General features: G+C 46.8%; 1 pseudogene; it reads right to left on the minus strand.

Moving 5' to 3' along the window:
• Positions 1–109,376: 109,376 nt before the first annotated feature.
• Positions 109,377–109,495, minus strand: LOC134948745 (5S ribosomal RNA; annotated as a pseudogene).
• Between the last annotated feature and the right edge of the window lie 34,684 nt (positions 109,496–144,179).

The raw sequence follows: 144,179 nt of genomic DNA on the forward strand, positions 1-144,179 counted from the left end.
GTGGTCCTGGCCTGGGTTTACTGTAAGGAGTCATGAGCCAGGGGGTGCAAGGATATCCACGGTCTCCTGTTTGATAAGATGAAATTAGAAAAAAGAAAAATTAAAAAAATAAAAATAAAACATATGACTGCACCAAACATTTAAAATACAGGACTCACCCAATAACCACATGTCTTGGCCTTCCATCGATCTTAATTTCTGCCATATCCCTGATTGTCTAATGACATGTGCATCATGGGAGTTCCCAGGGAACTTTGCATTCAGGGACAGGATCTGGAGGGATGGCCCACAAACAACCATTATATTCAGAGAATGAAACAGTTTCCTGTTTCTATAAATTTCTTAATTATGTCTTGGTGCAACTATAGCTACATGTGTTCCATCTACAACCCCAATAACGTGTGGGAAGCAACTACCACCTTCCTGAAATTGCCGCTTCACCACATCCAGGGCACCAACATCCAAAGGCCTTGAGATAAATTGTTTAACTCACTTAAGGAAAGCATGGCTGACACGCCGCAGGACCTTACTGAACTGGCCCTGCGACATGCCAACCAGATCTCCCACAACATGCTGGTAGGAACCAGTGGCCACAAAATGTAACACAGCAAGGAATTGTGTCAATGCTGGTATTGCTGTAGGATACCTAATGGATTGTTCTAGATCACTCTTTATTATGGAGAGAGTGTCTAGGATTAGATGAGGTGGCAGTCTGTATCTACGCAACACAACATCATCAGGCATCCCAAAAAGGAGGACATGGGTACGGAAAATTGGTGGCCTAGCACGCCTCCATTGCCTTGGAGAATGAGGAGCCTGTTGGGGTTGGAGGGCTTGCAGCGGTTGAGGTGGGAGTGGATCCGTGGGTTGTGGGGGGAGGGCTTCAGCGGCCACATGAATGGACATCACCAACTTTAAATGAAGGTAAGAATCATTATAAACCCCAAACAAGTCACAACACACATTGTAATACAAAATCTAAGTACAAGTGTATGGGTGTTCACTTACTGCAGGAGCGTACTCCATTTATTCTAGAGGGAAAAAACGGAACAAAAACACATGAATGAATAAAAATTCAATAAAAACATTCATACAAATTAGGTACAAGATAGGCTAACATAACAAAACTCAATTTTTTTGAGAAGTGAAAAATACACATATAATTACTGAAACAATATATGTAACAAATAATAAGTATGTATTATTTTAGTGTTACAAATTCAGGAATACAACACAATTTTTTGGGTAAAAATAAAAAATATTTTAAAAAAGGCGCCTTTAGTAGCTAATACAGTAAACATCTGGACTACTTTGTCAAAAGTAAATGCTTTGTAAAACTTTCGCCTATACAAATACCCACAAGAGACAGAAATAGAGTATAACAAAACACATACACACTTGCTGCAAACACACATCAGGACACCCAGCGACAGCCAACTTACCTGCTCCAGAAAATAAACAGCTACTAGGGCTGACTGAGACTTGCAGTCAGAAATAAATTTATCAAAAATAAAATATCAAGAGACACCTACAAAAGACAGAAATAGAGTATAAGAACTAAAAAAACCAGTCTCAACAATAGAACGGACACACTGTAAATTACAGATAACTTAAATATTTTATAGTACATGATATTAAATGTCGATACACAAACATTAACCACCAAACTAATAATACCCTGTTTAAACCACTACAAAGGACCATTGCACACCCATACATACTTGGTTTGTTACTATCCTAATGTATTTATAATACAAATTACATATGCTGCAAAAATAAGCACTCCGCAACACAACAGTAAAACATTTGCAAGCAAACAAACGCACAGTTTTTTCAGCTATATACAGCAATAAAAACTCACTCTGAAATGTGTGAATAGACACGACCACCTTGCTGGAAATTCGAACAATCACAATTTGCCATCATACACCCGCACACACAGGCTGCAATCCAGGCCTTTAAATAGGCTGAATAACAATTACAGAAAGTATTAGCATAATTGACACCTGTGCAAATTACCGCACTGGAAATCACACGCAGCTATAAATCGCTAGACACCTGTGCAAACACACATGCCACCAGCAACATGGCTACTCGTGAGCAGATGGCAGCAGAGATGGACCGGGTGCAGCAGCAGATGTCTGCTTTAGGACATAGGCGCTTAGCGCTACGGAGGCAGATGTTTGAAGCTGCAAGTGCGGATGTTGAAGTCGCTGGACCCAGTACTGTAGAAATACCATCTTTGGAGACCCAGGAGTTAGGAGTGAATCCCCTGCCAGACATAGATACTGGTGAAACTGAGGGAGATTCTAGAATCCCATCTCAAACACAAACTACACAAGCAGCTAGTGAAGAGGAGGGTTCACTACGGCTGGCCGGCGGTCGGGCTCCCGGCGACCAGCATCCCGGCGCCGGGAGCCCGACCGCCGGCTTACCGACAGCTTGGCGAGCGCAAATGAGCCCCTTGCGGGCTCGCTGCGCTCGCCACGCTACGGGCACGGTGGCGCGCTATGCGCGCCACACTATTTTATTCTCCCTCTATGGGGGTCGTGGACCCCCACGAGGGAAAATAATTGTCGGTATGCCGGCTGTCGGGCTCCCGGCGCCGGTATACTGAGCGCCGGGAGCCCGACCGCCGGCAAACAGAAGACCACCCGAAGAGGAAAATGGTGAGGAGGGACAGGAGGATAGCTCACAGGCTGCATCCAAAAAAAAAAAGACAGCCGGCCTTCACTAAGAGGGATTTATGTGTTTTGGTCACACAGGCCATGTCCAAAATTCATCGAGGGCCCAAAAACATGGGTGCTGCATCGAAAGAGCGAATCTGGAGGGACATCTCTGATTGTGTTAATGAAGTCGGCACAATAGTGCGCACATCACAGGAAGTTAGAAGACGGTAAGTGTATATTGACACACCATTTTCTGTGGGAACTATTATTAAAAACTTAGCTATATGTGATGTTGCCTATAGCAATGGAATACATAACATGTGTAGTATCAATTAAAGCAGGTATTCTGAACTTTTCATTACCTTGACCCTATTTTTCTTCACATATGTAGTTGGGCCGACTTCAAATCCCACCTGAAGGGCAAGAGGGCTGCGGAGTGGAATGCCTAGAGGGCAACAGGGGGAGGTCCAGCTGCCACTGTGGAGTACACAGATCTGGAGGAGATGGCGATGGACTGTGTGAGCTACGAGGAGGGGGTTGGGGTGTCTCATATGGACACGGACCTGCCTGAAATACTGATGGCACATGACTTACCAGGTAAGTTCACACACATTTTACTAAAGCTCTATTTTAGTGGGCCAAAAAGTCTCATGTTTTTATTTTCTACTCTTTTTCCACTCATTCTTCTATTTGCTTTGAACATAACACAGCATAGGCCTGTGAGCAGGTAGAGTCAGAGGAGGGTTATGTGGCTGAGGCTGAGGTGGGGGGACCTAGTGTCTCAGGCACTGTGGGACCACAAATTCCATCAGTCCAGATTCCAACTGCCCCCCCCCCACCCAACCCTCTGCTATCCCGGACATCCTGTCTCAAATAGCAAGGTATGGTGAGGGCCTGAATGCGTTTCAAGACAGGATGATCCGGGAGGTAAGCCAGATACCTGTCCGGCTCACTGAGCACAGAACCAGTGTGGAGCAAGGTGTAGCTCAACTCTGCCGAGATCAGGCAGGGCCAAGAGCAACTCGCCTCCTCCTTCAAAGACCTTGCAAATTCCATTCTGCAAGGGCTCCAGGACATCGCTGTCTCCCTTGCCCACAGTGGCAGAGAGCCAGCCACATCTGCTCCCTCCCCTCCCTCTGCCCAGGAAGAACATCCCACTGGGCAGGGCCCTCGAAGGTCGCTTCGCAGACCCAGCCGTGAAGAACAACATCAGGCGGGAAAAAAGAAGAGAAAGTGATGTCTCTCCAGATGGGCAGCACCCATGTTTTACATGTTGCCTCGATGTTTTTTTGTATTGTGGCTTGTGTGGCCAGAATGTACAACTCCCTCAAAGTGAAAGGGTCTTTTGTTCTAAATTTAAAATTGTAGCCTGTGAGTTATTTTCGTGTACACCTGAGCCATCTTCCTCTTCCTAGCGTACTGTGTACGGTTGTGTTTGTGTGTTGGTTCCAGAATCTCCCTCAGTTTCACCAAAAATTTCATCTGGCTGGGGGTTCACTACATATACTTTGAACATATTTAACATCATATTTTGTCCGACGATGGTGTTAACATAGTACTGGGCTCAGCTCTGTGAATGTTACCAGTGGCATCTGCTTGTTGCTATGTCCATCTTTGTATGTGATGCTCATCTGTAGCCATGTTGTGTTTCTGCTTGCATACATTTTTTGAAGTAAAAAATGTTAAAAAAAATAATGTTTTTTGAGTTTTATTAAAGGTTATGCACTATGGAAAATTGTGCCCTGTAAAATGTAACATGGCATATAGACATTTGTGGGACAAGGGAACAATCAAAATATTCAGACAAACATTGCCTAATATATTTTCAAACATGTATGGCTTGCACAACACTTAACTGGGAATATAAATGAAATAGACAACAAAGGTTGTTGGGTTACTAGGGGCAACTTGGCATAATATTATATATGGACACATAATAAAAATAAAAAAAATTGTCTGAAGTAACATTAAGTGTAGGCTGCATTATGTATTTCACGTTATTTGGTATGTACAAAGGAATATGTGTATGTGTAGAAGATTTTGCTGATGTAGTTTATAAGTTGGTTTATTCCCACTTGATTACACTTGATAGTATAAAAAACATAATTACAACATGCATTTAACAACAAAGTTTATTTTACAATTTAACAACAAAATTGAATGATTTGTTAGCGTGTCAGATTTATAGGTGCTAACACTAAAAATCTTATGTGGCCAGACAATTGCTGTTTGGAGTTGTTTGTAACTGCCGTGTTTGTGAAGTAATTGCTGAACAGGTGAATTCATTGACCAATTAATTGATAATTAGACCAGACACACTTGTAACAGTACTTCGCAACTGCAGAGTAGATGCAGACTTATAGGCCCTACACACTGGCCGATTTTTTGAAAGATATGAACGAGAACTCGTTCATATCTTTCAGTGTGGAGACTCCAGCGATGAACGATGCGCTCGTTCATCGCTGGTCTCCCGTCGGCTGTGCATGCAGGCCAATATGGACGATCTCGTCCATATTTGCCTGCACTTCAATACAGCCGCGTGACGGGGGGGAGTGAAGAAACTTCACTCCCCCCGTCACTGCCCCCCCGCCGCCGGGTCGCTCGTCGTCCGTATCCGCCGTCGGGCAGCTCGGCGGCGGGTCGGCCAGTGAGTAGGGCCCCTGACTCTTCGGCTGCCACAAAATAGCGAACATTTGTTGTGTACATTTTAACATCGGATACGCATTTCTGCTAAAAACACGCCTACTGCTGGTTGCATACTCTCACACTATATGCCCACTTTCACGCCCATTTCGTTAGACACCTGTTTTCGGTGTTGTATTACGAGCAGAATTTCAGTTAGTAAGTTTGCACAAGCATCGTATCGATCCCTTTGCGCACTTCAGCATTCGCGCATGCGCAGTTAGCGTTTTTTTGCCGTTTGCGATGCGATGAACTGCTGCGAACAACTCGGAATGAGGGCCCATGTGCAGTACAGGTGGGGCAGATATAACATGTGCAGAGAGAGTTAGATTTGGGTGGGGTGTGTTCAAACTGAAATCTAGATTGCAGTGTAAAAATAAAGCAACCAGTATTTACCCTGCACAGAAACAAAATAACCTACCCAAATCTAACTCTCTCTGCAAATGTTTTATCTGTCCCCCCCTGCAGTGCACATGGTTTTGCCCAATTGCTAACAAATTTGCTGCTGCGATCAGGTCTGAATTACCCCCTTTGTGCTACAAATTGATAGGAATTATGATATTCATATCAGTAACTTACAAAAATGCTGGATATATCTTATTTTAAGATATTTAATATCATTTTTTTTAAATTGTCATTTATTTCAGCAATAAAAATTAAAGATCGATGGATTGTATTCTAAAACACATCCAGGGACAGGTGTTCCAATAGGAGACCATTCCTGTAATATGTAACATCACTAATGCAATAACTTTACTTTCTTGTTCAAGTGCCAATCATGTTACACTCATGTGCAATTGACCATTACCAGGGAGGGATCCTATGGAACCCTCTCCTGGTAGCTTTTTCGTTAAGTATATCCAAGGCTACAATGGGGCTAAGAAAACCTGTAGCTGTTGCAGTAGATGTTACTGTGGGGCTAAGAAAACCTTTGGGTGTCTGCCATAGATATCTCTGATATTTGCAGCAGACTGCATGAGCTGGGGTGATGCAGGTTACTAGCTATTCTGTGTGTTTATCCCGGCATGTGGGCGTAGCAGGTATGTCTCAATCATCATTACCAGCATATTCACACACCAAGACCATCTCATCACCACTTTATTACAAAACATAACTGTAACTACAAACTAGTGATGTGCACCGGACATTTTTCGGGTTTTGTGTTTTGGTTTTGGATTCGGTTCCGCGGCCGTGTTTTGGATTCGGACGCGTTTTGGCAAAACCTCCCTGAAAATTTTTTGTCGGATTCGGGTGTATTTTGGATTCGGTTGTTTTTTTTACAAAAAACCCTCAAAAACAGCTTAAATCATAGAATTTGGGGGTAATTTTGATGCCATAGTATTATTAACCTCAATAACCATAATTTACACTCATTTTCAGTCTATTCTGAACACCTCACAATATTATTTTTAGTCCTAAAATTTGCACCGAGGTCGCTGGATGGCTAAGCTAAGCGACACAAGTGGCCGACACAAACACCTGGCCCATCTAGGAGTGGCACTGCAGTATCAGGCAGGATGGCACTTCAAAAAAATAGTCCCCAAACAGCACATGATGCAAAGAAAAAAAGAGGTGCACCAAGGTCGCTGGATGGCTAAGCTAAGCGACACAAGTGGCCGACACAAACACCTGGCCCATCTAGGAGTGGCACTGCAGTGTCAGACAGGGTGGCACTTCAAAAAAATAGTCCCCAAACAGCACATGATGCAAAGAAAAAAAGAGGTGCAATGAGGTAGCTGTGTGACTAAGCTAAGCGACCCAAGTGGCCGACACAAACACCTGGCCCATCTAGGAGTGGCACTGCAGTGTCAGGCAGGATGGCACTTCAAAAAAATTGTCCCCAAACAGCACATGATGCAAAGAAAAAAAGAGGCGCACCAAGGTCGCTGTGTGACTAAGCTAAGCGACACAAGTGGCCGACACAAACACCTGGCCCATCTAGGAGTGGCACTGCAGTGTCAGGCAGGATGGCACTTCAAAAAAATTGTCCCCACACAGCACATGATGCATAGTAAAAAAGAGGCGCACCAAGGTCGCTGTGTGACTAAGCTAAGCGACACAAGTGGCCGACACAAACACCTGGCCCATCTAGGAGTGGCACTGCAGTGTCAGACAGGATGGCACTTCACCAGTTTGGTGGTCAGCAAACTGTGCAAAACTGAAATGCACCACAGGTATGGATGGATAGTGTACTTGACGACACAGAGGTAGGTACAGCAGTGGCCTACTGTACCGTAATGCTATATATTATATACTGGTGGTCAGCAAACTGTGCAAAACTGAAATGCACCACAGGTATGGATGGATAGTATACTTGACGACACAGAGGTAGGTACAGCAGTGGCCTACTGTACCATACTGCTATATATTATATACTGGTGGTCAGCAAACTGTGCAAAACTGAAATGCACCACAGGTATGGATGGATAGTATACTTGACGACACAGAGGTAGGTACAGCAGTGGCCTACTGTACCGTAATGCTATATATTGTATACTGGTGGTCAGCAAACTGCAAAAATGAAATGCACCACAGGTATGGATGGATTGTATACTTGACGACACAGAGGTAGGTACAGCAGTCGCCTTCTGTACCGTACTCCTATATATTATTATTATATGCTGGTGGTCAGCAAAATTATGCAGTGTACTCCTACTATATCATACCTCCCAACATGACCCTCTCCAGGAGGGACAGAATGCTCTGCTCCTGCACTTCACTCTCAATTTATGATTGCCGGCACCTGTGTTGAACAGGTGAATGGATAAGAAAGGTGTCTCCCCACAGGTGAGGGCAATCATACATTAAGAGGGAAGTGCTGGAGCAGAGCATTCTGTCCCTCCTGGAGAGGGTCATGTTGGGAGGTATGCTATATACTGTCTACAATGCAGCACAGATATGGAGTGTTTTTCAGGCAGACAACGTATACTGGTGGTCACTGGTCAGCAAAACTCTGCACTGTACTCCTCCTATATAATATTATACTGGTGGTCCCCAGTCCCCACAATAAAGTAGCACACTGAGCACAGATATGGAGTGTTTTTCAGGCAGACAACGTATACTGGTGGTCACTGTCAGCAAAACTCTGCACTGTACTCCTGCTATATAATACAGCTGCTCCCCAGTCCCCACAATTAAGCAGTGTGAGCACAGATATCTGCAGCACACTGAGCACAGATAAGGAGCGTTTTTTTCAGGCAGAGAACGGATAAAGCTGGTGGTCACTGATCAGCAAAACTCTGCACTGTACTCCTCCTATATTATACAGCTGCTCCCCAGTCCTCCCCACAATTAAGCAATAAAGCACAAGCAAGTTCAACAATAAACGGAGAGGACGCCAGCCACGTCCTCTCCCTAACATTTCCAATGCACGAGTGAAAATGGCGGCGACGCGCGGCTGCTTATATAGAATCCGAATCTCGCGAGAATCCGACAGCGGGATGATGACGTTCGGGCGCGCTCGGGTTAACCGAGCCATACGGGAGAATCCGAGTATGCCTCGGACCCGTGTAAAATGGGTGAAGTTCGGGGGGGTTCGGTTTCCGAGGAACCGAACCCGCTCATCACTACTACAAACACACAGTATGCAAAGCCACAGATACAGTATCTCTCCCATTCATTTTACTGAAGTACAACTCCTACAATATGTCAACTACATATTCTTCTGCACAGCACTACAATAACTATTCACATCCTGTGTACTTAGCACCTTGGTATTCCTTTTACCTATTACACACTATACAATCCATGAACACAGCATATAGTATCTGTCCCAGTTTACAAAATGAATACGCTCTATAGGCAGTGTCTCTTAATATACAGCCTTATGCGTCCTGACCTTCTGCCAGGGGCGGGTAAAGTTGGTGGATCTTGTGCTCCAGCCACCTGCTTAGTAGGGATGAGCGGGTTCGGTTCCTCGGAATCCGAACCCGCCCGAACTTCAGTTTTTTTCACACGGGGCCGAGCGACTCGGATCTTCCCGCCTTGCTCGGTTAACCCGAGCGCGCCCGAACGTCATCATCCCGCTGTCGGATTCTCGCGAGGCTCGGATTCTATCGCGAGACTCGGATTCTATATAAGGAGCCGCGCGTCGCCGCCATTTTCACACGTGCATTGAGATTCATAGGGAGAGGACGTGGCTGGCGTCCTCTCCGTTTATAGAGAAGAGAGTGAGACAGTAGAGAGAGACACAGTAGTAATTTTGGGGAGCATTAGGAGGAGTACTAGTAGTTACTTGCTGAAGTGATAGATAGTGTGACTGTATTATCTGACTTGTGGGGGAGACACGGACAGTGGGGAGCAGTTAGAGTCTGAGAGCAGGACTCAGGAGTACATATAACGTACAGTGCACACTTTTGCTGCCAGAGTGCCACACTGCCATTGTGACCTCACTGACCACCAGTATAATATATATTGTGATTGTCTGCTTAGGAGTACTACTTGCAAGTTGCTGATAGTGTGACCACTGACCAGTGACCTGACCACCAGTTTAATAATCACCACCAGTGAGTTTAATATATATATATATATATAATTGTATATAATATATATATAATATTGTATACCACCTAACCGTGGTTCTTTTTTTTTCTTTCTTCTTTATACATACTACTATAGTAGCTTACTGTAGCAGTCTGCGGTGCTGCTGAGCTGACAGTGTCCAGCAGGTCCGTCATCAGTCATTACATAATATATATACCTGTCCGGCTGCAGTACTAGTGATATTATATATATATATATTGATTTCATCTCATTATCATCCAGTCTATATTAGCAGCAGACACAGTACGGTAGTCCACGGCTGTAGCTACCTCTGTGTCGGCAGTCGCTCGTCCATCCATAATTGTATACCACCTAACCGTGGTTTTTTTTTTTTCTTCTTTATACATACTACTATAGTAGCTTACTGTAGCAGTCTGCGGTGCTGCTGAGCTGACAGTGTCCAGCAGGTCCGTCATCAGTCATTACATAATAAATATATATACCTGTCCGGCTGCAGTACTAGTGATATTATATCTATATATATTGATTTCATCTCATTATCATCCAGTCTATATTAGCAGCAGACACAGTACGGTAGTCCACGGCTGTAGCTACCTCTGTGTCGGCAGTCGCTCGTCCATCCATAATTGTATACCACCTACCCGTGGTTTTTTTTTTTCCCTTTCTTCTTTATACATACTACTATAGTAGCTTACTGTAGCAGTCTGCGGTGCTGCTGAGCTGACAGTGTCCAGCAGGTCCGTCATCAGTCATTACATAATAAATAAATATACCTGTCCGGCTGCAGTACTAGTGATATTATATATATATATATTGATTTCATCTCATTATCATCCAGTCTATATTAGCAGCAGACACAGTACGGTAGTCCACGGCTGTAGCTACCTCTGTGTCGGCAGTCGCTCGTCCATCCATAATTGTATACCACCTAACCGTGGTTTTTTTTTTTTTCTTTCTTCTTTATACATACTACTATAGTAGCTTACTGTAGCAGTCTGCGGTGCTGCTGAGCTGACAGTGTCCAGCAGGTCCGTCATCAGTCATTACATAATAAATATATCTACCTGTCCGGCTGCAGTACTAGTGTGATATTATATATACATATATATGTATATATTGATTTCATCTCATTATCATCCAGTCTGTCAAAGTCAGAAAAATGTCTCAATGCACGTTGCCATATTTGCACCGCACACTGGTCCGCGCTGCGCGTGCATGCGCTCTCCCGTGGATGCGCATACCCGCAATAACGTGCACTCGCAGGCGCGGTATGCGTATTTACGGTAGAGCTTATGTAGTCGTAGCGTGCGACTCATTCGTTACAAATGTTCACAATTAATGTAGTTTATAGATCATGGTCCCTTTGATAGATTCTGAAAGTTTGGTTAAAATACAATGTCCCAGAGCTGAGGAATCCCTCTTTATATCGTACAAAGGGTCTAACAGGAATCATACAGCAGTGTTTGGTACCCATCGGAAGAGTATTTAATTAGCAATATTCCGGTGTTGGTTTGGAGCGTATTAATCGCTCGTGCGAATAGTTATGGACATAAGAAGTTTATGTCCATTTCTATTATTTACACATACTCAGGTATGCGGCGGGAAACCCAGTTTCCCACCCACCTGAGCTGTTGGAAATCGTCACAGCCCACCTGTATGAATCACCCTATGACCTTTTGTTATGATACAGGGCCGAATTCCTTCGGCCAATGGACAATGGGATTGTAGGACCAGGAGATTGCATCGTGTGTGGGGCATAAATAGGCAGGCCGACCACATCCAGCTCTCACTCTCTCATCAACGGTTATCTGCTGATAGCCGGGAGCTGGATATCGAGGCGCAGGCGATCATACCCTTTGTGCGTAAGTTTCTCTCCGTAATCATTGTCTTTCTGTGAGCCAATTTCTCTCATCTCATCTCTCTCTCTCTCTCTCTCTCTCTCTCTCTCTCTGTTCTGTTCTCTCATATCTCCCCTAGACTAGGCTAGTATTGTATTGTATTAGATAGTATTGTATTGTATTTCTTTTAGGTCAGAGTAGTATTGTCCTTTTGTATTTATTGTTTAGTTCTGTGGTTAGGAAGTCTCTGTTATATTGTAGTGTATCATTTGTACTGTTATCCCCTTTTACAAGTATATTAGATATAATACAGTTAATAGGCCTTGGAACCTAAACCAGTATCTGTGTATTTCCTATAGTGTTAAGTGTTCACTTGAGCGTCGGTGACGCTCAAGCAGCTTTGTAGTTAGTCAGGTTACACAAGGTTGCACTTACACCCTGTACTCACATTAAGGTATTCAGTGTATTTCATTGGTATAAGGTTTTATCATAAAGGTATAGCGTTGTGAGCGTCTGCGCCGCTGGTGATCTCCTCGTGGTCTCGAGCGTCCGCTACGCCATAGCGAATCATTACTCTAGTCATAGCCAATAACGTGTCCTGTGATCACTGGGCCGTGAGCGAACGTGACGCTTGAGCGTCTCGCCTACGGCTGAGCGATCGCTACGCCAATAGCGTACCATTACGGTACTTCTTAAGCAAACAGCGTACAGTGTTCTTAGCTTCAAAAAGGGTTGTTATACGACAAAGGAATTTAGCATTGTCAATTGCGGGCTCGTCCTATCCTTCTCATATCTGCACTAGGTAGATCAGCAGACACTATCCCTCCAGCAAAGGGTGGGAGGTTGTCTCACAGTGCTGACGGGATAAGCGTCTGCTTCGCTTAGATAAAGAATGCTGAAGGAATCCGGGAACCGGAAGTAAGAACAAAACGCTTGTGTCTTTTTAAAACTGTTTATTTTTCTTTTGTCTTGCGTACGCATACATACCTGCATTTCTTTTCACTTGTGTATTTCATTTTTCGTATATCACTATTCCTGTTTGCCAAATTTTATAGTTGATAGAAAGTGCTAAAAGGAGATTTGCTGTTATTTAATAGTAGAGGTAATAATTAAAGTATAGAACAACACACGGTTTGTCTGAAGATACAAGGCAGTCAGTGTGGATTGCGGTAGATGATCAGGGATCATTTACATTGATAAAAATATATTGTGTTACGGTGGATCCTTTGCATTGCGTACACGTGTCGCTAACAAAGACTAGCGTACGCAATCCAAAAGGCAGACGCACGCAGCGTTCATTACGCAACGTAGCGTCCGGTTACGCTCACGTAGCTCAAGTCACGAAAAAGTTGAATTAGCGCAAAGCGATAATTAGCGCAAGGCGATAATTAACGCACAGCGGTAGATAACGCGAAGCGGTAAATAACGCAAATCTATTTTTGGAAAATCTGAAATTTAGTTTAACAGATCCTGCTCCTAATTGGTAACACTTTTGGCCTAAAGACAATTTCTGCGCAGAAATAGATATAGAAACAAAAGTGTACATGTGTTGAGTGAGTGTGTTTTGTATACAAAAGTTTATATAACTTTAAGGTGGAACCAAAAGGAAAGCCGGGTACTCGTCAAGGGACATACGTGTAAGTGACATATACGGTGGCCAGGGAGGCATCCCTGGTTAAATAATATTTGAGCATTAGAGTATAGCGGATCATAAGGTTAACAAGACCAGGAGGTCATAAGGTAACAAGACCAGGAGGTCATAAGGAACAAGACCAGGAGGTCGTAAGGTAAAAGGTCCGCTATAAAAGTCCAGTGGCACAACGCCTGGGGTGTTGGTGCAGAACCCATATAGGCCATAAGCTCTTGCTGAAGGAATCGCGGCCGGAAACATCGATTCCATTGATCCTTCAGTACATGACAAGTAGTGCTCGTGTACTGAACGATTGGACCACACGTAATTGTGTGCAGTAGTTAGTAATATGACCTAATACCATTAGAGTAAAGTGGTCACAAACGCTATCTGTACATTCTGACGTGATTTGTGTAATTTTTTATTTTTGGAAGGGAAGTTCGCTGGTCACTCAGGAACTATCTAACAACCCCACCTTTACTGGAAAGAGTAAGTGTCCTGCGGGTAACCCTCATATGTTCCAGTAAACTGAAGGTTCCATAGGGGCCCTGTATCGAGTACGCCAGCACCACGTCGGTGTGATCAGGTCGTATTGGTCGAGGTGGGCGAGTGAGTGGGGTACTCGGTAAACCGCCACCGCCGGCCTACTGTGGAGTAATTTGGTTGTCTGTAAAGGCTTGCTGAAAACCTTGATACAGAGATCCAAGGAGGACTAAGCAACACCTGCAGACTATGGGGGCCAGTTGCTCAGGTAGGGGGCGATCAACCCTGGTTCAGGTTGATTCTGTGAACCGACCAGTTGGGTCGGCACGATATGTAATGTGTGAAAAATATGGAATTCACACCGAATCTTTATGTGATGAATGGGGGAGAATGACTGTACAAGACAGGGACAAATTCCCAAGAATAGGTAGCTTTAGTCCAGAAGTGTTACAAAATTTAAGGAGGAGGATATGTCTCGTAAAATCAGCAAAGAGACGAATTCAACATCATGATTGTTTACAGTTATGGCACCAGGAAGGTGAGATACAGAGAGGTTTGGCTCTGGCGGCAGGATCTGGGGCAGTCAGGAAGTTGATTGCCACAGCTCCTCCTCCACCATACATTGCAGGAGAGAAGTTGATTGCGGAGAGAAACGCACTGGGTTGTAAAACACAAACTCTTAGTAACCCTGTAAATGTTAATAATGTTAACCAAATAACTCATGCAAGTATTAACCCGTGCAAGATGTACCCTGTTTTGAACCTTCCTCAGGAGTGTGATCAAGAAGACGATTCAGCAACAATTTCAGCTCTCTCTCTTGCAGCCACCATAGCAGAGACCACAGTAGGCACAGCGACACCCACGAGATTAGTGAAAGCCCCTAGCGGAGGGATAGGTGAGGTCGTGTCAACGGGTAAGTACGGCACCATGCACTACACTGAAACAATTGTACCACAACAAGCTGTAGAATCTACACAGGAAGAGGCTGTTAGAATTGCTCCTGTAAGGGTAATAGCAGTTCCCAATGGAAAAACAGATGTGTCTGGAGCCACTCCCATAAGGAACATAGCCATGTACACTCCATTTTCCAGAATGGAATTAAGAACAATAGTGTCCGAATTTCCTGACCCCAGGAAGGATTTAGTTGCTAGCCAAAAATACATCAGGGATCTAGGTAACACTGTAGAACCCAACAACAAGGATTGGCAGATACTGCTAAGAGCTTGTTTACCTTCCAATGTTGATGCAACTCAGTTTTTAGCTGATTGTGCATTGGATAAAGATGTACCGCTTACAGACGTGTACAACAAGGATAATGTAAAAAGGATAAATTTACAGCTAAAGGAGTATTTCCCAGCCGTTGTTAAATGGAATAAAATATTTTCCATTAAGCAAAAGGAGTCCGAAACGGCAACAGAATATTTTCACCGGGCACTATTAGAAATGGCAAAGTACACTGGTATAGAAGACATTAAGACCAACCCAAACCATCGAGAAGTAGCAGTATCTGTACTGATGGATGGTTTAAAGGAAACATTAAAGACTAGGGTTCAGACCACGCAACCATGCTGGCGAGGTCTGTCAGTGTCCGGCTTGAGAGAGGCTGCTATTGATCACGACAGAAACATCACTAGGCACAGGGAATCGCAAAGTGATAAGTTGATGTCCGTAAGTATACAGGCGCTGACCACAAGGCAGCCTGCGTATGTACCACCGAATCCTGTGGGTAAGGCAAGTGTAATAACATGTTTTTCTTGTAACAGACCGGGACACTTTGCACGAGAATGTAGAACAAAGAATGTACAAAGGTCTTTTCAACCCCCTAGACAACAACACAACACACGACATTGGGAGCAGGGTCCACAGAGGCGGAGTTTTGAGCCACATACATGGGAAACAAAAAGATATCCCCCAAACAGAGACTGGCATGCCTCTGGTAGTTCCCAGCTAACTCCCTCACAAGTAGTTGCTGCCAGCGGGATTCAGGGAGGTCAGCATACCCAATAGGGGTGTGGCCATACCTGTAATCTGCAGCCAGTTAAGTTGATTGCCAGTCTTGGAAGCGAACCAGAGATTGCAATCAATGTGGCTGGTAAAACTTTAAACTTTCTTGTAGACACAGGGGCGGCCAAGTCAGTGATAAATTCGACAGTGGGCATGAGAACCACTGGTAGGACAATTCCAGCCATGGGAGTAACAGGAGTAGTCCAGCACTACCCTGTTAGCAAACCAGCCGAGATTACAATAGGGCCTTTGCATACCAAGCATTCCTTTTTGCTGGCTGCATCTGCACCAACTAATCTCCTGGGGAGAGACTTACTATGTAAAATGGGTTGCGTCATTTATTGTACTCCTGAAGGTGTATTCTTGGACATTCCTGAGAATCACGCTCAGGAAGTACGAGACATGTTAGACTCCCCATCAAAATTAATGTCACATTCCATTATGACAAATAGGAATCCATCCCAAGTAGAAGAGATGATATCTCAGATACCAGAGTCACTTTGGACAAAAGATGGACAGGACACTGGATTAATGGCAAACGTAGCTCCAGTAGTTGTACAAGTAAAAGATGGTAGGATAGCTCCAAAAATCCCACAGTATCCTCTGAAGCCAGAGGTGGAGCTAGGAGTTTTTCCCGTAATAGAGCGCTTGCTACAACAGGGCATTCTAGTAAGAACGTCCAGCACCGCAAATAGTCCCATCTTCCCTGTTAAAAAGAGTGGGGGGAGGGGTTACAGGCTAGTGCAGGATCTAAGGGGGATTAACAAAATAGTTGAGAGTCAGTTCCCCGTAGTGCCAAATCCAGCTGTCATCCTAATGCAAATTCCTCCCACTGCCAAATTTTTCACTGTTATTGACCTCTGCTCCGCTTTCTTTTCGGTACCTCTGCACCCTGACAGCCAATATTTGTTTGCATTCACATACAGAGGAGTCCAATACACGTGGACTCGGTTACCCCAAGGTTTCATAGATAGTCCAAGTATATTTTCTCAGGCTTTGCATGATTGTTTACAGTCTTTCCAACCAGACAGTGGATCAGTATTGATACAGTATGTGGACGATTTATTACTGTGTTCAGATTCACTGGAAACATCTCTGAAGGATACGAAACAGCTCCTGTTTCATCTTTCAGACACAGGTCACAAGGTCTCCAAAGACAAGTTGCAATTATGCCAAGCTAAGGTAAAATATTTGGGACACTGTCTAACACAAGGACTGAGACACCTGACCGCTGATAGAATCCAAGCCATTAGAGACATGACACTGCCACAAACCCAGCAACAGATCAGGACGTTTTTAGGAATGTGTGGGTATTGCCGTAATTGGATCCCAGGGTTTTCCATATTGGCGCTACCTTTGCAGGAAATGGTCTCTTCAAACAAACCTGATCGGATTTCGCATACAGACGAATCTGAAACAGCATTTGAGAGACTCAAACAGTGCCTAACGCAGGCACCAGCACTAGGTATGCCAGACTATGGGAAACCCTTTGAACTATACGGAACAGAAAGTGCTGGGTGCGCAGCAGGTGTACTAACACAAAAACACGGTGATGCCAGCAGGCCAATTGCATACTACAGCGCCCAGCTAGATACGGTAGCGCGATCCCTCCCCACATGCTTGCGTAGCGTTGCGGCAATAGCATTGCTAGTAACAAAAAGCGAAGATGTCGTGCTAGGCCACAACCTCACAATCCATACACCGCATGCGGTATCTGCCTTATTGAATTCTGCCCAAACCAGACACGTCTCATCTGCAAGGTTTACAAGATGGGAATTGGCATTAATGGCCCCAGTAAACATCACCATAAGGAGATGCAGCGCATTAAATCCTGCAACATTTCTCCCAGGTGTGCCTGGTCAGACACAAAGGGTGGAAGGTGAGAGTGATGGGGAAGGAGGATTTAATGCAAAGGGAGATACACATGATTGTATGGAATATTTGACCCAAAATGTTACCGCAAGGCCTGACATCAGTGACAATCCACTGGAAGATGCAGAACTCACGTTCTACACGGATGGTAGTTGTCACAGACAGTCAGACTCGGGAGACTTGTGTACTGGATACGCAGTCGTAGATGACCAAGACACCATAGAAGCGGAACCGCTAGGCCCACCTCACTCAGCCCAGGTTGCTGAACTGGTCGCCCTAACCAGAGCATGTGAATTGGCTAAGGGTAAGTCAGCCAATATCTACACCGATTCCAGATACGCGTTCGGGGTAGTCCATGATTTCGGAGCCCTATGGCGGCTCAGAAATTTCATGACGGCAGCTGGTACACCGATAGCGCATGCAGCTCACATAAAAAGGCTTCTAACAGCGATACAGGAACCCGACAGAGTGGCTGTTATCAAATGTAAAGCACATACATATAGCCAAGACCCAGTATCCCTTGGTAACAGCCGAGCAGACGAAGCCGCAAAGCTTGCAGCTGCTACCCCCACACGGACAGACACCACACAGTTGATGGTATTTAATACCATCAACACACAGAAGTTGTGTGAGATGCAGAATCTGTGTTCCACACAGGAAAGAGCAGTCTGGAGGGCAAAGGGATATGGCCAGGAGTCCTCAGGGCTCTGGACGGATGGACATGGTAAACCAGTGGCCCCCAGGGCATACCTTCCATGTCTGGCTGAAGCAGCTCACGGGCTGACTCATCTAGGCAAGGAGGGGATGTGCAAATTGGTAAGAGCATACTGGTGCGCCCCAGGATTCTCCTCTCATGCGAGTAAAAGAGCAATGTCATGCCTTACCTGTCTGAGAAAGAATATTGGAAAAGCAATACCTACAGAACCATCCCATATCCCACCTGCCGGCGGCCCTTTCCAGGTAATACAAATTGACTTCATTCAATTACCCCCATGTAGAAATTTGAAATATGTACTTGTCTGTATAGATGTTTTCTCGAATTGGGTCGAAGCTTTTCCAGCAGCTACAAATACCGCTATGTTTACAGCTAAGAAAATTGTGCAGGAATTTGTATGTAGATATGGTATCCCTAGAATCATTGAAAGTGATAGGGGTACCCATTTTACAGGTGATGTCTTTCAAGGAATGTGTAAATTGATGGGTATTGATAGCAAGCTGCACACTCCGTACCGTCCACAGGCGAGTGCGAAGGTCGAAAGAGTGAACAGCACTATTAAAAATAAATTGAGTAAAGTAATGGCAGAGACAGGATTGACGTGGCCAGAAGCTTTACCCATTGTTTTGTATAGCATCAGAACCACTCCCAGGTCCCCTCTTAATCTGTCCCCTTTTGAAATCTTGTTTGGTCGACAACCGCATGTCATGATTAACCCTCAGGATGATTTGAAATGTAACAATGAAGTAACTGTAAAGTACTTGATTAACATGAGTAAACAGTTGAGGAATCAAAATGATAATCTGAAGTTGGTGATTCCTGATTTACCAGATAGTAATTGTCATGACATTGAACCTGGGGATTATGTAATGATACGAAATTTTCTACGCTCAGGTTGTCTTATTGATAGATGGGAAGGACCATACCAGGTCTTATTGACTAGCACCACAGCATTGAAGGTTGCTGAGAGAGAGACTTGGGTCCATTCATCCCACTGCAAAAAGGTTGCGGATCCAGAGAAGTCCCGCGATAAGGAACAGACGGTAGAGGTTGTATCACTGGAGTGTCTGTTCCAGGAGGATTGAGGCGGCACCTGAGCCTTGAAGACCGAAAGCAGTTGTCGACTCCCTTCTCCCTTTTATTGTTTTTCTCCACTTCCCAGCCCCTCTCCCTTAAAATTTCTTTTTCCCCCTCCTCATTCTTCTCTATTTCCTCCTCAAAGATGGACTTGCCCCAAGAGACTGTGATCCGGATTTTGATGTTAACCATGATGTTGACCAGAGCAGTCTGTTCCGGCGAGAGTACCATAGAGGTCGAAAGAGGTTCTGGAATGGATTCCGATTATGATGATGGAGGCGTAGTTTTCCAAGATCAACCAAACCAACAAGCAAAGGCGAGTATCAGAAAACGATCCGATAGAAGAAATTGTGATGGATTGTTAGCTGAAGAAAATTGTATCTGTAGGCTCTGTGATAATCTGGTTGAAGATGGATGCATAAAGAAGTGCCAATCTAGTTTTAATATCCATATAGACCGGCATCCATTGAGTGACTATCACTCCTTAGTGGGTAACGTGTTAAACCAAACAGATTGTTGGGTATGCTCTCAAGTACCTCAGGGTCACAGCAAATCAGGGCTAGTACCATTTCCTTTAACGTTAGGGGAGGTACTTGAGCTAAGTGGTGGGAGACCGGTGGACCGGAGGTTTAATATCTCCAGCCCTCCTAGTTTGAAGCTCCACCAATACCATGTGGATAGGTCCCTCTTATGTTTTAACATCTCCAATCCCAGAAAACCGGGAAATTGGGAAGTGTCGTGGAGCAACCTTACCATGACCTTTTCACACAGAGCAGATAGAATGCCTACAGATACAGAGCTCGTACGCCATATAGCCAGTAGAGGAAAATCTTTCCGGTATCGATATACCTTAGGAAATAGGATTACTAGAGTTGGAGAGGTATCACCAGGATACTGTGCACATATCGTACAAACCGATACGTGCATTAAGCAGATGGAAGAATTAGGGTCAGGAGATTTCACCTGGAAGGTTTGTAACATGGTCATGTCCTTCTCCGTCCCATATGTTCTCCCCGATGATGCATATTTCATATGCGGGAGAAAGGCGTACAAGTGGCTTGCCCCAAACTCTGAAGGATTGTGTTATATTGGAAAAGTATTGCCCGAAGTGATGACTGTTACACATGACAAAATGAAGGACATACACCGTGGTGCCCAAGCTCCTTATACTCACACTCATTACGAACACCGAGTTAAAAGACAACTGTCAGAAAGGTTAGAGCATCCGGCCTCTGATCTTATCCATGAATCCACCGGGATTCAGGTTCTGGTAGCGTTAGATTTCACTCGTACCGCTCGAGGAGTGATGAATTATAGATACATTTCCGCACTCGCCAATTTGTTAGATAATATCACTGAAATGTATGATGACACGTTTAGATACACTGGAAGAGAACTTCAAGCTTATAAAACAGAACTAGTTCAGCATAGGATGGTTCTTAATTATCTTACAGCAGTAACAGGCGGATATTGTGTTACATTGGCAACACAGTACGGCATAAAGTGTTGCACGTATATAACAAATAGCACCGAGGATCCGGTAGAGGTCATAGACCAAAAGATGGACGATATTCTCCAACTAAAGTGGGAATTTCGTCGAAAACACAATCTCACCCTTGCTGCTGTAGGTAATGAGCTGACTGGTTGGGTGTCATGGTTGAACCCGCGAAATTGGTTCTCCGGTTTAGGAGATTGGGCTCAAGGAGTCATAATGGATGTTGGAAAGTTTCTACTATGTATCTTGGGTGTCGTTATATCGATTGGATTGATATTTAGATGCGGGCAGGCTTTAATGAGGTGCAAACAAAGTACAAAAGTGATGAGCTTGAGGAGTGAGGAAACCGTAATTAACCTGGATTTGATTTATGACCCAATGATAGAAACCAGGATGTGATGAAAATGCGATTATACGGTCCGTTTCTTTCACCTGTTTTTCTGCTTTTCTCCAAGATACAAAGACCCCCTTGGACGAGGAAGCTGACGAGACAAGATGTATACAGACAACGGATTGGCCAAAGAAGAAGATTTGACAACTTTAAATATGGACACTTGATGAACTTTGCCATGGATCCCCAGTTTCCCTAGTATTTTTAAACTCACGCTAGCCCACCATTTTTGTAAATCTGATGGCACTGACAAAGCTTGTTGCTCATGCCTAAGGAGCAAAACAGCGCAAAGAAGACGACTCTCAACAGATACCGAAAACAACTTCGACGACAGATGTACATTTCCCTGACATAGAATATCATTGCATTTTTCGTAAGTGTTCTTTATCTTCATCTCTACAACCCTCAGGTAACGACACACATAGACGATAGGGAATACAGGCACAGATATCAGCAACCACATACCTCCCCCATTCATGTATCATCAACTAAAATGTGCATCCCCATTTTGTTACAACCACAGCCGAAATGAGCTCGGTAGAGTTTGACAGCCCATCCACAGACCTGTACCACAGGATAAGAAGGAATTCAAATGTATACTTCGCAATACCTCGAAGCTTGATTTACAACACGTACGGCACGATGATACATGACCCCCCAAACATGGATTCATACACACATGCTTCTGCTTTCTCACTAGGTCATACCCTCTTCACACCTTCTCCTCTCTCCTCCCCTACCCAACCATGGAAATCAATTAACCCCTGACTTACATTTTTCTCCTTAAATGTTTTGTGGCAGTTATTATTGACTGCCAAAGGGTGGACTGTCAAAGTCAGAAAAATGTCTCAATGCACGTTGCCATATTTGCACCGCACACTGGTCCGCGCTGCGCGTGCATGCGCTCTCCCGTGGATGCGCATACCCGCAATAACGTGCACTCGCAGGCGCGGTATGCGTATTTACGGTAGAGCTTATGTAGTCGTAGCGTGCGACTCATTCGTTACAAATGTTCACAATTAATGTAGTTTATAGATCATGGTCCCTTTGATAGATTCTGAAAGTTTGGTTAAAATACAATGTCCCAGAGCTGAGGAATCCCTCTTTATATCGTACAAAGGGTCTAACAGGAATCATACAGCAGTGTTTGGTACCCATCGGAAGAGTATTTAATTAGCAATATTCCGGTGTTGGTTTGGAGCGTATTAATCGCTCGTGCGAATAGTTATGGACATAAGAAGTTTATGTCCATTTCTATTATTTACACATACTCAGGTATGCGGCGGGAAACCCAGTTTCCCACCCACCTGAGCTGTTGGAAATCGTCACAGCCCACCTGTATGAATCACCCTATGACCTTTTGTTATGATACAGGGCCGAATTCCTTCGGCCAATGGACAATGGGATTGTAGGACCAGGAGATTGCATTGTGTGTGGGGCATAAATAGGCAGGCCGACCACATCCAGCTCTCACTCTCTCATCAACGGTTATCTGCTGATAGCCGGGAGCTGGATATCGAGGCGCAGGCGATCATACCCTTTGTGCGTAAGTTTCTCTCCGTAATCATTGTCTTTCTGTGAGCCAATTTCTCTCATCTCATCTCTCTCTCTCTCTCTCTCTCTCTCTCTGTTCTGTTCTCTCATATCTCCCCTAGACTAGGCTAGTATTGTATTGTATTAGATAGTATTGTATTGTATTTCTTTTAGGTCAGAGTAGTATTGTCCTTTTGTATTTATTGTTTAGTTCTGTGGTTAGGAAGTCTCTGTTATATTGTAGTGTATCATTTGTACTGTTATCCCCTTTTACAAGTATATTAGATATAATACAGTTAATAGGCCTTGGAACCTAAACCAGTATCTGTGTATTTCCTATAGTGTTAAGTGTTCACTTGAGCGTCGGTGACGCTCAAGCAGCTTTGTAGTTAGTCAGGTTACACAAGGTTGCACTTACACCCTGTACTCACATTAAGGTATTCAGTGTATTTCATTGGTATAAGGTTTTATCATAAAGGTATAGCGTTGTGAGCGTCTGCGCCGCTGGTGATCTCCTCGTGGTCTCGAGCGTCCGCTACGCCATAGCGAATCATTACTCTAGTCATAGCCAATAACGTGTCCTGTGATCACTGGGCCGTGAGCGAACGTGACGCTTGAGCGTCTCGCCTACGGCTGAGCGATCGCTACGCCAATAGCGTACCATTACGGTACTTCTTAAGCAAACAGCGTACAGTGTTCTTAGCTTCAAAAAGGGTTGTTATACGACAAAGGAATTTAGCATTGTCAAGTCTATATTAGCAGCAGACACAGTAGGGTAGTCCACGGCTGTAGCTACCTCTGTGTCGGCAGTCGCTCGTCCATCCATAATTGTATACCACCTACCCGTGGTTTTTTTTTTTTCTTTCTTCTTTATACATACTACTATAGTAGCTTACTGTAGCAGTCTGCGGTGCTGCTGAGCTGACAGTGTCCAGCAGGTCCGTCATCAGTCATTACATAATAAATATATATACCTGTCCGGCTGCAGTACTAGTGATATTATATATATATATATATATATTGATTTCATCTCATTATCATCCAGTCTATATTAGCAGCAGACACAGTACGGTAGTCCATGGCTGTAGCTACCTCTGTGTCGGCAGTCGCTCGTCCATCCATAATTGTATACCACCTAACCGTGGTTTTTTTTTTTTTCTTTCTTCTTTATACATACTACTATAGTAGCTTACTGTAGCAGTCTGCGGTGCTGCTGAGCTGACAGTGTCCAGCAGGTCCGTCATCAGTCATTACATAATAAATATATATACCTGTCCGGCTGCAGTACTAGTGATATTATATATATATATATATTGATTTCATCTCATTATCATCCAGTCTATATTAGCAGCAGACACAGTACGGTAGTCCACGGCTGTAGCTACCTCTGTGTCTTTTAGTTGTGCCTATTAAAATATGGAGAACAAAAATGTTGAGGTTCCAAAATTAGGGAAAGATCAAGATCCACTTCCACCTCGTGCTGAAGCTGCTGCCACTAGTCATGGCCGAGACGATGAAATGCCAGCAATGTCGTCTGCCAAGGCCGATGCCCAATGTCATAGTACAGAGCATGTAAAATCCAAAACACAAAATATCAGTAAAAAAAGGACTCCAAAATCTAAAATAAAATTGTCGGAGGAGAAGCGTAAACTTGCCAATATGCCATTTACCACACGGAGTGGCAAGGAACGGCTGAGGCCCTGGCCTATGTTCATGGCTAGTGGTTCAGCTTCACATGAGGATGGAAGCACTCAGCCTCTCGCTAGAAAACTGAAAAGACTCAAGCTGGCAAAAGCACCGCAAAGAACTGTGCGTTCTTCGAAATCCCAAATCCACAAGGAGAGTCCAATTGTGTCGGTTGCGATGCCTGACCTTCCCAACACTGGACGTGAAGAGCATGCGCCTTCCACCATTTGCACGCCCCCTGCAAGTGCTGGAAGGAGCACCCGCAGTCCAGTTCCTGATAGTCAGATTGAAGATGTCAGTGTTGAAGTACACCAGGATGAGGAGGATATGGGTGTTGCTGGCGCTGGGGAGGAAATTGACCAGGAGGATTCTGATGGTGAGGTGGTTTGTTTAAGTCAGGCACCCGGGGAGACACCTGTTGTCCGTGGGAGGAATAGGGCCGTTGACATGCCTGGTGAAAATACCAAAAAAATCAGCTCTTCGGTGTGGAAGTATTTCACCAGAAATGCGGACAACATTTGTCAAGCCGTGTGTTGCCTTTGTCAAGCTGTAATAAGTAGGGGTAAGGACGTTAACCACCTCGGAACATCCTCCCTTATACGTCACCTGCAGCGCATTCATAATAAGTCAGTGACAAGTTCAAAAACTTTGGGCGACAGCGGAAGCAGTCCACTGACCAGTAAATCCCTTCCTCTTGTAACCAAGCTAACGCAAACCACCCCACCAACTCCCTCAGTGTCAATTTCCTCCTTCCCCAGGAATGCCAATAGTCCTGCAGGCCATGTCACTGGCAATTCTGACGAGTCCTCTCCTGCCTGGGATTCCTCCGATGCATCCTTGCGTGTAACGCCTACTGCTGCTGGCGCTGCTGTTGTTGCTGCTGGGAGTCGATGGTCATCCCAGAGGGGAATTCGTAAGCCCACTTTTACTACTTCCACCAAGCAATTGACTGTCCAACAGTCCTTTGCGAGGAAGATGAAATATCACAGCAGTCATCCTGTTGCAAAGCGGATAACTGAGGCCTTGACAACTATGTTGGTGTTAGACGTGCGTCCGGTATCCGCCGTTAGTTCACAGGGAACTAGACAATTTCTTGAGGTAGTGTGCCCCCGTTACCAAATACCATCTAGGTTCCACTTCTCTAGGCAGGCGATACCGAGAATGTACACGGACGTCAGAAAAAGACTCACCAGTGTCCTAAAAAATGCAGTTGTACCCAATGTCCACTTAACCACGGACATGTGGACAAGTGGAACAGGGCAGGGTCAGGACTATATGACTGTGACAGCCCACTGGGTAGATGTATGGACTCCCGCCGCAAGAACAGCAGCGGCGGCACCAGTAGCAGCATCTCGCAAACGCCAACTCTTTCCTAGGCAGGCTACGCTTTGTATCACCGGTTTCCAGAATACGCACACAGCTGAAAACCTCTTACGGCAACTGAGGAAGATCATCGCGGAATGGCTTACCCCAATTGGACTCTCCTGTGGATTTGTGGCATCGGACAACGCCAGCAATATTGTGTGTGCATTAAATATGGGCAAATTCCAGCACGTCCCATGTTTTGCACATACCTTGAATTTGGTGGTGCAGAATTTTTTAAAAAACGACAGGGGCGTGCAAGAGATGCTGTCGGTGGCCAGAAGAATTGCGGGACACTTTCGGCGTACAGGCACCACGTACAGAAGACTGGAGCACCACCAAAAACGCCTGAACCTGCCCTGCCATCATCTGAAGCAAGAAGTGGTAACGAGGTGGAATTCAACCCTCTATATGCTTCAGAGGTTGGAGGAGCAGCAAAAGGCCATTCAAGCCTATACAATTGAGCACGATATAGGAGGTGGAATGTACCTGTCTCAAGCGCAGTGGAGAATGATTTCAACGTTGTGCAAGGTTCTGCAACCTTTTGAACTTGCCACACGTGAAGTCAGTTCAGACACTGCCAGCCTGAGTCAGGTTATTCCCCTCATCAGGCTTTTGCAGAAGAAGCTGGAGGCATTGAAGGAGGAGCTAAAAGGGAGCGATTCCGCTAGGCATGTGGGACTTGTGGATGGAGCCCTTAATTCGCTTAACAAGGATTCACGGGTGGTCAATCTGTTGAAATCAGAGGACTACATTTTGGCCACCGTGCTCGATCCTAGATTTAAAACCTACCTTGGATCTCTCTTTCCGGCAGACACAAGTCTGCTGGGGTTCAAAGACCTGCTGGTGACAAAATTGTCAAGTCAAGCGGAACACGACCTGTCAACATCTCCTCCTTCACATTCTCCCGCAACTGGGGGTGCGAGGAAAAGGCTCAGAATTCCGAGCCCACCCGCTGGCGGTGATGCAGGGCAGTCTGGAGCGACTGCTGATGCTGACATCTGGTCCGGAATGAAGGACCTGACAACGATTACGGACATGTCATCTACTGTCACTGCATATGATTCTCTCACCATTGAAAGAATGGTGGAGGATTATATGAGTGACCGCATCCAAGTAGGCACGTCAGACAGTCCGTACTTATACTGGCAGGAAAAAGAGGCAATTTGGAGGCCCTTGCACAAACTGGCTTTATTCTACCTAAGTTGCCCTCCCACAAGTGTGTACTCCGAAAGAGTGTTTAGTGCCGCCGCTCACCTTGTCAGCAATCTGCGTACGAGGTTACTTCCAGAAAATGTGGAGAAGATGATGTTCATTAAAATGAATTATAATCAATTCCTCCGTGGAGACATTGACCAGCAGCAATTGCCTCCACAAAGTACACAGGGAGCTGAGATGGTGGATTCCAGTGGGGACGAATTGATAATCTGTGAGGAGCGGGATGTACACGGTGATATATCGGAGGATGATGATGAGGTGGACATCTTGCCTCTGTAGAGCCAGTTTGTGCAAGGAGAGATTAATTGCTTCTTTTTCGGTGGGGGTCCAAACCAACCCGTCATTTCAGTCACAGTCGTGTGGCAGACCCTGTCACTGAAATGATGGGTTGGTTAAAGTGTGCATGTCCTGTTTATACAACATAAGGGTGGGTGGGAGGGCCCAAGGACAATTCCATCTTGCACCTCTTTTTTCTTTCATTTTTATTTGCGTCATGTGCTGTTTGGGGAGTGTTTTTTGGAAGGGCCATCCTGCGTGACACTGCAGTGCCACTCCTAGTCGGGCCAGGTGTTTGTGTCGGCCACTAGGGTCGCTTAGCTTACTCACACAGCTACCTCATTGCGCCTCTTTTTTTCTTCTTTGCGTCATGTGCTGTTTGGGGAGTGTTTTTTGGAAGGGCCATCCTGCGTGACACTGCAGTGCCACTCCTAGATGGGCCAGGTATTTGTGTCGGCCACTAGGGTCGCTTATCTTACTCACACAGCTACCTCATTGCGCCTCTTTTTTTCTTCTTTGCGTCATGTGCTGTTTGGGGAGTGTTTTTTGGAAGGGCCATCCTGCGTGACACTGCAGTGCCACTCCTAGATGGGCCAGGTGTTTGTGTCGGCCACTAGGGTCGCTTAGCTTACTCACACAGCTACCTCATTGCGCCTCTTTTTTTCTTTGCGTCATGTGCTGTTTGGGGAGTGTTTTTTGGAAGGGCCATCCTGCGTGACACTGCAGTGCCACTCCTAGATGGGCCAGGTGTTTGTGTCGGCCACTAGGGTCGCTTAGCTTACTCACACAGCTACCTCATTGCGCCTCTTTTTTTCTTCTTTGCGTCATGTGCTGTTTGGGGAGTGTTTTTTGGAAGGGCCATCCTGCGTGACACTGCAGTGCCACTCCTAGATGGGCCAGGTGTTTGTGTCGGCCACTAGGGTCGCTTATCTTACTCACACAGCTACCTCATTGCGCCTCTTTTTTTCTTCTTTGCGTCATGTGCTGTTTGGGGAGTGTTTTTTGGAAGGGCCATCCTGCGTGACACTGCAGTGACACTCCTAGATGGGCCAGGTGTTTGTGTCGGCCACTAGGGTCGCTTAGCTTACTCACACAGCTACCTCATTGCGCCTCTTTTTTTCTTTGCGTCATGTGCTGTTTGGGGAGTGTTTTTTGGAAGGGCCATCCTGCGTGACACTGCAGTGACACTCCTAGATGGGCCAGGTGTTTGTGTCGGCCACTAGGGTCGCTTAGCTTAGTCATTCAGCGACCTCGGTGCAAATTTTAGGACTAAAAATAATATTGTGAGGTGTGAGGTATTCAGAATAGACTGAAAATGAGTGGAAATTATGGTTTTTGAGGTTAATAATACTTTGGGATCAAAATGACCCCCACATTCTATGATTTAAGCTGTTTTTTAGGGTTTTTTAAAAAAAAACACCCGAATCCAAAACACACCCGAATCCGACAAAAAAAATTCGGTGAGGTTTTGCCAAAACGCGGTCGAACCCAAAACACGGCCGCGGAACCGAACCCAAAACCAAAACACAAAACCCGAAAAATTTCAAGTGCACATCCCTACTGCTTAGGCCAGGGCAAGAGATCAGTCCAACAGACCTCAGCTTTGAGAGGTGGAACAGAGCCAGTGGGAGTACGACTGAGAAGAATAGAAGAGGGATGGAGCCATGGACAAAGGGGCTAGATGAGGCAGTTCACTCCCCTCATCACCCCCAGACCTCCATGGCTGTTTAGTTGAGTTTGAAATGCTACGGCCGCAGGGACCAGTATAAACTTGTCACCTGACTGTGTCATTGCTTCCTTTATAGTGGAGCTCGTTGTAGGTTTAAAAAATACAGGGGACCCTAAGTCCTTTTTTCCACGTATTTTTGGAACAAGGACTGGTCCAAGAACCCGGTGCGGGTTCTTAAATACTGGGGGACCTCACGCTGTTTACCCCCGGTATTTTTTGAACCAGGACCGGCTCAAAGAGCTCGGGGCTGGTTATACTTAGGAGGACCTCATGCAATCTTTTATTTTTATATATATTTTAACTCTTTAGTACACTTTAACACAGAGAAGCATGTACGTATCTGTGCATGATTCTCCAAACACGCCAGCCAACAGGTGTTCTATTTTAAAGTTTTATTTCATTTTGCGGCAGTGTTTGTGTAATGTTGGCAGTGATTGACAATACAAATCTTTGGTAAATTCCTATGTTCATTGAGGTGTATGTGAAAATGAATAGTGTTTGGCCGATGGTCTATTTGTTCGTACATGTCTAGCCGGCCATATATCTCAATACGAATTGGTCAAACTCTGCCATGTGTGGCATTTAGTAAATTACTGAGATGCATTTTTCCACCATGAATGCAATCTCAAATGGACACAGGAGCTTAGCAAGTTTACACCTTAGTGTGGTATATTGGGAATTGGGGGCATTATATTACAGTACTGTACATATAATGTAATTTTGCTTATATTAATATTATATTACTGAAATTTTTATTTTATATTAGTTAGAGATGAGCGGGTTCGGTTCTCCGAGAACCGAACCCCCCCCCCCCCCCCCAACTCCATGTGGTTTACACGGGTCCAAGGCAGGCTCGGTTCTTCCCGCCTGACTCGGAAAACCCGAACGAGTGAAAACGTCATCATCCCGCTGTCGGATTCTCACGAGATTCGGATTCCATATAAAGAGCCGTGCGTCGCCGGCATCTTCACTCGTGCATTGTACAGACAGCGTAGAGGACGTGGCTACGTTCTCTCAGTGGAAATCTCAATATCAGTGCTCAGTAGCGTTTACTTATTGCTGCTCAGTAATACTAGTAGTGTGTCTCTCCTGCTCAGTGTCAGTTCTAGTAACCTCATCATTGCTCAGTATCACTGCTCTATGGCCCTCATTCCGAGTTGATCGCTAGCTGCTTTCGTTCGCAGCGCGACGATTAGTTGAAAAAGCGGCACTTCTGCGCATGCGTACGGGCCGCAGTACGCACGCGCGAAGAACTTTCACACAAAACTATGCAGCTTTACACAAGGCCGAGCGACGCTTTTCAGTCGCTGTGTTGATCGGAGAGTGATTGACAGGAAGTGGGTGTTTCTGGGTGGTAACTGACAGTTTTCCGGTAGTGTGCTAAAAAACGCAGGCGTGTCAGGTCAAAACGCAGGTGTGCCTGGGGAAATGGGGGAGTGGCAGGCCGAACGAGGGGGCGTGTTTGTGACGTCAAACCAGGAACTAAACTGACTGAGGTGATCGCAAGGCAGGAGTAAGTTACGAGCTTCTCAGAAACTGCATGAAAATTTTTACGCGCAGTTCTGCTAACCTTTCGTTCACACTTCTGCTAAGCTAAGATACACTCCCAGAGGGCAGCGGCCTAGCGTGTGCAATGCTGCTAAAAGCAGCTAGCGAGCGATCAACTCAGAATGAGGGCCATTGTCTTGTGCTGCATTGTGTGGTGCTCAGTATACTACAGTACATTACTAATAGTCCAGGGCTGCATCTTGCTGCTCAGTGTCAGTTCTCAGTATCATCCTCATCAGTGCTCAGTATCACTGCTCATTGTCTTGTGCTGCATTGTGGTGCTCAGTATACTACAGTACATTACTAATAGTCCAGGGCTGCATCTTGCTGCTCAGTGTCCGTTCTCAGTATCATCCTCATCAGTGCTCAGTATCACTGCTCATTGTCTTGTGCTGCATTGTGTGGTGCTCAGTATACTACAGTACATTACTAATAGTCCAGGGCTGCATCTTGCTGCTCAGTGTCAGCTCTCAGTATAATCCTCATCAGTGCTCAGTATCACTGCTCATTGTCTTTTGCTGCATTGTGTGGTGCTCAGTATACTACAGTACATTACTAATAGTCCAGTGTCTTGTGCTGCATCTTGCTGCTGTAGGGTGCTGTGGTAGTGTCCTGTCACTGTGCATAGGTAATCAACATTCCAGTCACAGTGATATCTGGTATCTATCTAGTGGTATCTAATTCCAGACATTACCTCCGTCTAATTCCAGATATATTACTGGCATATAATTCCACACATTAAAAAATGGAGAACAAAAATGTGGAGGGTAAAATAGGGAAAGATCAAGATCCACTTCCACCTAGTGCTGAAGCTGCTGCCACTAGTCATGGCAGAGACGATTCAATGCCATCAACGTCGTCTGCCAAGGCCGATGCCCAATGTCATAGTACAGATCATGTAAAATCCAAAAAGCAAAAGTTCAGTAAATTGACCCAAAAATCTAAATTAAAATCGTATGTGGAGAAGCGTAAACTTGCCAATATGCCATTTACGACACGGAGTGGCAAGGAACGGCTAAAGCCCTGGCCTAGGTTCATGGCTAGTGGTTCAGCTTCACATGAGGATGGAAGCACTCATCCTCCCGCTAGAAAAATGAAAAGAGTTAAGCTGGCATCACAAATCACAAATCCCCAAGGAGAGTTCAAATGTGTCGGCGGGTGCGATGCCTGACTTTCCCAACACTGGATGGGAACAGGTGGCTCCTTACACCATTTGCACGCCCCCTGCAAGTGCTGGAAGGAGCACCCACAGTCCAGTTCCTGATATTCAAATTGAAGATGTCACTGTTGAAGTACACCAGGATGAGGATATGGGTGTTGCTGGCACTGAGGAGGAAATTGACAAGGAGGATTCTGATGGTGAGGTGGTTTGTTTAAGTCAGGGACCCGCGGAGACACCTGTTGTCCGTGGGATGAATATGGCCATTGACATGCCTGGTCAAAATACAAAAATAATCACCTCTTCGGTGTGGAATTATTTCAACAGAAATGCGGACAACTGGTGTCAAGCCATGTGTTGCCTTTGTCAAGCTGTAATAACTAGGGGTAAGGACGTTAACCACCTAGAAACATCCTCCCTTATACGTCACCTGGAGCGCATTCATCAGAAGTCATTGACAAGTTCAAAAACTTTGGGTAACAGCAGAAGCAGTCCACTGACAACTAAATCCCTTCTTCCTCTTGTACCCAAGCTCCTGCAAACCACACCACCAACTCCCTCAATGTCAATTTCCTCCTTAGACAGGAACGCCAATAGTCCTGCAGGCCATGTCACTGGCAAGTCTGACGAGTCCTCTCCTAACTTGGATTCCTCTGATGGATCCTTGAGTGGAATGCCTACTGCTGCTGGCGCTGCTGTTGTTGCTGCTGGGAGTCGATCGTCATCCCAGAGGGGAAGTCAGAAGACCACTTGTACTACTTCCAGTAAGCAATTGACTGTTCAACAGTCCTTTGCGAGGAAGATGAAATATCACAGCAGTCATCCTGTTGCAAAGCGGATAACTCAGTCCTTGACAACTATGTTGGTGTTAGACGTGCGTCCGGTATCCACCGTTAGTTCACAGGGACTTAGAGAATTGCTTGAGGTAGTGTGTCCCCGGTACCAAATCCCATCTAGGTTCCACTTCTCTAGGCAGGCAATACCGAGAATATATACAGACGTCAGAAAAAGAGTCACCAGTGTCCTAAAAATGCAGTTGTACCCACTGTCCACTTAACCACGGACATGTGGACAAGTGGAGCTGGGCAGACTAAGGACTATATGACTGTGACAGCCCACTGGGTAGATGTATGGCCTCCCGCAGCAAGAACAGCGGCTGCACCAGTAGCAGCATCTCGCAAATGCCAACTTATTCCTAGGCAGGCTACGCTTTGTATCACCGCTTTCCATAAGAGGCACACAGCTGACAACCTCTTACGGAAACTGAGGAACATCATCGCAGATTGACTTACCCCAATTGGACTCTCCTGGGGATTTGTGATATCGGACAACGCCACCAATATTGTGCGTGCATTACATGTGGGCAAATTCCAGCACGTCCCATGTTTTGCACATACAATTAATTTGGTGGTGCAGAAATGTTAAAAAAATTACAGGGGCGTGCAGGAGATGCTGTTGGTGGCCCGAAGAATTGCGGGCCACTTTCGGCATTCAGCCACCGCGTGCCGAAGACTGGATCACCAGCAAACACTCATGAACATGCCCTGCCATCAGCTGAAGCAAGAGGTGGTAACAAGGTGGAATTCAACCCTCTATATGCTTCAGAGGTTGGAGGAGCAGCAAAAGGCCATTCAAGCCTATACATCTGCCTACGATATAGACAAAGGAGGGGGAATGCACCGGACTCAAGCACAGTGGAGAATGATTTCCATGTTGTGCAAGGTTCTCCAACACTTTGAACTTGCCACACGTGAAGTCAGTTCAGACACTGCCAGCCTGAGTCAGGTCATTCCCCTCATCGGGCTTTTGCAGAAGCAGCTGGAGAGATTGAAGGAGGAGCTAAAACGGAGCGATTCCGCTAGGCATGTGGAACTTGTGGATGGAGCCCTTCATTCGCTTAACCAGGATTCACGGGTGGTCTATCTGTTGAAATCAGAGCACTACATTTTGGCCACCGTGCTCGATCCTAGGTTTAAAGCCTTTGTTGTATCTCTCTTTCCGACAGACACGAGTCTGCAGATGTTCAAAGACCTGCTGGTGAGACAATTGTCAAGTCAAGCGGAACGTGACCCACCAACAGCTCCTCCTTCATTTTCTACTGCCACTGGAGCTGCCAGGAAAAGGATAAAATTTCCAAAACCAACCGCTGGCGGTGATGCAGAGCAGTCAGGAGCAAGTGCTGACATCTGGTCCGGACTGAAGGACCTGCCAACGATTTCTGACATGTTGTCTACTGTCACTGCATATGATTCTGTCATCATTGAAAGAATGGTGGAGGATTATATGAGTGACAGCATCACTGTAGGCATGTCAGACAGTCCGTACGTATACTTGCAGGAAAAAGAGGCAATTTGGAGGCCCTTGCACAAACTGGCTTTATTTTACCTAAGTTGCCCCCCCTCCAGTGTGTACTCCGAAAGAGTGTTTAGTGCAGCCGGTCACCTTGTCAGCGATCGGCGTAGAAGGTTACTTCCAGAAAATGTGGAGAAGATGATGTTCATCAAAATGAATTATAATAAATTCCTCCGTGGAGACATTTACCCGCAATTGCCTCCAGAAAGTATACAGGGACCTGTGATGGTGGATTCCAGTGGGGTCGAATTAATAATCTGTGAGGAGGAGGATGTACACAGTGAAAGGGGTGAGGAATCGAAGGATGAGGATGAGGTGGACATCTTTCCTCTGTAGAGCCAGTTTGTGCAAGGAGAGATTGATTGCTTCTTTTTTGGTGGGGGCCCAAACCAACCAGTCATTTCAGCCACAGTCCTGTGGCAGACCCTGTCGCTGAAATGATGGGTTTGTTAAAGTGTGCATGTCCTGTTTATACAACATAAGGGTGGGTGGGAGGGCCCAAGGACAATTCCATCTTGCACCTCTTTTTTTTTTATTTATCTTTGCATCATGTGCTGTTTGGGGAGTATTTTTTTAAGTGCCATCCTGTCTGACACTGCAGTGCCACTCCTAGATGGGCCAGGTGTTTGTGCCGCCCACTTGGGTCGCTTAGCTTAGTCATCCAGCGACCTCTGTGCAAATTTTAGGACTAAAAATAATATTGTGAGGTGTGAGGTGTTCAGAATAGACTGGAAATGAGTGGAAATTATGGTTATTGCGCTTAATAATACTATAGGATCAAAATGACCCCCAAATTCTATGATTTAAGCTTTTTTTGAGTTTAAAAAAATGAAAAAAAACACCCGAATCCAAAACGCATCTGAATCCACAAAAATTTTCAGGGAGGTTTTGCCAAAACGCGTCCGAATCCAAAACACGACCGCGGAACCGAATCCAAAACCAAAGCACAAAACCCGAAAACTAAATGCCGCCATCCAGTCCCCTCCCACCCTGCGACTGCCTCTGCCTGTCAATCACGCAGAGGCGATCGCTACTGAATGCGCAATTCCAACCCGGTCGCTGCGCTGCGATAAACTGCAGCGAGCGATCGGGTCGGATTGACCCCCATAGTGCCAAAATTTTGCTCCTCCTGTTTTAAACTGAATAGATCAGGATGTTCCTAATTTGCTGAATGCCAGTAAATTGTACAGTAATGATACATTAAAAAATACAGTCTTCTTGTCACCTCACTGTCATGATTATTTTTAATTAGTAACATGATCAAAGTAAAAATGTGTTGCTCATTGCTGCACAAAGCAGCCTCTAAAGTAGACAATGATTATCTTTTTATCTGTTGCTGGTTTGAGACTCCTAGCTTGTGCTCCGTAACCTAGCTGGGTGTAATAGTTCATCATCAGTTGTAGAAAGTTGGTTAATCCTGCCCCAAAGAAAGGAAAACTGTGCTTTGACACTATACAATGCTGATGGGTTGACACAAGTTGATAAGAATACATATTGCTTTTGCCATTTCCTGACATATATTTTCCTGTATGCCTCCAGACCTCCCGCAGAAGCCATATAAATAAGGTGTCTCATACACAGGCACGATGGCTTTTGTTTTTCACTCCAGCTGCCTTATCCCAGCTCAGACACATGGACTGCAAACAGCATTATAAGTCTGCCTCGCAGATAGGCAAGACATGATCACATAAGTGCTGCAGAAGATTAATCTGTCACCTGTCTTTTGAAGAGCATGTGGGTCAGCTACTGACTCACAGGAAAAGCTATGCACATAACCCACATAGATCAGCACCTGTCTCTGAGAGGCCTACAGCCCAGGCAGAAAATGCTAATATCCCACAAAAATGTATTCCTTCTCTCACTTTTCACTTGGTGCTTGGTACAGTCATCAATTTCAGCAAATGAAGAGTATCACTGACTAACAGTTCAGAATTAAATAAGCCAATTTACCGGTAAACATTTACATAATAGGCTCTAGAGCTGCTGAACTCAATCTCCCTGGATAAGCTTTCACATTCACAATGAGAAATATTGCTTGTTTACTCAAGACGCACAAAATATAGATATCTGCCAATTAAAACCAATGTGTAACCAATTCAGTTACGTTAAAAAAAAATTACATAAATAAAACCAGTATTTCAGATTTGTAACTTCAGTATTCCGGACTGACTACACACAGTGAAAATATATTTCTCTGACGTCCTAGTGGATGCTGGGAACTCCGTAAGGACCATGGGGAATAGACGGGCTCCGCAGGAGACTGGGCACTCTAAGAAAGAATTAGATCTACTGGTGTGCACTGGCTCCTCCCTCTATGCCCCTCCTCCAGACCTCAGTTAGAATCTGTGCCCGGCTCGAGCTGGTTGCACACTAGGGGCTCTCCTGAGCTCTTAGTAAAGAAAGTATTTATTAGGTTTTTTATTTTCAGTGAGATCTGCTGGCAACAGACTCACTGCTACGAGGGACTTAGGGGAGAGAAGCAAACCTACCTGCTTGCAGCTAGCTTGTGCTTCTAGGCTACTGGACACCATTAGCTCCAGAGGGATCGAACACAGGCGCAGCCTCGGTCGTCCGGTCCCGGAGCCGCGCCGCCGTCCCCCTTGCAGAGCCAGAAGACGGAAGATTCCGAGGAGAAAATCGGCGGCTGAAGACTCCGGTCTTCATTAAGGTAGCGCACAGCACTGCAGCTGTGCGCCATTGCTCCCCATGCACACCACATACTCCGGTCACTGATGGGTGCAGGGCGCTGGGGGGGGGGGGGGGCGCCCTGGGCTGCAATTAGATTACCTTAAAAATGCAAAAAACACATAATATAGTCTAATAAACTATATATGTGTAAAAATCCCCTGCCATAATATTAATAAAAGAGCGTGAGAAGTCCGCCGTGAAAGGGGTGGGGCTATCTCCCTCAGCACACACTGGCGCCATTTTCTCTTCACAGTTCCGCTGGAAGACAGCTCCCCAGGCTCTCCCCTGCAGTTTCCAGGCTCAATAGGGTAAAAAAGAGCGGGGGGGCACTAAATTTAGGCGCAATACTGAATTATAGCTGCTATAGGGAAAATCACTTTGTGTAGTGTAAATCCCTGTGTTATATAGCGCTGTGGTGTGTGCTGGCATACTCTCTCTCTGTCTCCCCAAAGGACTTGGTGGGGTCCTGTCCTCAGTCAGAGCATTCCCTGTGTGTGTGCGGTGTGTCGGTACGGCTGTGTCGACATGTTTGATGAGGAGGCTTATGTGGAGGCGGAGCAGGTGCCGATAAATGTGATGTCACCCCCTGCGGGGTCGACACCAGAGTGGATGGATATGTGGAAGGTATTAACCGACAGTGTCAACTCCTTACATAAAAGGTTTGATGACATAACAGCTGTGGGACAGCCGGCTCAGCCAGTGCCTGCCCAGGCGTCTCAAAGGCCATCAGGGGCTCAAAAACGCCCGCTACCTCAGATGGCAGACACAGATGTCGACACGGAGTCTGACTCCAGTGTCGACAACGACGAGACTAATGTACATTCCACTAAGGCTATCCGTTGCATGATTACGGCAATGAAAAATGTGTTGCACATTTCTGACATTAACCCAGGTACCACTAAAAACGGTATTATGTTTGGGGAGAAAAAGCAACCAGTGGTTTTTCCCCCTTCAGATGAGTTAAATGAAGTGTGTGAAGAAGCGTGGGCTTCCCCCGATAAAAAATTAGTGATTTCTAAAAAGTTACTAATGGCGTACCCTTTTTCCGCCAGAGGACAGGATACGTTGGGAGACATCCCCGAGGGTGGATAAAGCGCTCACACGCTTGTCAAAAAAGGTGGCACTACCGTCTCAGGATACGGCCGCCTTAAAGGAGCCTGCGGATAGAAAGCAGGAGGCTATCCTGAAGTCTGTATATACACACTCAGGTACTATACTGAGACCTGCTATTGCTTCAGCATGGATGTGCAGTGCTGCAGCAACGTGGTCTGATTCCCTGTCTGGTAATATTGATTCCCTTGACAGGGACACTATATTGCTAACCATAGAGCATATTAAAGACGTAGTCTTATACATGAGAGATGCACAGAGGGATATTTGCCGGCTGGCATCTAGAATAAATGCAATGTCCATTTCTGCCAGGAGAGTATTATGGACTCGGCAGTGGACAGGTGATGCGGATTCTAAAAGGCACATGGAGGTTTTGCCTTAAAAGGGTGAGGAATTGTTTGGGGATGGTCTCTCGGACCTCGTTTCCACAGCGACAGCTGGGAAGTCGACATTTTTACCCCAGGTTCCCTCACAGCCAAAGAAAGGACCGTATTATCAGGTACAGTCCTTTCGGCCCCAGAAAGGCAAGCGGGTTAAAGGTGCGTCCTTTCTGCCTAGAGGCAGGGGTAGAGGGAAAAAGCTGCACCATACAGCCAGTTCCCAAGAACAGAAATCCTCCCTTGCTTACACTAAATCCACCGCATGATGCTGGGGCTCCACTGGTGGAGCCAGGTGCGGTGGGGGCCCGTCTCCGGAATTTCAGCGACCGGTGGGTTCACTCACAAGTGGATCCCTGGGTTCTACAAGTGGTATCTCAGGGATACAAGCTGGAATTCGAGACGTCTCCCCCTCGCCGTTACCTCAAATCAGCCTTGCCAGCTACTCCCCCGGACAGGGAGGTAGTGCTGGCGGCAATTCACAAGCTGTTCCTCCAGCAGGTGATAATAAAAGTTCCCCTCCTTCAACAGGGACGGGGTTACTATTCCACAATGTTTGTGGTACCGAAACCAGACGGTTCGGTGAGACCCATTCTAAATTTAAAATCCTTGAACACTTATATAAGAAGGTTCAAGTTCAAAATGGAATCGCTCAGGGCGGTTATTGCAAGCCTGGAGGAAGGGGATTACATGGTATCACTGGACATCAAGGATGCGTACCTGCATGTCTCCATTAACCCACCTCACCAGGTGTACCTCCGTTTTGTGGTACAAGACTGCCATTACCAATTCCAGACGTTGCCGTTTGGTCTGTCCACGGCACCGAGGGTATTTACCAAGGTAATGACCGAAATGATGATACTCCTTCGGAAGAAGGGAGTTATAATTATCCCATACTTGGACGATCTCCTTATAAAGGCGAGGTCCAGGGAACTGTTGTTGGTCGGAGTAGCACTATCTCAGGAAGTGCTTCAACAGCACGGCTGGATTCTGAATATTCCAAAGTCGCAGCTGGTTCCTACGACGCGTCTGCTGTTCCTGGGTATGATTCTGGACACAGAACAGAAGAAGGTGTTTCTCCCGGAGGAGAAGGCCAAGGAGTTGTCCTCTCTGGTCAGAGACCTCCTGAAACCAAAACAGGTGTCGGTGCATCACTGCACGCGAGTCCTGGGAAAGATGGTAGCTTCTTACGAGGCAATTCCATTCGGCAGGTTCCATGCAAGGATCTTTCAGTGGGATCTGTTAGACAAGTGGTCCGGATCGCATCTTCAGATGCATCGGCTGATCACCCTGTCCCCGAGGGCCAGGGTGTCTCTGCTGTGGTGGCTGCAGAGTGCTCATCTTCTAGAGGGCCGCAGATTCGGCATACAGGACTGGGTCCTGGTGACCACGGGTGCAAGCCTCCGAGCAGCCACTCAGGGAAGAAACTTCCAAGGACAATGGTCAGGAGGCTTCCCTACACATAAATGTTCTGGAACTAAGGGCCATTTACAATGCCCTAAGTCAGGCAAGACCCCTGCTTCAAAACCAGCCGGTGCTGATTCAGTCAGACAACATCACGGCGGTCGCCCATGTAAACCGACAGGGCGGCACAAGAAGCAGGATGGCGATGGCAGAAGCCACAAGGATTCTCCGATGGGCGGAAAATCACGTGATAGCACTGTCAGCAGTGTTCATTCCGGGAGTGGACAACTGGGAAGCAGACTTCCTCAGCAGGCACGACCTCCACCCGGGAGAGTGGGGACTTCATCCAGAAGTCTTCCAACTGATTGTAAACCGTTGGGAAAGGCCACAGGTGGACATGATGGCGTCCAACCTAAACAAAAAGCTAAAAAGATATTGCACCAGGTCAAGGGACCCTCAGGCGATAGCTGTGGACGCTCTAGTGACACCGTGGGTGTACCAGTCGGTTTATGTGTTCCCTCCTCTTCCTCTCATACCAAAGGTGCTGAGGATAATAAGAAAGAGAGGAGTAAGAACTATACTCATCGTTCCGGATTGGCCAAGAAGGACTTGGTACCTGGAACTGCAAGAAATGATCTCAGAGGACCCTTGGCCTCAGACAGGACCTGCTACAGCAGGGGCCCTGTCTGTTCCAAGACTTACCGCGGCTGCGTTTGACGGCATGGCGGTTGAACACCGGATCCTGATGGAAAAGGGCATTCCGGTTGAAGTCATTCCTACGCTGATAAAAGCTAGGAAAGATGTTACAGCAAAGCATTATCACCGCATATGGTGGAAATATGTTGCTTGGTGTGAGGCTATGAAGGCCCCCACAGAAGAATTTCAGCTGGGTCGATTTCTGCACTTCCTACAGTCAGGAGTGACTATGGGCCTAAAATTGGGTTCCATTAAAGTCCAGATTTCGGCCCTGTCGATTTTCTTTCAAAAAGAACTGGCTTCACTGCCTGAAGTTCAGACGTTTGTGCTGCATATTCAGCCCCCTTTTGTGCCCCCAGTGGCACCTTGGGATCTCAACGTTGTGTTGGATTTCCTAAAATCACATTAGTTTGAGCCACTTCAGACCGTGGAATTAAAATATCTCACGTGGAAAGTGGTCATGCTTTTGGCCTTGGCTTCGGCTAGGCGGGTGTCAGAATTGGCGGCTTTGTCCTGTAAAAGCCCCTATCTGATCTTCCATATGGACAGAGCAGAATTGAGGACGCTTCCCCAATTCCTCCCTAAGGTGGTATCAGCGTTTCATTTGAACCAACCTATTGTGGTGCCTGCGGCTACTCGGGACTTGGAGGCCTCCAAGTTGCTGGACGTAGTCCGGGCCCTGAAAATCTATGTTTCCAGGACGGCTAGAGTCAGAAAAACTGACTCGCTGTTTATCCTGCATGCACCCAACAAGTTGAGTGCTCCTGCTTCTAAGCAGACTATTGCTAGCTGGATCTGCTCCACGATTCAACTTGCACATTCTGCGGCTGGACTTCCGCATCCTAAATCAGTCAAAGCCCATTCCACGAGGAAGGTGGGCTCTTCTTGGGCGGCTGCCCGAGGGGTCTCGGCTTTACAACTTTGCCGAGCTGCTACCTGGTCGGGATCAAACACGTTTGCAAAATTCTACAAGTTTGATACCCTGGCTGAGGAGGACCTTGAGTTTGCTCATTCGGTGCTGCAGAGTCATCCGCACTCTCCCGCCCGTTTGGGAGCTTTGGAATAATCCCCATGGTCCTTACGGAGTTCCCAGCATCCACTAGGACGTCAGAGAAAATAAGATTTTACTCACCGGTAAATCTATTTCTCGTAGTCCGTAGTGGATGCTGGGCGCCCATCCCAAGTGCGGATTGTCTGCAATACTTGTATATAGTTATTGCCTAACTAAAGGGATATTGTTATGAGCCATCTGTTCGTGAGGGTCAGTTGTTATTCATACTGTTAACTGGGTATAGTATCACGAGTTGTACGGTGTGATTGGTGTGGCTGGTATGAGTCTTACCTGGGATTCCAAATCCTTTCCTTATTGTGTCAGCTCTTCCGGGCACAGTTTCCCTAACTGAGGTCTGGAGGAGGGGCATAGAGGGAGGAGCCAGTGCACACCAGTAGATCTAATTCTTTCTTAGAGTCCCCAGTCTCCTGCGGAGCCCGTCTATTCCCCATGGTCCTTACGGAGTTCCCAGCATCCACTACGGACTACGAGAAATAGATTTACCGGTGAGTAAAATCTTATTATTCCCAGGTACTCTGTGACCTTTTTTCCATTTTCTGGTTGAGTGCAAATTTCAACATGTATGGACACATGAAGATACCAATCAGTGTGTGAACACTGATTGGCTAGATGTCAGTGGAATGACCAAATGAAATCATGTGAAGCATCTCTCAGCATTAGTTATGCTCCATGGATCCTGATATTCAGCTTCAGTACTAAATGACAAGCTTTGTCCAACAGATGTATATTAGTTCTTATTATACCTTAGATCTGACAATGGCCCTCATTCCGAGTTGTTCGCTCGCAAGCTGCTTTTACCAGCTTTGCACACGCTAAGCCGCCGCCTACTGGGAGTGAATCTTAGCTTATCAAAATTGCAAACGAAAGATTAGCAAAATAGCGAATAGACACTTCTTAGCAGTTTCTGAGTAGCTCCACACTTACTCGGCATCTGCGATCAGTTCAGTGCTTGTCGTTCCTGGTTTGACGTCACAAACACACCCAGCGTTCGCCCAGACACTCCTCCGTTTCTCCAGCCACTCCCGCGTTTTTCCCAGAAACGGTACCGTTTTTTCGCACACACCCATAAAACGGCCTGTTTCCGCCCAAAAACACCCACTTCCTGTCAATCACATTACGATCACCAGAACGAAGAAAAAACCTCGTAATGCCGTGAGTAAAATACCTAACAGCATAGCAAATTTACTTGGCGCAGTCGAACTGCGGGCATTGCGCATGCGCATTAGCGACTAATCGCTCCGTTGCGAGAAAAAAATACAGAGCGAACAACTCGGAATGACCCCTAATAGCGCTTATGCTGGGCATAATTATCTGTCCTATCCACCCGATATCAACAGCTTGGCCAGATAATTGCAGCGTGTATGTGGCCGACCAATCTGAAAGTATTGGTCGGCCATGCCGGATCATCCAGCATGTCCCTCCGATGCAATATTTTTAAAGTGTCCGGTTGGCTGCATCGGGCAGTGTATGCCCTGCTGAAGACAACCGATGGAAATTCCCCTGTTCCTTGACATGGGAAGGAACAGGGAAATGTCTCCTCCCTGAGTGTGGAGCGGAGATATCATGTGACTTACACTGTGAGAGATCTCACAGTGTATGTCCCGGATATCGTCAGCGGATGATAAAATGCCTGTAGGTCTGACAGGCATTTTATCTGACTGTATGCCCAGCCTTAGTTACCACAGTTTTTTCACAGTAAACATAAAAACACCAAAGGTTAATATATTGTTAATTATATCTAGTGTTATCTGTTAAATGAGCTATAGCAATATAGAGTCTAGAATTCTGGGCTGAGTTTGGTGGATAAGTGGGGATGCTATGCACAATCCCATCCACTTATGCACTAAATAGTAGATTTGAGATCTTATTCTGCATGGTAGATGACACAAAGGTGTGTTGAGGGCATGTTTACACTGAGGTTCCCTGTTTTATGGAATTGTTCAATCTTTTCCTTCCTAAAAAGTACATCAGGTCCCTGTCACCTCAGAGGTCCAAGGGATTGTGGGCCTAATTTAGACCTGATCGCAGCAGCACAATTGTTCTCTAATGGGCAAAATCATGGGCACTGCAGGGCAGGGGCAGATATCTAGAGATGTGCGGCGGGCACTTTTCGTGTTTTGGTTTTGGTTCCATGCTCGTGTTTTGGATCTAGACTGGTTTTGCCTAAACCACCCCTTTTGTGTTTTGGGTTTGGATCTGGATGATTTTTGAAGAAAAATATCACAAAAACAGCTAAAATCACAGAATTTGGGGGTACTTTTGGATCCTGCGGTATTATTAACCTCAATAACATTCATTTCCACTCATTTCCAGTCTATTCTGAACACCTCACAATATTGTTTTTAGGCCAAAAGGTTGCACCAAGGTGGCTGTATGAGTAAGCTAAGCGACACAAGTGTGCGGCACAAACACCTGGCCCATCTAGGAGTGGCACTGCAGTGTCAGACAGGATAGCACTTAAAAAAAAATTGTCCCCAAACAGCACATCATGCAAAGAAGTAAAAGAGGTGCAATGAGGTAGCTGTATGACTAAGCTAAGCAACACAAGTGAACGGCACAAACACCTCGCCCATCTAGGAGTGGCACTGCAGTGCCACTGCACTAATGGCGGATACCAGACGCACGTCTAACACTAACATAGCTGTCAAGGCCTCAGTTATCCACGTTGCAACAGGATGACTGCTGTCATATTTAATCTTCCTCGCAAAGGACTGTTGGAGAGTCATTTGCTTAGTTGAATTAGTACAAGTGGTCTTCCAACTTCCCCTCTGGGATGACGATCGACTCCCAACATCAACAACAGCAGCAGCAGCAGCAGTAGGAGGAAGTGGTTCTTGATCGTTCCCTATTTTATCCTCCAAATTTTTGTTCTCCATTATTTTTCTGGAGTTATATAATAAAATGCAGCAAAGGAGAGTGTACCTCTACACCACACAGGGCAAACCCTGTAAAAAATATTTGGATTAAATATTAATAACCCCTTTATTTGGATTAAATAATATACAGCACAGGACAGTACCACTGAACTTATATGGCAGCACCACTGGACTGGACTTATACGGCAGTACCACTGGACATATACGGCAGTATCACTGGATTTATACGGCAGTACCACTGGATTTATGCGGCAGTACCACTGGACATATACGGCAGTATCACTGGACTGGATTTCTACACCAGTACCACTGGATTTATATGGCAGTGCCACTGGATTTATACGGCAGTACCACTGGACATATACGGCAGTATGATTGGACTTATACGGCAGTTCTACTGGACATATACGGCAGTATCACTGGATTTATACGGCAGTATCACTGGACTGGATTTATACAGCAGTACCACTGGATTTATACGGCAGTACCACTGTATATATACACCAGTACCACTGGAATTATATGGCAGTACCACTGGACATATACGGCAGTATCACTGGACTGAACTTATACGGCAGTACCACTGGACATATACGGCAGTATCACTGGATTGGATTTATACAGCAGTACCACTGTATTTATACGGCAGTAGGACCCGGATATATACGCCAGTACCACTGGAATTATATGGCAGTACCACTAGACATATATACGGCAGTATCACTGGACTGGATTTATACAGCAGTACCACTGGATTTATACAGCAGTACCACTCGATATATACACCAGTACCACTGGAATTATATGTACCACTGGACATATATAGGGCAGTATCACTGGACTGGACTTATACGGCAGTACCACTGGACATATACAGCAGTATCACTGGATTTATATGGCAGTATCACTGGACTGGATTTATACAGCAGTACCACTGGATTTATACGGCAGTACCACACTATATATACACCAGTACCACTGGAATTATATGGCAGTACCACCGGACATATACGGCAGTATCACTGGACTGGACTTATACGGCAGTACCACTGGACATATACGGCAGTATCACTGGACTGGATTTATACAGCAGTACCACTGTATTTATACGGCAGTACCACCCGGATATATACGCCAGTACCACTGGAATTATATGGCAGTACCACTAGACATATATACGGCAGTATCACTGGACTGGATTTATACAGCAGTACCACTGGATTTATACAGCAGTACCACTCGATATATACACCAGTACCACTGGAATTATATGTACCACTGGACATATATAGGGCAGTACCACTGGACTGGACTTATACGGCAGTACCACTGGACATATACAGCAGTATCACTGGATTTATACGGCAGTATCACTGGACATATATACGGAAGTATCACTGGACTTATACGGCAGTATCACTGGACTGGATTCATATGCCAGTACCACTGCATTTATACGGCAGTACCACTGGACATATACGGCAGTATCATTGGATTTATACGGCAGAACTACTGGACATATACGGCAGTATCACTGGACTGGATTTATATGCCAGTACCACTCGATTTATACAGCAGTATCACTGGACTTATACAGCAGTATCACTGGACATATACGGCAGTATCACTGGTTATATACAGCAGTTTCACTGAACATATACGGCAGTACCACTGGACTTATACAGCAGCACAGGGACACCACCACTGGACTGATGCAGGACAACACAGCACCATTGCAATGGACTGGACTTATACAGCAGCACTGGACATATGGCAGCAGAGGACACCACCACTGTGACTGGACTGATGAAGCACAAGACACCACCACTGGACTGATGCAGCACAAGACACTACCACTGTACCCACTTTCCCTCCCGCACAGATGCTGAGGTGATATGTCCTCTCGCTACACTGTCCAATGCCGGAGTGAAAATGGCAGCGACGCACAGCTCCTTATATGGAATCCAAAACCCACGAGAATCTGACAGCGGGATTATGACTTTGTGTCTCGTTCTGGTTTTCCGAGTCAGGCTGGAAAACCCGAGCCGGGCTCGGTTCCAGGCTCGGGTAGTGAAGCTCGGGGGGTTCGGTTCTCAGAGAACCAAACCCGCTCATCTCTAGATATAACACGTGCAGAGAGAGTTAGATTTGGGTGGGTAATATTGTTTCTGTGCAGGGTAAATACTAGCTGCTTTATTTTTACGCTGCAATTTAGATTTCAGTTTAAACACACCCCACCCAAATATAACTCTCTCTGCACATGTTATATCTGCAACCCCTGCAGTGCACATGGGGGGTAATTCCGAGTTGATCGCAGCAGGAACTTTGTTAGCAGTTGGGTAAAACCATGGGGGTGATTCCGAGTTGTTCGCTCGCTAGCTGCTTTTAGCAGCATTGCAAACGCTAAGCCGCCGCCCTCTGGGAGTGTATCTTAGCTTAGCAGAATTGCGAACGAAAGATTAGCAGCATTGCGAATAGAAATTTCTTAGCAGTTTCTGAGTAGCTCCAGACTTACTCAGCCATTGCGACCAGCTCAGTCCTTTTCGTTCCTGGTTTGACGTCACAAACACACCCAGCGTTTCCCCAACCACTCCCCCATTTCTCCAGCCACTCCTGCGTTTTGCAACTCGAACGCCTGCGTTTTTCCGCACACTCCCATAAAACGTCCAGTTTCCGCCCAGAAACACCCACTTCCTGTCAATCACACTACGATCAGCACAGCGATGAAAAAGCTTTGTTATGCCGTGAGTAAAATACCTAACTTTTGTGTAAAATAACTAAGCGCATGCGCCCTGCGATCCTTGCGCATGCGCAGTAAGCGACTAATCGCAGAATACCGAAAATCGTCAACGAGCGAACAACTCGGAATGACCCCCCATGTGCACTGCAGGGGAGGCAGATATAACATGTGCAGAGAGAGTTAGATTTGGGTGTGGTGTGTTCAATCTGCAATCTAAATTGCAGTGTAAAAATAAAGCAGCCAGTATTTACCCTGCACAGAAACAAAATAACCCACCCAAATCTAACTCTCTCTGCACATGTTATATCTGCCTCCCCTGCAGTGCACATGGTGTCGCCCAACTGCTAACAAAGTTCCTGCTGCGATCAACTCAGAATTACCCCCATGGTTTTGCCCATTAGAGAACAATTTTGCTGCTGCGATCAGGTCTGAATTAGGCCCTGTGTTTCATCCCTATACTTATGGGACATATTTGCTGCTTCCAGTGAAGAGGGCATGCATGCATGTTGATGGGATTGTTGGGATGGGTTGTTTTTAGGACATACTTGCCTACCTGACCCTCTCCATGAGAGAGAAAATGCTCTGTTCCTGGACTTTCCTAGTAATGTATGATTGCCATCACCTGTGGTGAAACACCTTTCTTATCAATTAGCTAGCTCACCACAGGTGATGGCAATCATACATTACCAGGAAAGTCCAGGAACAGAGCATTTTCTCCCTCATGGAGAGGGTCAGGTAGGCAAGTATGTTTTAGGAGCTCAACATGTTTTATTACATTTTTACTAGCCGCTCTAGATTTATTAAGTAGGTACAGTACATATGGGTACTATTTATCTTCCCCAGGCTAGAATGTATGTTGTTCATTGCATGTGTAACTACTTCAGAGGGCTGTCAGGGAACAGATTTGAGCCATAAACTTGCTGTGATGCAGTGGACGCCTCCTAGCTGATTCCTAGCTATGACTCCCAGCTGTTGTTGTACATAGAAATTAGGATTCTACCTAGTAACAGGCTCCTGTTTGAACATATGGCAGTACAGATTACTGGATGATTTACAAGTCATACACCTGTCTAGCTGCTATTATACAATGACAGATTCAGATTTTGTGTCATATTGTCATCTTTCAATAGAAATTTCAGAAAAATCCTTTGCATGGTATGCATAAAGTCAAAATGTACACCCATTTGCCATGATAGTCCATCTAGTAGTCTACAATCAACATTTTATTCAAAACAATAAATATCAATAATTATGCAAGAGACTGCAAATGTCACATTGTAATGTCTTCCAACTTTATTCATGGGGCAAATATTTATTATTATTTATTTATTAACAGTTTCTTATATAGTGCAGCATATTCCGTTGCGCTTTACAATTAGAACAACAGTAATAGAACAAAACTGGGTAAAAACAGACAGACATAGAGGTAGGAAGGCCCTGCTCGCAAGCTTACAATCTATAGGGAAATAGGCATAGATACACAAGGATAGATGCTACCTATTGCATAATGGTCCACCAGATTGCTAGGTTCTTAATGGGTTGTATGATGATACCCCACAAAGTTATCCAAGTGTCAGGAGGGTGTGAGACAAAAGAAAGACAAGATATGTGATGTTATGAATACTCTACAGAGGATGTAATTAGATAGGGAAGCACTGAAGGTTATGTGGGTGGGTCTGGAAATAATTCAGTAACACCCCCATTAATGGAGGGCATCTCATCTGTGCCTTAAGTGCCATGTTCACTCACATATATATCTTTCTAGCTTCCCTATCAACTGCTAATTTACTTAATTAATAATTAAGGGGGTTATTCAGGTTTGTTAGCAATCCAACAAAAGCACACTAATACCCCTTTCAGACATCAGACCTGGGAAACTGCCGGCATGCTAGATCTGGGTCGTTTTAATGCATTCAGACATACCAAAATTCTGGGAATCCTAGGATTTTGATGCATGTCTGAAAGGGGAATTATGGGCAAAACCATGTCGCACTGCAGCTGGGGCAGATATAACATGTGCAGAGAGATTTAGATTTGGGTGGGTTATATTGTTTCTGTGCATGGTAAATACTGGCTGCTTTTGCATGTAGCCCACAAATGTTGGACAGCTTTATTTTTACACTGCAATTTAGATTTAAATTGGAACACACCCCACCCAAATCTAATCCCTCTGCACATGTTACATCTGCCCCACCTGCAATGCAACATGGTTTTGCCTGCTTCATTTAGAGTTGGACATATTTGTACTCAAAGTTTAGGCGTAAAAATGTATTTAAAGGAAATGTCCATGTGTGTATCAACTTAGTCGCATGTATCTCAAGATGCGTTAATCAAAAATGTTGTGTTTGCACCAGGATATAATTATGTATACTTACATCTATAGTAAGGTTTGCCAGATCATCCCTTTAATAAAGGACACATATGAAATTACAGAGTCTGTGGTTGGCTGATTTCAAGTCTCCATTTCAACTGGTTTTACTGAGCCACAGGACCTGTGTAATACCCTTTTCAGACATGCTCCAAATTCCCGGTATTTTGCACATGAACGCACATCAACCCGGGATTTTGGTATGTCTGAAAGGCATACCAATATCAATTGCAACCCTGCAATTGACCTGGGATTTTACCGGGTCTTTCTTACCCGGTTGGCAGTCTGAGTTAAGAAAGGCGCGACTGGGGAATTTGCTCTCTGGCTGCATAAAAAATGTTTTCATTTGCCAGGATGGGCCACTTGATGCCTGCTGATGACCTCATCAGTGGCAGCCGGAAAGTCACAGACGCCACAGCCACATGAGAGGAAGCAGAGAGCTTTGCTGTGAAGTGTGGCAGTGCCAGAGTGCAGAAGGTACACAGAGCTGTGCATGTGTGTGTGCCAGTGCCAGAGGAACACAGAGCTGTGCAGAGAAGTGTGCCAGTGCCAGAGGGTGCCAGTGAAGATACTGCCATTCTGTCATAATGTCTCACTGGAAGTAGGAGGAGGTCCAGGAGCTACTACATGTGAGGGGTGAGGAGGAAATTAAATCACAAATAACAGGGACTGTTAAGGATGCCATGATCTATGGAAACATTGCAAAGATCCTGTCCAGCAGGGGTATTGTGAAGACACAACAGCAAGTTCTTAACAAACTAAAGTCCCTTAATAAACAATATATCAAGGTCCATGACCACAATAGAATCACAATGGTATGGGAAGGATGGAGTGGCACTTATATGATTTGTGCAGTACTGTGTTTGTCCATACAGCACTATGCAATCCCGTTGCCTTATCTTCATCTAGTGATGCTGGTACGCTGTCTGCAATACCATCAGCCACGACTCCATCGTCTCCAGAGTGCAGCCAGTAGAGCCCGGCATCATCGCAGATCTTATTTAATGATGATTCAGATGATGATTCCAATGTCACCATCATCATCGATCCAAAAAAGGCCACAGATGTGACAGCATCGTCGCAGAGCAAGGGGGACGAGTCCCTACCACAGACCCAGGTAGATAAGCCTACCCTATGCACAAACAGTAAGTTTCCTGTATTATCATTGTCAGAGACATATTTAACATATAGTATATGACAATAGTTTTACATAGTACAGTAATGACTAGGACAGTGGTTCCCAAACTGTGTGCCTAGGCACACAGGACACTAGCAGGAGTGCCTTGCATTGGTGGTTCAGGACCAATTCAAACTATTTCTGGTCAAAGTAATAGACAAAACTAATGCTTGTGGGTTCCAGTTATAAAATAAGAGGACAAACAGAAGCAAATTTTGTCCCGCACCACACTTATGAAACTAATGGTGTGTACACATGGTCAGATTCGGGCACACCTGGCACACACGTAGTTACGGCTCTGCCCCTGGTGCCTAACCCTAACCCTCCTCCTCACGTGCCCTATCCCATACCCCGATACTCACCTTTGGGATGTCGGGTGTTGGTGTTCCACCACCAGTCTCCTAAGTGGTGTTGGGATTCCGGCGTCGGTCACATGTCAACCGCTGGGATGCTGAACACATCCCGCTACACATAAATATACTTCACTTCTATTCCCCAAATGTTTTACATAATAGAAAAAAAATACATATTTACAAGTCATTATGCATCCAAAGATGATTTTATAGATGTCAAAGCAACAAGTTTCTATTTGTATTTATATTTCTTTTTAATGTTGATTATCTTTTATCTGGTACTGTATATACTTTTTCATCAAATATATATGGCATGAAAAATGAGTACATCAAGGTCACTTCTACAATGTGTGTGTGCATATACTGATTATCTTGTGTGCTTGGTGAGTTTAGAATTATCATTGACAAAAACATACATAGAGCTGACAAAAACTTGACAGGACAGGAAAGTACAATGTACAGAACTTTCACCCGTATGTAGAACGGTACTTGCTTAACAACATATCTATGTTGTGGCAACTTAGAGTAAAGCTTTGTCTGTTGTGTACATAAACAGAGATAGATGTTTCACTCACAAATACTGCTTTACTCCTTGTTGTATCTAGTTCTAAATGCAACTAACACCCAAGAATCCATTCAGTGATTTCAGTCTCAGCATGTAGAATCCGGAGGTGCTTCAGTTAGAGTGTCTCAGGTGTTTTACAGGACTTGCGCTAGGACGAAGCATACTGGCGCCGGAATCCCGACAATTATTCTCCCTCTTGGGGGTTCACGACCCCCCTGGAGGGAGAATAAATAGTGTGGCGAGTGCAGCAAGCCCGCAAGGGGCTCATTTGCGCTCGCCCAGATGCCGGTGGTTGGGATCCCGGCACCTGTATGCTGGCCGTTGGGATCCCGGCTGCCGGCATAACATACTACACCCCTGCAGCCTAATCCTAAACATTCCCTTCTGCAGCCTTGCTCTCCCCCTTCAACAGTCTAACCCTAACCTCCCCAACCTCCACAGCTTAACCCTAATCCTCCCCCTAGTGCCTAACCCCAACCCCAGTACTTACCTCAGGGCATACTTGCCTACCTGACCCTCTCCATGAGGGAGAAAATGCTCTGTTCCTGGACTTCCTTGGTTATGTATGATTGCCATCACCTGTGGTGAAACACCTTTCTTATCAATTAACTAGCTCACCACAGGTGATGGCAATCATACATTACCAGGAAAGTCCAGGAACAGAGCATTTTCTCCCTCATGGAGAGGGTCAGGTAGGCAAGTATGCCTCAGGGATCTGTTGGGATCCCGACTGATAGGATTTTAGCTGTATCCCTTGTGAGGGAGAGAGCTGTGTAACATACCCTCCAACATGACCCGCCCCACTAGGTACAAAATGCTCTGTTTCTGGACTTCCCTCTTAATTTATTATTGCCATCACCTGTGAAGAAACAGCTTTCTTATTATTTAACTAGTTCAACACAGGTGATGGAAATCATAAATTAAGAGGGAAGTCCAGAAACAGAGCATTTTGTACCTAGTGGGGCGGGTCATGTTGGAGGGTCTGATGTAATAAGGGATAAGCTGTGTGAGTGGGCAGATCGATCTGTGTGAAGGGGAGAGCCATGTGGGAGGAGAGCTGTGTGTGAGGAGAGCTGTTTGAGAGGGGAGAGCTGTGTGAGGAATTAGCTGGGTGAAGGGAGAGAGTTGTGCGAGGATATTTATATATACTGTAATATGCATACCTCCCAACATGACCCTCTCCAGGAGGGACAGAATACTCTGCTCCTGGACTTCCCTCTTAATTTATGATTGACATCACCTGTGTGAAACACCTTTTATTATCTATTAACTTGTTGAACATAGGTGCCGGCAATCAGATTAAGAGAAAAGTCCAGAAGTGGAGCATTGTGCCCCTCTGGAGAGGGTCATGTTGGGAGGTATGTAATATGTATTTCATACTTGCCTACCTGACCCTCTCCATGAGGGAGAAAATGCTCTGTTCCTGGACTTTCCTGGTAATGTATGATTGCCATCACCTGTGGTGAGCTAGTTAATTGATAAGAAAGGTGTTTCACCACAGGTGAAGGCAATCATACATTACCAGGAAAGTCCAAGAACAGAGCATTTTCTCCTCATGGAGATGGTCAGGTAGGCAAGTATGATTGTATTTATATAGACATAAGGGGCCCAGAAACAGTATCTTGCCTGGGACCCTCATGGTGTCTCAATCCAGTTCTGCCTCCACTGCCTTTATATTTGGTTCTCAGTTTGAAGTTTGTCGTAGACAATAGAGTCTCACATTAGGGGATGTGTGTCAAGTAATGTGAACAAAGGGCAGTGCAATGTGGCATAATGTGAACTAGGGGGCAAAAATTAAACAACCACTGTGGAGACACAGGTGTCTCTTTAGAAGGTTTAGGGCAGCGGCTACTGTAAAATGTCGCTATGAGGCTCACACATTTCTTTTCTCTTGTGTCCTAGAGGATGCTGGGGTCCATTTAGTACCATGGGGTATAGACGGGTCCTTTGGGAGCCACTGGCACTTTAAGAGTTTAATAGTGTGGGCTGGCTCCTCCCTCTATGCCCCTCCTACCAGACTTAGTTTCGAAAATGTGCCCGGAGGAGCTGGTCACAGCTAGGGGAGCTCCTAGGAGTTTTTCTAGTTGTATTATTTTTATAAAAGTTGTTAGGTACAGAAAGGCTGCTGGCAACAGCCTTCCTGCTTCGTGGGACTTAGGGGGGGAGTAGGAACCAACTCTTGAAGTTAATGGTTCTCTATCTCCACTGACAGGACACTGAGCTCCTGAGGGTGCTGATCGCAAGCCCACGAGGCGACCGCTCACTCCCGCAGATCGGCCGCCACCCCCTAACAGAGCCAGAAAAAAGAAGAGTGGTGAGATCAGCACCAGAGGCCCGTTAGTGGCACAAGGGTGGGAGCGCAGCTCTGTCAGGCTGCGCTCCATGAAGGCTCAGCAACATTTCTATGTAGACGCGGCTGAGGTGCTTCCTGGGCCAGCGCGATCACCCTAAACATGGTAAAACAGCTAACAGGGGCTAATCCCGCTGTTAGCACTAAAGATCTCGGGCCAGTATAATCATATTGTGTGCGGGAAGCCGCGCGTCATTACAAAGGGAGGGGCTTCTCCTCAGAGCGGATCCAGCACTCACCAGCGCCATTTTCTCCCTGCAGAATGCTGAAGCACGCTGACAGGGAGCGCTGACCCTCCACATCACTCCAGTTACTGTGGTAGCAGGGTGTTATAGACAGGGGGGGAGAGTGTAGTTTGTACTATTTAATCTATTAAGGTTATTTAGTCTGCGCCGGGCTTTTATCATAATAACTGCTCGCTGGGGCGATCTGTGGCTGGCTCCTTATACTCTGTGACTCTCTGAAGGTACTCTGGGGGAAACTGTGTCTGACATTTTCCTGTGTGTGTGTATGTGTATTGTATTTATGTCTAAGGGCTCTGTATCATGTACCGCAGAGTGTGTATCTTCTCCTGAGGAGTCTATCCCATATACTCAGGACTGCAATGTGCTTTCCAAACCTTCCGAATCCAAACCCCATGGGTGGATTCTTTAAGGGGAATGATATCCCAGATTTCAACAAGGATGTCACATAATGAGAAAGAGACGCAGTTTTTGAGAAAATCTGTAGAGGGTTTACAGCATTCAGCTCCTACATCCTCAAATACCCCACCTACATACCCTAAAAAGCGTACACTTGCCCAAATAATGCAAGTTGATACTGATACCGACTCTGATACAGGGGACGGTGATGGGGATATGCATGGGGGGATGCATCCTTTGCTAAGGGGGTGGAGCTGATGATTGAAGCCACTGGGGATGTTTTGCATATTACTGAGAAGTAGAGATGAGCGGGTTCGGTTTCTCTGAATCCGAACCCGCCAGAACTTCATGTTTTTTTTCACGGGTCCGAGCGACTCGGATCTTCCCGCCTTGCTCGGTTAACCCGAGCGCGCCCGAACGTCATCATGACGCTGTCGGATTCTCGCGAGGCTCGGATTCTATCGCGAGACTCGGATTCTATATAAGGAGCCGCGCGTCGCCGCCATTTTCACACGTGCATTGAGATTGATAGGGAGAGGACGTGGCTGGCGTCCTCTCCGTTTAGACACTTGGGGGTAAATTTACTAAGGTGGGAGATTTTTTAGAACTGGTGATGTTGCCCATAGCAACCAATCAGATTGTATCTATTATCTTCTAGAAGCAGCTAGACAAATGTTAAGTAGAATCTGATTGGTTGCTATGGGCAACATCACCACTTCTAAAAATCTCCCACCTTAGTAAATTTACCCCTTGATTTACTAATTTTGGGGAGCATTAGGAGTACTCAGTAGTGTACAGTGCAGAGTTTTGCTGATAGTGACCAGTGACCACCACTTTTATTTATAATCCGTTCTCTGCCTGAAAAAAGCGATACACAGCACACAGTGACTCAGTCACATACCATATCTGTGTGCACTGCTCAGGCTCAGGCCAGTGTGCTGCATCATCTATATATATTATATATCTGTCTGACTGCTCAGCTCACACAGCTTATAATTGTGGGGGAGACTGGGGAGCACTACTGCAGTGCCAGTTATAGGTTATAGCAGGAGCCAGGAGTACATAATATTATATTAAAATTAAACAGTGCACACTTTTGCTGCAGGAGTGCCACTGCCAGTGTGACTAGTGACCAGTGACCTGACCACCAGTATATAATATTAGTAGTATACTATCTCTTTATCAACCAGTCTATATTAGCAGCAGACACAGTACAGTGCGGTAGTTCACGGCTGTGGCTACCTCTGTGTCGGCACTCGGCAGCCCGTCCATAATTGTATATACCACCTAACCGTGGTTTTTTTTTCTTTCTTTATACATACATACTAGTTACGAGTATACTATCTCTTTATCAACCAGTCTATATATTAGCAGCAGACACAGTACAGTGCGGTAGTTCACGGCTGTGGCTACCTCTGTGTCGGCACTCGGCAGCCCGTCCATAATTGTATATACCACCTAACCGTGGTTTTTTTTTCTTTCTTTATACATACATACTAGTTACGAGTATACTATCTCTTTATCAACCAGTCTATATATTAGCAGCAGACACAGTACAGTGCGGTAGTTCACGGCTGTGGCTACCTCTGTGTCGGCACTCGGCAGCCCGTCCATAATTGTATATACCACCTAACCGTGGTTTTTTTTTCTTTCTTTATACATACATACTAGTTACGAGTATACTATCTCTTTATCAACCAGTCTATATATTAGCAGCAGACACAGTACAGTGCGGTAGTTCACGGCTGTGGCTACCTCTGTGTCGGCACTCGGCAGCCCGTCCATAATTGTATATACCAGTGACCTAACCGTGGTTTTTTTTTCTTTCTTTATACATACATACTAGTTACGAGTATACTATCTCTTTATCAACCAGTCTATATATTAGCAGCAGACACAGTACAGTGCGGTAGTTCACGGCTGTGGCTACCTCTGTGTCGGCACTCGGCAGCCCGTCCATAATTGTATATACCACCTAACCGTGGTTTTTTTTTCTTTCTTTATACATACATACTAGTTACGAGTATACTATCTCTTTATCAACCAGTCTATATATTAGCAGCAGACACAGTACAGTGCGGTAGTTCACGGCTGTGGCTACCTCTGTGTCGGCACTCGGCAGCCCGTCCATAATTGTATACTAGTATCCAATCCATCCATCTCCATTGTTTACCTGAGGTGCCTTTTAGTTGTGCCTATTAAAATATGGAGAACAAAAATGTTGAGGTTCCAAAATTAGGGAAAGATCAAGATCCACTTCCACCTCGTGCTGAAGCTGCTGCCACTAGTCATGGCCGAGACGATGAAATGCCAGCAACGTCGTCTGCCAAGGCCGATGCCCAATGTCATAGTACAGAGCATGTCAAATCCAAAACACCAAATATCAGTAAAAAGCCTCTTTTTTTCTTTGCGTCATGTGCTGTTTGGGGAGGGTTTTTTGGAAGGGACATCCTGCGTGACACTGCAGTGCCACTCCTAGATGGGCCCGGTGTTTGTGTCGGCCACTAGGGTCGCTAATCTTACTCACACAGCTACCTCATTGCGCCTCTTTTTTTCTTTGCGTCATGTGCTGTTTGGGGAGGGTTTTTTGGAAGGGCCATCCTGCGTGACACTGCAGTGCCACTCCTAGATGGGCCCGGTGTTTGTGTCGGCCACTAGGGTCGCTAATCTTACTCACACAGCTACCTCATTGCGCCTCTTTTTTTCTTTGCGTCATGTGCTGTTTGGGGAGGGTTTTTTGGAAGGGCCATCCTGCGTGACACTGCAGTGCCACTCCTAGATGGGCCCGGTGTTTGTGTCGGCCACTAGGGTCGCTAATCTTACTCACACAGCTACCTCATTGCGCCTCTTTTTTTCTTTGCGTCATGTGCTGTTTGGGGAGGGTTTTTTGGAAGGGACATCCTGCGTGACACTGCAGTGCCACTCCTAGATGGGCCCGGTGTTTGTGTCGGCCACTAGGGTCGCTTATCTTACTCACACAGCGACCTCGGTGCAAATTTTAGGACTAAAAATAATATTGTGAGGTGTGAGGTATTCAGAATAGACTGAAAATGAGTGTAAATTATGGTTTTTGAGGTTAATAATACTTTGGGATCAAAATGACCCCCAAATTCTATGATTTAAGCTGTTTTTTAGTGTTTTTGGAAAAAAACACCCGAATCCAAAACACACCCGAATCCGACAAAAAAAATTCGGTGAGGTTTTGCCAAAACGCGTTCGAACCCAAAACACGGCCGCGGAACCGAACCCAAAACCAAAACACAAAACCCGAAAAATTTCAGGCGCTCATCTCTACTGAGAAGGTGCCTGAGCCGGAACAGGAATCTTATTTTACAGAAAATAAGAAATCCTCCCTCACCTAAACTAGACTCTTTATTTGTAAAATCCTGGGAAAACCCAGAGAAAAAATTCCAGATCCCTAAAAGAATTCTCATTGCTTTTCCCTTCCCTGAAGAGGACAGAAAGAAATGGGAAAATCCACCTATAGTAGACGCTTCTGTATCTAGGTTGTCTAAAAAGGTGGTTTTACCTGTCCCTGGTTCAACTGCCCTAAAAGAGTCGGCTGACCGCAAGATTGAGACTACGCTCAAATCTCTAAACACTGCTACAGGCGTGGCTTTAAGGCCCACTATTGCTTGTGCGTAGATTTCTAAAGCCATAGTAAAGTGGTCAGGCACATTACTAGAGGACTTAGATACTATGGATAGGAGTGACATTGATTTGTTTTTGCGTCACATACAGAATTCTGCTGGGTTCATGGTGGATGCCATAAAAGATCTTGGAATGCTGAATGCAAGGGCTACTTCCATGGCGGTCTCAGCACGCAGAAGACTCTGGCTACGCCAATGGACTGCGGGATGCAGAATCTAAGAAAAGTGTGGAGAACCTACCTTTCACAGGTCAGGCTCTGTTTGGGGATGCATTGGATGCGTGGATTTCCACGGCTACTGCGGGTAAGTCAACCTTTCTTCCCTCAGCAGCTCCACTGACTAGGAAATCTTATCCTAGGTCCACTTTGCAGTCCTTTCGGACCGCAAAATTTAAAAAATCCAAATCAATCCCCTTCCACCTTCTTTAGGGGTAGTCGGGGAAAATCCAAAAAACCTGCACCAACAGGTTCTCAGGAACAGAAACCAGGTTCTGTTTCCTCAAAATCTTCAGCATGACGGTGGACCTCCCAGCCTGGAGATCGGGCAGGTGGGAGCGAGTCTAAAAAATTTCAGTCAAACCTGGGAGTCATCAGGCATAGACCCCTGGGTGACAGACATTGTTACCCAGGGCTACAAACTGGAGTTTCAGGAACTCCCACCTCACAGATTCTTCAAATCAGGCTTACCAGTTTCACTGACAGAAAGTGCTATACTACAGGAAGCCATTCAAAAATTGGTCAAAACAGATGTTATTGTCCCAGTTCTACCTCACCTACACCACAGGGGTTATTACTCAAACCTGTTTGTGGTGCCGAAACTGGATGATTCGGTAAGGCCAATTTTTAAACCTAAAGTCATTGAACCCCTACTTAAGGGTATTCAAACTCAAGATGGAGGCTCTGAGAGCGGGGATCTCAAGTCTGGAGAAGGGGGAATTCCTAGTATCCCTGGATATCAAGGATGCGTACCTTCACATTCCGATCTGGCCGCCTCACCAGGCTTATCTCAGATTTGCGCTGCTGGATTGTCACTATCCGTTCCAGGCACTGCCGTTTGGCCTCTCCACAGCACTGAGAGTGTTCACCAAGGTCATGGTAGAGATGATGCTACTCCTCTGCAGGCAAGGAGGGAACATAGGGGCAGATGTATTAACCTGGAGAAGTCATAAGGAAGTGATAAACCAATGATGAATGCAAGGTGATAAAGGCACCGGCCAATCAGCTCCAGTATGTAAATGAACAGTTAGGAGCTGATTGGCTGGTGCGTTATCATCACCTTGCATTTATCACTGGTTTATCTCTTCCTTATGCCTTCTCCAGGTTAATACATCTGCCTCATAATTCCATATCTGGATGATCTCCTGATAATAGCATCTTCCAGGGAGAGGTTGTTGCAGAGTATTACTCTCTCAACTCGACCATTCCAGGATCATGGGTGGATCCTGAACCTTCCAAAGTCACATTTGGAGCCGACAAGGAGACTGCACTTCCGTGTCGAGTATCATTCCCAGAAAGGGTAGAGGGTGTTTCTACCGGTAAAAAAAGCATTGGTGATCCAATCAATGGTACGGGATGTCCTGAAGCCAGCCCGGGTATCGGTTCATCAGTGCATTCGCCTTCTGGGGAAGATGGTAGCCTCCTATGAGGCTCTGCAGTACAGAAGATTCCATGCGAGGTCCTTCCAACTGGATCTCCTAGACAAATGGTCGGGATCATATCTTCACATGCACCAGCGCATACGCCTGTCGCCGAAAGCCAGATTTTCACTCCTCTGGTGGCTGCAAACTTCTCACCTACTCGAGGGCTGCAGATTTGGGATTCAGAATTGGATTCTTCTAACCACGGATGCAAGTCTCAGAGGTTGGGGAGCGGTCACCCAAGGGAAAAACTTCCAAGGAAAGTGGTCAAGTCTGGAATCCATCCTTCCAATATACATTCTGGAACTAAGGGCCATATACAATGGCCTTCTACAAGCGGCACATCTTCTGCAGGATCATGCCATTCAGGTTCAGTCGGACAATGTAACGGCAGTGTCCTACATAAACCGACAGGGCGGAACGAAGAGCAGAGCGGCAATGTCAGAGGTAACAAGAATCCTCCTCTGGGCAGAAAAGCATGCGGTGGCGCTATCAGCAATCTTCATTCCGGGAGTGGACAACTGGGAAGTGGACTTCCTCAGCAGACACGATCTCCATCCAGGAGAATGGGGCCTCCATCCAGGGGTGTTTGCAGAGGTGACAAGCCGATGGGGCGTACCTCAGGTAGACATGATGGCCTCTTGCCTCAACAAGAAGCCTCAGAGGTACTGTTCCAGGTCGAGAGACCCAAAGGCAGTGGCGGTGGATGCACTGGTAACTCCGTGGGTGTTCCAGTCAGTGTATGTGTTTCCTCCACTTCCACTCATCCCAAGGATTCTCAAACTAATAAAAGAACAAGAGTTCAGTTGATCCTCATTGCTCCGGACTGGCCAAGGAGTGCTTGGTACACAGATCTTCTGGAATTACTCCTGGAGGATCTGAGGTCTCTTCCTCTTCGCGAGGACCTTCTTCAACAGGGGCCGTTCGCTTATCAAAGCTTACCATGGCTATGTTTGATGGCATGGAGGTTAAACGCCAGATCTTAGCTCGGAAGGGCATTCCAAAAAAGGTAATTCATACCCTAATTCAGGCTAGGAAGGGAGTTATGGCTAAACATTACCATCGAATTTGGAAAAAGTATGTGTCTTGGTGTGAATCCAAGTGTTTCCAATGGTGGAGTTTCAACTAGGACGGTTTCTCCTCTTTCTGCAAGCAGGTGTGGATGTGGGCCTACGCTTGGGCTCCATAAAAGTCCAAATTTCGGCCTTGTCCATTTTCTTCCAGAAACAATTGGCTGCCCTCCCTGAGGTTCAGACATTCTTGAAAGGGGTTCTGCACACCCAACCACCCTTTGTGCCTACTACGGCACCTTGGGATCTTAATGTGGTGCTGCAGTTCCTGCAATCGGATTGGTTCGAACCTTTGCAGGTGGTGGATGTCAAGTCTCTTACTTGGAAGGCGGTCACATTGTTGGCATTGGCATCTGCTAGACATGTGTCAGAATTAGGGGCATTATCATGCAAGAGCCCCTGATTGATTTTCCATGAAGATAGGGCTGAGCTCAGAACGTGTCAGCAGTTTCTTCCAAAGGTTGTGTCTGCTTTTCATATCAACCAACCTATTGCGGTGCCAGTGGCTACTGACTCCTCAATTACCTCAAACTCCTTGGATGTGGTGAGGGCTTTGAAAATTTATGTGAAGGGAACCTCTCGTCACAGGAAGTCGGACACTTTGTTCGTCCTTTATGATCCAAACAAGGTTGGGTGTCCTGCTTCTAAGCAAATGATTTCTCATTGGATAAGGTTTTCTATCTACCATGCTTATTCTACGGCAGGCTTGCCGTGTCCAAGATCTGTTAAGGCCCACTCTACTCGTAAAGTGAGTTCTTCCTGGGCGGCTGCCCGGGGAGTCTCTGCTTTACAGCTTTGCTGAGCAGCTGTTTGGTCAGGGTCGAACACGTTTGCTAAGTTCTACAAGTTCAATACTTTGGCCTCTGAGGACCTAAAGTTTGGTCAATCTGTTCTGCAGGAACCTCAGCACTCTCCCTCCCGTACTGGGAGCTTTGGTACATCCCCATGGTACTAAATGGACCCCAGCATCCTCTAGGACGTAAGAGAAAATAGGATTTTAATTACTTACCGGTAAATCCTTTTCTCGTGGTCCGTAGAGGATGCTGGGTGCCCGCCCAGTGCTTCGTATTCCTGCATTGTTACTTGGTTCAGTATTGTTGTTTCAGCCATTGCTGAATTGTTCCAAGTTGGTTAGCTTGGCTTTCCTTTTTTGTTGTGTGTGAGCTGGTGTGATTCTCACCACTATCTGTGTATTTCCTTCTTTCGAAGTATGTCTGTTTCCTCAGGCACAGTTTAGAAACTGAGTCTGGTAGGAGGGGCATAGAGGGAGGAGTCAGACCACACTATTAAACTCTTAAAGTGCCAGTGGCTCCCAAAGGACCTGTCTATACCCCATGGTACTAAATGGACCCCAGCATCCTCTACGGACTACGAGAAAAGGATTTACCGGTAGATAATTAAAATCCTATCTTTACAGCCCTAGAGAGTATATCATCTGCCAATTAGTGTTATATCTACTTTTTCTTCTTTCAGCTACATTTTATTGTTCCATGCAGACCTAGAAATAATGATGCAGCCCAGAAATAACTTGTGACCATATTTAAATATATTTGTCATCTGAAACTTTCCCACCAATATGTTGCAGCATCAGTGCCTGTGTTGTATCTCTTGCAGATTATTTATGTTTCATGTGGTTGCATCACATTATAGGCAGTTGCAACATTATGAAACTTTGTAATGTTCCACTAAATGTTTTTAAGCACATGTCAAATTGGCTTTGACACTGCGTGGAGAATGATCACCATGTGCGTACGTCTAGATAGCAAAATATATTATGACTGGCACTAACTATACTTCAAATACAAACTCTTGGACAAGCGTCATCACAATATTTTTCAGTATGTGAAATTGTGCACTACATAAGCTAATCATTTGAAAATATATGTTTTAGAACCGGCTTGCACTTTCATTTAATTTTGTATATTTGTGTATACTTGTGTCTTAGTAATTAACCACTTTATATCACAAACTTTGTATTCAATAGTGAATAGTAAAACTGTGTTCTGTATCAAAACTGATCACTGAATTTTGTACCAGTAAGAATAATGGGTGTGGTATGGCGGGTCGACCACATTTAGGTAAACAGTGTCTAGGTCGACCACTATTGTTCGACAGTAAGTAGATCAACAGGGTCTCTAGGTCAACATGAACAAGGTCGACATGAGTTTTTTTTTTGTGTGTGTGTGTCATTTTCTCTGTAGTGTGACCAGGAACACCAATTAGTGCACCGTGTCACCTCGCATGGCTCCCATGCTTCGGGCAAGGTGCCTCGCTCCACTCCCGCTGCGACCGCCACATGTTACCATTCCCAATTATAGTCCATGTGGATCGTAAAGTATGAAAACGTTAAAAAAATGAAAAAAATTGTGAAAAACTCATGTCGACCTTCTGTCATGTCTGACAATACTAAGAGAACTTGCACAGCCTATTGCAATCCCAGAATAGGTAGCTGCTCATCCACACCTATCCCAACACTGAGAAAACAGTAAATTCCCTCATTTACTTGGTCAGTCACTCTCCAGTCTCTCTGACAACAATGGACAAGGGAACAGGGAAAACTGCTGCACTGAAACTGTAACCAGGGCCGGATTAAGCCCTTGGGGGGCCCAGGGCACACAAGACAGGGGGCCCCCCTCTCCAGCAACCACCCCCCGCAATGGCAAAAGCAGGATTCGGAAGGGGGGTTTCCTTTGATGCACGCACATGTGTGCGTGTGTATATATATATATATATATATATATATACACACAGTGATCGAAGTGGAAATTTTGAAGTGGGGGAATGCAAAAGTCAAGGACACAATTATGCACACGCCTCCAGAAAAGGGGGTGTGGCCACCCAAAAGTGGGCGTGTCCCATGTAGTAGAACCCCTTATACTATCTAGTACTGGTGCCCCTTTCACCTTATAGCACATGGTACGAGCTGAAATTCACATTATAGCACACGGTACAAGCCGAAATTCACATTATAGCACACTGAATGAGCCGAAATTCACATTGTAGCACACTGAATGAGCCGAAATTCACATTATAGCACACTGAATGAGCCGAAATTCACATTATAGCACACTGAATGAGCCGAAATTCACATTGTAGCATACTGAGTGAGCCAAAATTCACATTGTAGCACACTGAATGAGCCGAAATTCACATTGTAGCACACTGAGTGAGCCGAAATTCACATTGTAGCACACTGAATGAGCCGACAGTCACATTGTAGCACACTGAATGAGCCGAAATTCACATTGTAGCACACTGAATGAGCCAAAATTCCATTGTAGCACATTGAATGACCCGAAATTCACATTATAGCACACTGAATGAGCTGAAATTGTGACGACAGGGAGAGAGAGAGTGACGACAGGGAGAGAGAGAGTGACGACAGGGAGAGAGTGACGACAGGGAGAGAGAGTGACGACAGGGAGAGTGACGACAGTGACAGCAGGGAGAGAGAGAGTGATGACAGTGACAGCTGGGAGAGAGAGAGTGACAGTAGGGACAGGGATGGTAACGACACGGAGAGAGGTGACAGCAGGGGAACATTACCTCATTTGTTTCGGGTGAGCGGCGGGTGGCTGGCGGCGGTGAGCGGCTGGTGGCTGGCTGAGGTGAGCAGCGTGTGGTGGGTGGCTGGCGGCGGTGACCAGCGGGCGGTGGTTGGCGGCTGTGAGCTAGTACAGCGCTCTACACAGCCGCCAGCCGCTGCGCAGGGACGGGAGCAACATGTGCAGCTGGATGGCCACTCCCCTCGCCTCCTGCTGCTCTTTAATTTCCTCATTTCCGGGTCAGTGGAAGAAGTGGCGGTATACCATACCGCTGTATACCACCCCACTTCGACCACTGTGTGTGTGTGTGTGTGTGTGTGTGTGTGTGTATACATACTCCAAAAGTATGTCACTCAGCGGGCTTCTTAATCACATATCACAAACGCCAGCTAGTTCAGCAACATTTCGGGTTTTATTTAACCTTTGTCAAACAGCACATATACGACAATAGGGTAAATAAAACCCGAAATGTTGCGGAACTAGCTTGCGTTTGTGATATGTGATTAAGAAGCCCGCTGAGTGACATACTTTTGGAGGTTATGTGAAGGCAGTGTAAAGAGCACCACGGCTGATGATTGAGGAGAGGGAGTGCTGGCCAATCGATTTGTGTGTATATATATATATATATATATATATACACACACACACACACACACACACACACACACACACACACACACACACACACACACACACACACACACACACATTACATAGAGCTCATACACCCACACACATACAAATATACAACATACACATAAAACACATACACACACATAGAAAATATACACACATACACACTAATAGAACACATACACATACAGTATACACAGATAGAGCACAAACTGTGCACACACTTACACTGAAGCCTGCCCTGAGGAAAGGGGTGAGGAATGGATGCCACAGCCAGGAGATATTGCTGGGAGCCAGGGACACGGTTCACCATTAGGCCCCGCCCCCACGACAAAAATGCTGCGATTCGCGGGTCGGCGGGGAGGGGGCGGGGCCATTATGACGTGATTCTATAACAATTATCTCATATTAGCTCCGCCCCCTTTGCGCCAACCCCCGCCGAATCGCGGTATACAGCCACAAGGGGGCGGGGCTCCGAATGCCTGCCGTAGGACCGGACAGCATTCATTGAAATTAAAAAACATTTGGGCCACCCCCCTATTCCCCCCAGCCCAGCACAAAGCCAGCCACCGGCACAAGGAGAAGTCGGGGTCAAGGCTCCAAGCTGCAGCAGGGAGGAGAAGACTACTGGGGAGGGAGGATTCCGCGCTGCCAGCGGGGATGTGATGTCCCGCTCGCGGCTGTTCATGTGGCTCCCTCCCCCCTCCTCACGGGTCAGCGTCAGCGACTGATACAGGGCAGAGGGGACAGCAGCACCAGAGCGGTGCAGAGCAGCTTCGGCTGGGGGGCCCCTTATGCCAGGGGGGCCCGGGGTACTGACCCCCTTGGCACCCCCCTTTAATCCGGCTCTGACTGTAACCACATATTTGCAAGCATGTAAGCAGGAAGGACATTTTCAGGGTTGGGTATGTGTGACCGCCGGTCACAATACCAATGGCGGGATGCTGGCTGTTAGATGGCCGGCGTGGATGGGGCTCGCCACGCAGCAGGTTCGGTGGCTCACCACAGGTTCTATTCACACTTTATGGGTGTTATGGACTGTGTTGGTTGGCATGCCGACTGACGGAATATTGAGGGGTCGGGATCTGGCGTCGGTATTGTGGCCGTCACGTAACCGCATCCCCCTTTTAATTAGGTACCAACCTCAGACAGTCGCCCTGAACTTTGAACTGACCTGACATGGGAAGGTTGATGTTGCAATAAGGTATTACATAATTCAGGAATCCCAAATGTCCGCATTATGATCAGACAGTCCCATTTTTTTAGCACTGTCCAGCTTTTCACCCATATGCTGTGGCTTCTTATGAGGGTCTCCCTCTAAATCTGGTGCTAGCAAATCTAATCGCTGAGTGCAGTCCAGTAGCTCGGGGGGAGGGGGGTTGATACTCGGCCGTATTTCAATGCCACCTTCTATGTCAGAGGTCATGCTGCCTTTACATAGGCAATCACAGGAAGGTTTCCAGTTGCCCGGAAACCACACTTTCCCACAGCCTGGCCAGTGGCCACTACATGCAGTGTAAAGGCCAGAATGTAGCTGCTGTACATGCCCAGTGGCAGCAGATTTTTCTCAAAAGTCTGTTGTGTGCGTGTGTGTTTCTGTGGATCTGAGTGCTCAATCATCGCACAAGAGGGAGATAATCTGGTACAGTAAGTGGCTTACTGTGATCATTGGGCCTGTATATGTGTGAAGTACTGTATTACATAAACTGCACTTTATTTGGGACAGAATATAGCTTGCTACAAGCTAATTATGCATCCTTAATGAGCTGGCGACAATCACTGTAAAATCAAACATTTGGAATCCCCCATTTAAAAATCCTACATTTCTCCCAGCTTTATCCCACTTCCCGCCTCCCAAAAGTTGGGAGGTACTGTATGAATAATTCCATTTCATGTCAGCAATATGGATTTCTGGTGTCTGGTGTTTGACTAATGTTTGGGAGACCACATATTGTTTTCTCTCTTATGCTGGGTACACACTAGCAGATCAATTGATCTGCAGATATATCAGTTCCGGTATAAATGGTCGGCAATGTTAAGGTCGACAGTCATTAGATCGACATTGACATGGTTGACACATGAAAATGGTCGACACATGAAAAGGTTGACATGGATTTTTGAACTGTTTATAGTGTAATTTTTTCCATAACATGATCAGGAACCCCAATTAGTGCGCCGTGTCCCCTCGCATGGCTCGCTTCACTCGCCATTATGCGGGTAAGGTGCCTCGCTCAGCTACCGCTGCACTCGGCACAGGTTACTATTCCCAATCGTAGTCCACGTGGATGGTAAAGTATGAAAAAGTTAAAAATCTGATTTTTTTTAAATTAAAAAACCATGTCGACCTTTTCACGTGTCGACCATTTTCATGTGTTGACCATGTCAATGTCGACCAATAGTAGTCGACCAAATGACTGTCGACCTTAACATTGTCGACCATCTGAACAGATACCGATACATCTATGGACAGACTGTGTTGAGCATACACACCGCCCGATCCGTCAGGACTGACGTCACAAACTGGGCAGGCATTTACATGCACCCACCCAGTTCATCTGTCAATCACCGCCGACTGCCGTAGTATATGTACGGGTGGTTGGCTGACTGCTCATACACACACAGCGATGCACCAATATACCGGTAGATATATTTGTCATCGGCTGTGCTACAGGGCCGACGCGATATGTCTGTGAACGACGGCGTTTACAGACATATCGTTTGTACACACTGGCCGAAGGACCCGCGATATATCAGCCATTCAATAGAACGCCCGGTATATATCGGCCAGTGTGTACACACCTTTAGTCCCACTTGCTTACAGTCTGTAGAATTACACTGTCAGTGAACTTTCACTGGGTATGGCTTTTATATATATTTATTGTTTCAACACATCAGTGTGTTATACAACATGCAGATCCCACAGGCAAAGCAGAAGTAGGCAAGCTTCAAAGCTACTGAACAACCTGTAACTTAAGTATTGCACTTACTGTACAGAAATGATTAGGGAGATAAGGAGCAATGATACAGACATACTGTACAGTATATCAAAACAAACTATAACACAAGGTGAGCTGCCTATCAACAGAATTACAGTAAACATGAACCACAAGCAAGTTTAAGCTGGATGAAGCATTCTTCTTGCAGTTCTTCATTTTGTCCACATGGCATGTGAGCAGCACAAATAGAGTATGCCCTATGTAGCATGCATAGTCAGACATTTAAAGGTTTTCCCCGTTACCTCACTAGAATACCATGTGCCGGGGCTGGATTTTACTTTGGATCTATGCCAAGAGTTGGAAAAAATTTGTCGCACTGCATAATCCATCCATGATAGAGTACACAGGGGAATGTGTTACAGGTGCTTGAGGTCGGACAGGCCTTTTTCAATCATATAATGAACGTGAAGGGTGTGATAGCCTAAAAATATATTTCACAAACATGGCCTCAGGACATTATAAAATGTTCTCATGCTTGAGCTGAAATGCTCACATGCTGTTCTGTGCTCAGAACAGCTGTGCTAAATCCAGTAAATACAATCAGCTTGCCATGGAAAGAAATGGAGTAGAAAATTGAAGAAATAAATATTTTTTGTACTTTACAATTATTTCTTATTTTACGATTGGTGCAGGGATACAGGATTGAGCAGTACAGGTGAGCACTTGAGAAGGTGGTTACCACTTCCCATAAACCCTTCTGTTTGACTGGTGATCTGCTTACTATGGGTGGCACTACGGCATGCACAGGATTTTATTTTTTATGTGCCTCCCATTTTTCCTGGATTGTCTCGCTGTCCCACCGGCAGACTGCAGTGTCCCTTGGTGGTGGTGGTGGTGGGGGGGCAGTTGGGAGACCTCTCTCAGCTCACAGAGCACTGGTCATGCCACCGCATTATCGAAAATGGGAGAGTGGCCTGCAATCGCGGGCACTTCCTGCAAGGCCACGCCCTCTAGCCAGGGGAGCACGTCTGTGTCCCGCCTCTCAACTTTAGAAAGTTGGGAGGTATGCAGCTAGCCACTGACAGGAACCATAAGTGGTGTGACCCACTGCACCAATGCTATGCCACCAAACAGAGAACATACCTCATCTTCTATTATTGGGCTGCATGATGTAGTGGGCGGATAGTACTGTAGTTCTAAGAGATTCCAATCAGGTGGAATTATATGCTATAGTGGAATTAATGGCAATAATGTTATTTAAAGAATGTTTTTCTCCAAATAGAATGCAAAGTGCTTTACATTTGCATTTAAGCAACACAAAATGAAAAATAAACATAACAGAAAAGAGGACTAAGCATTTTGGTTTTATATTTTTTAGGGGACTAGAGACACATTAGCAAAATGCTTGCGTAAACAGATATGTCTTATAATTGTTTTTGAAGCATGCTACATTGAAGGCTTCTCGAACTGTGCAGGGGAGATAGTTCCAGGGAGTTGAAACCACAAAGCTAAAAGCTTGACCCCCAATGAATTCAGGGAGGTTCTCAGTACTGCTAATAGTACTTTATCTACAGATCGAAGTAAGTAAGTGGGGAAGTATGGAATCAGAAGCATTTTCAATTACCTTGGACCCTGGTTATGTATGGCTTTGAAAGTCAGTAAACTAATCTTGAAATAGGATCCCATCTTATAGAAAGACAGTAAAGGGAGAAGGGAATAGGTGTTACTTGGCAGGAACAGGGCTGATTGGTTAATTGCCTGTCAGCCACATTTTGTGCTAACTGGAAGCAGGGCAATTCTTTTGTTGGGAGACCAAGGTAGAGGGCAGTGCAGTAGTTTAAGGGCCTAATTCTGAGAAGTACACAAACCCGATTTTTCCTCAGATGAATGAACAAGGATTTTGTTGTGATTAATAATTTATGTTTAAGTGTCAAGCCGCAATCCAGGACCACACCAAGATTCCGCACATGTTCAGTGTTTTGCAATTCTGTACCCCCAAGTGTAAGTCCAGTAGGCTATGCTGCAGTCTTGTCTTTAATGGAGAGCTCCTATAATAAGGACTAGAGATGTGCACCGGACATTTTTCGGGTTTTGTGTTTTGGTTTTGGATTCGGTTCCGCGGCCGTGTTTTGGATTCGGATGCGTTTTGGCAAAACCTCCCTGAAAATTTTTTGTCGGATTCGGGTGTTTTTTTTCAAAAACAGCTTAAATCATAGAATTTGGGGGTAATTTTGATCCTATAGTATTATTAACCTCAATAACCACAATTTACACTCATTTCCAGTCTATTCTAAACACCTCACACCTCACAATACTATTTTTAGTCCTAAAATTTGCACCAAGGTCGCTGGATGACTAAGCAAAGCGACCCAAGAGGGCAGCACAAACACCTGGCCCATCTAGGAGTGGCACTGCAGTGTCAGACAGGATGTCACTTAAAAAAATTGGCCCCAAACAGCACATGATGCAAAGAAAAGAGAAAAAGAGGTGCACTGTGGTCGCTGGGCGGCTAAGCTAAGCGACACAAACACCTCAATATCACAGGAATTATTCATTCTTCTAATCAATGGTATTATTGGTCCAAATCACTGGAAGAAAATGACAGAATCACTGGAATTATTCGTTCTAATCAATGGTATTATTGGTCCAAATCACTGGAAGAAAATGACAAAATCACTGGAATTATTCGTTCTAATCAATGGAATTATTGGTCCAAATCACTGGAAGAAAATGACAAAATCACAGGAATTATTCGTTCTAATCAATGGTATTATTGGTGCAAATCACTGGAAGAAAATGACAAAATCACAGGAATTATTCATTCTAATCAATGGTATTATTGGTCCAAATCACTGGAAGAAGACTGATGTTTTGGGGATTATGGAGACATAATGTTTTTGAATATAAATCCTAAAGCAGGTGGTGTATTAGAGCAAAAGAGTGCAAGAGACCAGCCATGCATTTTCTGAAATATTATGACAAAATGTTACTGTATTTCATAAGCACTCATTCCTAACTCTGCTAAGTACTGTTTGGTATACTGTATCTGGCTTCCATGAAGTAGTTATCCATTATTTCAGCTTCCATTGACCTTTTTGAAAGTGGTAGAAGTTATCGATTCTTTTTTTTAATTTTTATTTTCCCCTATTTTTAATTTCCTCCTGCATAGCCCAGTAAAATGTTGCAATGTTATGTATTGACTTGTGCTTTCTGGGGGTCCACTTCTTCACCAAACCCAACCAAATCTCATCCTAACCCCCTGTTCCACGTTCTCTATGTACCCCATCTGTGTCACCCATGTCTGTCTACCCCTCCCCTTTATATTGTAAGCTCTCAGGAGCAGGGCCCTCTTCCTTCATGTGCTTATATACTGTTGGTCACCAAAATGCTGCACTGTAATACTATATATACTGCTCACAAAAATGCCACACAGATATGGAATGGATACTTGCAGTGACACAGAGCTGCAAGATACAGCAATGGCCTACTGTACAACTATATACTGTTAGTCACCAAAATGCTGTACTGTAATACTATATATACTGCTCACAAAAATGCCGCACAGATATGGAATGGATACTTGCAGTGACACAGAGCTGCAAGATACAGCAATGGCCTACTGTACAACTCTATACTGTTAGTCACCTAAATGCTGCACTGTAATACTATATATACTGCTCACAAAAATGCTGCACAGATATGGAATGGATACTTGCAGTGACACAGAGCTGCAAGATACAGCAATGGCCTACTGTACAACTCTATACTGTTAGTCACCTAAATGCTGCACTGTAATACTATATATACTGCTCACAAAAATGCCGCACAGATATGGAATGGATACTTGCAGTGACACAGAGCTGCAAGATACAGCAATGGCCTACTGTACTGTACTACTATAATTATTATATACTGGTGGTCTCCAGTCCCCACAATGCAGCACACTGATCAGATATTTGCAGCATACTGAGCACAGATATGGAGCGTTTTCAGGCAGAGAACGTAGATATTTTCAGCACACTGAGCACAGATTATTTGCAGCACACTGAGCACAGATATTTGCAGCACACTGAGCACAGATTACGGAGCTTTTCAGGGAGAGAACGCTGCCACGTCCTCTCCGTTCAATCTCCAATGCATGAGTGAAAATGGTGGCGACGCGCGGCTCCTTATATAGAATATGAATCTCGCGAGAATCCGACAGCGGGATGATGATGTTCGGGCGCGTTCTGGTTAACCGAGCAAGGCGGGAAGATCCGAGGCTGCCTCGGAACCGTGCAAAATAGGTGACCACTGTTTTATCAGGATTTAGTTGCAGCCTTCTGGCACTCATCCATTTCTGGAGATCAGCTAAACAACCATTTAGGATTGGTATTGGGTTATCAGTACCTGGAGCAAAAGACAGGTACAATTTAATACTATCCGCATAGCAGTGGTAGACCAGGATATGATGTCTGATTATTTCATCAAGTGCTAGCATATTGTCACAACTGAGGGCCTGAGCTGACGGGAGGCAGCCTCAGTTGTAGGGGCTGAGATGTAACGGAACCTGGGAGGTTGTATCAGACCCCTAGACATGTAAGTAACATGTAGAATAACTGCCCGAATGCGTGACCACGACAACCAGGATAAAAGTCAATGATGTTTGATATGACAAACTCCGTAACACAGCAGCAGTAAAAGGAAACATAAAAGTCAACAGAGGATAAATACAATTCCTGGGTACTACAGGGTGGCAAGGGCCACAGGCACTGGTAGTGTGAGACAGTTCTTATAATCTTCTAGTTGGAAAGTCCTTACCAGGCCTGACTGTAGCAATGGAGAGAACCCAGGATCGTACCAGCTGATGTTCCAGGAACGGCTGGGCTGCTGAAGGTAAAACGGCTGCTGTGGATACTGGCTGGAACCAGACTGTTGTTGGTACAGAGTGGATACTGGCTGGAACCAGTTAAATAATAAACGAACTTGAGAGCGATGAAATAATAATGAAGTTTGGAGTTTGAGAGCGGTGAAATAATAATACCGGTGGAGAGTGGTAAACTGCAGAAAAGGACACCGGCCCTTTAAGAGAAGCTATACACTGCTGGAAGCTGGGCTGGAAGCAGGTGATTGTTTGAGAGCGGTGAAATAATAATACCGGTGGAGAGTGGTAAACTGCAGAAAGGACACCGGCCCTTTAAGAGAAGCTGTACACTGCTGGAAGCTGGGCTGGAAGCAGGTGATTGTTGTAGCTGGAAACAGGTGAGTCCAGAATGGATCGGAGAGTCAGGCTACACCGCAGATGGAATGCTGGTGCGGGTCTCTATAGCAGAAGTCTGGAGACAGGAGCTGGAACCTGGAAGACAACCACAGGAGAGAGACAAACTGGAACTAGGTTAGACAACCAAAGCACTGACGCCTTCCTTGCTCAGGCACAGCATACTTATACCTGCAGCAAGGAAGGGGTTGGCTAGGCAATTATGCAAATCAACAATACAGACAGCAGATTGGTGGAAATAATCAGATGACAAAATCCAAGATGGCTGCGCCCATGCAGACACTTGGAGGGAAGTTTGGTTTGTAATCCATGTGAGAATTGAAACAGTAATGGCGACGCCGGCCACAGGAGACAGGAGACGCCAGACTGACAAGCGCACATTTAACCACGCGGGCACAGCGGAGGCCGCGGCTGATGAAATCACCACTCTGACATTCTGCATGTGGAAACTCAGGAACAGCGGGATCCGGTCCTGGAACGCTGAGCCAGCCTTAGGAGGCATCTGAAGGGTAAGTAATGGCGTCCAAATACCCGGATCGTGACAGCACCCCCCCCTTTAGGAGTGGCCCCAGGACACTTCTTAGGCTTTAAAGGAAACTTTGCGTGGAAATTTCGGACCAAGGCAGGAGCATGGACGTCTGAGGCATTGGTCCAAGAGCGTTCTTCAGGACCATAGCCCTTCCAGTCAATGAGGTATTGTAACTGACCGTAACGGAAACGTGAGTCCAAAATCTTGGCCACCTCGTACTCGACTCCCCGTTGAGTCTGAACTTTGGGAGCTGGAGGAAGTGCGGAATGAAACCGATTCAGGATCAGCGGTTTCAACAAAGAAACATGAAATGTCCTGGGTATTTTCAAGAAGGATGGTAACTGTAACCTGTAGGCAACAGGATTGATGACTTGTTCAATCTTGAAGGGTCCGATGTAGCGAGGTGCAAATTTCATGCTGGGAACTCTCAACCTCAAATTCTTCGTGGACAGCCACACACGATCACCCACCTTGAGAGCAGGAACCGCTCTACGCTTCCTATCGGCAAACTTCTTATACCTGAATGAGGCTTTAAGCAGGGCTGCGCGGACGTTCCTCCAGTTATTTGAAAACTGACGCAAGGTGACATCCACTGCTGGAACAGAAGTTGCGGGAAGCGGTTGGAATTCTGGGACTTTAGGGTGGAATCCATAATTTATAATAAAGAGCGCTTAGTGATGAACGCACATACCTGTAAAAAAAATATATTTTTATGTTAGTGTTTAATGTTTACAGCTCCTTTGTGAATCGGTAAGGAGATAATGAGGATGTTTATCCAATCCAGATAGGCAAGCAGTATTTTAAGATACAAATATCTATCCCTGCTATCCCTACCTTGTTGCATGCGGCTTGATGTCAATTCAGCCTAAACAGTCAGAATCCTAGTTAAAGGGTGTAATACCCGAAACGCGTTGGAAGACATCATACATATTGGAGGGGAGACGCCAGCGTGTGCTATCGCTGTGCCGTCCTGAAGCCGTGAGCCGCAGAGAGGAGATCGGACAGAAGCCACGCCAATACGGGACCTGTCAAAGCAGCGGCGGCCGTTCAGGCTGAACTAACATCAAGCCGCATGCAATAAGGAGACCGGGCAGGAGCGACGGCAGTACGGGACTTATTAAAGCAGCGGCGGCCGTTTAGGCTGAATTGACATCAAGCCGCATGCAACAAGGTAGGGATAGCAGGGATAGATATTTGTATCTTAAAATACTGCTTGCCTATCTGGATTGGATAAACATCCTCATTATCTCCTTACCGATTCACAAAGGAGCTGTAAACATTAAACACTAACATAAAAATATATTTTTTTTACAGGTATGTGCGTTCATCACTAAGCGCTCTTTATTATATATTTTTTAACCATTTGTATCTATTAGAGCTGCTAAACATTAATTTCAAAGCGCGGTTTTTTCCAATTTTTATGGAATCCATAATTAATGAAGAATGGTGTAGAAGAAGATGAGGAATGGTATTGATTGTTGTGGCTGAACTCGGCCCAAGGAAGGAGTTGAACCCAGTCATCTTGAGAGGAAGACACATATATACGGAGGAAGGCCTCCAAGTCCTGATTCACCCTCTCGGTTTGACCATTGGTCTGAGGATGGTAAGCCGTGGAAAACTTTAACTTGACTTGGAGGGCTTGACACAAACTTCGCCAAAATTTGGCTACAAATTGTACTCCACGATCCGAGATGATCTCTTCAGGAAGACCGTGAAGTCGGAAGATCTCTTGTATAAACACTTGAGCCAACTTGGAAGCTGACGGAAGACCGGTGAGAGGGATGAAATGTGCCATCTTGGTGAACCGGTCAACTACCACCCAGATGGTATTAAACTTGTTGCAGATAGGTAGATCGGAAACAAAGTCCATCGACAAATGGGTCCAAGGTCGACGGGGAACAGATAATGGAACCAGTTGCCCCGCAGGCGACTGGCGGGAGACTTTGTGTTGGGCACACTTTGGGCAGGAGGCAATAAATTCCATAACGTCCTTCTTCAGAGTTGGCCACCAGTAGGACCTAGAAATAAATTCAAGGGTTTTCTGAATGCCTGTATGTCCAGCAAAACGGGAAGCATGGGCCCAATGCATGAGCTTCTTCCTTAGAACTGGCTTAACAAAACTTTTCCCTGGTGGAGGCGTAGAGTCCATCCCTACCGTGGAGAATGCCAACGGATTAATAATAGGATGCTTGTCTGCAGACTCGGACTCATTTTCTTGCTCCCATGAGCGGGAAAGGGCATCGGCCTTACGATTCTGAGAACCCGGACAGAACTGGAGTTTAAAGTCAAACCTAGAGAAGAAAAGTGCCCATCTGGCCTGACGAGGATTCAGACATTGTGCGCCTTTGAGATATAAAAGATTTTTGTGGTCGGTAAGTATGGTGATTGAGTGGGAAGCTCCCTCCAACAGGTATCTCCACTCCTCCAGAGCGAGCTTGATGGCTAGCAACTCCTGATCGCCAATGGCATAGTTGCGCTCAGCTGGGGAGAACTTCCGGGAGAAGAAACTGCAAGGATGTAGATGTCCATCTTTGGCCCTCTGGGATAACACTGCTCCTACTCCAACGGAGGAGGCATCTACCTCTAAGATAAAAGGAGAGTCGGTGTCGGGCTGTTTCAGAACTGGTGCAGAGATGAACCGTTGCTTCAGAAGGTGAAAGGCCTGTGTAGCTTCCTCGGACCACTTGGACGGATTAGCACCTTTCTTGGTTAATGCAGTGATAGGCGCCACGATGGTGGAAAAGTCTCGTATAAATTTTCTATAATAATTGGCGAACCCTAAGAACCTCTGGACCCCTTTGAGGCTTAAGGGTATAGGCCAATTCTGGATTGCTTGGAGTTTCTCAGGATCCATCTCTAGTCCGGAACCGGACACAATGTAACCTAGAAACGGAATGGTTTTAACTTCAAACACACACTTCTCCAATTTACAATAGAGGTGATTGACACGGAGACGGGAAAGAACCTCTTTTACCCAGAAACGATGATCTTCGAGATTATTAGCAAAGATGAGGATGTCGTCTAGATAAACCACGACATGGCGGTACAAGATGTCCCTGAAAATCTCATTCACGAAGTGCTGGAAGACTGCTGGAGCGTTGCTCAATCCGAAGGGCATGACGAGGTACTCATAATGTCCGTCACGGGTGTTAAAGGCGGTCTTCCACTCGTCACCCTCACGGATTCGGATGAGATTGTAGGCACCCCTCAAGTCCAGCTTTGTGAAAATAGTTGCACCACTAACTCTATCAAAGAGCTCGGTAATCAGGGGTAAAGGGTATCGGTTCTTGACGGTAATGTCGTTCAGACCTCTGTAGTCGATGCACGGACGCAGAACACCGTCTTTCTTCTTAACGAAGAAGAAGCCTGTGCCGGCTGGAGAAGAAGATGGTCGGATGAAACCCTTCGCCAGGTTCTCTTTGATGTACTCTTCCATGGAGTGTGTCTCAGGCAGAGACAACGGATAAGTTCGGCCTCGCGGTGGAACCTTCCCTGGAATGAGGTCGATTGGGCAGTCCCATTCTCTATGAGGAGGAAGGATATCAGCAGAGGCTTTACTGAACACGTCCGTGAAGTCTTGATATGGAGGAGGCGGAACATCAGATGACCTGGGGAAGGAAGAACAAACAGGAAGAACTTTGGCTAAACAAGTCTCAGCACAGGAGGGACCCCATGCCAGTATTTGCATAGTCGTCCAGTCAATTGATGGGTTGTGGAGACGGAGCCATGGAAGGCCTAAAACCACTGGATGTGTGGCTCTTGGAATCACTAAAAAAGAAATATACTCAGAATGAAGAACTCCCACTCTCAGACGAACTGGAAGAGTCCTTAAGGAAATGACTGCGTCAAAAATCTTGCTGCCATCCACGGCAGTCAAAGAGATGGACGAGGACAGTCTCTCGGTGGGTAGGGACCACCGTTTAACATAAGCTTCGGTTATGAAATTCCCAGCTGCTCCGGAATCAAGGAGGGCAATGACGTTCCTGTAACGTTGAGCAATTTGGAGCGACACTGGGAGGTTACAGTCATGAGGAGATGGAGAGGAGATCATTACTCCTAGCCGGCCCTCTCCTTGGCGAGCTAGGATCTGGAGTTTCCCGGACGTTTGGGACAGGCATTGATAGTGTGCGACGGAGCTGCACAGTAGAGACAGAGAGACTCAGAGAGACGTCTTCGGCGCTCAGCGGGAGATAGACGGGAACGACTAATTTGCATAGGCTCATCCTTGGATGGAGATGGTTGACGAGGAGGAGGAGCAGAAGATTTAGGAGTAGATGATCTTCCTCGCTCGGTTGCTCTCTCTCTGAAACGTAGATCAACCTTCGTGCAAAGAGAAATTAGCTCATCCAACTTAGAGGGCAAGTCTCTGGTAGCTAACTCATCCTTGATGCGTTCTGATAAGCCATGCCAGAATGCAGCATACAGGGCCTCGTCGTTCCATGCCAGTTCGGATGCCAGGATTTTAAACTGTATAAGATACTGTCCCACAGTACGTGTTCCCTGGCGTAAACGGAGAATCTCAGATGAAGCAGATGTTATCCGGCCTGGCTCGTCGAAGATGCGCCTGAATGTAGCTACAAAGTCAGTATAGGAGGATAGCAGGGGATCAGACTTCTCCCATAAAGGTGATGCCCAGTCAAGGGCTGAGCCACTGAGAAGGGAGATGATATAGGCAATTTTGGTACGGTCACTGAAGAAATTGCCAGGTAGAAGCTCAAAGTGGATTTCACATTGATTGAGAAATCCCCTGCAGAACCTTGGAGATCCATCAAATTTTGCTGGCGTTGGAAGATGAAGATGTGGACTGGAAATGGGTAAGGTGGGTGGGGTTACAGCTGGTGTTACTGTAGTGGACGCACCGGACGTGCCAGGTCCACGGAGGGTCGTTTGAATCCCATCCAGCCGTGTAGAGAGATCCTGGAGACAGCGGATGATGTGGCCCTGTGCAGCCTCCTGATGTTCAAGTCGGGCTGCCAGTTCTTGCATCGGCCTGGCCGCTTGATCCTGGTCTCCGGCTGGATTCATTAGGTCAGTGCTTACTGTCACAACTGAGGGCCTGAGCTGACGGGAGGCAGCCTCAGTTGTAGGGGCTGAGATGTAACGGAACCTGGGAGGTTGTATCAGACCCCTAGACATGTAAGTAACATGTAGAATAACTGCCCGAAGGCGTGACCACGACAACCAGGATAAAAGTCAATGATGTTTATTATGACAAACTCCGTAACACAGCAGCAGTAAAAGGAAACATAAAAGTCAACAGAGGATAAATACAATTCCTGGGTACTACAGGGTGGCAAGGGCCACAGGCACTGGTAGTGTGAGACAGTTCTTATAATCTTCTAGTTGGAAAGTCCTTACCAGGCCTGACTGTAGCAATGGAGAGAACCCAGGATCGTACCAGCTGATGTTCCAGGAACGGCTGGGCTGCTGAAGGTAAAACGGCTGCTGTGGATACTGGCTGGAACCAGACTGTTGTTGGTACGGAGTGGATACTGGCTGGAACCAGTTAAATAATAAACGAACTTGAGAGCGATGAAATAATAATGAAGTTTGGAGTTTGAGAGCGGTGAAATAATAATACCGGTGGAGAGTGGTAAACTGCAGAAAAGGACACCGGCCCTTTAAGAGAAGCTATACACTGCTGGAAGCTGGGCTGGAAGCAGGTGATTGTTTGAGAGCGGTGAAATAATAATACCGGTGGAGAGTGGTAAACTGCAGAAAGGACACCGGCCCTTTAAGAGAAGCTGTACACTGCTGGAAGCTGGGCTGGAAGCAGGTGATTGTTGTAGCTGGAAACAGGTGAGTCCAGAATGGATCGGAGAGTCAGGCTACACCGCAGATGGAATGCTGGTGCGGGTCTCTATAGCAGAAGTCTGGAGACAGGAGCTGGAACCTGGAAGACAACCACAGGAGAGAGACAAACTGGAACTAGGTTAGACAACCAAAGCACTGACGCCTTCCTTGCTCAGGCACAGCATACTTATACCTGCAGCAAGGAAGGGGTTGGCTAGGCAATTATGCAAATCAACAATACAGACAGCAGATTGGTGGAAATAATCAGATGACAAAATCCAAGATGGCTGCGCCCATGCAGACACTTGGAGGGAAGTTTGGTTTGTAATCCATGTGAGAATTGAAACAGTAATGGCGACGCCGGCCACAGGAGACAGGAGACGCCAGACTGACAAGCGCACATTTAACCACGCGGGCACAGCGGAGGCCGCGGCTGATGAAATCACCACTCTGACATTCTGCATGTGGAAACTCAGGAACAGCGGGATCCGGTCCTGGAACGCTGAGCCAGCCTTAGGAGGCATCTGAAGGGTAAGTAATGGCGTCCAAATACCCGGATCGTGACAGCACCCCCCCCCCTTTAGGAGTGGCCCCAGGACACTTCTTAGGCTTTAAAGGAAACTTTGCGTGGAAATTTCGGACCAAAGCAGGAGCATGGACGTCTGAGGCATTGGTCCAAGAGCGTTCTTCAGGACCATAGCCCTTCCAGTCAATGAGGTATTGTAACTGACCGTAACGGAAACGTGAGTCCAAAATCTTGGCCACCTCGTACTCGACTCCCCGTTGAGTCTGAACTTTGGGAGCTGGAGGAAGTGCGGAATGAAACCGATTCAGGATCAGCGGTTTCAACAAAGAAACATGAAATGTCCTGGGTATTTTCAAGAAGGATGGTAACTGTAACCTGTAGGCAACAGGATTGATGACTTGTTCAATCTTGAAGGGTCCGATGTAGCGAGGTGCAAATTTCATGCTGGGAACTCTCAACCTCAAATTCTTCGTGGACAGCCACACACGATCACCCACCTTGAGAGCAGGAACCGCTCTACGCTTCCTATCGGCAAACTTCTTATACCTGAATGAGGCTTTAAGCAGGGCTGCGCGGACGTTCCTCCAGTTATTTGAAAACTGACGCAAGGTGACATCCACTGCTGGAACAGAAGTTGCGGGAAGCGGTTGGAATTCTGGGACTTTAGGGTGGAATCCATAATTAATGAAGAATGGTGTAGAAGAAGATGAGGAATGGTATTGATTGTTGTGGCTGAACTCGGCCCAAGGAAGGAGTTGAACCCAGTCATCTTGAGAGGAAGACACATATATACGGAGGAAGGCCTCCAAGTCCTGATTCACCCTCTCGGTTTGACCATTGGTCTGAGGATGGTAAGCCGTGGAAAACTTTAACTTGACTTGGAGGGCTTGACACAAACTTCGCCAAAATTTGGCTACAAATTGTACTCCACGATCCGAGATGATCTCTTCAGGAAGACCGTGAAGTCGGAAGATCTCTTGTATAAACACTTGAGCCAACTTGGAAGCTAACGGAAGACCGGTGAGAGGGATGAAATGTGCCATCTTGGTGAACCGGTCAACTACCACCCAGATGGTATTAAACTTGTTGCAGATAGGTAGATCGGAAACAAAGTCCATCGACAAATGGGTCCAAGGTCGACGGGGAACAGATAATGGAACCAGTTGCCCCGCAGGCGACTGGCGGGAGACTTTGTGTTGGGCACACTTTGGGCAGGAGGCAATAAATTCCATAACGTCCTTCTTCAGAGTTGGCCACCAGTAGGACCTAGAAATAAATTCAAGGGTTTTCTGAATGCCTGTATGTCCAGCAAAACGGGAAGCATGGGCCCAATGCATGAGCTTCTTCCTTAGAACTGGCTTAACAAAACTTTTCCCTGGTGGAGGCGTAGAGTCCATCCCTACCGTGGAGAATGCCAACGGATTAATAATAGGATGCTTGTCTGCAGACTCGGACTCATTTTCTTGCTCCCATGAGCGGGAAAGGGCATCGGCCTTACGATTCTGAGAACCCGGACAGAACTGGAGTTTAAAGTCAAACCTAGAGAAGAAAAGTGCCCATCTGGCCTGACGAGGATTCAGACATTGTGCGCCTTTGAAATATAAAAGATTTTTGTGGTCGGTAAGTATGGTGATTGAGTGGGAAGCTCCCTCCAACAGGTATCTCCACTCCTCCAGAGCGAGCTTGATGGCTAGCAACTCCTGATCGCCAATGGCATAGTTGCGCTCAGCTGGGGAGAACTTCCGGGAGAAGAAACTGCAAGGATGTAGATGTCCATCTTTGGCCCTCTGGGATAACACTGCTCCTACTCCAACGGAGGAGGCATCTACCTCTAAGATAAAAGGAGAGTCGGTGTCGGGCTGTTTCAGAACTGGTGCAGAGATGAACCGTTGCTTCAGAAGGTGAAAGGCCTGTGTAGCTTCCTCGGACCACTTGGACGGATTAGCACCTTTCTTGGTTAATGCAGTGATAGGCGCCACGATGGTGGAAAAGTCTCGTATAAATTTTCTATAATAATTGGCGAACCCTAAGAACCTCTGGACCCCTTTGAGGCTTAAGGGTATAGGCCAATTCTGGATTGCTTGGAGTTTCTCAGGATCCATCTCTAGTCCGGAACCGGACACAATGTAACCTAGAAACGGAATGGTTTTAACTTCAAACACACACTTCTCCAATTTACAATAGAGGTGATTGACACGGAGACGGGAAAGAACCTCTTTTACCCAGAAACGATGATCTTCGAGATTATTAGCAAAGATGAGGATGTCGTCTAGATAAACCACGACATGGTGGTACAAGATGTCCCTGAAAATCTCATTCACGAAGTGCTGGAAGACTGCTGGAGCGTTGCTCAATCCGAAGGGCATGACGAGGTACTCATAATGTCCGTCACGGGTGTTAAAGGCGGTCTTCCACTCGTCACCCTCACGGATTCGGATGAGATTGTAGGCACCCCTCAAGTCCAGCTTTGTGAAAATAGTTGCACCACTAACTCTATCAAAGAGCTCGGTAATCAGGGGTAAAGGGTATCGGTTCTTGACGGTAATGTCGTTCAGACCTCTGTAGTCGATGCACGGACGCAGAACACCGTCTTTCTTCTTAACGAAGAAGAAGCCTGTGCCGGCTGGAGAAGAAGATGGTCGGAAGAAACCCTTCGCCAGGTTCTCTTTGATGTACTCTTCCATGGAGTGTGTCTCAGGCAGAGACAACGGATAAGTTCGGCCTCGCGGTGGAACCTTCCCTGGAATGAGGTCGATTGGGCAGTCCCATTCTCTATGAGGAGGAAGGATATCAGCAGAGGCTTTACTGAACACGTCCGTGAAGTCTTGATATGGAGGAGGCGGAACATCAGATGACCTGGGGAAGGAAGAACAAACAGGAAGAACTTTGGCTAAACAAGTCTCAGCACAGGAGGGACCCCATGCCAGTATTTGCATAGTCGTCCAGTCAATTGATGGGTTGTGGAGACGGAGCCATGGAAGGCCTAAAACCACTGGATGTGTGGCTCTTGGAATCACTAAAAAAGAAATATACTCAGAATGAAGAACTCCCACTCTCAGACGAACTGGAAGAGTCCTTAAGGAAATGACTGCGTCAAAAATCTTGCTGCCATCCACGGCAGTCAAAGAGATGGACGAGGACAGTCTCTCGGTGGGTAGGGACCACCGTTTAACATAAGCTTCGGTTATGAAATTCCCAGCTGCTCCGGAATCAAGGAGGGCAATGACGTTCCTGTAACGTTGAGCAATTTGGAGCGACACTGGGAGGTTACAGTCATGAGGAGATGGAGAGGAGATCATTACTCCTAGCCGGCCCTCTCCTTGGCGAGCTAGGATCTGGAGTTTCCCGGACGTTTGGGACAGGCATTGATAGTGTGCGACGGAGCTGCACAGTAGAGACAGAGAGACTCAGAGAGACGTCTTCGGCGCTCAGCGGGAGATAGACGGGAACGACTAATTTGCATAGGCTCATCCTTGGATGGAGATGGTTGACGAGGAGGAGGAGCAGAAGATTTAGGAGTAGATGATCTTCCTCGCTCGGTTGCTCTCTCTCTGAAACGTAGATCAACCTTCGTGCAAAGAGAAATTAGCTCATCCAACTTAGAGGGCAAGTCTCTGGTAGCTAACTCATCCTTGATGCGTTCTGATGAGCCATGCCAGAATGCAGCATACAGGGCCTCGTCGTTCCATGCCAGTTCGGATGCCAGGATTTTAAACTGTATAAGATACTGTCCCACAGTACGTGTTCCCTGGCGTAAACGGAGAATCTCAGATGAAGCAGATGTTATCCGGCCTGGCTCGTCGAAGATGCGCCTGAATGTAGCTACAAAGTCAGTATAGGAGGATAGCAGGGGATCAGACTTCTCCCATAAAGGTGATGCCCAGTCAAGGGCTGAGCCACTGAGAAGGGAGATGATATAGGCAATTTTGGTACGGTCACTGAAGAAATTGCCAGGTAGAAGCTCAAAGTGGATTTCACATTGATTGAGAAATCCCCTGCAGAACCTTGGAGATCCATCAAATTTTGCTGGCGTTGGAAGATGAAGATGTGGACTGGAAATGGGTAAGGTGGGTGGGGTTACAGCTGGTGTTACTGTAGTGGACGCACCGGACGTTCCAGGTCCACGGAGGGTCGTTTGAATCCCATCCAGCCGTGTAGAGAGATCCTGGAGACAGCGGATGATGTGGCCCTGTGCAGCCTCCTGATGTTCAAGTCGGGCTGCCAGTTCTTGCATCGGCCTGGCCGCTTGATCCTGGTCTCCGGCTGGATTCATTAGGTCAGTGCTTACTGTCACAACTGAGGGCCTGAGCTGACGGGAGGCAGCCTCAGTTGTAGGGGCTGAGATGTAACGGAACCTGGGAGGTTGTATCAGACCCCTAGACATGTAAGTAACATGTAGAATAACTGCCCGAAGGCGTGACCACGACAACCAGGATAAAAGTCAATGATGTTTATTATGACAAACTCCGTAACACAGCAGCAGTAAAAGGAAACATAAAAGTCAACAGAGGATAAATACAATTCCTGGGTACTACAGGGTGGCAAGGGCCACAGGCACTGGTAGTGTGAGACAGTTCTTATAATCTTCTAGTTGGAAAGTCCTTACCAGGCCTGACTGTAGCAATGGAGAGAACCCAGGATCGTACCAGCTGATGTTCCAGGAACGGCTGGGCTGCTGAAGGTAAAACGGCTGCTGTGGATACTGGCTGGAACCAGACTGTTGTTGGTACGGAGTGGATACTGGCTGGAACCAGTTAAATAATAAACGAACTTGAGAGCGATTAAATAATAATGAAGTTTGGAGTTTGAGAGCGGTGAAATAATAATACCGGTGGAGAGTGGTAAACTGCAGAAAAGGACACCGGCCCTTTAAGAGAAGCTATACACTGCTGGAAGCTGGGCTGGAAGCAGGTGATTGTTTGAGAGCGGTGAAATAATAATACCGGTGGAGAGTGGTAAACTGCAGAAAGGACACCGGCCCTTTAAGAGAAGCTGTACACTGCTGGAAGCTGGGCTGGAAGCAGGTGATTGTTGTAGCTGGAAACAGGTGAGTCCAGAATGGATCGGAGAGTCAGGCTACACCGCAGATGGAATGCTGGTGCGGGTCTCTATAGCAGAAGTCTGGAGACAGGAGCTGGAACCTGGAAGACAACCACAGGAGAGAGACAAACTGGAACTAGGTTAGACAACCAAAGCACCGACGCCTTCCTTGCTCAGGCACAGCATACTTATACCTGCAGCAAGGAAGGGGTTGGCTAGGCAATTATGCAAATCAACAATACAGACAGCAGATTGGTGGAAATAATCAGATGACAAAATCCAAGATGGCTGCGCCCATGCAGACACTTGGAGGGAAGTTTGGTTTGTAATCCATGTGAGAATTGAAACAGTAATGGCGACGCCGGCCACAGGAGACAGGAGACGCCAGACTGACAAGCGCACATTTAACCACGCGGGCACAGCGGAGGCCGCGGCTGATGAAATCACCACTCTGACATTCTGCATGTGGAAACTCAGGAACAGCGGGATCCGGTCCTGGAACGCTGAGCCAGCCTTAGGAGGCATCTGAAGGGTAAGTAATGGCGTCCAAATACCCGGATCGTGACAGCACCCCCCCCTTTAGGAGTGGCCCCAGGACACTTCTTAGGCTTTAAAGGAAACTTTGCGTGGAAATTTCGGACCAAAGCAGGAGCATGGACGTCTGAGGCATTGGTCCAAGAGCGTTCTTCAGGACCATAGCCCTTCCAGTCAATGAGGTATTGTAACTGACCGTAACGGAAACGTGAGTCCAAAATCTTGGCCACCTCGTACTCGACTCCCCGTTGAGTCTGAACTTTGGGAGCTGGAGGAAGTGCGGAATGAAACCGATTCAGGATCAGCGGTTTCAACAAAGAAACATGAAATGTCCTGGGTATTTTCAAGAAGGATGGTAACTGTAACCTGTAGGCAACAGGATTGATGACTTGTTCAATCTTGAAGGGTCCGATGTAGCGAGGTGCAAATTTCATGCTGGGAACTCTCAACCTCAAATTCTTCGTGGACAGCCACACACGATCACCCACCTTGAGAGCAGGAACCGCTCTACGCTTCCTATCGGCAAACTTCTTATACCTGAATGAGGCTTTAAGCAGGGCTGCGCGGACGTTCCTCCAGTTATTTGAAAACTGACGCAAGGTGACATCCACTGCTGGAACAGAAGTTGCGGGAAGCGGTTGGAATTCTGGGACTTTAGGGTGGAATCCATAATTAATGAAGAATGGTGTAGAAGAAGATGAGGAATGGTATTGATTGTTGTGGCTGAACTCGGCCCAAGGAAGGAGTTGAACCCAGTCATCTTGAGAGGAAGACACATATATACGGAGGAAGGCCTCCAAGTCCTGATTCACCCTCTCGGTTTGACCATTGGTCTGAGGATGGTAAGCCGTGGAAAACTTTAACTTGACTTGGAGGGCTTGACACAAACTTCGCCAAAATTTGGCTACAAATTGTACTCCACGATCCGAGATGATCTCTTCAGGAAGACCGTGAAGTCGGAAGATCTCTTGTATAAACACTTGAGCCAACTTGGAAGCTGACGGAAGACCGGTGAGAGGGATGAAATGTGCCATCTTGGTGAACCGGTCAACTACCACCCAGATGGTATTAAACTTGTTGCAGATAGGTAGATCGGAAACAAAGTCCATCGACAAATGGGTCCAAGGTCGACGGGGAACAGATAATGGAACCAGTTGCCCCGCAGGCGACTGGCGGGAGACTTTGTGTTGGGCACACTTTGGGCAGGAGGCAATAAATTCCATAACGTCCTTCTTCAGAGTTGGCCACCAGTAGGACCTAGAAATAAATTCAAGGGTTTTCTGAATGCCTGTATGTCCAGCAAAACGGGAAGCATGGGCCCAATGCATGAGCTTCTTCCTTAGAACTGGCTTAACAAAACTTTTCCCTGGTGGAGGCGTAGAGTCCATCCCTACCGTGGAGAATGCCAACGGATTAATAATAGGATGCTTGTCTGCAGACTCGGACTCATTTTCTTGCTCCCATGAGCGGGAAAGGGCATCGGCCTTACGATTCTGAGAACCCGGACAGAACTGGAGTTTAAAGTCAAACCTAGAGAAGAAAAGTGCCCATCTGGCCTGACGAGGATTCAGACATTGTGCGCCTTTGAGATATAAAAGATTTTTGTGGTCGGTAAGTATGGTGATTGAGTGGGAAGCTCCCTGCAACAGGTATCTCCACTCCTCCAGAGCGAGCTTGATGGCTAGCAACTCCTGATCGCCAATGGCATAGTTGCGCTCAGCTGGGGAGAACTTCCGGGAGAAGAAACTGCAAGGATGTAGATGTCCATCTTTGGCCCTCTGGGATAACACTGCTCCTACTCCAACGGAGGAGGCATCTACCTCTAAGATAAAAGGAGAGTCGGTGTCGGGCTGTTTCAGAACTGGTGCAGAGATGAACCGTTGCTTCAGAAGGTGAAAGGCCTGTGTAGCTTCCTCGGACCACTTGGACGGATTAGCACCTTTCTTGGTTAATGCAGTGATAGGCGCCACGATGGTGGAAAAGTCTCGTATAAATTTTCTATAATAATTGGCGAACCCTAAGAACCTCTGGACCCCTTTGAGGCTTAAGGGTATAGGTCAATTCTGGATTGCTTGGAGTTTCTCAGGATCCATCTCTAGTCCGGAACCGGACACAATGTAACCTAGAAACGGAATGGTTTTAACTTCAAACACACACTTCTCCAATTTACAATAGAGGTGATTGACACGGAGACGGGAAAGAACCTCTTTTACCCAGAAACGATGATCTTCGAGATTATTAGCAAAGATGAGGATGTCGTCTAGATAAACCACGACATGGCGGTACAAGATGTCCCTGAAAATCTCATTCACGAAGTGCTGGAAGACTGCTGGAGCGTTGCTCAATCCGAAGGGCATGACGAGGTACTCATAATGTCCGTCACGGGTGTTAAAGGCGGTCTTCCACTCGTCACCCTCACGGATTCGGATGAGATTGTAGGCACCCCTCAAGTCCAGCTTTGTGAAAATAGTTGCACCACTAACTCTATCAAAGAGCTCGGTAATCAGGGGTAAAGGGTATCGGTTCTTGACGGTAATGTCGTTCAGACCTCTGTAGTCGATGCACGGACGCAGACCACCGTCTTTCTTCTTAACGAAGAAGAAGCCTGCGCAGGCTGGAGAAGAAGATGGTCGGATGAAACCCTTCGCCAGGTTCTCTTTGATGTACTCTTCCATGGAGTGTGTCTCAGGCAGAGACAACGGATAAGTTCGGCCTCTCGGTGGAACCTTCCCTGGAATGAGGTCGATTGGGCAGTCCCATTCTCTATGAGGAGGAAGGATATCAGCAGAGGCTTTACTGAACACGTCCGTGAAGTCTTGATATGGAGGAGGCGGAACATCAGATGACCTGGGGAAGGAAGAACAAACAGGAAGAACTTTGGCTAAACAAGTCTCAGCACAGGAGGGACCCCATGCCAGTATTTGCGTAGTCGTCCAGTCAATTGATGGGTTGTGGAGACGGAGCCATGGAAGGCCTAAAACCACTGGATGTGTGGCTCTTGGAATCACTAAAAAAGAAATATACTCAGAATGAAGAACTCCCACTCTCAGACGAACTGGAAGAGTCCTTAAGGAAATGACTGCGTCAAAAATCTTGCTGCCATCCACGGCAGTCAAAGAGATGGACGAGGACAGTCTCTCGGTGGGTAGGGACCACCGTTTAACATAAGCTTCGGTTATGAAATTCCCAGCTGCTCCGGAATCAAGGAGGGCAATGACGTTCCTGTAATGTTGAGCAATTTGGAGCGACACTGGGAGGTTACAGTCATGAGGAGATGGAGAGGAGATCATTACTCCTAGCCGGCCCTCTCCTTGGCGAGCTAGGATCTGGAGTTTCCCGGACGTTTGGGACAGGCATTGATAGTGTGCGACGGAGCTGCACAGTAGAGACAGAGAGACTCAGAGAGACGTCTTCGGCGCTCAGCGGGAGATAGACGGGAACGACTAATTTGCATAGGCTCATCCTTGGATGGAGATGGTTGACGAGGAGGAGGAGCAGAAGATTTAGGAGTAGATGATCTTCCTCGCTCGGTTGCTCTCTCTCTGAAACGTAGATCAACCTTCGTGCAAAGAGAAATTAGCTCATCCAACTTAGAGGGCAAGTCTCTGGTAGCTAACTCATCCTTGATGCGTTCTGATAAGCCATGCCAGAATGCAGCATACAGGGCCTCGTCGTTCCATGCCAGTTCGGATGCCAGGATTTTAAACTGTATAAGATACTGTCCCACAGTACGTGTTCCCTGGCGTAAACGGAGAATCTCAGATGAAGCAGATGTTATCCGGCCTGGCTCGTCGAAGATGCGCCTGAATGTAGCTACAAAGTCAGTATAGGAGGATAGCAGGGGATCAGACTTCTCCCATAAAGGTGATGCCCAGTCAAGGGCTGAGCCACTGAGAAGGGAGATGATATAGGCAATTTTGGTACGGTCACTGAAGAAATTGCCAGGTAGAAGCTCAAAGTGGATTTCACATTGATTGAGAAATCCCCTGCAGAACCTTGGAGATCCATCAAATTTTGCTGGCGTTGGAAGATGAAGATGTGGACTGGAAATGGGTAAGGTGGGTGGGGTTACAGCTGGTGTTACTGTAGTGGACGCACCGGACGTGCCAGGTCCACGGAGGGTCGTTTGAATCCCATCCAGCCGTGTAGAGAGATCCTGGAGACAGCGGATGATGTGGCCCTGTGCAGCCTCCTGATGTTCAAGTCGGGCTGCCAGTTCTTGCATCGGCCTGGCCGCTTGATCCTGGTCTCCGGCTGGATTCATTAGGTCAGTGCTTACTGTCACAACTGAGGGCCTGAGCTGACGGGAGGCAGCCTCAGTTGTAGGGGCTGAGATGTAACGGAACCTGGGAGGTTGTATCAGACCCCTAGACATGTAAGTAACATGTAGAATAACTGCCCGAAGGCGTGACCACGACAACCAGGATAAAAGTCAATGATGTTTATTATGACAAACTCCGTAACACAGCAGCAGTAAAAGGAAACATAAAAGTCAACAGAGGATAAATACAATTCCTGGGTACTACAGGGGGCAAGGGCCACAGGCACTGGTAGTGTGAGACAGTTCTTATAATCTTCTAGTTGGAAAGTCCTTACCAGGCCTGACTGTAGCAATGGAGAGAACCCAGGATCGTACCAGCTGATGTTCCAGGAACGGCTGGGCTGCTGAAGGTAAAACGGCTGCTGTGGATACTGGCTGGAACCAGACTGTTGTTGGTACGGAGTGGATACTGGCTGGAACCAGTTAAATAATAAACGAACTTGAGAGCGATGAAATAATAATGAAGTTTGGAGTTTGAGAGCGGTGAAATAATAATACCGGTGGAGAGTGGTAAACTGCAGAAAAGGACACCGGCCCTTTAAGAGAAGCTATACACTGCTGGAAGCTGGGCTGGAAGCAGGTTATTGTTTGAGAGCGGTGAAATAATAATACCGGTGGAGAGTGGTAAACTGCAGAAAGGACACCGGCCCTTTAAGAGAAGCTGTACACTGCTGGAAGCTGGGCTGGAAGCAGGTGATTGTTGTAGCTGGAAACAGGTGAGTCCAGAATGGATCGGAGAGTCAGGCTACACCGCAGATGGAATGCTGGTGCGGGTCTCTATAGCAGAAGTCTGGAGACAGGAGCTGGAACCTGGAAGACAACCACAGGAGAGAGACAAACTGGAACTAGGTTAGACAACCAAAGCACTGACGCCTTCCTTGCTCAGGCACAGCATACTTATACCTGCAGCAAGGAAGGGGTTGGCTAGGCAATTATGCAAATCAACAATACAGACAGCAGATTGGTGGAAATAATCAGATGACAAAATCCAAGATGGCTGCGCCCATGCAGACACTTGGAGGGAAGTTTGGTTTGTAATCCATGTGAGAATTGAAACAGTAATTGCGACGCCGGCCACAGGAGACAGGAGACGCCAGACTGACAAGCGCACATTTAACCACGCGGGCACAGCGGAGGCCGCGGCTGATGAAATCACCACTCTGACATTCTGCATGTGGAAACTCAGGAACAGCGGGATCCGGTCCTGGAACGCTGAGCCAGCCTTAGGAGGCATCTGAAGGGTAAGTAATGGCGTCCAGATACCCGGATCGTGACACATATAAAGTAAAAAGAAACGTAAGCTAGGATATGCATTCACCAGAAGAAAGTATCTGACTGGCTGGTGTCAGGTCCCGGCTCCCCGGCACTTACCTCTGCGCTGGACCACACACCATTTGCGGGTGTTTCCAGGTGACCAATGTTTATTTGCTGGCCCACACGGCTTGTCCTGCTGTTACGCCGCACGTGGTCCTGGCATCTTCTTCCAGTCTTCTCCTTCCATCTACTGGCACCGCCATCTTGGAAAGGGTCACTTGACTGCAGATTAGCCAATGGTATGCCAAGTCCAGGCCACATGACTCCAGCACTATCAGAGCCCATCAGCCCCTACAAAAGTGTTTCCTGAAGAGCTATCAGGTTACCAGTGAAATATCACTATACACTAGAGATGAGCAGGTTCGGTTCGTTGAGATCCGAACCCCCCCCAACTTCACCCATTTTACACGGGTCTGAGGCAGCCTCGGATCTTCCCGCCTTGCTTGGTTAACCAGAACGCGCCCGAACATCATCATCCCGCTGTCGGATTCTCGCGAGATTCGTATTCTATATAAGGAGCCGCGCGTCGCCGCCATTTTCACTCGTGCATTGGAGATTGAACGGAGAGGACGTGGCAGCGTTCTCTCTCCTGAAAAACTCAGTAATCTGTGCTCAGTGTGCTGAAAATATCTGTGCTCAGTGTGCTGCAAATAATCTGTGCTCAGTGTGCTGAAAATATCTACGTTCTCTGCCTGAAAACGCTCCATATCTGTGCTCAGTATGCTGCAAATCTCTGTGCTCGGTGTGCTGCATTGTGTGGACTGGGAACCACCAGTATAATAATATATACTATTCTATAGCTTCTTTACTGCTTGTCAGGACACATGTGTCACAGTTACACCGCTCTGTACTGATATATATATATATATATATACAGTAAATGTAATATATATACTATTCTATAGCTTCTATACTGCTTGTCAGGACACATGTGTCACAGTTACACCGCTCTGTACTGATATATATATACAGTAATATATATACTATTCTATAGCCTCTATACTGCTTGTCAGGACGCATGTGTCACAGTTACACCGCTCTGTACTGATATATATATATACAGTAATATATATACTATTCTATAGCTTCTATACTGCTTGTCAGGACATGTGTCACAGTTACACCGCTCTGTACTGATAGATATATATATATATATATATATATATATATACATACAGTAATATATATACTATTCTATAGCTTCTATACTGCTTGTCAGGACACGTGTCACAGTTACACCGCTCTGTACTGCTATATATATACAGTAATATATATACTATTCTATAGCTTCTATACTGCTTGTCAGGACACATGTTTCACAGTTACACCGCTCTGTACTGATATATATATACAGTAATATATATACTATTCTATAGCCTCTATACTGCTTGTCAGGACACATGTTTCACAGTTACACCGCTCTGTACTGATATATATATACAGTAATATATATACTATTCTATAGCTTCTATACTGCTTGTCAGGACACATGTGTCACAGTTACACCGCTCTGTACTGATATATATATACAGTAATATATATACTATTCTATAGCTTCTATACTGCTTGTCAGGACACATGTCACAGTTATACCGCTCTGTACTGATGTATATATACAGTAATATATATATACTATTCTATAGCTTCTATACTGCTTGTCAGGACACGTGTCACAGTTACACCGCTCTGTACTGATATATATATATATATATATACAGTAATATATATACTATTCTATAGCTTCTACGCTGCTTGTCAGGACACATGTGTCACAGTTACACCGCTCTGTACTGCTATATATATACAGTAATATATATACTATTCTATAGCTTCTATACTGCTTGTCAGGACACATGTTTCACAGTTACACCGCTCTGTACTGATATATATATACAGTAATATATATACTATTCTATAGCTTCTATACTGCTTGTCAGGACACATGTGTCACAGTTACACCGCTCTGTACTGATATATATACTATTCTATAGCTTCTATACTGCTTGTCAGGACACGTGTCACAGTTATACCGCTCTGTACTGATATATATATACAGTAATATATATATACTATTCTATAGCTTCTATACTGCTTGTCAGGACACGTGTCACAGTTACACCACTCTGTACTGATATATATATATATATATATATATATATATATATATACATACAGTAATATATATACTATTCTATAGCTTCTATACTGCTTGTCAGGACACATGTGTCACAGTTACACCGCTCTGTACTGATATATATATATATATATATATATATATATACAGTAATATATATACTATTCTATAGATTCTATACTGCTTGTCAGGACACGTGTCACAGTTACACCGCTCTGTACTGATATATAAATACAGTTATACATATATACTATTCTATAGCTTCTATACTGCTTGTCAGGACACATGTGTCACAGTTACACCGCACTGTACTGATATATATATATATATATATATACAGTAATATATATACTATTCCATAGCTTCTATACTGCTTGTCAGGACACGTGTCACAGTTACACTTCTCTGTACTGATAGATAGATATATATATATATATATATATATACAGTAATATATATACTATTCTATAGCTTCTATACTGCTTGTCAGGACACATGTTTCACAGTTACACCGCTCTGTACTGATATATATATATATATATATATATATACACAGTAATATAGAAGTCCAAAAAAAGAACAGCGGCACTCGAGGATTTAGGTGAAGCAATCAATTTGTATTCAAAAAGATGATTACATAAAAGCCATTATGTAATCATCTTTTTGAATACAAATTGATTGCTTCACCTAAATCCTCGAGTGCCGCTGTTCTTTTTTTGGACTTCTACATTGCTGCTACCACAGAAGGCACCGGGGTACTTGAACGCCAGCCAGGAGAGTGCCAGTCCCATTTGGGATATATACACAGTAATATATATACTATTCTATAGCTTCTATACTGCTTGTCAGGACACACGTTTCACAGTTACACCGCTCTGTACTGATATATACATATACAGTAATATATATACTATTCTATAGCTTCTATACTGCTTGTCAGGACACGTGTCACAGCTATACCGCTCTGTACTGATATATATATATACAGTAATATATATACTATTCTATAGCTTCTATACTGCTTGTCAGGACACATGTGTCACAGTTACACCGCTCTGTACTGATATATATATATATATATATATATATACAGTAATATATATACTATTCTATAGATTCTATACTGCTTGTCAGGACATGTGTCACAGTTACACCGCTCTGTACTGATATATAAATACAGTTATATATATATACTATTCTATAGCTTCTATACTGCTTGTCAGGACACATGTGTCACAGTTACACCGCACTGTACTGATATATATATATATACAGTAATATATATACTATTCCATAGCTTCTATACTGCTTGTCAGGACACGTGTCACAGTTACACTGCTCTGTACTGATATATATATATATATATATATATACAGTAATATATATACTATTCTATAGCTTCTATACTGCTTGTCAGGACACGTGTCACAGTTACACTGCTCTGTACTGATATATATATATATATATATACAGTAATATATATACTATTCTATAGCTTCTATATGTCACAACTGAGGGCCTGAGCTGACGGGAGGCAGCCTCAGTTGTAGGGGCTGAGATGTACCGGAACCTGGGAGGTTGTATCAGACCCCTGGACATGTAAGTAACATGAATAATAACTGCCCGAAGGCGTGACCACGACAACTTGGATAAAAGTCAATGATGTTTATTATGACAACTCCGCAACACAGCAGCAGTAAAAGAAAACGTAAAAGTCAGCAAAGAATAAATACAGTTCCTGGGTACTACAGGATGGCAGGAGCAACAGGGCACTGGTAGTGTGAGATAGTTCTTATGATCTTCTAGATGGAAAGTCCTTACCAGGCCCGACTGTAGCAATGGAGATAACCCAGGATTGTGCCAGCTGGTGTTCCAGGAAAAGCTGGGTTGCTGAAGATAAAACAGCTGCTGTGGATACTGGCTGGAACCAGACTGTTGTTAGCACGGAGTGGATACTGGCTGGAACCAGTTAAATAATAAATGAACTTGGGAGCGATGAAATATGAACTGAAATGTAGAACTTGAGAGCGGAGAAATAATAATACCGGTGGAGAGTGGTAAAGTGTAGAAAGGACACCGGCCCTTTAAGGGAAGCTGTACTCTGCTGGAAGCTGAGCTGGAAGCAGGTAATGTTGTAGCTGGAAACAGATGAATCCACAATGGATTGGAGAGTCAGGCTACACCGCAGGTGGAATGCTGGTGCGGGTCTCTATGGTGGAAGTCTTGAGACAGGAGCTGGAACCTGGAAGACAATCACAGGAGAGAGACAAACAGGAACTAGGTTTGACAACCAAAGCACTGACGCCTTCCTTGCTCAGGCACAGTGTATTTATACCTGCAGCAAGGAAGGGATTGGCTAGGCAATTATGCAGATTAACAATACTGACAACAGATTGGAGGAAATGATCAGCTGACAGAATCCAAGATGGCTGCGCCCATGCAGACACTTGGAGGGAAGTTTGGTTTGTAATCCATGTGGTAATGAAAACAGTAATGGCAGCGCCGGCCACTGGAGACAGGAGACGCCAGGCTGACAAGTGCACATCCAACCACGCGGACACAGCGGAGGCCGCGGCTGACGTAATCGCCACTCTGACACTCTGCATGCAGAAGCTCAGGGACGGCGGCGGAGGCCGCGGGAGACGCCATGCCAGATGTAATAAGGCGTTACTGTGACAGCGTCTCAGAGAGACAGGAGAGGATGCAGGAATGTGAACATTAGGATAACAGATGGGATCCGGTCCTGGAGCGCTGAGCCAGCCGTAGGAGGCATCTGATGGGTAAGAAATGGCGTCCAGATACCCGGATCGTGACAGCACCCCCCCCTTTAGGAGTGGCCCCAGGACACTTCTTTGGCTTTTGAGGAAACTTGGAATGGAATCTCCGGACCAAGGCAGGAGCATGGACATCAGAAGCATTGGTCCATGAACGTTCCTCAGGGCCGTAACCCTTCCAGTCAATAAGATACTGTAGTTGACCGTAACGGTGACATGAGTCCAGGATCTTGGCCACTTCATACTCAACGCCTCGTTGAGTTTGGACTTTCGGAGTTGGAGGAAGTGAGGAATGAAACCGATTCAAGATCAGCGGTTTCAACAGGGAAACATGGAATGTCCTGGGTATTTTTAAGAAGGGAGGCAACTGGAGTCTGTAAGCAACAGGATTGATGACTTGTTCAATCTTGAAAGGACCGATATAGCGAGGTGCAAACTTCATACTGGGAACTCTTAACCTCAAATTCTTCGTGGATAACCATACCCGATCACCCACCTTGAGAGCAGGAACTGCTCGACGCTTCTTATCCGCAAACTTCTTGTACCTGAACGATGCCTTGAGCAGAGCTGATCGTACGCTCTTCCAGATATTGGCAAACTGATGCAAGGTGATATCCACTGCGGGAACAGAAGTTGCTGGAAGCGGTTGGAACTCAGGAACTTTAGGGTGGAATCCAAAGTTAGTGAAGAATGGTGTTGAAGCAGATGAAGAATGATACTGGTTGTTATGACAGAACTCGGCCCAGGGAAGTAATTGAACCCAGTCATCTTGAGAGGAGGACACATAGATGCGGAGGAAGGCCTCCAAGTCCTGATTCACCCTCTCGGTTTGACCATTGGTCTGAGGATGGTAAGCCGTGGAAAACTTTAGCTTGACTCGGAGGACTTGACATAAACTTCGCCAGAATTTGGCTGTGAATTGAACTCCTCGATCTGAGATAATTTCTTCAGGAAGACCGTGGAGTCGGAAGATCTCTTGTATGAATACTTGAGCCAACTTGGAAGCTGACGGAAGACCGGTGAGAGGAATGAAGTGTGCCATCTTGGTGAACCGGTCAACTACCACCCAGATGGTATTGAACTTGTTGCACATGGGTAAGTCTGTAATGAAATCCATCGACAAGTGGGTCCATGGTCGACGGGGAACGGATAGTGGAACCAGTTGCCCCGCAGGCGACTGGTGGGATACTTTATGTTGGGCACACTTTGGGCAAGATGCAATAAACTCCAAGACGTCCTTTTTCAGAGTTGGCCACCAATAGGACCTAGAGATAAACTCCAGGGTTTTTTGGATACCTGTATGTCCGGCAAAACGGGAAGCATGGGCCCAATGCATGAGCTTCTTCCTTAGCATCGGCTTCACAAAACTTTTCCCTGATGGGGGCGTAGAGTCCATCCCTACCGTGGAGAATGCCAACGGATTTATAATAGGATGCTTGTCTGAAGACTCTGACTCATTTTCTTGCTCCCATGAGCGGGAAAGGGCATCGGCCTTGCGATTCTGAGAGCCCGGACAGAACTGGAGTTTAAAGTCGAACCTGGAAAAGAAAAGTGCCCATCTGGCCTGACGAGGGTTGAGACATTGTGCGCCCTTCAGGTATAAAAGGTTCTTGTGGTCTGTAAGTATTGTGATTGAATGAGAAGCTCCCTCCAACAGATACCTCCACTCTTCTAGAGCGAGCTTGATGGCTAGCAACTCCTGGTCGCCAATGGCATAGTTGCGCTCAGCTGGGGAGAACTTCCGGGAGAAGAAACTGCAAGGGTGTAAATGGCCATCTTTAGCCCTCTGAGATAACACCGCTCCTACTCCAACGGAGGAGGCATCCACCTCTAAGATGAAAGGAGAGTCGATGTCAGGCTGTTTCAGAACAGGCGCAGAGATGAACCTTTGTTTTAAAAGATGAAATGCTTGCATGGCTTCTTCAGACCACTTGGACGGGTTAGCACCCTTCTTAGTGAAAGCAGTAATAGGCGCCACAATGGTGGAAAAGTCTCGTATAAACTTTCGGTAATAGTTGGCGAACCCTAAGAACCTCTGGACCCCTTTGAGGGTTAAGGGTACCGGCCAATTTTGGATTGCTTGTAGTTTCTCAGGATCCATCTCTAGTCCGGAACCGGACACAATGTACCCTAGAAACGGAATGGACTTGACTTCAAAGACGCATTTTTCTAATTTGCAATAGAGATGATTGACACGGAGACGGGACAGAACCTCTTTAACCCAAAAACGATGTTCCTCTAAATCGTTGGCAAAAATGAGGATATCGTCTAGATAGACCACGACATGACGGTATAGAATGTCTCTGAAGATCTCATTGACAAAATGCTGGAAGACAGCTGGAGCATTGCTCAATCCGAAGGGCATGACGAGGTACTCATAATGTCCGTCACGAGTGTTAAAGGCGGTCTTCCACTCGTCACCCTCACGGATCCGGATGAGATTGTATGCACCTCGCAAGTCCAGCTTTGTAAAGATGGTAGCTCCGCTAACTCTGTCAAAGAGCTCAGTAATCAGGGGTAAAGGATAACGGTTCTTGATGGTAATGTCGTTCAAACCTCTGTAGTCGATGCACGGCCGCAGACCACCATCTTTCTTTTTTACAAAAAAGAAGCCTGCGCCGGCTGGAGAAGAAGAAGGTCGAATGAACCCCTTTGCTAGGTTCTCTTTAATATATTCCTCCATAGAATGCGTCTCAGGCAGAGACAACGGATAAGTTCGGCCTCGAGGTGGAACCTTCCCTGGAACGAGATCAATCGGACAGTCCCATTCTCTATGAGGAGGAAGGATATCAGCAGAAGCTTTACTGAACACATCCGTGAAATCTTGATATGGAGGAGGTGGAACATCAGACGACCTGGGGGAGGAAGAACAGACAGGCAATACTTTAAACAAACATGTCTCAGCACAGGAGGAACCCCATGCCAGGATTTGCGTAGTCGTCCAATCAATTGTAGGATTGTGAAGACGGAGCCATGGAAGGCCCAGGACCACAGGATGTGTGGCTCTTGGAATCACTAAAAAAGAAATAAGTTCGGAATGAAGAACTCCCACTCTCAGACGAACTGGTAGAGTCCTTAAAGAAATGACTGCATCAAAAATTTTGCTGCCATCCACGGCAGTTAAAGAAATGGACGAAGGAAGTCTCTCGGTGGGTAGGGACCACCGTTTAACATAGGCTTCGGTAATAAAGTTCCCAGCTGCTCCGGAATCAAGGAGGGCAATGACGTTCCGATAACGTTGAGCAACTTGAAGCGAGACTGGGAGATTACAATCTTGAGGAGATGGAGAGGAGATCATTACTCCTAGCCGGCCCTCTCCTTGGCGAGCTAGGATTTGGAGTTTCCTGGACGTTTGGGACAGGCATTAATGGTGTGAGACGGAGCTGCACAATAAAGACAGAGAGACTCGGAGAGACGTCTTCGGCGCTCAGCAGGAGTTAAACGGGAACGGCCAAGTTGCATGGGCTCATCTTTAGATGGTGACAGTTGACGAGGAGGAGGAGCAGAAGATTTTGGAGCAGATGATCTTCCACGCTCAGTTGCTCTCTCTCTGAAACGTAAATCAACTTTCGTGCAGGGTGAGATTAGCTCATCTAACTTAGAAGGTAAGTCTCTGGTAGCTAACTCATCTTTAATGCGCTCAGATAAGCCATGCCAGAATGCAGCATACAGGGCCTCGTCGTTCCATGCCAGTTCGGATGCCAGGATCTGGAACTGAATTAGATATTGTCCTACAGTACGTGATCCCTGGCGTAAACGGAGAATCTCAGATGAAGCTGAAGTTATCCGGCCTGGCTCGTCGAAGATACGCCTGAATGTTGACACGAAGGCAGTGTAGGAGGATAGCAGGATGTCGGACCTCTCCCATAACGGTGATGCCCAATCAAGGGCTGAACCACTGAGAAGAGAGATAATGTAGGCAATTTTTGTACGGTCACTGGGAAAATTGCCAGGTTGTAGCTCAAACTGTATCTCACACTGGTTGAGAAATCCCCTGCAGAACCTTGGAGATCCGTCAAATTTTGCTGGCGTTGGTAGATGAAGACGTGGAGCAGAAATGGGTAAGGTGGGTGGGGTTATAGCTGGAGTCACTGTGGTTGACGCACCAGACGCGCCTGATCCACGGAGAGTTGTCTGAATCCCATCCAGCCGAGTAGAGAGATCCTGGAGACAGCGGATGATGTGGCCCTGTGCAGCCTCCTGATGTTCAAGTCGGGCTGCCAGTTCTTGCATCGGCCTGGCCGCTTGATCCTGGTCTCCGGCTGGATTCATTAGGTCAGTGCTTACTGTCACAACTGAGGGCCTGAGCTGACGGGAGGCAGCCTCAGTTGTAGGGGCTGAGATGTACCGGAACCTGGGAGGTTGTATCAGACCCCTGGACATGTAAGTAACATGAATAATAACTGCCCGAAGGCGTGACCACGACAACTTGGATAAAAGTCAATGATGTTTATTATGACAACTCCGCAACACAGCAGCAGTAAAAGAAAACGTAAAAGTCAGCAAAGAATAAATACAGTTCCTGGGTACTACAGGATGGCAGGAGCCACAGGGCACTGGTAGTGTGAGATAGTTCTTATGATCTTCTAGATGGAAAGTCCTTACCAGGCCCGACTGTAGCAATGGAGATAACCCAGGATTGTGCCAGCTGGTGTTCCAGGAAAAGCTGGGTTGCTGAAGATAAAACAGCTGCTGTGGATACTGGCTGGAACCAGACTGTTGTTAGCACGGAGTGGATACTGGCTGGAACCAGTTAAATAATAAATGAACTTGGGAGCGATGAAATATGAACTGAAATGTAGAACTTGAGAGCGGAGAAATAATAATACCGGTGGAGAGTGGTAAAGTGTAGAAAGGACACCGGCCCTTTAAGGGAAGCTGTACTCTGCTGGAAGCTGAGCTGGAAGCAGGTAATGTTGTAGCTGGAAACAGATGAATCCACAATGGATTGGAGAGTCAGGCTACACCGCAGGTGGAATGCTGGTGCGGGTCTCTATGGTGGAAGTCTTGAGACAGGAGCTGGAACCTGGAAGACAATCACAGGAGAGAGACAAACAGGAACTAGGTTTGACAACCAAAGCACTGACGCCTTCCTTGCTCAGGCACAGTGTATTTATACCTGCAGCAAGGAAGGGATTGGCTAGGCAATTATGCAGATTAACAATACTGACAACAGATTGGAGGAAATGATCAGCTGACAGAATCCAAGATGGCTGCGCCCATGCAGACACTTGGAGGGAAGTTTGGTTTGTAATCCATGTGGTAATGAAAACAGTAATGGCGGCGCCGGCCACTGGAGACAGGAGACGCCAGGCTGACAAGTGCACATCCAACCACGCGGACACAGCGGAGGCCGCGGCTGACGTAATCGCCACTCTGACACTCTGCATGCAGAAGCTCAGGGACGGCGGCGGAGGCCGCGGGAGACGCCATGCCAGATGTAATAAGGCGTTACTGTGACAGCGTCTCAGAGAGACAGGAGAGGATGCAGGAATGTGAACATTAGGATAACAGATGGGATCCGGTCCTGGAGCGCTGAGCCAGCCGTAGGAGGCATCTGATGGGTAAGAAATGGCGTCCAGATACCCGGATCGTGACACTATACTGCTTGTCAGGACATATGTGTCACAGTTAGCCCGCTCTGTTCTGATATATAAAATAATATATATACTTTTCTATAGCTTCCAGTATTACAGTGCAGCATTTTGGTGACCAACAGTATACATATATAGTACAGTACAGTAGGCCATTGCTATTGATGATATATTACTGGCATATAATTCCACACATTAAAAAATGGAGAACAAAAAGGTGGAGGGTAAAATAGGGAAAGATCAAGATCCACTTCCACCTTGTGCTGAAGCTGCTGCCACTAGTCATGGCCGAGGCGATGAAATGCCATCAACGTCGTCTGCCAAGGCCGATGCCCAATGTCATAGTAGAGAGCATGTAAAATCCAAAAAACAAAAGTTCAGTAAAATTACCCAAAAATCAAAATTAAAAGCGTCTGAGGAGAAGCGTAAACTTGCCAATATGCCATTTACGACACGGAGGGGCAAGGAACGGCTGAGGCCCTGTCCTATGTTCATGGCTAGTGGTTCAGCTTCACATGAGGATGGACGCACTCATCCTCCCGCTAGAAAAATTAAAAGACTTAAGCTGGCAAAAGCACAGCAAAGAACTGTACGTTCTTCTAAATCACAAATCCCCAAGGAGAGTCCAATTGTGTCGGTTGCGATGCCTGACCTTCCCAACACTGGACGGGAAGAGGTGGTGCCTTCCACCATTTGCACGTCCCCTGCAAGTGCTGGAAGGAGCACCAGCAGTCCAGTTCCTGATAGTCAAATTGAAGATGTCACTGTTGAAGTACACAAGGATGAGGATATGGGTGTTGCTGGCGCTGAGGAGGAAATTGACAAGGAGGATTCTGATGGTGAGGTGGTTTGTTTAAGTCAGGCACCCGGGGAGACACCTGTTGTCCGTGGGAGGAATATGGCCCTTAACATGCCTGGTCAAATTACAAAAAAAATCACCTCTTCGGTGTGGAATTATTTTAACAGAAATGCGGACAACAGGTGTCAAGCCGTGTGTTGCCTTTGTCAAGCTGTAATAAGTAGGGGTAAGGACGTTAACCACCTAGGAACATCCTCCCTTATACGTCACCTGGAGCGCATTTATCAAAAGTCATTGACAAGTTCAAAAACTTTGGATGACAGCGGAAGCAGTCCACTGACAACTAAATCCCTTCCTCTTGTAACAAAGCTCCTGCAAACCACACCACCAACTCCCTCAGTGTCAATTTCCTCATTAGACATGAAAAACAATAGTCCTGCAGGCCATGTCACTGGCAAGTCTGACGAGTCCTCTCCTGACTGGGATTCCTCCTTGAGTGTAAAGCCTACTGCTGATGGCGCTGCAGTTGTTGCTGCTGGGAGTCGATCGTCATCCCAGAGGGGAAGTCGGAAGACCACTTGTACTACTTCCAGTAAGCAATTGACTGTCCAACAGTCCTTTGCGAGGAAGATGAAATATCACAGCTGTCATCCTGCTGCAAAGTGGATAACTCGGGTCTTGGCAGCTGCGGTGGTGTTAAACGTGTGTCCGGTATCCACCGTTAATTCACAGGGAATTAGAGAATTGTTTGAGGTACTGTGTCCCCAGTACCAAATACCATCTAGGTTCCATTTCTCTAGGCAGGCGATACCGAGAATGTACACAGACGTCAGAAAAAGAGTCACCAGTGTCCTAAAAAATGCAGTTGTACCCAATGTCCACTTAACCACGGACATGTGGACAAGTGGAGCAGGGCAGACTCAGGACTATATGACTGTGACAGCCCACTGAGTAGATGTATTGCCTCCCGCAGCAAGAACAGCAGCGGCGGCACCAGTAGCAGCATCTCGCAAACGCCAACTCGTTCCTAGGCAGGCTACGCTTTGTATCACCGCTTTTCATAAGAGACACACAGCTGACTACCTCTTACGGAAACTGAGGAACATCATCGCAGAATGGCTTACCCCAATTGGACTCTCCTGGGGATTTGTGACATCGGACAACGCCACCAATATTGTGCGTGCATTATATGTGGGCAAATTTCAGCACGTCCCATGTTTTGCACATACATTAAATTTGGTGGTGCAGAATTTTTTTTCAAAACGACAGGGTAGTGCAAGAGATGCTGTCGGTGGCCCGAAGAATTGCGGCCCACTTTCGGCATTCAGCTACCGCGTGCCGAAGACTCCAGCACCAGCAAACACTCCTGAACCTGCCCCGCCATCATCTGAAGCAAGAGGTGGTAACGAGGTGGAATTTCAACCCTCTATATGCTTCAGAGGATGGAGGAGCAGCAAAAGGCCATTCAAGCCTATACATCTACCTACGATATAGGCAAAGGATGGGGACTGCACCTGACTCAAGCGCAGTGGAGAATGATTTCAACGTTGTGCAAGGTTCTGCAACCCTTTGAACTTGCCACACGTGAAGTCAGTTCAGACACTGCCAGCCTGAGTCAGGTCATTTCCCTCATCAGGCTTTTGCAGAAGAAGCTGGAGAGATTGAAGGAGGAGCTAAAATGGAGCGATTCCACTAGGCATGTGGGACTTGTGGATGGAGCCCTTAATTCGCTTAACCAGGATTCACGGGTGGTCAATCTGTTGAAATAATAGCACTACATTTTGGCCACCGTGCTCGATCCTAGATTTAAAACCTACGTTGTATATCTCTTTCCGGCAGACACAAGTCTGCAGAGGTGCAAAGACCTGCTGGTGAGACACTTGTCAAGTCAAGCGGAACGTGACTTGTCAACAGCTCCTCCTTCACATTCTCCCGCAACTGGGGCTGCGAGGAAAATGCTAAGAATTCCGAGCCCACACGCTGGCGGTGATGCAGGGCAGTCTGGAGCGAGTGCTGACATCTGGTCCGGACTGAAGGACCTGCCAACGATTACTGACATGTCTACTGTCACTGCATATGATTCTGTCACCATTGAAAGAATGGTGGAGGATTATATGAGTGACTGCATCCAAGTAGGCACGTCAGACAGTCCGTACGTATACTGGCAGGAAAAAGAGGCAATTTGGAGGCCCTTGCACAAACTGGCTTTATTTTACCTAAGTTGCCCCCCCCCCCCTCCCTCCAGTGTGTACTCCGAAAGAGTGTTTAGTGCAGCCGGTCACCTTGTCAGTAATCGGCGTACAAGGTTACTTCCAGAAAATGTGGAGAAGATGATGTTCATCAAAATGAATTATAATCAATTCCTCTGTGGAGACATTCACCAGCAATTGCCCCCAGAAAGTACACAGGGACCTGAGATGGTGGATTCCAGTGGGGACGAATTAATAATCTGTGAGGAGGGGGATGTACACAGTGAAAGGGGTGAAGAATCGGACGATGAGGAGGAGGTGGACATCTTGCCTCTGTAGAGCCAGTTTGTGCAAGGAGAGATTGATTGCTTCTTTTTTTGGTGGGGGCCCAAACCAACCAGTCATTTCAGTCACAGTCGTGTGGCAGACCCTGTCGCTGAAATGATGGGTTTGTTAAAGTGAGCATGTCCTGTTTATACAACATAGGGGTGGGTGGGAGGGCCCAAGGACAATTCCATCTTGCACCTCTTTTTTCTGTAATTTATTTTTGCATCATGTGATGTTTGGGGCCAATTTTTTTAAGTGCCATCCTGTCTGACACTGCAGTGCCACTCCCAGATGGGCCAGGTGTTTGTGCCGGCCACTTGGGTCGCTTAGCTTAGTCATCCAGCGACCTCAGTGCAAATTTTAGGACTAAAAATAATATTGTGAGGTGTTCAGAAATTGGAAATGAGTGGAAATTATGGTTATTGAGGTTAATAATACTATGGGATCAAAATGACCCCCAAATTCTATGATTTAAGCTGTTTTTGAGCGGTTTTTGGAAAAAAACACCCGAATCCAAAACACACCCGAATCCGACAAAAAATTTTCAGGGAGGTTTTGCCAAAACGCGTCCGAATCCAAAACACGGCCGCGGAACCGAATCCAAAACCAAAACACAAAACCCGAAAAATGTCCGGTGCACATCTCTACTATACACCAGTGTCTCTTGGCTCCTGATCTCCTGGATTAGCATTCTGCTACAGTTTTACTGCCACTTGATACCAGTTCCAGCCTGGTTAATTCAGCTACCAGTTCTAATCTGCCCTGCAGCACTACTGGTCCCAGTCCAGTTACCAGCAATATTGGTTCCAGGCCAGTTCCTAGCCTGGAAATTCAGTATTGCCAGTCCGGTATCCAGTATAACCAGTCCCATCCCGATATTATGCATTGCTGGCACCAGCTCCGCAGTGACATGCAGTGTGGTCAATGACTGGGGAGACACTGGCTAATTAAAACACTCCCCTCTGTCCCCCCCCTTCCAAAAACAAAAATCGCCATAATCTGGTATTGGGGGAAAAATAGCAGGATACACACAGAGTGGGGTCCACCTGCCATCACATTACCACCCCCGAACTGGTCAACCCAGGGCTCGAATTCCACAGAAAGTGTATACCCCAAAAATAAAATGAGTTCCCCTTCCTGAGCAACAAATGGCCTGCCCCGCACCCCTGGTGGTGGTGGGTGTAGGGTTCATGGTATATTAATATTGTTCTTTACATACAGCCCCAGCAAGAGTGCCCCAACATGCCAGCACTTGGAGAACCACATGTCCAATCACATCTGTCTTACTGACAAGGGCAAGCTTTGATGTGGGCTGAGGCATGGCCCATCAATGAGGCAGATGAGATTTTCCTGCCGGCGGTTTTGCCCCACCCTCCGATTCAGACATCTTATTTTTGTTAGAGGGATGCAGAGCTCTCGCTGCCTCCCTTCCAGATTAGTATAGGTTTTCACAACAAAAAGTATTAGAATAATATGAAGCAGATATTAAAAACATATAATCTGTGTTATTAATATCTTCTATGTATTATTTGAATCATTATGGCAGGTAACTCTCCCATGGCTGCACGTCCATGCAGCCTGGTATTCAGCATAGCCGGTCTTAGCCTGGTATTCAGTATAGCCGGTCCCACTCCGGTACTCTGCATAGCCAGACCCAGTCTCGTACCCATCATAGCCGTCCCAGCCCGGTACCCAACATAGCCAGTCCCAGCCCTGTACACTTCAAAGTTGTACCAGTAACCAGTATAGCAGGTTACAGCCTGGTACTCAGCACAGCTAGTCCCAGTCGATACTTAGCACGTCCAGATCCAGCTTGGTACCCAACTCTCAAAATCTAATTACTAATCTTTAGTGACCCTCTTATGCGTAGGAATTTCATATGACCACCCACTTTCCTACACTCGGCCTCCACACCAGCTCCAAGCCAGAGTCCAATTCTGGAAACATAAACTTCTCTAATCCTGACAGCAGGTGAAAAATAGTTTGTACCAGCTAAGGACTATGCCATCCAGACCACAGACATTTTTCATGTACTCAATTAGAATCCCATGGTCCACTGTATTAAATGCTGCAGTTGGAACAAAGAAAACATGGTGGCTGCCAACATACGAGGAGAAATGTTGGGAAAAGCCATTTAAATATGGGCACACATGAAAAGTAGAGACATAGTAAGTGAACCTACTGTATCACCTCATTGTCAACTTACTATATCAACTTACACAGGGCGAGACTATTATTATTATTAATATCCATTTTGTTTTCCATATTATCAAATACAAATGGCAAACTGTAGTGGTCAGTCTAAGTGGTTATTGCATAACGCAGGCTGAACCTAGTGTCTGCAATGCCTTTCAATCTGGTGATCAGTATACATCTCAGACCCCAATCTGAAAGCTGCTGTACTATGGCATTGCTCTCTAACTTAATCTTGATGATCCGGTTCAGTACCATCTTCCATTCCCTGCAGTAAATGGTAGCTGCGGACCCAATCACAGCTCACTGGGAGACAGCCAATTTGGAGTCAGAGTGTTGACCCATTCATGGGGCACTGCAACATAGCTCCAACTTCTTGTGGCAGTTTATAATAATTTCTGTGGGTGGAAAGAGCTCAGTCTGATGGCAGTGCTCAAAGAAAGAAGATCTCCAGGGAAGAACAGTACCACAGGGCATGGAAGAAACCAGAAGACATTATAAATAATGGCTCCAAAGTGGAGACTGAGCCTTGAGGATAGAGGCTGGTGAGAGTCAAGAAGGAAGAGAGAACACTCTATGAGAAAGCACAAGAGCTATATGAATCTCCCTACTGCAGCCTTTCCCTCTGGATGGTGTAGGCGCCATTTTGCACTTTTACCTACCTATAGCCCCACAGACTACCAGGGAATATGGCATTAAGCCATAGGGCATGTTCATTTTGGACACTATCGCACGGGTGTGCAAAACTTGGGCACTAGGACCATGGTGTTTTAAAACAACACTGATTCCAAATTTCCGATGCTCGTGTGCAGACCCTCTGGATGCAGTCACTGCATAAGACACGCGGCTGCGGCTGGGTCTGAATAGACCCTGATGTGTGAAATTATGCAAAAAACCTAGAAGTCCTGAAAAATACAGAGATGCCCACCAGATTGCGTACATATTCACAGCACACACGCAGATCTTCTGATAATCATCAGCTCTAATAAATCAACAGCCATGCAGTATGGCAGCCTGAACAGAGACACCCAAACATGGCTGCGACAGGCCTGCATTTTATGCTGACAAATGGTGCTGACTTATCAATCACCCTGCATGAATGTAAGTACTGCAAACGTCATCGCTGTTAGACTTTGTCTTATCTGCAGTGTGAAGCATATACATGTGCAATTTACTGCTAATCACTCAATTGCAAAAACATCAGCATAGCGTTTGTCATCCCTGCTTTACAGGCATCACAATGAAGGTTTAGGCAATAGAATGTGTTTTATAAGTAAATAACGCCTAATATTTATTAGTCTATTGTTAGTTCGATTTTGCTATAGAGAGCTGTGCTGTTTGTCTCCCTCAAGGCGCAGTGTCGGGCCTCGAGTCAAAGTCACCAGGTTAACTAAGGTGAATGTTATTCTTTACCAAAAGATATAAATCTGCACTGGATATGACAATTGTAATTCAGAAAATAACAAATATAGTCAAACCAACATAAAAGCCTACTATGATAATTAATTCAGCAAATGGTTGGTGGAGCTCCCGAAAAATAGTTATAACAACTATGAAACAGGTATGGTCCTTTAAAGAAGAAAAAGGACAAGAAAGCAACTATATGCCTTTTCCAGGGCACACTTGAAAATTTGAAATGATGAATATATTAAAACATAACTTTTATTATTATATACTTAAAAAAGGGAAAGCGAGAGCAAGCGTCCACATTCAAGGAACATCAATGTTCACAAGTACTAGTGTACTATAATGTAGGCGAAATGAGCGAAAATAAGTGGTCCCTCATTCAATGAAATTATATATTATACTTATATCCTCTATAATAGGAGTTTTAATGGAATGAGGTCACTCCCTCGGGTCTAGTATAGTCAATAGATGCCAGGAACCTGCAATCAAGTTCCTGCCGTGGGTCCCAGAATTGTATTAAATATTGGAGAATAAAATACCTACGGTACCTAGTATTCTGTGGTAGTTTCCTATCCAGGTACTGACCAGGCCCTGCAGTGCTTGGCTTCCAAGATCAGACGAGTTTGGGCATACTCAGTGTGGTCTGACCGTAGGTAAGTTTATCTCCTAGGCGCACCGTTTTCTGATTGTATTGGGACCCAGGATATGAATCACAGAAAAAATACATATAGGGTTTTGAGTAGTCAAAAGTCAGACTGCCAGAATGATAGCCGTAAAATATCATTTACCATTGCATTTACTGAAGGTTGCGTATTTCCCTCATAGATGGGTGTATCAAATCTACACATGCAGTAATATTAAATTGATGCTGAAAATACATTCATAACAGAATTGTGGCAAACAGCAGGTACCACTGGAAATGTTTTTTTAAAACACTTTTACATAAAGCAATAGCCTGGGCAGAAAAAGGGCCAGTGATAGTCACAATTATTTGAAAGTAAAGCAATATTTTACAATCCTATATAGTTCAAGTACTGAGAATCCCTCTGCTGATCATGCAATTATGATAGAAATACCACAGGCAATGTATGCCACAGGAGATAATTTAAATTGAAGTCATGGTGTAAGCAAAAAAAAGGAGAGGGGAGAGAGGAGGGCTATTTAAGAGCCACAGATATTTGAGAGTAAAGCAATATATCAGTATCAGATAATAAAATTCAGTATATTACCCAGTATAGTAAATTCTGAGATTAATTGCTACATAAGTGCATCTGTCCCTTGCATACAGATTCCTCTCTTATCCACCCTTGCGTTATAATCATATATTGATAGCAGTTTTAACCATGCAGAACCATAAATAGTATAAATGCATCAATATTAGAAGCCTCCACCACATCCCTGATAGCTGGGAAGTATGTGGGGAATGCTTGTGACTGAAAAGGGGGAAAGTTGAGGCTGGGTGAGGGAACCCGTTTTCCGGCCTGAGGCCGGTGGTGTCTTACCCAACCTAACAAGGCTATCTGTGAGCCGGGGGACAAGCCTGGAACCGAGGAGTGAGGCGCCGGCGGCCGCGGTCCGTACGACCGGAAGTTCGGGCACCGGAACCAGAAGTGACGCGCGTTTCGCTCCGAGAGCTTGGTCTATTGTTAGTTCCAATTTACTATAGAGAGCTGTGCTGTTTGTCTCCCTCAAGGCGCAGTGTCAGGCCTCGAGTCAAAGTCACCAGGTTAACTAAGGTGAGTGTCATTCTTTGTCTGTGCGATGCTGGTTTTTATTCTTTACTTCTTGGGCGATTTGAGCCCTTCACCTTTCGGATGTGCAAGAGCCTATACAAAATAAAGCTACAGCACCATCTGAGGCCAATAGGGCCAGTGATGACCTTTCACTACATACAGTAAAGTAAGGAAGGCCCTGTTTACTTTGTATGCTGGGTTATGAAAGTCTCACGACCAGAGGACACCAATTTTAAATTGCCCTTGTCCTTCCTTGCAGATGCTATGTCCGAAGTGATCCCGAGGTTGCCATCATGAAGGGAGTACCCACAAGGGACCCATTAATCTCCAGTTTATCTTCAAGGTAAGTATCCTGTGCAAGGCCTTACCCTTCCCATTGCTGCCTCACAACACAACTCAGAATCCAATCTGGTTATTGCTATGCACTTCAGACATCAGTTTGGGGGCTACATTGCAGACATAAATTTGTTGATTACTATACATTTCAACCTCAATCTTGTGGCTAAAATACACTGAATGCTCCGCTCCAGTCTATGATTCTCACCACAGTCTGGGACACAGCTCTCTCTAAACGACTGTACAATGGCCTATTGACTGTCCTTCTACTTCTCTACTTCACCCTTCAAGAGATAATAGAGATTTGCCTACTATACAGCTTTGCAGTTCCTTTTTACTGCCACTAGCAAAATGGAAGTGGGAACTAATTGGGAGTCATTCCGAGTTGATCGCACGTAGCAACTTTTTGCTGCCCGTGCGATCAACTAGACGCCGCCTATGGGGGAGTGTATTTCTGCATAGCAGGGCTGCGACCGCTTGTGCAGCCCTGCTATGCAAAAAAAGTTTTGTGTAAAACAAGACCAGGGTAAGACTTACTTACCCTGTGCGATGAATCCAGCGTTGAAGGTCCCGGAATTGATGTCAGACATCCGCCCTCCAAACGCCTCGACACGCCTGCGTTCAGATATTCACGCCCAGAAAACGGTGAGTTGACGCCTCGGAACACCTTCCTCCTGTCAATCTTCTTGCGGTCACCGCTGCGACTGCTTTCTGCGCTAGCGGCGTCGCTGCCTGGCAACGACGGTCGCCAGGCAATGGCACGCCTGCGCAATGCGGGTGCAGCACATGCGCAGTTCCGACCCAATCGCACGGCTGCGACGAAGCACAGCATGCGATCGGGTCGGAATGACCCCGCATTGGCCAGTGTTGTTTTTCAAAATGTAATACGGGTCGGCATTGATATACTATTCTGGCAGGATAGATATAAATCTTTTTACCGCAACTTTTTGAATGCTGTCTTTTACATGATAATATTATATTACAGTGCTTACTTAGTACAAAAGTGTTGACTTTTCCACGAAATGAAAGTGCACTGTCTACCTAGCTGGACAGCGCTGCTTGTAAGCACATGGCAGTGTAAGTGCAGTAGCATTGTTGTGACCTGCAGACTGAAATCTTATCTGTCGCCACTTAGACATACAGCGTGAAGGTACAGCCAGCTGATAACATATTTCACGTGGCAGAAGTGTGCTATGATCTATAAATATTTAATAACATTGGAAAATTAGCTGGAAACTCATTGTAATTATGGTGAAAATACTTTCCAGGCTGACAATGGAAATACAAGGCTCTGTAATCAGCCCCTGGAAATTGGCCAGGGCAATGTTTAGGCTTTTTGATTTGCTGTTTTCCATTGTAATTTTCCTTCTGAAATAAAAGCTGCTGCTTTGCCTGATTAAATAATGGAAGATAGTTTGTCTTCTTACCACAGAGGTTCCACACTTTTTTTAGGCTTTTCTTTAATCTGCCTTCAAGGTATAGCTGCAGTTTCCAAGAGGATTACTTTATTATACCGATGCTTAATGTTTTACTGAGACAGGTTCTGGCTAACTGCATTTCCCTGGTTTTAATCAGCCACAGAACCTGTGTAATTCACGAGCATCCCGGTTTAAAGGGATAGTATGGTAAGCCTACTAATTCCACTGCCGCAATAACATGGGTTATCGCTGGGTTTAACCAGGTCACAGCTTGGTATAAAGCAGGACTGGCCAACCTGTGGCTCTCCAGATGTTGTGAAATTACACATCCCAGCATGCCCTGCCAGAGTTTTAGCATTCCCTAATAGCAAAACTGTGGCAAGGCGTGATGGGACTTGTAGTTTTACACAGCTGGAGAGCCACAGGTCGGCCAGGCCTGGTATAAAGGGTCTTTGAAAAATAACCTAGGTTGAGTGACCTGGGAATCCGACCCTGATAGCTACCAGGGTTGCACCCAGATAATACCCCTTTCTGACCGCCAGCAATATCCCAGGTTATTGCATGTGAACGCGCAGCAACCCAGGTTGTGGCGCAGTCTAAAAGGGCCCAGCTGAAATAACCCTTATCGAGCAACCCAGTATTTTAACTCGGATAGCGAGCAGGGTTAAACACGTGTTTAACTCAGTTCGATATGCAGTGTGAACAGAATAGGAAGTGGTGGCACTTGGAGATCATCTCATCTCCAAGTGCTGCCTCCACATGCGTTGGCGGTGATATCACCAACCTGGTAATAAGCCAGGCTGGGCCGCTAGTCTGAAAGTGGTCTCAGTCTGGTTGCACTTAGGAATGACCGGTGTACAAATCCTGGGGGTGACTCGGCGTAATCGGCCTGAAGGGGATATAATGGTGCAGTGTAAACAGCTCAAACTGGGTTATCTGATCCAGGCATAGCCAAATTAAGAGGGGGACACAGGGCATACTGTACCCCGGGCCCCCCTCTATCAGGGGGCCCTGCAGCTGGAGCACACTGACATCACTAGCTCTCCCTCTTGTGCAGCAGCAGAACCAGGCTGCCAGAATGTGAGCAGGACAGTATGCATTGCAGGTAGGGACACAGGAGTATCAGGATTCATGAGATACCAATGGAGCTTCCCAACCAGAGGAAAGATAAGGGGGGGGGGGGGAGCTCGAAGTGACCCAAGGATCCCCGCTTCTCCTCCCCAGCTTGGTGTCAGGTCCTGTGTAACCTGTTATCTAATGAGAGCATTCGGGTCTAGAGAGAGAAACATACATAGAGAGAGTCCTCCAGAGTCCTGTCCCAGTGTTTAAGTAGTACAGAGGCTGCTGCTATTGCATTTTTGCAAGATAAATTATAGATTTTATTTTTCTATGTGTATTTTAAGGTTGTTTTAAGTTGTTTTTGTTCCACTACAGGAAAACTTTAAAAAATAGTTGTCTCTCAATTAAGTGGAGCTATAAACAGTGCACAGGCATTATTATACTATTAGTTTGAATCTAATATACACCATTGGTTTATATTTATTATACACAATCCACACGTCCCAACATGACCCATTCTAGGAGGGACAAAGTGTTTTCTACCTGTACTGCCCTCTTAATTTATGTTTGTAATCACGTGTGTTGGAATACCTTTCTCATCAATGAAATAGTTCAACACAAGTGACACCCATCATGTATTAAGAGGGAAGTCCAGGTAGAGAGCATCTTGTCCCCCCTGAAATGGGTCACGTTGGGAGGTATGCACAATCTAATACACCCCACCTTCCCCTGGGCCCCCTGTTTTAAGTGCCTCGGGCACCCTAAAGGCTTAATCCGACCCTGAACCCAGGTTATGCTTAAAAGCTGCTGTTTATGCAGAGGTCTGCCTCAAGGGAGTGTCTGTGACATGCAGGCCAAATCCGGCTTTAGTGTAAATGAGGCTGACCTGGGAATTACTCGGGTCCAAGGTACAGTGTAAACAGTGTCTGACCAGGGACTGACCGGGTTGGAACAGTGTGCATAAACCTGGATCGAACCTGAATGTGTCCCCTCCATGACATTGTGAAGTTCTTCCAATGGGAATAAAAAGTGTTCAATTTTATATTTAGTAGTCATTTAATTGCATTCAGGCTAATGTGAATAAAATGAAACATGGATATAGGGGCACAGAAAGTGCAAAAAACACACCCTGCAGTTTTCTCCTCGTACTTTTTAAATAAATATTATTTATATTTTTATCTATTTTCATTTAATGGGGCAGATGTACCAATGGTATAACTGCGGCCAAACTTACAAAAGTGCAGTTTTCTAAGGTTTGGTCATTTATGGCATATGTACCAAGCTCTGAAATGTGTGTTTTGAATGGGTGCAGTGTGTGTGGTGCACACGGGCCCCTTGGGGTCCAGGGTAACCCACAACGCATACCCTGTACCCATTATTTTTAATACTTACCCTCCAGAGTCCCATGTCGCAGCAGCAGCAGCACTGCAGAAATCACTGGGAAAATGGTGCAGGGCTAATTTCCTTTCGTGCATGTGCAGTAGGAAAATCACTGGGAAAATGGACACCGAGCCATTTTCCCAGAGATCAGCGCATGCACTCTAGATAGACCCTAATGTCCAGAGCTACATCACTGCAGGCTAGAGAAGGAGCTTGCACATGGGCCTCATCCTCTCTTCCCCCTGTACCGTGGCTTCCGTTCAGTGGGCTTATTTCCAAGATTCCCCTTGAGAGGGATCCAATTGGCTCTCTCCGACATGCAACATTGCAGTAGCCAAGCCTGGAACAGCTGCAGAGGAATAGGACACTTTGCAGTCAGGGCTTGGTATTATCTATTCCACCAATTAGCTAGTGCCACTCTGAATGCCCAGTGTAGAGTAGCCATTTGCTGTGAAACTCGCTTTGCCACCCACAGGGTGCTGTATGTCTTCCTGTCTGTGGTACGGGACATATATGGTATGTGCGCCACAAAAGTCAGTGGGAGGATTTGCTTTGCATGCGCAGTTCAGCTTTGGCCATTGCAGCTGTTGCGGTTACTGTTACCACGGTGCTCACTTGTAATATGCAGTGCATGCAGTATAGGCCAAGGAGCTGGCTGGCAGGTTTTTTTTATTGAGTGGCTGGAGGGGAATGTGCTGGGGCTCCTCATAATCATGAGGCCCAGTACATGTGTACCCCTAGTACCCCACCTGTCGCCAGCCTGATTGCATTATCCTGCCCATTCAGCCAACCCATTTCATTAGGAAGTGGGCAGAAGGGTGATGGAGCCACCAAAATTCAGGAGACTCTCAGATGTTTCGGGAGAATAGGTAAATATATTAATATGTAAAGAAATTGAATTTCTGTTTTTACACTTAGTATATATAGCATAGCTATACTCACAAAAAATCATTCTGCTACTGTACATACAGTAGAGCCACATACAGACAGAGCTATAGTGAAAAAAAAAACAATCTGCATGTAGTGGTAAATGCAGTAGAATAGCGCTGCTTCCAGTTATCCTCACTCTATGAAAAAGGAAATGTCTCTGTGGACATTAGGAACCTACAGCACCTCACATTCAGACTAGAGTTGGACATAGTTGTAAGTTGTGGCTTGTGTAGCCACAAGTTATTTTGTTTTGTTTTGCACGTTGACGTCATTTCCTGATGTGCGTCTTTTATCCAGATAAATGGGCTGGATTTTACACGTACGACTGCCTGCATTAAACCTGTTGGGACAGGGACTTCAGGGGGTGAAGGTAGCCAAAGAAGAGTAAGGGTGTGTTCACGTGACATGATGGCCACCTAAAAAGGAAATGTGCACCTGTTTGGAGAGACATATTGTAACTTGCAGGTACTGAACTCATTTATGTAAATATTGTAAAACTGCTTTGCCTTCAATCTAATAGCAGGATTATATTATACTCAATACTGTTTAAAAAAATAGAAAGCATGTTTTTTACTCTGTGAGAAGGTAAAGACTGTCGATATGATAATTAATGTAATTTTTTTTATATTTGCATCTTGTTTGATTAGCACTCAAGTGACTTGGACGCATGTTGGGGGTCATTCCGACCTGATCGTAGCTGTGCTAAATTTAGCACAGCCACGATCATTTACACTGCAGCAGCTGCGTGTGACATCACGCAGCCGCTGCGGCCCACCTCCCACACAGTCCGGCCAAGCCAGCGTTGGTCGGACCGCGCCCACAAAATGCTAGGCAAACGCCACCGTGCCGCCCCCTCCCGCCCAGCGATCGCCTCTGCCTGTCAATCAGGCAGAGGCAATCGCTAGGCAACGACAGCCGTCGGCTGTCAGCTATGCGCTGGCACACTGTGGCGCCGGCACATGCGCAGTTCTGACCTGATCGCTGCACTGTGATAAACTGCAGTGAGTGATCAGGTCAGATTGACCCCCACTATCTATACTTTCCTGCCATTTACTGTAATATGTATGAGATGTGTACTGTGCTTTGTACTCAGAGTGTGCATAGGTACCAACATAAGGGGGAGAGGTCGACCCACGGCGTCCCCCTTTGTTACCGCTCAAATAAGCTCCCCTTTAAATAAGAGTCTGACACATGTCTTTTGGATCGAATTACTGGCCACAGTTTATTTCCATTACCTTATTCCATGTTACCTTACAAGGTTGCAGGGCACGGACAGGAATGGTGGGCAAGGCGCAAATGGGTCACTGACCCCTCCTGATTACCTGGGGGCGTGCCCTGCCTACCCTGTAGGCACCGCGGCAACGCCCCTGGGGAACCAGCCCTCCTGGCGCATATCACGCTCGCCTGGCACGCAGCTCACTGGCCCAACCGTCCAAAGCTGGAGCCGAGCGTGCGCCCGTTCACCGAGGGTGAATCTGCCAACCTCAGCTGGCTCCCCCCGTTCACCATGCCTTGCGCACCGCTTCTTCCCGCCACACGAGGATCTCGGCTGCCCCCCCGAGACCCGAAGCCCCCACCCTGCAACCAGCTACTGACCCCCGGCCTCCAGTGCCTCCTGAAGCGCATTATTGAACAGGTCAATCCCAATGTCCGACAAATGGACCCCGTCGCCCCTATACATGCCCCCGATCTTTTGGCTGATGTCCTTATGCCGTACGACCCGTCCCCCTAGCGCTGCAACGCACTTGCCCACGGCCGCGTTGACCCTTTTCCTGGCCCTCTCTACTCCTGCCCCTTTCCATGCTCCGCGCCAAGATAGCCTGGGGATGATGTTAGACCATATTAACTCTACGTCCGTCCATCGCTCGTTTACCCACGCTAGGTCGGCCCATATTGTCCTGATCAAGTCTAGGGATTTCATGTCGCCCAAATCGTTACCCCCCAGGTGTAATACTATGGTGTCCGGGCTGCCTGCCGCCTCTTCCCCGGATAACAAGGTGCCCCTCAAGCCGTGCCACCTCATCCCTCTTTGCCCGAACCAGCGTACATTCCCATCCTTCTCCGCTAGCCCCAACTGCCTTCCATAAGACCTCCCTGCGGCCCTTGCTGCCGCCCAGTGAACGTATGAATGACCGACGATCCATATCTGTCTTGCCTCCTTTTTTCCTGCGGATGGGGATGTGTGGGAGAGGGGGGGGGGGAATATGATAGTTAGATATTTTCTGTTTCGTCGTTGAGGGGTCTAATGTAGCGCCTATAGCTGTTGGACCCAGGGCCGGTTCAAGGGCGCTCTGCGCCCCGGGCAGGAAGGGGGCGTGGCCAGTTACGTCCCCTGTACATTGCTAGCGCCGCTTGAATGCTGAGCGGTGCGCGATGACGTCATCGCGCACCGCACAGCAAAAGGTCCTCTCCACGAAGGGAAACTAGACGCTATGCGTCTAGTTTCCTTTCGTGGAGAGGACCTTTGCTGTGCGGTGCGCGATGACGTCATCGCGCACCGCTCAGCAAAGTTACTCTCCACGAAGGGAAACTAGATGCATAGCGTCTAGTTCCCTTCACAGGAGGCGGACGGGGACGGCAGCGGGCGGCGGGCAGCGGAGGCGGATGGGGGACACAGCGGGCAGCAGTGGCGGATCTTGCCACGGTGCGGCGCCCTCCGGATGGCGCCAGCGCCCTCCGGAAGGCAGCGCCCCGGGGCAAAAGTCCTGCTTGCCCGTGGCAAGATCCGCTACTGGTTGGACCCCCACCTGCCTAACGCTTTGATCTCCTCGATCGCGCACCCTTCGTTAGCGGCTGACGTGGCCGCCCCTATTCTAAACGAGTGTGTCCCGAACCTCTCCGCCTGCCAGCCAAGTGCTCCTACGCATCTCTTCAATACTGCTGAGAACTGGTACCTAGTGAGCGCAGCCTCGTCCTTGTGCACCAGAAAATTCTCCCCTCCTGCCGGTCTTGTTACCCGAAAGGCTTCGACCGCCCTTACCGGGCAGACCGTAGCGTCGGCGTGCCTACGTAGCTGCACCCATTTTCCCTTTCCGTTCTGGTCTATCTTAGATCGGCGTATTTTACACAATACCGTGTCATCCGCTATGCTAACGCTACTGTGCTGCAGGCCAGTTTCCTTTGCCGTTTTGGACTGCGCTACCAATTCGCTAACTCTGAATGCCCCACTAAAAGCCATAATAAACGCCGTTGTAAACAACCTCGCCTCGCTCTGGTCGCGGCAGACGCTTGGGACCGCTTCTATCAGTTTCCTCAGCCTTTCGATTGTGATTGGCTCTCTAGCATCTGGTTTCTTAACCTCCGCCCTTGCCCAGCCCTTCATTATCGTGCGTACTACGAAACTCTTCGTCTCGTCCCTTTTGCCTGCCAGTTTCTGAAAAAAGGATACACCTGCCAGTATCGTGTTTGCTCTGGCCCTGGAAGTCTGCTCCCTTCTGAGCTTGTCCAAGAACGCCAACAATTGATGCTGTGGAGGCTTGGATTCAATATCCCCCGCCCCCTGGAACTGCCGCCATTTTTCCCATGCGGCCCTGTAGGCCTTCCAGGTCTTTGGTGCCAGGGACCGCTCCACCAAGTTGTCTAATTCTGATCGACTATCTGCCAGAGATAGGAGGGGCATGTTAAACCTACTGCGCTTGCTCCAGGTGCTGCGGCCCTAAAAACTTCCCACTTCTGCCTGGACAATGCGTCCGCTATTACGTTCTTCTCCCCTGGCACGTGTCTAGCTTTGAATGTTATGTTGTGGTGCAAACATGCTGCCACCAACCTCCTAAGCAACCTGACCACTGGCGGCGATGATGCCCGCTGGTTGTTCACGGCTTGCACCACCCCCATGTTGTCGCACCAAAATTGGATCTGCCTGTTTGCCAGCTCTTTACCCCATATATCAACTGCCACGACTATTGGGAACAACTCCAATGCCGCTAAATTCCTGGTGATCCCCGCGGTCTCCCACTCTGGTGGCCATTGCTGGGCGCACCATTTGCCCTGCAAGTATGCCCCAAACCCCGTAGCTCCTGCTGCGTCTGTAAACAACTGCAGCGCGCGGTTTGACGCTACTGCCTTGGGCCAGATTTGCACACCGTTGAAATGTAGGAGGAACTCCTCCCACATCCGCAGGTCGTCCCTAAGCTCCCTGGTGATACGTATGAAGTGGTGCTATGTTGCCATGCCCGCTGTGGCTTGTTCCAGCCGCCTCTTGAAGATTCTGCCCATTGGAATCACCCTGCAAGCGAAATTTAGGCTCCCCAGTAATGACTGCAACTGCCCCAACGTGACCTTCTTGGCCTTTGCGCAGTCGCTCACCTCCCTGACCAACTTTACCACCTTCTCCGTGGGGAGTCTGCACTCCTGCCTAACCGTGTCGATTTCTATGCCTAAATAGGATATAACTTCCGTCGGACCCTCGGTTTTCTCCGCCGCGATGGGTACGCTGAACTCTTCCAGCATACCCTGTAGCTCGCGTAAAAGGTGGCTTCACTGTTCCGACTCCGGTGGGCCCGCCACCAGGAAATCGTCTAGATAATGCGCTATGGCCCTTGCCCCAGTGCGTTCCTGCAAACACCATTGTAGAAACTAACTAAATGACTCGAAGAAAGCGCATGAAATGGCGCAACCCATTGGCAGGCATTTGTCCACAAAGAAAACCCCGTCAAAGCTTAACCCCATCAGCCTGAAGCTCTCTGGGTGCAAGGGGAGCAGTCTGAAAGCCGACTCGATGTCTAGCTTTGCCATGAGAGCTCATCTCCCTTGTGCTCTTACCATCTTGACCACCTGGTCAAAAGATTGATACTGCACTGAGCATTGCTCTTTGTCCAGTGCGTCATTTACTGACCCTCCCTCGGGGTAAGACAGGTGCTGAATGAGCCTGAACTTCCCCGGTGCCTTTTTTGGGACCAGTCCCAAAGGTGAAACTATCAAATCCTGTATTGGTGGAACTGTGAATGGCCCCGCCATTCTACCTAACTCTAGCTCATTTGCGATCTTCTCGCGTACCACCCCCGGTTGTTCCTTGACGGATTTCAGGTTTCTTATTTTTCCTGTGGGCGGGACCTCTCTTATTATCGGTATTCTAAAACCCTCCCTAAAACCGTCCCGCAGCAATTTGGCTTCCTGCTGCTTGGGATACCTGGCTAGCCACCCCAGGATCCTGCTTAGGTTCACTGGGCAAACCGCTTTTCCCAGCCCCTGCTGCTGCGGGTAGCTTTCTTGGGTGATTAGCCCTTTTCCTATTGCAATCCTTTGCGGCATGGCTTGCGTTGCAAAAGGAACATGCGTGCTTGAACTTGCACTGCGTGCGGGTGCACTGTGATTCGTTAAACGCCCAACATTTAAGGTCATGCTTCTGCGTGCTAGGCCTCCCCGCACCGGCTGCGTGTGCCGGTGTAGCCTTCTCCCCTATACCGCTTGCTAATGCCTTGAGCCACGCGTCGAGGTCCCTAACTCCGAAGTCAATGGGCTTACCGCCCTCCGCCTTCGCTCTGAATCTCTCGTCGTACCTCAGCCAGACTGATCCCCCTTGCTCCTTGTACACGGAGTATATAAAATCCGTATATTTTAACATGCTCATCGCTACCTCAGGGTACGCTTCTATGTAACAGCCGGAGTAGGCGAACCTTCCGCTCAACCAGTTCTCCATAGTCTTGTAGCTATCGGCTTGTGTACCCCCTTTCAGTTTCGCCTTTTCCTTGTCGCTCAGGCCTTTCTCTGTCAATGAGCATATATCCACGAACACCCCTTTTTCAATCTCCTTTCTGGTTTGTTTTGGCAGGTGGCCTGCCACTGCACTAAACTCACAACCCACTGCGGTCCCTGTCTGCAAAAATTTCTTAGCCGTGTCCTGCTGCACCTGCCCCATCCGCTCCCTAACCGCGTCTGTCCCAGGGGTAAGCCCTTTCTTTTTCTTACAATTCGCTCTGGCTAACTTTAGCTGCTCCCTCAATACTCTGCATGATTCGTCCTCATCCGAATCCGTTGCGCTCAGGGCCGGTGCTAGGGTGTTCGGCGCCCCCCTGCAAACTATAAATTTGCGCCCTCCCATATTCCTTTGGCACGCGCCGGGAAAAGGGGTGTGGGCTCACAAGTAAGGGGCATGGCCACACAATAGTACCCCCATTTAAAATTACGCCACAATGTAGCACAATCTTATTCCTCTTATACATAATGCCCCACCCGTAGTAGTAGCGTCATATGTAATGCACCCCAGTAGTAGTAGCATCCTTATACATAATGCCCCCCAGTAGTAGACGCGTCCTTATACGTAATGCTCCCCCAGTAGTAGTAGTGTCCTTATACGTAGTGCACCCCCAGTAGTAGAAGCGTCCTTATACGTAATTCACCCCTAGTAGTAGTATCATCCTTATACGTAATGCCCCCCCAGTAGTAGTAGCATCATTACGCGTAATGCCCCCCCTGTAGTAGTAGCGTCCTTATACGTAGTGCACCCCCATAAGTAGAAGCGTCCTTATACGTAATTCCCCCCTAGTAGTAGCATCGTCCTTATACGTAATGGCCCCCCCAGTAGTAGCGTTGTTTCACAAAATGCCCCCCCTGTAGTAGTAGCGTCCTTACATGTAATGCCCCCCCCCCAGCAATAGCGTCATTATACGTAATGCCCCCCCAGTACTACCATCCATAAAGTGCGTGTACACAGACATACCTCACACACACACACACACACACACACACACACACACACACACACAATTTACACATATATACACACACACATACACACCCACCATATACACACACACACCGTATACACACACACCCACCATATACACACATACACACCCATCATATATACAAACACACAATTCTCTCTCACCCTCTACTTACCTAAGCCAGTCTCCCTCGGTACAGCAGCCTGGTCCGTGTAGCTCCGCCCCCTTTCGTCCCGTACACAGCCGCTGTCACACAGGTGAGGGGAGGAGAGGGAGGAAGCTTTCATGCTGCAGGCCGCGCTGCCAGTGCCTGTCATACAGTGACAGGCACAGCAGCAGCAGCAGGGGGGACAGGACGGCGCAGCAGGGAAGGGATGCAGAGCAGGGGAAGCGCCTCTCCATCCCAGCGCCTCCCTGCACTGCATCCCTTCGCTGAGCGGGTAGCGCCGGGCCTGGTTGCGCTATCCCCCTGCTCCCTCCCCTGACCTGATCCGCCATTACCAACCACCCCCGTGAACTTAACCATAACATTACTAACATTTTGCGAGATATCTGGGGACACAATAACATTGCACAAACTGTTCATATCAACATTGGTCTCACCCATCCCGTGTGAGGTTTCCCTCGCTGGACCGTCCGCGCTGGTCATCGCGCAGGACGCCGCCTTCGGTGTGGTAGCCACTTGGACCGTGTGGACTGCTGGGGCATCGCTGGCCGGAGCGTAGCCCGTGATGCTCTCTCCACGCTGGAATTCCGCGCCTCCTGACCGCTGCGTGTATGCGCGCTGCTGCTCCCGTGGCGTGATGGTACCGTGGACCGCCGTATTGCTCCCATGCGGTGATCTGGCTGGCGTGGTGAAGACTTGCAAGTTCCTGTGTACTGCCGCCCTGTCGCCTTGTCTTGCCGGGGTGCCGTGCTGGCTGCTGTGCTGTGCTGATCGATGCCCTTCTCCCATCAGCTGATAACGCTGCTCCTGCCTGTCTTCTTCCCTGCTGCAGCTGCACCCTCGACAGCCGTGCCGTGAGGTGATGTATGCCGCCGGCGGTGATGCGTGTCGGCTGTAACTCCTAATCGGTGATGACCTGCGTGCTGCGGAATGGTGGCTGTGCTGATGTCGGGAGCTGGGAGGTGGCGAGTGGTAACGCGAGGATCTCCGGCCATAAGATGACTCCCTGCTTGCATGCCCCTTGTAATGCCTCTCCCTGCTGTGACGGTGTACGGGGTCCTGTCGCCCCCCGCCCAGTTTCCCAAACGCTGGAAGCTGTGACATCTCCCTGAACAGCTGGGTGGAAGCCTGCTGCACCCACGCGTCCCGGCCGCCTGATGATGGCCCGCCCTCGTATCCTGCTTCTCCTTTCTCCCATCTACGGTCTGGGGTTTGCGGTTGTGTGGTGGGTGAGATGGGGTTGCCGTTGTTCCCACCTTTTCCCCAAACCTTCCACCCCTCCCCCCCGGAGTCAGGGCCGTCTGACTCCGCTGCCGCGGGGATATCTTCATAAATAGGCTGCAGGTCACTCACCCCGTGTTGCTGTTCGCTGGTGGTCGCTGCTGCCGACTGCTTCTTCCTCTTCGCAGCCCTGGCTGTGGGATTGGAGCTGCTTTTTCTTCTCCTCTGCTCCTGCAGCCGTCCTCTTCCTTTCCGGCCGCCAGGGGGAGCTCCTTCCTCATTATCCCTGTGTTGCTGCTGCTGTTGCTGCTGACGTGCTCCTTCCCTCCCTGCAGGGTTAAAGTGTAACCCTGCGCTGTCCTCGGTCTCCTCCCTGAACCTGTGGGGTATGCTCCTCCTTCTGAACCCCCTCTCTGCTGGCCCCTCCATGCTGCTTTATATTGTGCTTATGCAGGGGAGGCAGTGTGCGCTGTGCCGCTGACCTGCGGGGCCGAGATCGCGGGTGGCCCTGTCCGGCGAGTGTAACACTTTTCCGCCCCCCCCGCGATGCGCCCGGAAGTCGGAGCCGCCAAGCGACCGGAAGTGACCGGAAGTCACTTACCCGGCCTGCGCGCGATGAAGATCGGGCTCCCCTGCCGCTGCTGACTAAGCCTCCGATGTGGACCCGCTGTGCCGCGCCCCTCCGCGAGTGACTGCTGCTTCCCGTTCGTCACTGCGGGTGCACTCCATGCTTCTCCGCTTCGCTGGCCGACGCTGCTGGTGATCGCTGGACTCACAGATAGAGCTCACGCTATGAGCTCTGCTCTCTCCTCACTGGCCGCCTCCTACCCCCCGCCTTTCCTATTTAACCCGCCCATTGTCCGGCCGCCCCCCCCGCCTCCTGACTGGCTGCCAGCGCTACTGGTGTGAAAGAGGGGACGGGCACACCTGCCCGCCCCCCCTTTCCTTCGCGCCGCTGGCCCGCGGGCCACCTGCCGCCCCTCCCCCTTACCCCTCTCCGGCGCCATCCCGGGTTCGGCGCCTTTGTTCTCATTCTGGATGGCCGAGCAGAATGGTGATGTGGGCGGGCATGACATAACATTGGGGCCGGGCTGGGGCATGACATATCATTGGGGCATGGTGATTGCAATTGCGTCATTGTGGCCACATCTCCCAGCTCAGAGCGGGCCCTAGGCATAAGGAAACTAGACATATGCCTAGGGCATTTGGTATGCTTAGGGGCACAAGCAGCTTCTGCTGATTAAAATGATATGCAGCATACCTATATTCTGTGTGAGTGCGGCTGTATCTACATATAAAATGTACGTTACAGTATTCCTGGAAATCACTGTAACGTAGCATTTCATATGCAGATACAGCCACAGTCGCACACAGAATATAGGCATGCTGTTATCATTTTAATCCGCAGACGCTGCCTGTGCATCCTAGCATAGCAATGCAAATAAGATGCATTTTCAACAAAAAAAGGTGCCCACCGTTAGTAGAGCTGCCAGCTGACTCACACCAGGCATCTCCTGCTCCATGGCGTATTGAGTCAAGATGTATGAGGACATATCTGTATCCAAACAGAGGCAGAGGTCACAGTGTTAGAGGCCATGTGAGTGCTGTGTGCGGGTGGGTTGGTTGTGCAGTAGTGTTCGGCATATGTGTAAGGAGCATTATGTTTGTCATGTGTATAAATGCATTAATAATGTGCAGCAAATGTGTTAGGGGAACTGTGTGTGTTATTATGTGTATAAGGGCATTAATAATGTGCGGCGTATGTGTAAGGGGCATTATGTGTGTAATTTTGTGTATAAATGCATTCAGAATGTGCAGCAAATGTGTGAGGGGCCCTGTGTGTGTCATTATGTGTATAAGGGTATTAATAATGTGCAGCATATGTGTAAGGGACATTATGGGTATAAGGGCATTAATAAAGGTTGGAATATTGTGGTTTATGCGCATTATGTTTATAAGAACATTAAAAATGAGTGTCATATGTGTAAGGGGCATTACTGTGTGGTATTATGGGTCTAATTCAGACCTTGTCACAAGCAGGCATTTTTTGCACTGCTGCGACCAGGTAATCGCTGCCTACAGGGGGAGGGGGTAAATCGGTGTCCAGGGGCGCGAATGGATGTGCAAAGAGCTGCACAAACAAAAGTTTCTGCAGTCTCTGCACAGCCCAGGACTTACTCAACCGCTGCAATGATCCGGATCGAATCTGACGTCAGAAACCCACCTTCCAAACGGCTGGTCAAGCCTGCGTTTTCCTGGACACTCCTTAAAAACGGTCAGTTGCCACTCACAAATGGCCTCTTCCTGTCAATCCTCTTGCGATCGCCGATGCAATCGCTTTCTTTATAAAATCCGTTGCTGTCCGGCAATCCCTGCTGCCGGGGGCCGATGCACCTGCACATTGCAGTGCATATGCATGCGCAATTCAGACCCGATCGCAACACTGCAAAAAAAGCTAGTGTGCGATCAGGTCTGAATAACCCCCTATGTGTATAAAGGCATTACTAATGTGTGGCATTATGTGTATAAGGTGCTCTACTGTGTGGTGTAACATATACAAAGGGCACTACTGTGCCATCTGATGTGAATAAAGAGCAATATGGGGTGGTGTAATGTGAATAAGGAGCAATTCCGTGTGATGTAATGTGAATAAGGGGCACTACTTTGAGGAGTAATGTATATAAGGTAAAGTGGTACTACTGTGTGATGTAACATGACTAAGGGACACTATCACATGATAAAATGTAAACAAAAGTTGCACTACTGTGTGGCATAATTTGAATTGGGGGTTCTATTGTTGGACATGCCCTTCCCAGCAAGAACAAACCCCTTTTTGGGCTGTGCGCCAAATGTGTGAACTGTTCCTTATTAAAATATAGGGGTTAGGAGCACCAAACTGAGGACTGCTATGGGGGAGGGAGGGGTGATGGTGCTGGGAAAGTGGTGCAGGGTTCAGAGGCGGTACTAATGGCGGTGCTAGGGGGCACCAGACAAAATCTTGCCTAGGGCATCATATTGGTTAGGTGTGGCTCTGCCCCAGCTATACAATGCCGAGGTTACAGATATTGCACAGTGGGGTGCGTGGTTAAAATGACACGATTCAGCATGACATACATCATCAGCCTCCTGGGCCACCCACTTCTCTCAGTAAGTAGGCGGCTGGGTGGCACGTCGCTGCTGCCAACAAGAAACTTGGTCAGGGTGGCTGAGAGTGACACATGATTTTCAAGAGCCTCCCGGTCTTTCTGGAAGAGTAGGCAAGTATGCAGTGAAGCCACACCTCGTGTCGCATTCCTAGCAAACTACTCCTGTTAGTTGTATGGGGAGGGAGGAGCATATGCCATCTATGCTGAATTGGTCACTTCTCACATTTGCAGTCAACTGTGGGCAGTAAGAAATAAAGTCAAATTCTGAATGAGGTACACTGTGCTTATTTGGGCCCTTATGAATCCTTAACAAGAACATTTAGCTGTAGTTATTCCAAAAATCACTCCATGGGGTAAATGTAACAGAGTGAGAGAAGCCGGTGGTATAGGGTTTGTGTGCGAATTCCCGTATTTTTAAAGTGTCAATTATTTACAACCCCAAACCAGTTTGGATTTGCCTTGTACATGATTGCCGCTTTAAAAATACGGGCAATCACGCACAAACTCCCACACCTCTGGCTTCTTTCACCCTAATACATATAAAAAGGGGATGTGTTCAATTTGCCAGCTGTTAGGATCCCATCGATCAGGATACCGACGTAGGAATCCCGACAGCCGACAATGTCACCAGCCGGAATCCCTGCAAAACAGGACTATTCCTACTCGAGGGAATAAATCCTGTGGCGAGCACAGCGAGCCTGCAAGGGAACTCTTTGAACTCACCCCGCTGCCGGCATTCTGGCGGGCGGGATGTCGCGGTCGGGATATGGACAGCCGACATCCCGCCCGCCGGTAAATAATACTGATTCCATAAAAAGATCATATAAAACTATTGTATTTCAATATACTGGACAGTCGGAAAGTGTTAAAAGAAATACAATTATTATGGAACCTTCCTTCAAACTAGTTACTGTCATCTGCTCAGCATTCATTTCATTGTTACAGAAAGTAGCAATATACTACTAGAAACGTGTGAGCAGCCAGGATGCCGACTGCAAACTGGAATGCACCATTGTAAATCATTCTTATGGCAGTGTTTTCAGGCACAATATTGCTCCGTAAATGATGTGAAATTAGTTACAGAGGCATTCATCAAACAGAGAGGATGTAAGCATATTACTGAGAAATGAGCCAGTGTATCACCACAAATATTCCTGGAAGAGCAGTGTTTTCTAGGCCATTGTGATACAAATGGTCTTCACAACATACCCAACTGTGGAATTTAAGTGTTGGTAATGTTACAAAGGAAATCTTTATCACATACAATACAAGCCTAGCATACCTGATTACCAGGGACGTGCGCACATCACTGCTGATTACCAAGGAAGAGTGCAATGCTGTGTTGTCATTATTTTTCACCAAAACATGTCAATGTTAAATACGTAAATATTAGTTATTAGTATTACAGAAAATCATTTACTTTGTCATTTCTTATCTCTTCCAACCACTTCTCATCTCTCTCTTTCTCCCCCTCCTTGTTCTCTTCTATTTTTGCTGCATGTCCGCCTTACAAAGAACCTCCTGCAAGGGTTTTTTTGTGGGCGCTGGTGATTTGCGGAACTTCCAGCAGGTTAATGGGGCAGTAGTTGCGGGAGTTGCAGGAGGTCCTCCAGCTGGGGTGTCTGGTGTGGGACCTCTCCAGGGATGCTGTTCTAGGGATGGCAGTTGACCATCGATGAATCTTGACCATCGATGAATCTTAACCATCAATGGTCTATGGTCAATGTTGAATTTGAAATTTTGTTTCAACTATGGTGGCGAACCAGCTGTAAAAAGCAGTGAATACTGTATGTATGTATGTATATATATATATATATATATATAGACTTTATAAATCAGTGGTTCTCAAACTTTTTTGGAATTACAGCGCCCTAGAGCATCAGAATTTTTTTCATGGCACCCCTGGGCCAAAAATTTCTTACTGAGAAATTTAGAAAGAAATATTAAATGAATGTTTATATGTCATCCTTAGGATTGGGTGTGGTGTGGAAGGTAGATAGTAACTAGGTCGACAGTGTCTTGGTCGACCACTATTAGTCGACAGTAATTAGGTCGACAGGGTCTTTAGATCGACATAGTCTAGGTCAGTGGTAGCCAACCCTGGTCCTCGAGAGCTACCAACAGTTCACATTTTCCAGCTCACCTGGCAGGTGCACATGTGCAGTTATTACTAACAGTCACATTTTAAAAGATCTACAGGGGGATTCTGTGAGGAGACCTGGAAAATGTGCACTGTTGGTGGCTCTCAAGGACCAGGGTTGGCTACCCCTGGTCTAGGTCGACAGGTCAAAAGGTCAACATGAGTTTTTTATGGGGGGTTTGTGTCGTTTTCTTCGTAGAGTGACCGGGAACCCCAATTAGTGTACCATGTCCCCTCGCATGGCGAGCGAACTTCGGGCAAGATTACCATTTCAATCCTAGTCCACGTGAATCGTTAAATATGAAAAGGTTCAAAAAAAGAAAAAAATCGTGAAAAACTCATGTCGACCTTTTGACCTGTCGACCTAGAACATGTCGACCTAAAGACCCTGTCGACCTAGTTACTGTCGACCAGTAGTGGTCGACCTAGATAGTGTCAACCTAGTTACTGTCGACCTAAAGACCGGATCCTCTTAGGATCAGTTATGTGGTGAGGGACAAGATTTGCTTCTGTTTGGCCACATACTTTATGATTGGCAGCCACCAGCACTGGTTTTGCCTATTACATTGACCATGAATAATTTGAAAGTGTCCTGAGGCACACCAGGGTGCCACAGCACACAGTATGAGAACCACTGGTATAAGTGTATGTTACAAATGAAACTCACTTTGTACAATAAACAAAAAACTGTAGAGTGCTCTTACACCACAATTAAAATAAACAATGTGACTAATCACACATAATTAGAATAGCACTAGTACTAGGGTTGTTGTATCCAAACACTTTTAAAACTCAAACATGAAATGACGTGATGACCACATAAGGAGAATATGCAACTCATTTTCTAAAAAACAAAAACAAAACAAACCTACAATATATATAAGCATAAAGTCTAGATGAGTAATAGAACAATAATAAATAAAATGAAAGCCGTTGTGATGACTGATTATGTTATATGAGTGCAAGTGCTCAAAATCCCATCAATTATGCCAAACCAGGTAATCTGTGGATTATTCTGCTGCTCTGTATTTGAGATGCTGCTATCTCAATTTGGCTGCATTCAATGCATTCAAGTATATGGAAATTATTAGACACAATGGAAACCCCATGTACTGTTGAAATTCATGTTACATGTTGTATGGGTCTGAACTTTAAACACATTCGCAAATGCTTTTAATTAGAGATAATCGGGTTCGGTTCCCTGAGAACCAAATTCCCCCCGAACTTCATGCTCCGAGTCAGGCTTGGGTTTTCCCGCCAGATTCGAAAACCAGAACGAGGCAAAATGTCATCATCCTGTTGTCAAATTCTCGCAGGTTTTTGATTCCATATAAGGAGCCGCACCTCGCCGCCATTTTCACTCCAGTCCTGGAGAGTGTAGCTAGAGGACGTGTCTCCTCAGTGTCTGTGCGGGAAAGTGGTGTGGCGCGTGGGGTGGCGACCTGCTCTTATGTGTCATTCCAGTGCTGTGTTGTGCTGCATCAGTCCAGTGGTGGTGTCTTGTGCTGCATCAGTACAGTCACAGTGTTGGTGTCCTATGCTGCTATAAATCCAGTGCTGCTGTATAAGTCCAGTCCAATGGTGCTGCCTTGTACTGCATCAGTCCAGTGGTGGTGTCCTGTGCTGCCATAAGTCTAGTGGTGGTTTCCTGTGCTGCCAAAAGTCCAGTACTGCTGTATAAGTCCAGTCCAGTGGTGCTGTCTTGTGCTGCATCAGTCCAGTGGTGGTTTCCTGTGCTGCCATAAGTCTAGTGGTGGTGTCCTGTGCTGCCATAAGTCCAGTACTGCTGTATAAGTCTAGTCCAGTGGTGCTGTCTTGTGCTGCATCAGTCCAGTGGTGGCGTCCTGTGCTGTCATAAATCCAGTGGTGGTGTCCTGTGCTGCCATAAGTCCAGTACTGCTGTATAAGTCCAGTCCAGTGGTGCAGTCTTGTGCTGCATCAGTCCATTGGTGGTGTCCTGTGCTGCCATAAGTCCAGTGGTGGTGTCCTGTGCTGCCATAAGTCCAGTGATGCTGCCGTATAAGTCCAGTCGTGCTATCTTGTGCTGCATCAGTCCAGTGGTGGTGTCCTGTGCTGCCATAAGTCCAGTGGTGGTGTCCTGTGCTGCCATAAGTCCAGTGGTGCTCCCACATAAGTCCAGCCCAATGGTGCTGCCATATAAGTCCAGTCCAGTGGTGCTGCCATATAAGTCCAGCAGTACTGCCTTATAAGTCCAGCGGTACTGCCGTATAAGTCCAGGGGTACTGCCGTATAAGTCCAGTCCAGTGGTGATGCCATATAAGTTCAGTGGTGCTGCCATATAAGTCCAGCGGTACTGCAGTATCAGTCATGGGGTACTGCTGTATAAGTCCAGCGGTACTGCCATATAAGTCCAGGGGTACTGCCGTATAAGTCCAGTCCAGTGGTGCTGCCATATAAGTTCAGTGGTGCTGCCATATAAGTCCAGTGGTGCTGCCATATAAGTCCAGTCCAGTGGTGCTGCCGTATATGTCCAGTCCAGTGGTGCTGCCGTATAAATCCAGACAAGTGGTGTGCCGTATAAGTCCAGGGGTACTGCCATATAAGTCCAGCGGTACTGCCATATAAGTCCAGCGGTACTGCCATATAAATCCAGGGGTACTGCCGAATAAGTCCAGTCCAGTGGTGATGCCATACAAGTTCAGTGGTGCTGCCATATAAGTCCAGTGATACTGCAGTATCAGTCATGAAGTACTGCTGTATAAGTCCAGCGGTACTGCCATATAAGTCCAGGGGTACTGCCGTATAAGTCCAGTCCAGTGGTGCTGCCAAATTAGTTCAGTGGTGTTGCCGTATAAGTCTAGTGGTGCTGCCATATAAGTCCAGTCCAGTGGTGCTGCCGTATATGTCCAGTCCAGTGGTGCTGCCATATAAATCCAGACAAGTGGTGTGCCGTATAAGTCCAGGGGTACTGCCATATAAGTCCATGGGTACTGCCATATAAGTCCTGGGGTACTGCCATATAAGTCCAGCGGTACTGCCATATAAGTCCAGGGGTACTGCCGTATAAGTCCAGCGGTACTGCCGTATAAGTCAAGGGGTACTGCTGTATAAGTCCAGGGGTACTGCCGTATAAGTCCAGCGGTACTGCCATATTAGTCCAGGGGTACTGCCGTATAAGTTAAGCGGTACTGCCATATAAGTCCAGTTGTAAGGCTGTATAAGTCCAGTCCAGTGGTGCTGCCGTATAAGTCCAGTCCAGTGGTGCTGCCATATAAGTCCAGTGGTACTACCGTATAAGTCCAGCGGTACTGCCGTATAAGTCATGGGGTACTGCCGTATAAGTCTAGGGGTATTTATTATTATTATTATTATCCTTTATTTATATGGTGCCACATGGGATCCGCAGCGTCCAAAATAGAGCAAACAAGCAAAACATGAAGACAGTGACTTACAGTTAAATACAATATAGAACAAGTACAGGGTATATAAACATAGCTGCATCAGTAGACAGTAATGAAATAAGTATCAGGGGGGCAGAAAACCAAAGGATTTGGTGCCATCAAAGGGAGTATTGAAAAGAAGATAAGTTAAGTAAGAGACGTAAAAGCACGAGGGAAGAGGACCTTGCTCATGAGAGCTTACATTCTAAAGGGGAGGTACACACAGACAGGGGTGACAGAGATGGGGTAGAAAGTGAGCGTGGGCCACAGAAGGCTTAGGATTAGAGACGGCTGGGTTTGGTGAAGAAGTGTGTCTTGAGAGCCCGCTTTAAATTTTGTAGAGGGGTGGAGAGTCTGAGGGGGGGATGGAGAGTATTACAGAAAAAGGGAGCAGCTTGTGCAAAATCTTGGAGGTAGGAGTGGGAGGAGGTAATCGGAAGGCAGGAGAGGCAGGTGTTTGTGCCGCCCACTTGGGTCGCTTAGCTTAGTCATTCAGCGACCTCGGTGCATCTCTTTTTCTTCTTTGCACTATGTGCTCTTTGGGGCCTAGTTTTTAAAAGTGCCATTCTGTCTGACACTGCAGTGCCACTCCTAGATGGACAACAGACAGAGAGGAGGAAGGTGCAAATCCCCACCCCTAAATTCCCTTCCGCACACTGAAAATTACCTGTAACCATCCCTGAACCTATCTGGTAATAAAATTCAGAGAATTAGTCACAAATGTTTGCAAACACATGTTTAGCTGCTGGCCACGTCACGGCTTCTCTGATACAGCAGTCCTAACCTACATAATAGCAGTGCCCACATAGGGCCATGTAATTTGTCACAGTAGGCCTCATGATAAAGGCTATTACTAAAACACTTCCAGACAGAGAGCTAACTTACCCAGGAGCCACCCCCAGGATCTCCCATTGGCACTACAAGGAACAGCATGCCTTCCAAATGCTGCCACTCCTAGATGGGCCAGGTGTTTGTGCCGCCCACTTGGGTCGCTTAGCTTAGTCATCCAGTGACCTTGGTGCAACCTTTTGGCCTAAAAACAATATTGTGAGGTGTTCAGAATAAACTGGAAATTAGTGGAAATTAATATTATTGAGGTTAATAATATCGTAGGATCAAAATTACCCCCAAATTCTGTGATTTTAGCTGTTTTTATGTTGTTGTTTTTTTTAATCATCCAGATCCAAAACCAAAACCCGAAAGGGTGGTTCTGGCAAAACCAATCCACATCAAAAACACGAGCGAGGATCCAGATCCAAAACTAAAACACGAAACACGAAAAGTGCCTGCCGCACATCTCTAATCACGGTTTCCGTAAGAGGCACACCGCTGACAACCTCTTACGGAAACTGAGGGACATCATCACACAATGGCTTACCCCACTTAGACTCTCCTGGGGATTTGTGATATCAGACAACGCCACCAATATTGTGCATGCATTACATCTGGGCAAATTCCAGCACGCCCCATGTTTTGTACATACAATTAATTTGGTGGTGCAGAATTTTTTGAATAATGACAGGGGCGTGCAGGAGATGCTGTCAGTGGGCCGAAAAATTGCTGGCTATTTTTCGATATTCAGCCACTGCGTGCCACTCTTAGATGGGCCAGGTGTTTGTGCCGCCCACTTGGGTCGCTTAGCTTAGTCATCCAGCAACCTCATTGCACCTCTTTTTCTTCTTTGCATGATGTGCTGTTTGGGGCCTAGTTTTTAAAAGTGCCATCCTGTCTGACACTGCAGTGCCACTCCTAGATGGCCAGGTGTTTGTGCTGGCCACTTTTGCTGACGTCATCGCGCACCGCACTACAAAGGTCCTCTCCATGAAGGGAAACTAGACGCTATGCGTCTAGTTCCCTTCACAGGGGGACACAGCCGGGGGACACAGTGGGCAGCGGAGGGCACAGCAGTAGCGGATCTTGCCATGGTGCGGCGCCCTCCGGATGGCGCCGGTGCCCTCCGGAAGGTGGCGCCACGGGCAAAAGTCCTGCTTGCCCGTAGCAAGATCCGCTACTGCTCTGCAGCTCCATTGGACAGAAGACCTCATGGTAAGTTCATGTGGAAGGAGGAACTGGGATGTTTTAGTGTTAATGAGAATAATGTAAATCAGTGCAGTGATCTAGTGCTTTGTGTAGGGGGGTTGTAGTGTAGTGATGTAGTGTGGCATAGCGTTGCGAATAAAACACATTTTTGGCAAAAAAAGATGGCAGCTCATTCATGCCAGGCATCTCGCAGTGCATGGTGTATTGGGGCTAGATGTATGCGGACACATCTGTACAGATGGCCATTGCTAGCCATAAATATGCTATATTTTAATATTTAATCTCTTTCCTTAAGGGTAGGGTGTAATGTGCAGTGTATGGGGATGTGCATGGTAGGTTTGTATTTATAGTAAGGAGCTACAGTATCTTGTATATAATATAGGGCCTAATTCAGACCTGATAGCTGTGCTGCTAATTTTGCTGTCCTGCGATCAGATAGTCGCCGCCCAAGGGGAGTGTAAATTCACCCGTTCAAGTGTGCGATCACATCTGTATGCCATGCGAAAATGTCCCTCAGTGAGGACAGCTGCAAATCCGTTTACACCTCACTCACTATCGAAGGATTTTTCCAGTGTGTGCAGTTTGTGCGCAGCCCAGGACTCACTCCTACAGTGCAAAAAGAACATGCTAATCGGGACTGGAGCTGACGTCACACACGCTCCCAGAAAACGACTGGGAACTGTTTGGCAACACACGTGCACAGTGCAGTGCATACGCAGTCAATCGATAATCGCCCACTGTGCAAAAACACACAGCAGCAATCAGTCTTGGGCCCAGAGCCGGCGCAATCCGCTCAGCAAGGTCCGCAAAGCAGGGAGGCGCCAGGATGGCTCTGCTGCCTTGCTGATGCGCCGTGTTGCTTCTGGCTGCCGCAGCACCTGTCACACTGTGACAGGCAGCGGCGCCGCAAGTGTGAACAGCAACTCTTTTGCCACTGTGACAGCGTGAGCTCCTAGTGTGAGTCAGCTCCCCCTCCCTCTCCTCCTTGCTCCTCCCCGCTGCCCATGTCAGTGGAAGACAGGCAGCAGCGTTGCCTCCCCCAACTCCTCTCTTCCCTCCCCTATGTCACTGAAAACGCCCCCCTTCGGGGCGGGTCTTTGGCAGGTCTTCGACACCGCCCCCCTCTCTCCCCTTCCATCAGTTATTACGGAGTCAAATAGGAGACACCACAGGAAGTCACATGATATACATGTGACTGTGTGTGCACTGTCTGGAGGAGCAAGCTGTCGTGAGGAGAGGAGGAGCAGCCAGCCAGGGTTGAGGCTAGATCCAAGTGGCCTAAGGGACCTTTTCCGTCAGGGGGAGGAGCCAATACACAAGGGGGAGGAGCTAGGCCAGCGGGACAGTTGCTCTACCATCCCCGCCACCAACTAACACCAACTATTACTATATACTTTTCGGGTACCCTGTTTGGCCATAGCTTCTCCCCCTGGTAATGTATCTCCTCCCCTAGGTACGTCACAAGGTCCCTTCTCCCACTCCGATATAGAACCAACCAGCCAGCCAGTGTGACAGCCTGCAGCACTAGCCACCAGCTACAGGGGAGCTGACACTCAGGTAAAGTCTGCTGCTAACAAACAAAGGAAGGGAAGGAGAGGGGAGGGGGGTGTTGTATCCTAGTCATGTGTCAGAGGAGGAGGGGGGTAGTTGTATCCTAGTCGTGTGTCAGAGAAGGGGGGGGGGTAGTTGTATCCTAGTCATGTGGCTGGGGAGGGGAGGGGGGGGGTAGTTGCATCCTATTCATGTGTGGGGGGGGGTAGTTGCATCCTATTCATGTGTCTGGGGAGGGGGGGATAGTTGCATCCTATTCATGTGTCTGGGGAGGGGTGGATAGTTGCATCTTATTCATGTGTCTGGGGAGGGGGGGATAGTTGCATCCTATTCATGTGTCTGGGGAGGGGGGGATAGTTGCATCCTATTCATGTGTCTGGGGAGGGGGGGATAGTTGCATACTATTCATGTGTCTGGGGAGGGGGGGTAGTTGAATACTATTCATGTGTCTGGGGAGGGGGGTAGTATTATATTCATGTGTGCATGTTGCGGGGAGGGGGGTAGTATTATTTCTCTGACGTCCTAGTGGATGCTGGGGACTCCGTCAGGACCATGGGGATTAGCGGCTCCGCAGGAGACAGGGCACAAAAATAAAGCTTTAGGATCAGGTGGTGTGCACTGGCTCCTCCCCCTATGACCCTCCTCCAAGCCTCAGTTAGGTTTTTGTGCCCGTCCGAGCAGGGTGCAATCTAGGTGGCTCTCCTAAAGAGCTGCTTAGAAAAAGTTTTTAGGTTTTTTATTTTACAGTGAGTCCTGCTGGCAACAGGCTCACTGCAACGAGGGACTTAGGGGAGAAGAAGTGAACTCACCTGCGTGCAGGATGGATTGGCTTCTTAGGCTACTGGACACCATTAGCTCCAGAGGGATCGAACACAGGCCCAGCCATGGAGTCCGGTCCCGGAGCCGCGCCGCCGACCCCCTTGCAGATGCCGAAAAGTGAAGAGGTCCAGAAACCGGCGGCAGAAGACTTTTCAGTCTTCATGAGGTAGCGCATAGCACTGCAGCTGTGCGCCATTGTTGTCACACACTTCACACCAGCGGTCACTGAGGGTGCAGGGCGCTGTGGGGGGCGCCCTGGGCAGCAATGAAATACCTATACTGGCTAAAAGATACATCACATATTGCCCCTGGGGCTATATGGATGTATTTAACCCCTGCCCGGTCTCAGAAAAACGGGAGAAGAAGCCCGCCGAAAAGGGGGCGGGGCCTATTCTCCTCAGCACACAGCGCCATTTTCCCTCACAGAAATGCTGGTGGGAAGGCTCCCAGGCTCTCCCCTGCACTGCACTACAGAAACAGGGTTAAAACAGAGAGGGGGGGCACTTATTTGGCGATATGATTATATATATTAAGATGCTATAAGGGAAAAACACTTATATAAAGGTTGTCCCTGTATAATTATAGCGTTTTGGTGTGTGCTGGCAAACTCTCCCTCTGTCTCTCCAAAGGGCTAGTGGGGTCCTGTCCTCTATCAGAGCATTCCCTGTGTGTGTGCTGTGTGTCGGTACGTGTGTGTCGACATGTATGAGGACGATGTTGGTGAGGAGGCGGAGCAATTGCCTGTAATGGTGATGTCACTCTCTAGGGAGTCGACACCGGAATGGATGGCTTATTTAAGGAATTACGTGATAATGTCAACACGCTGCAAGGTCGGTTGACGACATGAGACGGCCGGCAAACCAATTAGTACCTGTCCAGGCGTCTCAAACACCGTCAGGGGCGTTAAAACGTCTTTTTACCTCAGTCGGTCGACACAGACACGGACACTGACTCCAGTGTCGACGGTGAAGAAACAAACGTATTTTTCTTTTAGGGCCACACGTTACTTGTTAAGGGCAATGAAGGAGGTGTTACATATTTCTGATACTACAAGTACCACAAAAAAGGGTATTTTGTGGAGTGTGAAAAAACTACCTGTAGTTTTTCCTGAATCAGATAAATTAAATGAAGTGTGTGATGATGCGTGGGTTTCCCCCGATAGAAAATTATTGGCGGTATACCCTTTCCCGCCAGAAGTTAGGGCGCGTTGGGAAAACACCCCTTAGGGTGGATAAGGCGCTCACACGCTTATCAAAACAAGTGGCGGTACCGTCTCCAGATAGGGCCGCCCTCAAGGAGCCAGCTGATAGGAGGCTGGAAAATATCCTAAAAAGTATATACACACATACTGGTGTTATACTGCGACCAGCGATCGCCTCAGCCTGGATGTGCAGCGCTGGGGTGGCTTGGTCGGATTCCCTGACTGAAAATATTGATACCCTTGACAGGGACAGTATTTTACTGACTATAGAGCATTTAAAGGATGCATTTCTATATATGCGAGATGCACAGAGGGATATTTGCACTCTGGCATCAAGAGTAAGTGCGATGTCCATATCTGCCAGAAGTTGTTTATGGACACGACAGTGGTCAGGTGATGCAGATTCCAAACGGCACATGGAAGTATTGCCGTATAAAGGAGAAAAAGACAACGTCTTTTCAGCCTCAGTCCTTTCGTCCCCATAAGGGCAAGCGGTCAAAAGGCCAGTCATATCTGCCATGGGATAGAGGAAAGGGAAGAAGACTGCAGCAGGCAGCCCATTCCCAGGAACAGAAGCCCTCCACCGCTTCTGCCAAGTCCTCAGCATGACGCTGGGGCCGTACAAGCGGACTCAGGTGCGGTGGGGGGTCGTCTCAAGAGTTTCAGCACGCAGTGGGCTCACTCGCAAGTGGACCCCTGGATCCTACAAGTAGTATCCCAGGGGTACAGATTGGAAGTTCGAGACGTCTCCCCCTCGCAGGTTCCTGAAGTCTGCTTTACCAACGTCTCCCTCCGACAGGGAGGCAGTAGTGGAAACAATTCACAAGCTGTATTCCCAGCAGGTGATAATCAAAGTACCCCTCCTACAACAAGGAAAGGGGTATTATTCCACACTATATTGTGGTACTGAAGCCAGACGGCTCGGTGAGACCTTTACATAAAAAGGTTCAAATCAAGATGGAGTCACTCAGAGCAGTGATAGCGAACCAGGAAAAAGGGGACGATATGGTGTCCCGGGACAGATGCTTACCTCCATGTCCCAATTTGCCCTTCTCACCAAGGGTACCTCAGGTTCGTGGTACAGAACTGTCACTATCAGTTTCAGACGCTGCCGGTTGGATTGTCCACGGCACCCCGGGTCCTTACCAAGGTAATGGCCGAAATGATGATTCTTCTTCAAAGAAAATGGACGATCTCCTGATAAGGGCAAGGTCCAGAGAACAGTTGGAGGTCGGAGTAGCACTATCTCAAGTAGTTCTACGACAGCACGGGTGGATTCTAAATATTCCAAAACCGCAGCTGTTTCCGACGACACGTCTGCTGTTCCTAGGGATGATTCTGGACACAGTCCAGAAAAAGGTGTTTCTCCCGGAGAAGAAAGCCAGGGAGTTATCCGAGCTAGTCAGGAACCTCCTAAAACCAGGAAAAGTGTCAGTGCATCATTGCACAAGGGTCCTGGGAAAAATGGTGGCTTCTTACGAAGCGATTCCATTCGGCAGATTTCACGCAAGAACTTTTCAGTGGGATCTGCTGGACAAATGGTCCGGATCGCATCTGCAGATGCATCAGCGGATAACCTTATCGCCACGGACAAGGGTGTCTCTTCTGTGGTGGTTGCAGAGTGCTCATCTGTTAGAGGGCCGCAGATTCGGCATACAGGACTGGGTCCTGGTGACCACGGATGCCAGTCTGAGAGGCTGGGGAGCGGTCACACAGGGAAGAAACTTCCAGGGAGTATGGTCAAGCCTGGAGATGTCTCTTCACATAAATATACTGGAGCTAAGAGCGATTTACAATGCTCTAAGCCTGGCAAAACCCCTGCTTCAAGGTCAGCCGGTGTTGATCCAGTCGGACAACATCACGGCAGTCGCCCACGTAAACAGACAGGGCGGCACAAGAAGCAGGAGAGCAATGGCAGAAGCTGCAAGGATTCTTCGCTGGGCGGAAGATCATGTGATAGCACTGTCAGCAGTGTTCATTCCGGGAGTGGACAACTGGGAAGCAGACTTCCTCAGCAGACACGATCTACACCCGGGAGAGTGGGGACTTCATCCAGAAGTCTTCCACATGATTGTGAACCGTTGGGAAAAACCAAAGGTGGATATGATGGCGTCTCGCCTCAACAAAAAACTGGACAGGTATTGCGCCAGGTCAAGAGACCCTCAGGCAATAGCTGTGGACGCTCTGGTAACACCGTGGGTGTTCCAGTCAGTGTATGTGTTTCCTCCATTGCCTCTCATACCAAAAGTACTGAGAATTATACGGCAAAGGGGAGTAAGAACGATACTCGTGGCTCCGGATTGGCCAAGAAGAACTTGGTACCCGGAACTTCAGGAGATGCTCACGGAAGATCCGTGGCCTCTACCTCTAAGACGGGACCTGCTTCAGCAGGGACCGTGTCTATTCCAAGACTTACCGCGGCTGCGTTTGACGGCATGGCGGTTGAACGCCGAATTCTAAGGGAAAAAGGCATTCCGGAAGAGGTCATTCCTACACTGGTAAAACCCAGGAAGGAGGTGACTGCACAACATTATCACCGCATTTGGAGAAAATATGTTGCGTGGTGTGAGGCCAGGAAGGCCCCCACGGAGGAATTTCAATTGGGTCGATTCCTACATTTCCTGCAAACAGGATTGTCTATGGGCCTCAAATTGGGGTCCATTAAGGTTCAAATTTCGGTCCTGTCGATTTTCTTCCAGAAAGAATTGGCTTCAGTTCCTGAAGTCCAGACTTTTGTAAAAGGAGTACTACATATACAGCCGCGGTTGTGCCCCCAGTGGCTCCGGGGGACCTTAATGTAGTTTTGGATTTTCTCAAATCCCATTGGTTTGAGCCACTCAAATCGGTGGATTTGAAATATCTTACATGGAAAGTAACCATGCTACTGGCCCTGGCTTCAGCCAGGAGAGTGTCAGAATTGGCGGCTTTATCGTATAAAAGCCCATATCTGATTTTCCATTCGGACGGGGCAGAACTGCGGAGGCGTCCTCAGTTTCTGCCTAAGGTGGTGTCAGCGTTTCACCTGAACCAGCCTATTGTGGTGCCTGCGGCTACTAGCGATTTGGAGGATTCCAAGTTGCTGGACGTTGTCAGGGCATTGAAAATATATATTTCAAGGACGGCTGGAGTCAGAAAATCTGACTCGCTGTTTATACTGTATGCACCCAACAAGCTGGGTGCTCCTGCTTCTAAGCAGACGATTGCTCGTTGGATTTGTAGCACAATTCAACTTGCACATTCTGTGGCAGGCCTGCCACAGCCTAAATCTGTCAATGCCCATTCCACAAGGAAGGTGGGCTCATCCTGGGCGGCTGCCCGAGGGGTCTCGGCATTACAACTCTGCCGAGCAGCTACGTGGTCGGGGGAGAACACGTTTGTAAAATTCTACAAATTTGATACCCTGGCTAAAGAGGACCTGGAGTTCTCTCATTCGGTGCTGCAGAGTCATCCGCACTCTCCCGCCCGTTTGGGAGCTTTGGTATAATCCCCATGGTCCTGACGGAGTCCCCAGCATCCACTAGGACGTCAGAGAAAATAAGATTTTACTTACCGATAAATCTATTTCTCGTAGTCCATAGTGGATGCTGGGCGCCCATCCCAAGTGCGGATTGTCTGCAATACTTGTACATAGTTATTGTTACAAAAAAATCGGGTTGTTATTGTTGTGAGCCGTCTGTTCAGAGGCTCCTACGTTTGTCATACTGTTAACTGGGTTCAGATCACAAGTTGTACGGTGTGATTGGTGTGGCTGGTATGAGTCTTACCCGGGATTCAAAATCCTTCCTTATTGTGTACGCTCGTCCGGGCACAGTATCCTAACTGAGGCTTGGAGGAGGGTCATAGGGGGAGGAGCCAGTGCACACCACCTGATCCTAAAGCTTTATTTTTGTGCCCTGTCTCCTGCGGAGCCGCTAATCCCCATGGTCCTGACGGAGTCCCCAGCATCCACTACGGACTACGAGAAATAGATTTATCGGTAAGTAAAATCTTATTATTCATGTGTGCATGTTGCGGGGAGGGGGGTAGTATTATATTCGTGTGTGCATGTTGCGGGGAGGGGGGTAGTATTATATTCATGTGTGCATGTTGCAGGGAGGGGGGTTGTATTATATTCATGTGTGCATGTTGCGGGGAGGGGGGTAGTATTATATTCATGTGTGCATGTTGCAGGGAGGGGGGTAGTATTATATTCATGTGTGCATGTTGCGGGGTGAGAAGTTCGATAGACTTCTTGGAAAACAGCCACTAACCCCTATTGCACACTGTAACTGAAGCCGCTGCGGCTGCTGTAATAAATACTCTGTCCCCAGTTAGCGTACACACGCCGGAATAGCCGTGCAGCTTACACTCAGTGCATACACACAGACCGACACGCTGAGAGCACGAGGCAGCTCTAGGTGTGGCAATTATACTATACAAACGCTCAACAGAAACTGAATGCGACACCAGTATTTGATTGTATGTTGTGGTCCAAAGCAGCAACAAGTAATAATATATTTGTAAAAGGGGGTTACAATAAGTTAAAATATAATTGTACAACACAATACAATTCAATCACAGAGAGAGAGTCACACCCAATGATACGTACGTTTTGTCGCTTGCGCCACCCGGATCCGGTCCCCAGCCGTCTGGCAAGACGACCTATGAGTCTTTTAAAAAGCAGAGAGAGAGTGACCGGCCCAGGTGCAAGGTTTATATACCCTTCCCCAAGATACAATACAATGGGGTTGTATGCTCTCCACTGATTGGTTGGAGGGATGGTCGTTTACAGTACAGGAGAGGTCATTAGTCGGTTTGAAGAGATGGGCGATGCCTTGATCCAGGGGTGTGTAGCTCTGGATTCCAGCCGCATACCAAGAGCATAATAAACACAAATATACCTTTAATCTGCCTTTTGCGAATAACTATTCACAACGACATGCGATCTTCTCCAAACCAACAGCGGATTATTACTCATAATTATCCGAACACGTAGATACCATGCATGATGCTCTGATCAGTTACTGTCCCCTCGCATACTGTAAAGGTGTATAATTCCCTTGTTGTGCCTTGCAAATAAGTAAAAGTTGCATGAGGGGAAAGGGGAGTCTATGTGCAATGTGTGCACCAAGTTTGGGAATCATGCAATGTGTGACAGATATTTCCATGTTCATTAGGTTACCCTGTCATGCGATCTCTCAAAGCAACATGATCCTACACATGAAATGACCAACCATTCTCAAGATACACACAAATATATATATATATATATAATTCCAAGAGTTTTGACTATAAATGTTACACCTCTGATCCATGTAAGTTGTCAGCTGCTAGTGATCTGTATCAGCAAGGCCTGTGCTCTTTGTATATGTTAGGGTCTCCTGCCCTGTGCTGCCACGTCGTCATGGCAACCGGGAGACAAGTGCTAGCGGAGTAACCTGAGCGCAGCTGATACTCCGGTTCGGGTCTTTTGCTGTGCAGTGGTTATAGGCTCTGTGCACGGCAGGGGATCCGGTGCTGGTTTTTGTGCTCACAGTCTGTGAGGTCTGAGTGGGGCGTGGACAGCACCTGCTTTATAAGGCCTCTTCTCAGGGTAAGCAGATGCTGCTGAATCTTTGTTGGTTAGTCAGTTCCTGAAAGTTAGCCAGTACTGTGTAGCTTTGTATTTGTTTGTTGCTTACTGCAAATAGGCCTGGGGATTTGGTATTACACTCTGCCAATCCAGACCTAGCAGTAAGACTGGAGTCAGTCGTTTAGCTTGCTGGGGTTCTGTTACTACTCTGTGAACTTAGCAAGTTTGCGGCTGTATTCTAAGACTTGCCTGTCTAATCCTGTCTCACTGTGCTAGATGTCAGGGGTCAGTTTAGTGGCAGTAAGCTGAACCTGTGCACTGCAAGTGAGAATTAGGATTGTGGAGACTCTCCTTGTGTCTATCATTCCATCTCTGACCAAGGAGTTTACTGCCACACCCGTTGGTAACCTTTTAGGGTTTTGCTGTTGCCCTTAGCAACAGCATTTCGGGTTCTCTACGTATTAAAACACAACATCTTGCTTTTCCCATCTGAGCATTTCTAATACAAGGGAGATACCCAGTTCCTTAGCCTCTGGGCTTCTCTGTTCACTTTGTGTGTATTTTGTTACCCTATCACCTTCT

This window comes from Pseudophryne corroboree, chromosome 1, assembly GCF_028390025.1.
Source record: "Pseudophryne corroboree isolate aPseCor3 chromosome 1, aPseCor3.hap2, whole genome shotgun sequence".
NCBI lineage: Eukaryota > Metazoa > Chordata > Amphibia > Anura > Myobatrachidae > Pseudophryne > Pseudophryne corroboree.